The sequence below is a fragment of the Mus caroli genome, unplaced genomic scaffold, assembly GCF_978045245.1.
Source record: "Mus caroli unplaced genomic scaffold, Mus_caroli_1 scaffold_11, whole genome shotgun sequence".
NCBI lineage: Eukaryota > Metazoa > Chordata > Mammalia > Rodentia > Muridae > Mus > Mus caroli.
Window position 1 is genome coordinate 87240527 of NW_028227266.1, and position 112563 is coordinate 87353089.

The 112563-nt window shown below is 42.1% G+C and overlaps 2 protein-coding genes, 1 long non-coding RNA gene and 3 other non-coding genes across 17 annotated transcripts in view; 1 reads left to right on the plus strand and 5 right to left on the minus strand.

Moving 5' to 3' along the window:
- The window catches only part of Syncrip (synaptotagmin binding cytoplasmic RNA interacting protein), a 34496-nt gene extending 10020 nt beyond the window's left edge, over positions 1-24476 (minus strand). For 4 of the 5 annotated variants that reach the window (XM_085827831.1, XM_085827830.1, XM_085827829.1 and 1 more), the window contains exons 1-10: positions 23957-24476; positions 22503-22662; positions 21692-21810; positions 21470-21577; positions 18951-19064; positions 18673-18849; positions 6122-6257; positions 4378-4583; positions 3303-3452; positions 2724-2845 (exon numbers count right to left, since the gene is read on the minus strand). In XM_085827831.1, coding sequence (XP_085683957.1) covers positions 2724-2845; positions 3303-3452; positions 4378-4583; positions 6122-6257; positions 18673-18849; positions 18951-19064; positions 21470-21577; positions 21692-21810; positions 22503-22650 — 1280 coding nt within the window. In that variant the 5' untranslated portion in view covers positions 22651-22662; positions 23957-24476. The remainder of the gene's footprint in view (positions 1-2723; positions 2846-3302; positions 3453-4377; positions 4584-6121; positions 6258-18672; positions 18850-18950; positions 19065-21469; positions 21578-21691; positions 21811-22502; positions 22663-23956) is intronic. The other variant, XM_085827832.1, reaches the window with a different exon arrangement.
- Positions 24477-58257: 33781 nt separating this feature from the next.
- LOC147002087 (uncharacterized) lies at positions 58258-60226 on the minus strand. 3 transcript variants are annotated; one of them, XR_015044458.1, is made up of 6 exons: positions 60100-60226; positions 59735-59837; positions 59557-59631; positions 59152-59211; positions 58844-58954; positions 58258-58649 (listed from the first exon to the last, which is right to left on the minus strand). It is a non-coding gene; the product is annotated as an uncharacterized LOC147002087 (long non-coding RNA). The 3 variants fall into 3 exon arrangements; XR_015044457.1 differs by having other exon boundaries at positions 59735-59869; XR_015044456.1 differs by lacking the exon at positions 60100-60226 and having other exon boundaries at positions 59735-60090.
- LOC147002088 (small nucleolar RNA SNORD50) lies at positions 58730-58801 on the minus strand. The gene has a single exon (XR_015044577.1). It is a non-coding gene; the product is annotated as a small nucleolar RNA SNORD50 (small nucleolar RNA).
- LOC147002089 (small nucleolar RNA SNORD50) lies at positions 59035-59106 on the minus strand. The gene has a single exon (XR_015044578.1). It is a non-coding gene; the product is annotated as a small nucleolar RNA SNORD50 (small nucleolar RNA).
- A 3938-nt stretch (positions 60227-64164) lies between the features above and the next one.
- Positions 64165-64305, minus strand: LOC115032089 (U4 spliceosomal RNA). The gene has a single exon (XR_003837718.1). It is a non-coding gene; the product is annotated as a U4 spliceosomal RNA (small nuclear RNA).
- Positions 64306-85941: 21636 nt separating this feature from the next.
- LOC110302472 (uncharacterized) lies at positions 85942-108749 on the plus strand. Of its 6 annotated transcripts, none has more exons than XM_085827834.1 (6): positions 85942-86384; positions 90822-91021; positions 92513-92683; positions 102829-102955; positions 103179-103271; positions 105635-108749. In XM_085827834.1, the coding sequence occupies exons 3-6, from the start codon at positions 92669-92671 to the stop codon at positions 107209-107211; spliced, it is 1812 nt and encodes a 603-aa protein (XP_085683960.1). In that variant the 5' UTR covers positions 85942-86384; positions 90822-91021; positions 92513-92668; the 3' UTR covers positions 107212-108749. The 6 variants fall into 6 exon arrangements, with proteins under 6 accessions (XP_085683960.1, XP_085683963.1, XP_085683959.1 ...); XM_085827837.1 differs by having other exon boundaries at positions 90822-90996; XM_085827833.1 differs by having other exon boundaries at positions 90876-91021.
- The last annotated feature ends 3814 nt before the right edge of the window (positions 108750-112563 follow it).

The window sequence follows — 112563 nt, forward strand, 5'->3', positions numbered from 1 at the left end:
TAAATTTTCTTTTAAAAAAAAAATTTATTTGTTTAATATACGTAAGTACACTGTAGCTATCTTCAGAAACACCAGAAGAGAGCATCCAATCTCATAACACATGGTTGTGAGCCACCATGTGGTTGCTAGGATTTGAACTCAGAACTCTGGAAGAGCAGTCAGTGCTCTTTAACCGCTGAGCCATCTACCCAGTCCAATTATCTTTTCTCTGACAGAAGGAACAAAAGCCAAATGCTAATCTATGAAATAATTCTCACCAATGATAATGGTTCTGGTTCCCACTCCTACCAATGGGTACATAAGGTAATGTCTAAGGACAAAACTGGGTACTATACCACTATCTAGAAAAAGTAAGATATTGTCAAATGTCTTCCAATAAAAACACACATACAAACCCAAACCATCAGTAATAGAAAGAGAAGCCTTGGCCTAAGTGGCTAGGTGTAGAAATTATGGGGCCAGAAAGACTGCTGTACTTCAATGCCATCTCTACACTAATTGTTGTGTGACTGATCTTAGGCATTTAACTTCCATGTCAAGAGTTTTCTTATCTCTGAGTAAAAGACTAATTCAGAGATATCATGTGGGTTTATAAACAAAAGTTACTGTTTTTATCAAGTCAAATTTAACTTCTCTAATCCAAATCTAATATAATTTCTTATATTCTACTGCCTCTATAATTGTTTTCTAAAAGAAATATGAAACTATCGATGCATAGAGAATATTCAAAGGTTTGAGAATTAGGATGCAAAACAAACTCTTCTTTGTTTTATACTCTACCATCAAAACAAGTATGGATCACAATGAGAAAACTTTTACATAAAAGATCTTAAAAATTCAGTTTGATCCCAATTTAGCCTTTAAGAGATTAAGATTCAGAGCATACAATCATCTACCTAGACACTTAACTGTAAACTAGAATAGTCACTTCTTTATAAAATAGTAGCAGGTATACATAAAAGGATCTTCCTTGTCTTTTGCATCGCACAAAAAAACTGTACTTAGATATACAATTAAGAATTCTAGACTAAACAAGAATTACCTTTCTTTCTCCCTAATAATTTGTAAAGTGTTGCCTTCAATTCTTACTCAGCAAAGTTTCCTTCACTCTTGCAAAAATAGGTGTGTGCATCATGGGGGCGCATATCCCACCCAGTGTGCACACCACCAAAACCAAAAGCTGACTCTTTTATGTTGCACTATGAAAGCTCCTATTAATCTCCAGGCTTGATAGTCAATACTGATTCTTCTTACTGACATCTTAGTAACATCTACTTTTCTTTCTTAAAAGGATTTTGTTGTGTTTGTGCATGCACAGGTAGTAATGTGTATATGGAGGAATGAGGACAGCTTTTAACAAAGGGTGAGCTTTCTATTTACATGGTTTCAGGACAACAGTTTAACAGCAAGTTCCCTTACTCACTGAGCAATCTTATGGGCTTCTCCTCTCCTTTCCTTTCCTTAATACATACCTTCTGGTAGGCCCTCTATAAAAGTGTCTCCAACCAATACAAGTCATCACACATCTATTTCTTTTTTTTTTTAATTAATTAATTCATTATATGTAAGTACACTGTAGCTGTCTTCAGACACTCCAGAAGAGGGAGTCAGATCTCGTTACGGATGGTTGTGAACCACCATGTGCTTGCTGGGATTTAAACTCCAGACCTTTGGAAGAGCAGTCAGGTGCTCTTACCCACTGAGCCATCTCACCAGTCCCACAGATCTATTTCTAAGACCTTTTGTGTGTGTGTATATGCACCAATGTGTATGCATACAAGTATTCAGATAGGCATCAGTATGAGCTAGAGTTGTAGCAGTAGATTATAAGATACCAGATATGGATGTTAGGAACTCAACTCTGAAAGTTATCTAAAAGTGCAGCAAACATCCTTAACCACTGAGCCATCTGTTTTAATATTTATTATGACCTATAGTAATTACCAAATGTCTATCCACTATCACATGCAATCTTTGAGATGATGTATTTGTAAATGAATCTCTGTATCTCTTTCTTTGATACAAAGGTAACAATCTCAGATTTTATATTCTACTCCTCTCCAAGAAGAAATCTCAAGTAGGCCCTTAGGAGGTATAAGCAAGTAGATCCCTGTGAGTTCAAGGCCACCCTGGTCTATGAAGCAAGCTCTAAGTCAGCTAGTGCAACACAGTGAAACCCAGTCTCAAAAAAAAAAAAAAAAAAAAAGATGAGGGGCTCCCTACATTTTTTTACCAAAATATTAAGTCATAGATCACTAAGATGCATGGTACTTTCAAAAGAATTATGGGGCTGGAGAGATCTAACTGTTCTTCCAAAGGTCCTGAGTTCAATTCCCAGCAACCACATGGTGACTCTCAACCATCAGTAATTAGATCCAGTGCCCTCTACTAGTGTATTTGAAGACAGTTAGTGTATTCATATAAAAATAAATCTTAAAAAAAAAAAGGTGTGAAGGCTCCCACCTTTTTAAAAAGGAGACAGAGAGAGAAAGAGCATTATACATGAACCTTACTTACTTCCCTTTGATCAAGTATCAGGTACTTGGAATTGTCGTAGCAAGACCTTACTAAACATTTATTTAGATATATGGCATTTCTATATTACCCAAAGTTCTTGTTTCAAATTATTTTTAAAAGATAGGTAGTTCATAGATTTGGTATGTTTTAGTAACATACCAAAATTACATGTATAATTTTCTTTAAGTTATATTATTTTTACTCACATTTGATTCTTTGCTGCTTGCCTCTGAGCTTTTCTTTCTTTCCTCTTCTGATCTGGTGGCTTAGCAAAAACAATTTCAATATTTTCTCCCTCCAAGTCTTTACCATTCATTTCTTCCATAGCCTTTAAAAAGATAATGATCAATGTGAAAGAAGCCCTTTCAAAATAATTATAATTTTAAAATTTAAAAATATTTACCATTAACTCTGAAAGCCTCAGTCAATTAGACAAAAAAGATTTGGCTTTATTAAAAGATTTTCCTTTTCACTATTTTTATTTTAAAAATAGTGAGACCAATAAATATTTGCTTAAATGGATTTGTTTTTCAAGACCAGGTTCCTTTGCATCTCCTCTGCAATCCTAGAACTCACTGTTTCTGTAGACTAGGCTAGCTTTGAACTCAGAGAGATCTTGCTCTGCCTCACGAGTCCTGGGTTAAAGGCATGTACCACGACCACTACCAAGCTTGAACAGACTTCATAACCTGAACTTTGCCTCCAATTTCTAAAGCACATAGACTTTTAAGACTAAAAATGTTGTTTTAATTTAGATGCCTATGGAATGTCTACAACTTATTTACCTTGACAGCACCATCTCTCTCATCAAAATGAATGAAAGCATAATCTTTTAGCTTCTTTACTCGTTCCAGTTTCCCAAACTGACTAAACGACTTTTCTAAAATTTCTTCTGTTACAGTGTTGGCAAGGTTACGTACAAACAGCACTTTTACCTGAAATTAAGGAAAAAAAAAAAAATCAAATTTCCTAAATATTACCAGAGTTCAATTTCCAAAAGCATAAATTCTATAAATTAACTAAAATTACAACCACTAAAAGAACATAAGTTTTAACTCCTCTTAGTAAGTAATAAGGAGTGCGGTTCCTGGTCAAATCAAAGAGGCCTCAAAAAACAGATATTAAACAAGTTATACTTTGAACAGTACTCACTTATCATTAGTAAGTAAGCTAAAACGAAGTAAAACTACACACATATTGGGATTACAACTTTTTAATACAAATGTGTGAGAGATAATACAAATGTGTGTGTGTGTGAGAGAGACTATAGAGGATCAGAAACTTAAGTGATGCAGCTCCTAAAAAAGGTAGTTTAAACATAATTCTATTAAGAGATTTCTATTTTCACTTTCCATACACACACGCATTTCTTAGTGTATAAGTCTAATTGCTTAGCAAACTACACTTTTACCATCAAAAACCATCACTTAAAAAACAAGGCATGGGCTGGTGAGATGGCTCAGTGGGTAAGAGCACCCGACTGCTCTTCCGAAGGTCCAGAGTTCAAATCCCAGCAACCACATGGTGGCTCACAACCATCCGTAACGAGATCTGGCGCCCTCTTCTGGAGTGTCTGAGGACAGCTACAGTGTACTTACATATAATAAATAAATAAATCTTTAAAAAAAAAAAAAAACAAGGCATACAATTTTTTTATATGTATTATATCTCAAGCCCTCCTACTAACTCCACAAAAAAAATAATTATTGTAAAATTACCTTTGCCATCACTTCAGGATCAGGAACTACACTTTTACCATCAAAAACAATCACTTAAAACAAGGCATACAATTTTTTTATATGTATTATATCTCAAGCCCCTCCTACTAAGTCCACAAAAAAATAATTATTGTAAAATTACCTTTGCCATCACTTCAGGATCAGGATCTTCAATAGGATCGGCCCACTCAACAGTTCCAACATTTCCCCAGACTTTGACTTTACCACTCATTAGCCTACGTCTTGCCTGGGCAGCTGTTTTGTGATCTTCATATTCAAGAAAGCAAAAGCCTCTGTTTTTTTTCTTGTCATCAGGTTGGTGGTATAAAATGACATCTGTGAGACCCTCTAAAATTAAACATTCCAGAACAATAACAAAAACATGTAACAGCAATAGCCTTGTTTAACCAAGATACTATTTAAATAAAAATGAGAAATAATCTTATTTTCTAAACTAGACACTTTGACAAAGGATGATTATTTTGAAAAGGACCAAAGACATGCATTGCCTATTATCTCAACACTTAGGAGGTTAAGAAGGGTCATAAATTTGAAACCAACCCCAAGTATATAATGAAAACATACTTTCAAAGGAAAGGCTCCAATAACTTTCCATATCAAAGTTGCCCAAATTTTAAACCAACAAAAGCAAAGTTTTTTTAACTAGCCCCAAGGACCATTTTAATTCCACTAAATCCATCAGAGGAAAATGGGGGAAAAAAAAAAAGCTTCTATAATCTAGAAAAATGTCAGCAAGCGTTGTCAAACATAGTTAAACTAATTCATTACACTAAAATTCTATTTGAGAAGGAGTAGTGACATGTACAAGAACCCAGGTCTTCAGCATAAGCAAAAACATTACCAATGAAATATATGCACAGTGCTTGGTTTTTATGTGTTTCTGAATAAAGGTCCCACAATTTTGCTAGGTCTAAAAAGTTATTTAAATGACTTCTGCTCTCAACTATCAATTGCATTACTTCAAAGAAAAACAGTAAGATATACTGCTACTACCAAACACTTTTCTGTTTCTAAATACTTAGCAGACTAACTTTCTAAACACTGTACACAGAGTTCAATTCAAAAAAATACCATATTAACATCTCTGCTTAAAGCACTCAATCCTCCTTAATATCTGACAATTAACAACATATAAAAAACAGAAATACATACAAAAGACATCCAATCATTTTTCAGATTATATTCAAATTCCAGTTATATTCCTAAATCTGAATTTGTCTTCTGTGTAAAATTTTAGACAGGGTCTCATACAGAACAATCTGGCCTCAACTCACTATGCAGCAGACTACTACCCTGAACTTGCAACTACCTTGCCTCCTCTTCCCACATACTGACTGACAGGTGTGCCTGGAACTCTATTATCTGGCTTTTATGCAGTGATAGGAATCAAACTGAAGGCTTTGTCAACCCTAGATGAACACCCTAATCCTGTAGTCCTAAACTATCTTAAATGCCATAAAATTACTCCCCTAAACCTCTACCTGCACTTGCTTTATCTTTTCTTCTTTAAATTTGTGTATATAGATGTTCTACTTGAAGATATGTCTGTGTCTGATGCTTGCAAAGGCCAGAAGACAGAAAAGAGCAATCAAGTAGGTCCTAGAAATCCAACTCTGGTCCTCCAGTGTTCTTCACTGCCAAGCCATCTCTCCAACCCAGTGTTTGCTTCTCTAAATGACAATGTTACTTAATTCATAAAGCTGAGGTGAAAATTAAGAGGGTTTTCTCCCCCAAATGTTTAGAGCAATACCTGGCGCGCGCGCGCGCGCGCACACACACACACACACACACACACACACACACACACACACGTTTTCTTCCTTACTAAAAAAAATTGTACATTTCGCTAATTAAATCCAACTTACCTGTCACTTTGCTAAATTCCTCAAGAATCTGTTCCTTGGTTTTACTCTTAGGAATCGAGCCCACAAAAAGCCTATTGTTGGCAACTGAGATGCAGACACCAATGTGCTTCCCGGAACGAATTTCATGATTATTATACTGAAAGAGAAAAGGTATACCATGTTTATCAATTTGCTATTAACTGTAAAGATTCTCAATCATTGGCCAACAAAACTTATTTTTCCCCAAAAGAAAAACTTTTTTAAAGGTTTATTTTTTATTTTATGATTATTTTGCTTGCATATATATTTGTGTACATGTCTGTGCACTTGGAGACTAGAAGAGGGTGTCAGGTGCCCTGGAACAAGTGTGAGCCACACCATGTGGGGGCTGGGAATCAAACCTGGGTTCTCTGGAAGAGCAGCCTGAACTCTTTTTTTTTTTGTTTGTTCGTTTGTTTTTGTTTTTTTTGTTTTTGTTTATCGAGACAGGGTTTCTCTTAAAGCTCTGGCTGTCCTGGAGCTCACTTTGTAGACCAGGCTGTCCTCGAACTCAGAAATCCGCCTGCCTCTGCCTCCCGAGTGCTGGGATTAAAGGCGTGCGCCACCACGCCCGGCTAAAGAAAAACTTTTAACAACACTTTGTATCGTGTATTATCAGTTTTTAAAAAGTCTATCTTTTCCTTATAGGAAAAGCATATAAAAAGGTGAACTCTTAGGAATGCAGAAGGAAAAAAGAAAAAGATACAAGGTGGGGTAAAAAGAAACAGGTTTGGACGTGATCAAATTACATTCTAGAAATGTATAGGGATGCCAATGAATTTTTTTGTAAAATATCCAATAATAAAATAAACACTTTACTGTTAATTCCTATTTTAGAAAGAATAATAGCGGGGCAGTGGTGGAGCAAGTTTTTGATTCCAGCACATGGGAGACAGAGGCAGGTGGATTTCTGAGTTTGAGGCCAGCCTGGTCTACAGAGTGAGTTCCAGGACAGCCAGGGCTACACAGAGAAAACCGGTCTCAAATAAAAACCAAAAACAAAAAAAACAAAAAAAGAAAGAAAGAATGATAATCTGAAATCACCAAACACTTAAACACCAAACAAAATCATGGTTTTAATACCTGTTTAGTTTATTGAATACTGTAATACTGATTCCACAGTATCTTAACCTCTAAAAATCATTCATCCATTCAGTTGTTCAAGTTCAAGGAAATCCCATTCAAGATGATCAGGTTTCCTCCCTCCAAGGTAACCATAACATAAACACATTTTCTCATTCCCACATCCTCTTGTAGTAAGTTTCAATAAAGAATACAAAAATAAATAAAAGAACTTAAGTTGAAAGATGAGCTTTTTTTAATTCTAAATTTAACCTTATCTCTCCATTTCATTTTTACTAAATATACAATAAAATCAAAGGATAAAGACCTATCACCTTGTTCATCACTAAATAATCAAAATTAAAGTTCACATATTTTATCTATAGTTCAGAACAGATACCTACCTTCATGATCAAACTAATTACAGATTCACATCTAATTCTCCATTTTCATATCAAACACATGACTTTTAAAGTTTCAGTTTTTGCCTACTGAAAAAAAAATCTTAGGGCTAAAAAGATGCCTCAGCACTTAAAAGAACTTATTACTCCTCCAGACTCAGGGTTACTCCAGCACCCATACAATGGCTCCAGTTCCAGGGGCTCCAGTGCCCTCATCTTGGTCTGCAGTTGACAATGAACATACACAGCAGACACACATGGTTCACATACATAGCAGGCAAGACACCCATTCACATAAAACACTAGTGCTGAAATTCAAGTCTCTGTTTACTATACCCAGAGATCCTAAAACTCAAAGCTAGTTTTTATTTCTTTATATACAGAGTTTTCCAGACACATAAGTTTTGAACCTCTAAACCTTAAAAAACAGAGTTGGAGGTTGGATTTCCTTAGTGGTATTAACTGCTTTTAATTTGGTCATCTGGTCTTAACTGAACAAAAAAAAGTTATGGCATGCCTTTATTACTCCTAGTATTCCAGAGGCAAAGCAGGTGAAGAGGCCAGCCAGGTCTACACAATGAACTCTAGACTAGCCAGGGATACATAACGAAACCCTGTATCAAAAGCAAAAGAGAAAAGAAAAAACTGTCTTGGTTAAACCAACAAATTATTATTGAAAGCAATCAAAATCCTTAGAATAAACCTAGGAAAGGCAAGACAAAAGTTTCATCAAAGCAATAGCTATCAGAAAATCTAGGGCTGGAGAGATGGCTTGGCAGTTAAGAACATTGCTCTTCGAGAGGTCCTGAGTTCAATTCCCAGCAACCATATGGTGGCTCACAAGCATCTGTAATGATACCTGATGCTGTCTTCTGGTGTGTCTGAAGACAGCTACAATATACTTGTATATATAAAATAAATAATTCTTTAAAAAAAAGAAAATCTAAGGGTTGGGTGTGATATCCACCCACACCTTTAATTCCAGCTCTCCAGAGGCACAGTAAGTAGACCTCTTTGTTGGAATTGGGAGGGCAGCCTGGTCTGGTTTAGAATTAGTTTCAGGATAGCCAAGACTGAAACTAATTCTAAACCAGACCAGGCTGCCCTCCCAATTGTAGAGACCCCATGTCTAAGAGAAAAAAATAAAACCTTAAGGGAAGCCACCTATCTGTGAAGTAGCAAGTACTTCCTTCAGCCACCATTATAATGCCGCTTCTAAGTAATGAATATTTCTATTAGCCACAAAAAACCATGTCCTTCCTTCTAAACTATCACATCATGCCTGCATCAACACTGAATAAAAATATGATTTCAAGATTGACAAATTTCTGTGAACAATAAGATTTGTTGTAATTTATTGAATAAAACTTACTTTTTCACCCATATTTGACTGAACAAAAAGCTGAGGGCAGTGATACACACCTGTAATTCTAGCATTTGGAAGGCTGAGGCAGGAGACCAGCATGGGTTATACAGACAGACTACAAAGGACAGAAGGGGGGGGAGACAAGGAGAGAGAGCAAAGGGAATACATGCCTCAGTTGCGGCAAGCAACCCTGAGTCAATAGCAAGAGTACAAATAACCTGATTTTATGAGGTCTAAGTTAAAATGACAGGCTCTAACTTGAGACACTGGCACTTTCATGCTATTACTATCAGTACAGCATGGTGGTATGAAGGATGAGCAAAATGTTCATATTTAACAAAATGGGATGGATCTCAACAAAGTTTCAAAAATCCAGCAATTGCTAGTGAGATGACCAAGAATAAAATTCTGACAATTCATCAATGTGGGGAGATGGCTCAGGAGGGTAAAGTGCTTGCCAACCCAACATAGGGCCCAGCGTTCATACCCAGAATCCATGTAAAGTCATCACAGTAGCACTATAATAACAGCACATCTACAGAGATAGGAGGCTGAGACAGGACAATCCCTGGGGAAAAAAAAAAATCACTGGCCAGCTAGCCTGGCATACGTAACTGCAAACCACAAAGATACCGTAATCTAAATAAGGTCCAAGAAGAAGACTGACCAACACCTAAGATTGTGCTTTTACCAGCTCTGTAAGCACGGTGGCACATGAGCAGCTGTGAGCATATGCACACAGGCACCCACAACACAGTATGTCTAAAGAGCACCTGTGCATTCTCTCACACACACAAGACAAAAACTGTCTCTCAATGACCACCTGCACATAGTCTCACTCACACAGGTAAGACAAAACACACACAAATTTAACAATGTCAGGTTTGAATTGTGATTCAAGTGGTTACTCCAAACTACAATCTTTTTCTTCAAAACCTGTGATCTCTTTCTATTGTTGTAATCTTTCATTTGGCCTTAAGTTTTTTTCATTCAAAGGCTTTCTTTCCATTATTCAACCATTCGTGTTATGCTACCCACTCCAAGGCTCAAAACTTTAATAATAAGCAAGAGCTTTGAGTTTTATAAGCAACCACCTTCTGTCACTTGTTAAAGAAGCTTTATCTTCTACTTTTTCCACTGTTGCAACTAGCCATATTTCATTCATTGTGCTACTCAATCTTTCAAGCTTCATCTACCAACTCTAACCAAGTGAACTATCCTTTTACCTTTCTCCTTTATCTTTTGCCCCATTTGCTTGTACTTCAGTTGTAAATAGATAACCTATACTGTCAACATAAACTCTCTAAAGTCAACAATTTATAATCTGTAATATAAATTGTCATGTTGATATTTGCTCTCATATAATGACTATACAACTTATAAACACATGTGACATGAAGGCAGAAAGGGAAAGAAGTAGACTAGCCAGGGAGAAACACAGAAGGCAGTGAGAATAAACAAAGTACTGTGCTCTATGTGCTGTAATTTAATAACGAAAACTGTATACAATTTAGTAATTTCTCAACTATTTTCTAAATTCCTGGTAAAATATTTCATGGATCTGTTTTACCAGCTGCCATTTATGGTTATACACCCATGATGGCAGTATATACACAAATCCATGTACTTTATGTATTCATGTTTGTGTTTGCCAAGATCCTGTAACAACACAAATTAGCCTCAAAAACTCACATCAAGATCCTTGGCCTCCGACATGCTTTAACTACAAACCACTAGACAAAACACAAAGGTATGTGGTTTGAGTGTCTAAAAGGAGGCTGGAGGTAAAACCCTCTCCCAAAAAGTCAATACTAATAAAATTAATTGTCAATATGCAAGCAGACATCTCATCTATCAGTGTTAACCCAGAAATTAGCCAGAGTATTTTTCACCAGGTTATTTTCACTCCGGTGTACTGTCATAGACCCTGCAGCCACCATCCATTGGCTCCACTTTACCAGCATAAGACAAAATATACACACTTTTCTGTCCACTTTCCTAGTTTTGGTTTCTTAGATTTTGCTTCTTTTGTTGTTATTGGGGTAAGGCTGTATTTATTTTACATGTACAAGTGTTTTGGCTTTGTTTATGTGCCTGGTAACAAACAGCAGAAGTCAGAAGAGGGTCTTGGATCTCCTTGAACTGGAGTTACAAATGGTGATGAGCCACTAAATGGATACTATAAGCAAAATCTGGGTCCTCTGTGAGCACAGTATGTGTTCATGATAGCTAAGCAACATCTCCAATCCCTGGGTTTTGGTTCTACATTGTTTTTTGTCTCACATATTCAAGGCTGTTAGATAAGAAGACAAAGATAACCTCTAACTTCTGCTCCTCCTGCCCGCTCTTCCTTCCGGGTGCTAAGATTATAGGTATGCATCACACACTTGATTTATGTATTATCAAAAGGAAAAACTTTATGAATTCTTTTTGATATCTCCTGTGTTACATCCCCAACCCTATTTCCTGATTTTTGACAATCCAAAATATCGTATTCTTAACGATCTCATAGAGATATAAGCATGCAAATATCATCACCCATTAATCTAAGCCCTACAACTGAACATTGTACCACATTTAAAATTATTCCATGTGGATACTAGAAAGTCATTCCAAGTTATTCACATGTCAAAATCCTGGAATTAAAATAACGAGACTAGTTAGTTTATTCACCCAGAAGCTACACAGTGACACTGTTTTAATTGAAATAATTCAAAGTGGGGACAGAGGCTGGCAGTTCCAAGCTAGATCGGACTACCTTGTGGGTCACTATCTCACAAAAAAAAAAAATTCTACGAACACATGTCTTGCAATGTGCTACATACATACCCACCCATCCATTAAAAAAAAAATTTGAGTCTAGAAATCATAATTCAAACAACTAGGCTACCTATCCAAAGCTGTTAAATAGACATAGATATCCTCTAACTTCTGTTCCTCCTGCCTTTATGTATACTATCTGCTTAAATTGTTATGCCTGGTTTATGGTAGGAAGCCAGATTAAGAAACCCAGTACTACACTAAAGCTATGCTAGTAAGCTTTAAGGCCTCACAGATTACTCATTACTCATTCAAGTCTTTACACATTCAGATAAACTGCACCCTAAATACATTTCTCTACACTCAAGTACTAGTGCAGCTCTCAGAACTCAAAAGAAAACTTTCTTTGTGCAATGGATGGTGGTTAAGACAGAAACTCACAACTCCATAACGTATAAAGATTAAGAATCACCTGAGATCTCAGTCACAACTAGGACCTCTATCAACAAAAGGCAGAAAGTCAAAAATGACTGAAGAATACACAAGATCAAGATAGCATGGAGAAGCAAAAGGCTCACTGTCCCCATTCCTAAATGAGCATGTATGGGTAATTAGTGGCTTCTGGGGTAAAGGGACTCAAGCTTCCTTTTAAGGGGATATGACCCTTGGTAGGTTGACCATATTCCAGTAGATGACCCTCACACCCAGAAGTATATAGGCAGCACAAACTGCACTCAATGAATATTTTTAAATGAAAAATAAAAATTTTGCCAGGTAGTGGTGGCACACACCTTTAATCCCAGCACTTGGAAGGCAGAAGCAGTTGGATTTCTGAGTTCGAAGCCAGCCTGGTCTATAGAGTAAGTTCCAGGACAGCCAGGGCTATACAGAGAAACCCTGCCTCAAAATACCAAAAATATAAATAAATAAATAAATAAATAAATAAATAAATAAATAAATAAAAATTTTCAAAGCTGGACCTGACACTTGCCTTTAATTTCAAATACTCAGGGGGCAGAGGCAGATAGTTCAAGGCCAGCCAAAACTACTTAATAAGACCTTATACTTAAAAAAGTAAAAGAAGAAGCCGGGCGTGGTGGCGCACGCCTTTAATCCCAGCACTCGGGAGGCAGAGGCAGGCGGATTTCTGAGTTCGAGGCCAGCCTGGTCTACAAAGTGAGTGCCAGGACAGCCAGGGCTACACAGAGAAACCCTGTCTCGAAAAACCAAAAAAAAAAGTAAAAGAAAAAAAGAAAAGAACAGAAATTAGGGGAGAGAAATATAGAGGTAGGAATGGATCTGAGTAGAGTTAGGGAGAATAATGTGAATATAATCAAAATATAGTATATGACTTTTTCAAACACTCACTCAGACACACACACAAACTCCTTCTCTCTCTCACTCACACATCTAAATACGTATTAAATACGTGTAGACTTTCAAGATAGGGATTCTCTGGGTAGCCCTGGCTGTCCTGGAACTTAATCTGTAGATCAGGCTGGTCTCAAACTCAAGAGATCCACCCACTCCTCCATACCAAGTACTGGATTAAAGGTGTGTGCCACCATGCCCAACTGAAACATAAATATTTTCAAAAGAAACCTCATGACTTTTCTTTAGCTAATAAAGATTAGCTCAGTTTTATAGATAAACCACAAAGAATGCAAAATTATAAGCCGGGCGGTGATGGTGCACGCCTTTAATCCCAGCACTTGGGAGGCAGAGGCAGGCAGATTTCTGAGTTCGAGGCCAGCCTGGTCTACAGAGAAAGTTCCAGGACAGCCAGCGCTATACAGAGAAACCCTGTCTCAAAAAAAAAAAAAAAAAAAAAAATGCAAAATTATAATCTGTAGTAATTTGGATTTTTTTTTGTCTTGTTTTGAGACAGGACCTTACAGGAGATCTATATGCCTCTCCTCAAAAGCAATAAAGGCCACCACACATAGCATCCCACCATGCCTAGATTAAAATAATTTTCATCCTAGGAAAACAAACCACTACAAATTTGTTTAATATCCAAATACTTTTAACATGTTTCTCAAGACACAATATAGAAGAAAAAAAGTCCCAATTTTATCTATGAATAGATAACACAACAGAGACAGTTTCTCGATGTTTGTGTATAACTAGACTGACATTTCAATTACATAGACATTCATCTTGATCAGATTTGTAACTCAAACAGAACCTCAAGATGTGACCCAAATCAGGACAATTTCTAGAGTATGTTCTATTGTATGTTTCTAAAGTATGTTCTATTGAGAAATTTAGGAAGAGCATGCTCATTCCCACTAAGTAGAAAAAAACTAAGTCAAGTTGAATTTTTATTTGTGTGTTTCAAACATTTCATTCCCTCTAAAATGTAGTTATTTTCATCTTAAAGTAGACCTCTAAATCCTCTGCACAATAATGATTTCCTATTTAGGTACTGGGGATAAGGCTCATCAGTTAAGAGCATCAGCTGCTTTCTAGAGGATCAGGGTTCAATTCCCAGCACCCACATGACAGCTACACATATATTCATATATGCCTATGCATGTATATTTATTCATGTATATATGTGTAGACATATATTACGTGTACTTTTATACATACATGTATAAACATATATATGTATCATTTTAAAAAGCATTAAATTGCAACTTCTATTTATCCAGAAGTAAAACGTTATGCCCCATTTAAAAACCTAGAAAGGTAGAAAGGTTAAGAATGAGAGTTCATAGACCAATCAAAAACACTATATGGTCATCTACGTTAAATCTCTACATTAAGACTTAAAATATATTCTGTTTATTAATACATGATACATGTTAAAACTATATAAGTAAACTATAATAATACAATCTTAGATTGGACTTGTTAAACCATGGAGTTTTCTAAACTAAAACATCTCAGCCTATTCACTGGTACTCAAAATCATGTTAATAGGTTACATATTGTCACTATTTACCCTTTCTCTGTGGCTTCTTGAACTCATCTACAAGTGAAGAGTATGAGCAAAAAGGTAGTCTACAGGCATGGAAAGTTGGCCTGTTATTTAAGAGAACTGCGAGACTTTTTGCAGATGAACCAGGTTAAGTCCCTACATGAGTGGTTCATAGCTACCCGTAACTCAGTTTCACAGGATCAGACACCCTCGTGTGACTTCTGGTCACTAAAATTCTCTATTAGCTTTGCTTGAGTAAGTTGGCTCTTTGTCTTCATTTATGTGACTACTTCAACCTTTACAGGTTTGGGGTTTTTTGTTCTTATTGTTGATGTTGTTGTTTAGAGGCTAGAGAAATGGCTCAGTGGTTAAGAGCATCAACTTCTCTTCTAGATGACCCAAAGTTCAACTCCCAGCACCCACCTGGCAGCTCTCAATCCTCTGTTAACTCCAGTTCCAGGGGATCCGACACCCTCTTCTGGCCTCCACCGGCACCAGGCACACAAGTGGTACAGATTTACATGCAGGAAAAACACCCATACATGTAAAAAAAAAACTTTTTAAGCTACTTTATTGCCACCTAGCAAAAGTGGTGTTATTTTTATACCCCAAGCAAATGATGTTTTTAATGTGTTGTGTATACATATATATACAGTGTGCATGCAGTCTAGTTGATACTGGGTATCTTCCTTTATCAATTCTCATCTTTTGAGACTAGATTTCTCAGTGAATCTGTATGGAGCTCACAGACTAGAAATAGCTGGCAAACGAGCTAAAGAGATTCTCTGTTCCCATCCCCCAGGGCTTGCGATATACAAATTGATCACCAAGCCTGCTGTTTACATGGGTGCTGGTATAGCAACACTAGTAGGTCACTAAGTCCTCATCCTAGTCCTAGGAAGATAAGCTAAAGTATTTCTTTTTACAGTCCTTCATTTCACCTCAACTGACAAAAGTAAACTTTTAGCAGCTCAAAGGTTTGCCAGGCTACCAATGAATAGCTCCCTGCAGAGTTTTATCATTCCCTCTGAATGAGAAGCAGTCTTTTAAGAAGGAAAGCCATATTATCAAAAATTATTATCAAAAATAAAAATTCCTAAATTCCTGAATTCTCTTTAAAGAGATCTATTTTGTTTCAAGAAATATACTTTAAAGGTAAACCTACACATTCAATTTTACTCATTAGGACAGGACATAGATGCAAGCAATAGAGAACTCCAAAATGTACTTATTTTTCTCCTTGAGGTCTGTTTAAAAATGGTGGTGAGCATAGCAAATCTGAAAATCAGATTTTGAACCAGTCATGGCGCTCTTGAGAGGTGGAGTCAGGAGGATCAGGAATACATAGCAAGTTCAAGGTTATCCTTGGGCTACAAAAAATCCTTTTAGTAAATTCTCAACTTTACAGTATTTCAAAATTATTAGTTTAGGTATGCTACGATTAGGCCATGATACTAAAGACTGAAATACCTACAGTCTACCAACCACTTTCTAATTGGATATAAGGCCACCTCCATCCAAGAGAATATAGGTCCAATACTATAAACCTGATCAGCTTGTCTACGCCTGAGGAGGTCATAGGCAGACCCAAAGATTTTGGCCATCTACTTATGTTTTGCTATGTAGACATTTAATAAAACTGTCTTCTAAACATTTATGGGTTTCATTTTAAATTTTGTTTTGTTCTTTTTTTCTTTTGACTATGTTGAATACAGATATCCAAACAGGCAGAAGATGGTGCTGGATCCCCTGGAGTCAATTACTGGAGATTTGTGAGCAACCCCATGGGATACCAGAAAATAAACTGGGATCCTCCAAAAGAACGTATGTGTCCTTTATTGCTGAGCCATCTCTCCAGGCTCCTAAAAATGTATGTTTATACCCATAAACTAGTGCTGCTCTCATCCTTGGGCATACAAACACCTTTTTGTTTGTTTGTTTGGTTTGGTTTTCTGAGACAGGGTTTCTCTGTGTAACCCCGCTGTCCTGGAACTTACTCTGTAGACCAGGCTAGCCTCAAACTCAGAAACCCGGCTGCCTCTGCCTCCCAAGAGTTGGGATTAAAGGTGTGTGCCACCATGCCTGGCCACAAACACATCTTACATAGCAACGCAAGATGCTTAATGGAGATTTCCTAACTGGTCAAGCTGCTGAGAATAAGTGACTGTTGACTGCTTGGTTCTAAATGGTACATAGTATCCCCTCTCCAAGGCTTAGGGGAAGCAGTACAGAATTGGGAGAAGACCATCAAGAGTTGGAAACTGGGGGGAGTGTTATGAAGCATGGACTTCTGGAAATGGTATATCCTTTGCAATCACAGATATGGAAGAGCTGAGGTCTCATGTACAAGACTGTGCCATCAAGGATGATGGAGGACTCAGGAGGTCCCAACTCTTCCCTGAAGTGCATTTGAAAGTTACCAGCTATAGTGAAGAAGGATGTCATTTTCTTCAGTGGTATAAAATAAGCACTTATTTCTCCAGAAAACAGCCTCCTGCTCATGCTAGGTAAGAAGAAGGGAGTCAGTGAGAAAGAAGGGTATGAAGCAGGGAAAGGAAAGGGGGTGGGGGTTAACAATGGTTATATTTTATATATAGGTATTGTCAAATCTTAAAAAAAAAAAAAAAAAAAAAGACTGTAAAAATTCCAGATTTCAAAAATAAGATTAGAAGGATAGTGGTGTCTGCCTTTAGTCATAGCACTACAGAGGCAGAGACAGGAGAATCTCTGAGTTCCAGGGCAGCCAGAGCTATAGAGTATGACCTAGTATCCAAAACAAAAACAAAAACCTCACAAAACTAAAGGACTTCTAAGTCAAATATCCTGTTTTATCCTCTTTAAAATTTTTCAGAAGAAATCAACCTAAATATTTTAAATGTTTAGATTCCACAAAACAGATTAGCCAAATTTAACAAATATGATAGTGAGTCGTCCACAGAAAATGATACAACCAGGTCTGTGGAGGAAGAGGCAGAAAGATCTCTGGGAGTTTGAGGCTACCCGGCCTAAAACAAGGGCACGTAGGCCAGAGCAACATAGCAAAAAAGTAACATATTTAATTAAGTTTTAATTAACCCCGGAACTTAAACTTTTTTATAATCCTTAATGCAATTTCTCCAATGTACACACTCCTTTGCTTGCTCTCAAGTTAATAGCTTTTCTTTCTTTGATTACTGTTGTTGGTGCTGGGGTGTGTTGTTTACTTGTGTGTATTCCTATTGGGTTTCTCACCACACCAGGCTGGCCTCAATCATGACAATCCTCGTCTCAGTACAGAAATTCAGTTACCTTGCTCAATCTTTTTGAGTCACAGAATTAAAAGAAAATTAATGTTATATAAACCTAATTTTGAACATGTTTAAATGTTAAGAAATAAAAATTAGGTTCTCAAACATCTGGTTGTTTCTAAATCAAACATTCCCACTCACAAAAAATAAAAAATCTTTTATGTTCCTATCTAGAAATATATCTTCTGTGATTTTTTTTTTAATTGTACTATCTTTTTATTTTAAATATATGAGTGTTTGGCCCACATATTTGTACACCACATACATGCCTGGTACCTCCAGAAGAGGGCATCAAATTCCCAAAAACGGGTTACAGATGGTTTTGAATTGCCCTGTGGGTACTCAAGAGTTGAACCTGGGGCCTTGGGAAGAGCAGCCAATGTTTCTAATAGCTGTCCTATTTGTTTATTTACTTATATATTCAAAGTATAAGGGTGTTTTTGTTAATTTCTGATGAATGAAAAATGTGGTCCAGTGGGGGGCGGGGGAGGGGGAATCTTTGGAAGCCACATCATTTTTAATTCCTTTAAATTTACACAGAACTTCTCAAAGCCAGATGCATTAACTAGAAATTTTGTACCACCATCTTATAGATTCTGAATATTATCAAATATTTCTATGATATATACATAGGAAAATAAAAGGCACCCCAAAGAAAAAAAAACCACCAGATAAGACACATAAGAAAAACCTGACATTAAGCATGGGGGGGAAAAAAAAAACCAACTTACCAGTTTAACAGCCTCTTGTGCTGCTTCTTTTGTACAAAAAGTGACAAACGCATAACCTCTGTTGAGACCAGTGAGCGGATCCATCATTAAACGAAGATCCCATATAGGTCCAGCTTTCTCAAACAATGGAACAAGCTCATCCTCAAACAGATCTCTGGGGATCTTCCCCACAAATATCTGGAAAATAAATATGAATTCACAATCATGAAGAATTCTTTGGGAAACTAAATAGCTGTATTTTTTTTTAATACAAATGGTACAAGTTTAAGTTTTTTTACCTCAGTGCCAACAGAAGGCTGCTGACCTGAATAAACGGAATCTGGAGGTGGTCCTCCATACTTCCTCTGACCTGTAGTCACATCAAGTGTGTAGCCTGTTCTTTCCAAAAGTGCCTTGAAAAGTTCAAAATGTTATTAATGCTTCATTCACAAAATACAATTATTTAAGTCAATCCCGTTCAAATATTTCTCATTATCTTAGCAATATTCCTCCATACAAATGTATAAGATCTGTTTTAGAATTCTCCCTTTTATGTATATCTATCATCAACATTTCAGATTCCTGTGAATATCAGTTTTTATTGGCCAGTTAATTACTGAGCAATAAAAATTAAAATCAATCCACCAGCAACCTGCAAGATGTATATCCACTCTGCTAAGAAAAATCTCATTAAAAGCAAGCATGGCTTTAATCCCAGTACTCAGGAGGCAGAGCCCAAGTGGATCTCTCAGAGTTTGAGACCCGCCTGGTCTACAGAGACAGAGTTCCAGTTCCAGAGTTACAGCCAGGACTACATTGAGAAAGAAATCCTATCTCGAGCCGGGCGTGGTGGCGCACGCCTTTAATCCCAGCACTCGGGAGGCAGAGGCAGGTGGATTTCTGAGTTCGAGGCCAGCCTGGTCTACAAAGTGAGCTCCAGGACAGCCAGAGCTATAAAGAGAAACCCTGTCTCAAAAACAAAAAAAAAAAAAAAAAAAAAGAAATCCTGTCTCAAAACAAAACACACACACCAACACACACACACACACACACACACACACACACACACACACGGGAAAAAAACAAAAAACACCTCATTAAAAATGCAACAATTTGATTACTACCCAACTCTGGATTTCTTATACCCCACCCCAAGATACACAATACCATTTATGGGCATTTTGTCACCTCCAAAGATACTGCTCCACTCCTTAAATCGTGTCTATAAACTTGGAGGCTATATAAAAAGCTTTTCTATTACTTTCTGTCAAAAGTGTTGTGTGTCACAAACAACATGCTTCATTCAGAAAAAAATAGCCACAATGATTTTGAAAAGTAGTTAGAAACTACAACCATAAGTCGGGCAGTGGTGGTGCACGCACGCCTTTAGTCCCAGCACTTGGGAGGCAGAGTTCGAGGCCAGCCTGGTCTACAGAGTGAGTTCCAGGACAGGCAGGGCTACACAGAAAAACCCTGTCTCAAAAAAACCAAAAAAAAAAGAAACTACAACCATATAAGTCTAGATTTATCTCCCTCAACTTGTTATTACATCATTACAGATAGATACAAGTGACAAAAAAAACATATGTAACCTGTCTTGCCATTTAAGCACAAAATACCCATTCTCTATAATCTATCACTATGAAAGTTCTCTAAGTAACAAAACTATTGTATTAGCTGACAAAGTAAAAAGACCATATCACAAAACTTATCAAAATGTTAAGAGATTGGAGACTGAGTCACCTCAATCCCCCAAAATGTAATCTGTTTTACTCAAAGTGAATTATATATAAAATTGTGGGAGGGACTACATATAGGGTGTTTGCTTAATGTAACTTATTCCCCCCCAAAAAAATGATTGATGCAAATGTATCAATTTAAAAGCTATTCATAAACTTTGAATCAAAGTTTCACAAAAAGCTGTATGATCTAAATAGCTTTTTCATTAGCACTCAAATTTTACTCCTTTAAGGTATAATAACACTATGAAGAGATGGAGAAATGGCTCAGTGGTTAAGAGCATTAAGGCCCAAAGTTCAAATCTTAGCACCAACTAACTCTTTTCAGAAATTCTTAATAAATTTTCCAATCACACTGACACAATGCAATAGAGATTATAAACCCCATTTTTATTGGAAAACTAAACTCAATTCATTCACAATCATGTGTAAAACTCATGATTTCTGTTAACAAGTATCTTCATATTCCAATCTTGTCCTCATGACCTAGGCTTTCTTTTCCAATACAGGTAAAATATCACACATTTATGCCCTTCTTAAGCAACTGGTTTTCTTAAACCATAGCCCTACCTCAAGAAGTGGTACCTTACTAAAGAATACCAACTAAAAACTAATATAAACCATATTCTTAACTTTACCTATCTCACCAAGAACACTACCTTAATTATGAGGCCATTTAATCTTCTCTGACCTTAAATCCAACCAACCTAAAACAAAAGATACTTTCACTCCAATTGTCTATGCTTTCCATAGATGGTTGTAGAAATAACCCAATAAAAGAAACAATTCTTAAATTCTAAATTCATTGGGACCCTAGCCACAAAAACAAAACAAAAAACCTCTTTAAATTTTTCTTACAATTTGGAATTGACATCACAGGTTGGATTTAGTGGCCAGACAAAAGTCAATGGCTTTGAAAAAAAACAAAAATAAAACTGGATATAGTACTTCCCAAAGTCTAATCATTACAAGACAAGAACCTTAGAAATATATACACCCCATGCCACACTTCAGGAATATTTAACAGTTAGTAAATAACTGAGACGGACTTAAAGCCACAGAAAGCTTTAGGGACATACCTTAATCTTTGCCTCATCTGGTCCTTTACTAGAGTCTGCTACTTTGGTCCCCTGTTTTTCTCTCTGCCTGTAAGTCTTCATGACTCCACATAAAAAGGCACTTTTGTTCTGTAAAGACATTTACCATTCATATTTAACATTAATTTTATGTCTAATAAACTTAAATTAACACATCAAAAATATTTTTTAATTCTTTCTACACTGACATGAAATTAACATTACCTGAACATGAGAGAGATCACTGTCTTTAAACTGTTGAAGCACTGCCAATGCGCCGTCTTCATTGAACTCTTTTAAAGCTTCGATAGCTCTTTCATCTAAATCACTATGTGCAACTAGCCCTGGAGAAGAAAAAATTTAGTGAGTTATCACCTTTTAAATTTTCTAAATTATTTCATCAGAGTCCTGTATTAGGCAATACAGGTACACATGACAAAGATTCTACCATCCTTGCCCTCCCCTTATCTATACAATGAAAAACATACTAAAGTCCTCTTAACCACACAGAAAGGAATCAACGTATTTTACATCCTGTTTTTGTGTCCAAGTAGTCCTGAACACTTCAATATTTCTACAGTAAATATACAGGCCTACAAATCCTAAAGTCAACCAACAAAACACCAAGCATAACAACTGAACCTCTCCTCAATGTCAAGAACCACTAGAAAAAGGAACCACCACACCAAGAAAGACAAGAACTAGCCTACAGTTACCAAGTTATTAAACAAGAATCCTGCTATAAAAATACCTCAAAAAGTCACATGGGCTCCTCTCAACATTTAGCAGCTGTTGCTACTATCATATACTATCCATCAGGCCAGACAGCCTTCCCCTAGGGAGGTCTATTCCCCCCTTTCATCCCTCCCTCTACACTTTAACCTCTAGCTCAAACCTAAATTAACCAACTATCAGAACAAGGCAAAGCTCCAGTTCCCATGTTTATTGGAAACCACAAAAAGTTGCTATTTTAGCTCAAAGCCAGAAATCCAATAGAAAAATTTCATAATGTTATTTTGCAAGTGTTAGTTCTTACCTGCAACGTAAATTTCATCTAGTTTTTCAGCAACTTTCTGTGGTAAACCAGCATCAAGCAATGTCTGAAAATTTTCTGAATGGATAACTGCTGAAGTAGTATCCATGGGCTCTTCAGTACCATTTCCATTAACATGTTCTGTAGCCATGTTTCCAGAGATCTGTTCAAACGCAATAAGCAAAATTAAACTAGGATCTTCAAACAGAATAGAGGACAATGACAGTCCCAATCTTTACTTTCTCTACCACTTAACTACAACCAGCCAGCCTGAACCTCCCTTGAAAGAAACCTTAAAGTCACTAGCGCCTGACAAGCCAGATTTTGGAGCTCGGGGTACAGAAGGACCGATTCACTAAATTCTTCCTGAGCACCACCCCTGACTTCACCTGCTAACACTGAGAAAATCCTTATTACAAATGAAGCCCAATCAGCACAGCGACCGGCCCAGCCTGCCACATGCAGCAGTTCCAAAACGGAGAATAAGGTGTGTGAAGCAAGCAACGCTGGGCTTGTCTCTCTCCAAGGTAAACCAGAAAGTGCGCTTTTCCCGCCTGCCGCTTATAGATCAGTAACAACAGCCAGCGAAGAACAAAGCGCTCACACAAGCCACCTTCCCACCACCCAATTCCTCCACCCTTCACCCCCACACCCCAAAGCCCGCCCCCGACTCCGCACCCGGAGCGGCAGCCTCGCCACTGCGGCCGCCAGGAACCCATTAGAAACACGTGCTCTGCGCCTTCAAATGTCCTACAACTTCCTTCAACGGAAACCCACCGAGTACCGGGCCAAGACGGTCATCACCGCCTCCCAACATCAACCCGCAGTCGCGGTGCGAGCCCCCTGAACCGTGCAGCCGCACCATCTCGCCCCTCAACACCGAGGCCGCCGCGGCACCAGGCCACGGGCTTTCCCCGCCCCCCAAGCGCTGCTGTCTCCGCCGTGACACATGGCTCTCCGCCCCGGGCGCTCCCGGGCGCCCGCGACCCCCAGCCTCCCGCACCCCTCGGTGCAGTGGCTGCGGCGCCGAGGCCGACAGCCCGCGCGGGGAGGGCGTTCCGCCGCCAAGCACACGCCCGCGGGAGCCGAGCACCGCCCAAGCCCGCCGGCCGGTCGCGGGACAGCACCCCGCGCCTCTCCGCCCACTCCCGCGCCGCCGGCCACGACAGCACCAAGTCCGCCGCCGCCGCTCGCGCTCCGCGCGGGCCACCGGGCTGCCGAGGCGCCTCCTCCCGGAGCGCCGCAGACAAAGCCCAGCCGCGGCAGCACATGGGGAGAGGAGGAAGTGGCGGCGCGGCCGCGGCCTACTCTCCGGCAGCCCCGGCCAACGTGCTCTTCTCTCCCCCTTGGAATCCATTTTCCAGAAAAGCCGGTTTCTCCCCGCGCCGCCCTCCCCCAAGCACCCTCCACAATGTCACGGAGCTCCCCTCCCGGACCCGGGGGCCCGCGGTCGTTACCTCCCCGCAGGGCTGGGGCCGAGGAATCCTGTCCGACCGGGTCGGCTGGCGGGGAACGCGTGCTCGCTGCTCCCTGTGTCCGGCGCGAGTGGAGCTGTTGTAAAATGGCGGCCGAAGCTCACGCCGCTGGCAGCAAACCCGATCCAGTTCCACTCGCCTCCGAGCGCGCTCCCGGTGCGCGCGCGCCCCCGCGTGACCCCCCTTCCCTCCCCTCCCTGGCGCGTCCGCTTCTCTCCCTCACTCCCTCAGCTCAGCCCCTGCCCTCCGACAGCTCCTCCTTCTCCCCTCGCCACCTCCGCCGGCCGCTAGCCGCCCTGTCCTCTCGGCCTTCGTCCTTCCTTCCCTGCACCTCCTCCCCCAGCTTCCCCACTCCCGTCCGCGGCCGCTCACACACGAGTGGCCGCCCTTCTTCCTCTCTGGCTCTCTCTGGCTTCACGCCCTCCCTCGCTAGCTCTCTCTCGGCCCCGTCCCCAGTCCCTGCCGAGTCGCTCTTTCTCTCTCCCGCGCTGACGTGACGACGCAGACGACGCCGCGGGACGCGCGCCCGCGGGCCCCGCCTCTCGCCCCGCCCCTAACTCCCGGTGGGGGGGGGAGAGACCCCGCCCTTCCGCCGCGGCGACAGCGAGGGGCCGAGTGAATGAGAGACCCGCCCTCTGTGCGGACACTCCCTCGCGCTCCGCGGGCGGGGCCGCCGGCTCGGCGTGTCCCACTCGTTCTTTGTCAGGAGACATGCATATCCCCACCCCGCCCTCCCCGCCCCCCACCGCCCCACCGCCGGCCTGGGCTCCGAGGGTGCCCAACGCTGGCTGCCCGCTCTGCCGGGGCTGTCGCCGCCGCCGCCGCCCCGCGCCCTGGGCGCTGGAGAAGCTGCAGGCGCACGTGTCCCCCGGGGCGGGGCGAGGCGAGGCAGACAATGGGGCTGCGGGGGAGGGGAGCTGCACGGGGGATGGCGGAGCTCGGGGCCACCGGGTGGCGGGGCTGGAGTTCGGGAGTCACCCCGGGGAGTCCCGGCTTCCGCCGCTAGACAATGGGGCATCCCGCGGCCCGGCGCGCGCCGTCCTCCGCTTCCACGAATACCCTGGGCGGAGGGAGGGGCGCCGCGGGTTCGCGAGGAAATCCCAGTGCCTCCCGCTCGGGGATGACACGGAGGCCAGATTTGGAAGCTTAACCGACCCGGTGGTGGTGGATTGTGCAATATTCCGTTTCTGTCCCTGGCCTTTTAAGCGGTTAAGTGCTCCTCCTGGCACACTTTGAACAACTTGAAGCAGCACAAAGCTGCGTGATTAGGACTACTGTGAGGGAAATGTGTTTCTTTTCAAGCATCTTGGCAATTAAATGTTATGTGAAGTGACATTTCCTTTGTAACCATTTACTAGGGACAAGAAAGACAAGACAAAGGCGTTTGTATCTCAGGCGATATGGATACTAATTTTATCCAGAGCGACTGTAATGAAATATGGCATTATCCTCTTTGCAAAACAAAAAAAAAACAAAAAAACTACAATTAGAAAGCTACTTGTTCTTCCAAATGAGCTTTATGCTATGATAATAAGCCAGTAAGTAGTCCAAGGAAACTTGGATAAACACTCTTCAAAGTGCCTAGACACATAAAATGGAGCTTTTTTTCTGTTGACAGGTGGATCAAGTAGGAAATATTTCTGAAGTACTGTCTATCCAAAACCTGTTTAATAAGGCTCTGCCTATCCACCGCCTACATCCCATACTACCGAACATATCCTTGCTATGGTATTTGATTAATTCAGCGAGATATTATAGCTAGTACCACAAAAGTCTGGATAATGATAGCAATGAAAAACAACCAAAGTGGTAATAGAAAGACTGTAGGTTAAACAAGGTGGAGAAAGTTTGACACTTACAGTTCCTATTTAATGAGTCCTGAATAGAAGAGCTCTTTTAAAAACTGCCGCTCCCTAGGCAATGTCAAGAATTCTCGAATTGAAACCTCTCCTCTCCAACTCTGACCTAAATTCCTTTCATGTTTTAGACCTTTTTTTCCCCCTTGCATATTTTAAAAGATTTAATTATCTGTCTGTGTGTGTCAGCATGTGAGTATGAGCATGTGAGTGCAGGTGCCCACAGAGGCAATGGACCCCACTGGAGCTGGAGTTACACGCAGTTAAGAACCAAACTTGGGTCCTCTTACAAGAGCAGTAAGCCCCCTTAACTGCTGAGGCACTTCTCCAGCCCCCATACTTTTTTGGTTTTTTAAAGGATTTCTGATAACTCCTGTGTTTCAAAAGAACCTGAGCACCAGATCCTTTAATCTGTAATCCCAGCAGGAGGAAGAGGCTAAATAGCAAGTGTCAGGGCAGCATGCTATCTGAAAAACAAAACAGCAAACATGCACAGAATTAGTTACCATTGACAATCATCTATTAGCATGGACAATCATCCCTTAGCATCCAACAGCATTAGTTGTAAAGGAATCGTCTGGGACATCGTATTCTCCTGCTGACACATCCGCTAATCCAATCCTGTGGGTTATCTCCTCTCCCAGAGTTCCATATCTGCCTCGCCACTGTGCAAAGCCACCACCCTTTACCCTGTGCACTAAAAATAGACCCATCTGATTCATCCACTCTCGACGTTCTGATCCATTCAAGGCCAGCCTAAATCTGCATGTGTGTGGGTGTGTCTCCTGCCTCCCCCCACCTGTTACAGAAAATATCCTAAGAAACATTGGTAGTTCCGTGGATGATCCTGCTTGATCTCCAACATCTCCCCCCCCCACCCCTAAAAATAAAAAATAGACTTAGGAGAAACTCCTAGAGTGTCTGTATATGTCCTGTCCCTTACAGTCCCAAGGAGCTCGGCTGGCATAGGATGACCTTGACTTTCTCATATGTCTTCCTGCACCTCCCAAGTGTTGGGACTGGCTTTCTTTAGCTAGGCAAACACTCATTTGAGCTACATCCCAAGCCAGAGAGCTGAAATCTTTAAGCTCCCCTTTTTAGCTATTTAGCCAGCCACAGCTGTCTTTTCCTTAATTGTGGCATTTCTAAGGTAGTTCAAACTAAAGAACCTACTCAGAAGTGGTTGGTATCCTGGGCAGAACTTCATAAACATTCAGTCATGCCTCTACTAAACACTTTTCCCCTTCTTTTCTTCTTTAAACTATATTATTTTATTTATTTTATTTTTTAGGTAGAAGGGTGGAATCCATTATTTTTGTGCCCTGGCTGGCTGTATTCTCTACTAAACACCTTTCCCTCTTTTCTTTTTTAAAATTTTAAACTCCTTTTTTCTTTTCTTTCTTTCTTTCTTTTTTTTTTTTTTTTTTTAGAAGGAAGGGTGGAATCCGTTAATTTCCCAGAATGGTCTCAAACTGGTAGGTTCAAGCTATACCCCTGTGAATCCTCCCAAGTAGCAGGGACTACAAGCAAATGCCACCACACCCAGCTCACTTGACACCTTTTAAAAACAAACTCCTAGTGTAACTATGCTCCTGGCACTCCGGTTCTAGACCTGATACTAATATAGGGAAATCCCAATAAAATAAAACCTGAACTGGGACAGGCAGTGGTGGTGCACACCTTTAATCCCAGCACTCGGGAGGCAGAGGCAGGCAGATTTCTGAGTTCTAGGACAGCCTGGTCTACAAAGTGAGTTCCAGGACAGCCAGGGCTATGTAGAAAAACCCTGTTCTAAAAACCAAAAAGAAATGAAAAAAAAAAAAAAAAAGAATTCAGAGTCTATATAACACGTTTCAGGTCAGGCAGGCCTACATAATGACACATTATATCAAAAAAAAAAAAAATCTGAGCAAATGATTTTTATCTGACTTTATTTTTATCTTGGGTTTTTTTTTTTTTTAATTGGGTTTGTTGTTTTTTTGAGACAGTTTCTCTGTGTCATCCTAGCTTGTTCTGGAACTTGCTGTGTAGACCAGGCTAGCCTCTAACTCAGAAATCTGCCTGCCTCTGCCTCCCGAGTGCTGAGATAAAGATGTGCACCACCACCTCCCAGTGGTTTTATGGGGTTTTAAAAAAATAAAAAAATATGAAAGTGCTGGTATAAGAGGTACCCAGTAAATATGGGTACTTGTTTCTGTATGTGAAGTCTCTTTATTATCTAATGCAGACTTCATGTTGCATTATGCCAAAGAATAATAGACTGACATCCCTAATATGCTATCCAATGAAACTGAAGACTTTCTCATCTTAGAACTACTTTTTTCTTGTTTAAAAATCATCATTGCCAGGAGGTGGACAACCAGAACAACAAACTTCAGAGAAACATTGTCTCAAAACACCAAAAAAAAAAAAAATTCATTATTATCATAGGGGGAATAGGGACACATAGCAAATCAGTATGAAGATTAGAAGACACTCTGTAGGGTCAGCTCCCTGCTTGCTTCGTTACCCGAGTTCCAGAGATCAAACTCAAGTTGCTAGGCTTTTATGGCAAGTATGTTTACCCACTGAGAAATTAAGATTTACTTATCTATTTTAGGTATGTGAATACTTATCACTCACTTCAGACACACCAGAACAGGGCATCAAATCCCATGACAGATGGTTGTGAGCCACCATGTGGTTGCTGGGAGCTAAGCTCAGGACCTCTGGGAGAGTAATCAATGTTCTTAACCACTGAGCCATCTCTCCAACCCTTAGTTTCTTTGTTTCTTTTCTTTCTTTCTTTTTTTCTTTAACCTTAAACTTTAAAAACATTCAAACTCTCCAGTTTCACATTATTTAACTATATACAAATGCCTTTTGTCACCTAAGGTCTTCTTCACTTGAATTTTAGCTTGTCTTTATTAAAAAATAGAGGCGGGGAGTCTACTTTCCCCATTATATGGACCCGTATTACCATAAAAAAATAACAGCGATAATCCTAGGTATGGCTGCACATCCCTGTAATCATGGCACTCTGAAGGTTGAGGCAAGAGGACCAGAATTTCAAAGTTGGGGTTGTTGAGATGGCTAATCCCCAGAACGCACGTGTGAAAAAAGAACATCAAGTCACTCAAATTATCCTCTAACTGCAACATATGCATCAATACACATACATCTACACGTATAAACATACCTACAAACACAGAAGAAAGAAAAGGAAAGAGAGAAAAAAAAAAGAGGGGGGAGGGAGGGAAGGAAGGAAGGTTGGTTGGTTGATTTAAGGACAAGGCTAGAGCCAGCAAGATGGTTTAGTTGGGAAAACACTTGTTTCATAGAGAGGGATGGATTAGTGAGTAAGAGCAGTTGCTGCTTTTCGAGAGGACCTCGGTTCAATTCCCAGCACTCATATGGCAGCCAACAACTGTCTGTAACTCCCTTTCCTGGCCTCCACAGGCACGGCAGTGGTGTACATGCAGGGAAGAAATTCATACACAATAAATAAATAAATAAATAAATAAATAAATAAATAAATAAATAATTTTTTTTTTTAAAGAAGCTGCCAATCTGAGTTGGTTAGGAGCACTTACTGCTCGTGCAGAAGAGACTACACAGCAGCTTACAACATCTAATTCCAAAAAATCCAATGCCCTCTTTGTCTTCTCTGGTCACCAGACACAAAAGTGGTACACATGCACTTTCACAGGCAAAACCATTCAAATCCATAAAAACAAACTAGTTTATAAAAATCAAACAAACAAACAAAAAAAACCCTGAGGGGCTAGAGAGATGTCTATGTCAGTGAACTGTATGTTAGGCAAGTAAGATGATCGAAGTTAACACCTCAGCACACATGAAAAACAATGAGAGGCACACTCCTATTATGTTAGCATGAGGGAGGCAGAGACTGAAGGGGCTCAGAGCTCATCCAGCCTAGCCTAATCAGGTCCTAGTGAGAAACCCTGCTTCAAAAACAAGGTGAGCAGTCCTGAAATTTGATACTAGGAGCTTACCTCTAACCTCTACAAACACAAACATATATGCACATATACACACCTGCTTGTGTACACACACACACACACACACACACACACACACGGAAAAACAAAGAATGATCTCTGATTTTGGATATCATTCACAGCATGTATGTAGTGAAATTATATTCACTGTCCCTGACAATTTTTTTCTTTTTTTTTTTTTTTGTTTTTTTTTGTTTTTTTGTTTTTTTTGTTTTTTTGTTTTTTTTTTGAGACAGGGTTTCTCTGTGTAGCCCTGGCTGTCCTGGAACTCACTTTGTAGACCAGGCTGTCCTAGAACTCAGAAATCCGCCTGCCTCTGCCTCCCGAGTGCTAGGATTAAAGGCGTGCACCACCACGCCCGGCAATTTTTTTTTCTTCTTTTTTTTAAGACAGGGTTTCTCTGTGTAGTTCTGGCTGTCCTGGAACCCACTCTATAGATCAGGCTGGCCTCGAAGTCAGAAATCTGCCTGCCTCTGCCTCTGCCTCCCAAGAGCTGGGACTAAAGGCGTGTGCCACCACTGCCCAGCTGACAATTTTTTAAAAATATTTATTTATTTATTTTATGGATATGAGTACATTGTAGCTGTACAGATGGTTGTGAGCCACCATGTGGTTGCTGGAATTTGAACTCAGGACCTCTGAGTCAGTCAGTGCTCTTAACCACTGAGCCATCTCTCCAGCTCCAACAATTTTTTTTTTTACAGAAGATTTCTCTATATATCCCTAGTTGGCCTGGAACTCACTAGGTAGGTCATGCTGGCCTTGATCTCATAGAGATCTACCTGCCTGTCTCCCAAGTGATGAGATTAAATGTATGCTTTACCATGTGCAGCTAATAATTTGATTTTAGTGTTTATAGATACTATATATATGAAATATAAGCAATATTCGTAGTGTAATATGAAACCACCAATTGTTGACTAACTGTGATGGTTTGAATATGCTTAGCCCAGGAAGTGGCACTGTTAGGAAATAAGACCTTAGCCGGGTGTAGTGGCACACGCCTTTAATCCCAGCACTTAGGAGGCAGAGGCAGGCAGGTTTCTGAGTTTGAGGCCAGACTGGTCTACAAAGTGAGTTCCAGGACAGCCAGGGCTACACAGAGAAACCCTGCCTTAGAAAACCAAAAAAAAAAAAAAAAAAAAAAAAAAAAGGCAGTATGGCCTTGTTGATGGAACTGTGTCACTGTGGGCATGGGCTTTAAGACCCTCATTCTAGCTGGGCATGGTGGTGCACGCCTTTAATTCCAGCACTCCAGAGGCAGAGGCAGGTGGATTTCTGAGTTTGAGGCCAGCCTGGTCTACAAAGTGAGTTCCAGGACAGCCAGGGCTATAAAGAGAAACTCTGTCTCGAAAACAAAACAAAACAAAACAAAAACACTCATTCTAGCTGCCTAGAAGCCAGTATTCTGCTAGCAGTCTTTAGATGAAGATGTAGAACTCTCAGCTCCACCTGCACCATGCCTGCCTGGATGCTGCCATGTTCTCGCCTTGGTGATAATGGACTGAACCTCTGAACCTCTAAGCCATCCCCAATCAATTATCATTATAAGAGTTGTCTTGGGGCTGGTGAGATGGCTCAGTGGTTAAGAGCGCAGACTGTTCTTCCGAAGGTCCAGAGTTCAACTCCCAGCAACCACATGGTGGCTCACAACCATCCGTAACAAAATCTGATGCCCTCTTCTGGAGTGTCTGAGGACAGCTACAGTGTACTTAAATATAATAAATAAATAAATAAATAAATCTTAAAAAAAAAAAAAAAGAGTTGTCTTGGTCATGGTGTCTGTTCATAGCTGTAAAACCCTAACTAAGATTTTAATCAAGTTTTGTGATATATGTTTATATTCTCAGACCCAGGAGACTGAGGCAGGAGGATCTCTGTCTCAAAGACACTATCTCAGAAACACAAAAGCTGAAGGCTGAAGAGCTGGCTCTGTAGTTGTGACCATTTGCTGCTTTTACAGAGTACACAAGTTCAGATCCCAGGACACAGGTTTGGCAGCTCTCAGGCACATTGTAATTTCAGTTGCAGGGAATCAGACATCCTCACTTATAGCCTCCTTGGGAGCCACAAGCGCTTACACATAAACACATAGATGGACATACTGACACATACATAAAAGTAATAAAAGTAAATTGAAAAACAAAATTTCACTATTCATTTGTTTCACTATTCTTTTCAGCCATGTGACCTTTGAAATAATGAGAAAGATGTTGAATTGGCAGACATGTAGGCAGGATTGCTTGGGTTCTTGTTTAAAATTCTTCCATTAACTCAAAAACACTTTTTTAAAAAATGACACCAGGTAGTGGGAGTCATATGCTAAAACATTTCTTTTTCTTTTTCAGGAGAGAAGAATCCTCTAATTTATATAGGGGAGGAGGGTCTACAACACAATATCCTTCTTTAGACAGAACTATGAAAACCTGTCAAAGAAGAGGAGGAAGAAGAGGAGGATGAGGAAGAGGAGGAAGAAGAAGAACTTAATTTAAAAATAGGCGAATTATCTGAAGAGATAGCCAATGAAGAGATATAGTCAAAAAACAAGTATACAAAAGTTGTTTCATTTAGATGAGAAAATGCCCCATAGCATTTGAATTCTTGGACCCTAATCGATGGTGGTGTTTGGGAGATTTGGATGATGTGGTCTTGTTGGAGGAAGTATGGCACTGGAGACAGGCGTTGAGAGTTTAAAATTTCAAGCAGTTCTGAGTTTGCACCCTTTGCTTCCTGCTCATAGATCAGAGCAAGCTTTCAGTTGTTGCTTCCACTCTGCATGAGCATGGTTTACTGCAGGATGGACACTTACCCTCTGGAACAAGAGGTCCAAACAAACTCTTCTTTAAGGTGCCTTGGTCATGGTATTAATGCACAATAGAAAAGTAACAAATACTAAGAGATTACAAAGTCAAACAATAGTGAGATACTACCATGAATCTGTTAGGATAGTCAAATTCCAGAACACCAACACCATTAGGTATTGGGAAGGATGTGAAAACACATTTTGCTCCTAAATGCAAAATGGCACAAACCCTTTATATGATGATTTGGGCAGCTTATTGCAACTAAACAGAATCCTATCTACCATAGAGCCGTCAACTGTACCATAGAGCCATCAACTGTACCATAGAGCCGTCAACTGTACTCTTTGGTGATTACTCAAATGATTTTGAAACATGTCTACACAAAACCTGCTCTTGGATTTTTTATGGTAACCTTGCTATAGTTTCCCAGACGAGAGGCATTCTGGATGATGAGCTTCCATAGATGAACAAACAAACTGTGAAACATGTAGTTTGGGATATTATTTAGTGCTATAATACAAACTAGCTAGTAAACTGGGCAGTGTGGCTAGAGCCTGCAATTCCAGCACACGGAAGACAGAGCCAAGAGAATTGCCTCAAGTTTGGGGCCAGCTGGGGTTACATAGTGAGTTACATTCCAGCCTATGTGATAATACATAATACATACATACAGCCTATACCTTTAATCCCAGCACTCCAGAGACAGAGGCAAGCAGATTTCTGTGATTTCAAGGCCAACCTGGTCTACAAAGTGAGTTCCAGTGAACTCAGAAATCTGCCTGCCTCTGCCTCCTGAGTGCTGGTATTAAAGGCCTGTGTCACCACCTCCCGGCACATGGAGATTTTTAAGGTGCTGTGCAGACAAGTTTTTTGTCAACTTGACACAAACTAGAGTCATCTTAAAAGAGGAAGCCTCAACTGAGAAATTCCTCCAAAAGATCTGGCTGAAGGGCAAACCTGGAGGGCATTTTCTTAATTAGTGATTAAGGAGTAAGGAGCCAGCCCCTTCCCTGCCTGCCTTCGATGACAAAATAAATCCTTTCCTCATGGAGTTGCTGTTGCTTATGGTGTTTCATCACAGCAATAGTAATCCTAGCTAAAATAACTGGTAAAAGTGTGCTGTACAGATAGTTGTCATTATATATTTTAACCTAAACCTATAGGGTATAACACACCCAGAGTGAACTCTAATGTGAACTATTAGCTTTAATAAAATGTATTAGTGTTGGTTTGCCAACTGTAAAAAAATGTACCAACTAATATACTATGTCAATAATAGGAGAAAGGGCTTGTGAGGGGGAGAGGGGAAACTCCACACAGCTATATTCCATAAAGCTAAAAGTACTCTTTGTTCTGGTTTGCTTCTCTGTTGCTGTGATAAAACACCATGATCAGCCAGGCAGTGGTGGTGCACGCCTTTAATTCCAGGACTTGGGAGGCAGAGGCAAGTGGATTTCTGAGTTCGAGGCTAGCCTGGTCTACAAAGTGAGTTCCAGGACAGCCAGGGCTATACAGAGAAACCCTACCTCGAAAAAACAAAACAAAACAAAGCAAAACAACAACAACAACAACAACAAAAACCCACCACATGACCAAAAACAACTTGTGGGGAGGAAAAGATTTATTTGACTTACAGGTAAGCGTCTATAATTTGGAAGCCAAGATGGGGACCCAGTGCAGGAACCCCCAGGCAGGAACTCAAGCAAAGAGCATAAGGAATGCTGTTCTGGCTTCCCATGGCTTGCCCAGCTTGCTTTCTTATCAAACCCAGGCCTCCCTACCCAGGGAAGGAACTATCTACAGTGGTCTGGACCCTCTCACCCCAATCATTAATCCGAAGCAAATGCCCCACAGAAAGTACACAGGGCAATCTGCTAGAGGCAAAATCCCAAATGACTGTCACCTCTTCCCAGGTGACTCTTGTTTTATGTTGACAAAAATTAACCAGCACTGCTTTAAAAAAAAATCAAGTTTATTAAAATTTTAAAGGTGGTATCTTCAGGGCTGGTGAGATGGCTCAGTGGTTAAGAGCACCGACTGCTCTTCCGAAGGTCCGGAGTTCAAATCCCAGAAACCACATGGTGGCTCACAACCATCCGTAACGAGATCTGACTCCCTCTTCTGGAGTGTCTGAATACAGCTACAGTGTACTTACATATAATAAATAAATAAATCTTAAAAAAAAAAAAAAGGTGGTATCTTCAACATGAACAAAAAAATTTAGAACTTTACTTTGGTCATAGCATTTTCCTTTCTCAAAATTAGATTGCATTGATTTGAGTACATGTGCTCGTGAGCATGTGTATGCATTGCCGCTGTGCATATGTGGAGGTTAGAAGAACACTCGGGGAGTCATTTCTCTCTTTCCATTAAGAGGATCCTGAAGATAGAACTCAGTTCATCCAGTCTGTCTGCCAGTGCTCTCCCTTACCCACTGAGCCATCTCAGCAGCTGGCATGGGTATAGCTTTTTAATCTCTCTCTATGAGATTCATAGCTCAGTCTCTTTTTAGTTCCTTGACTCTAACATTGTTAGTGGAAAGGTAGAATTAAATTATAAGAAGCCATGGAGTTTATAGAAATAACTACACAAAGAACAAGGTTATATAAACATACCTCCCTTCAAAATTGGTTTATCAATGCATCCTCAACTCTATGTGACAGGAGATGAGCAACTTTTGGCTGTTTTTATTTTCAAGAAGATCTACTGCAGGAAAAAAGGTGCCCATGATAGGATATCTGAAAGTTCCCGGCAAAGGTGACTTTACTCAAAGACCCCCCCTCTTCTAACACACAGACAGATGGATGGACATACACACACACACACACACACACACACACACACACACACACCTGCGAAGGAAGCCACTATAGCTGTCACATTGTTTTTGGTTTTTTTAAGATTTATTTATTTTATGCATATGACTACACCACCATTGCTCTCTTCGGACCCACCAGAAGATGGCATCAGATCCCATAACAGACGGTTATGAGCTACCATGTGATTGCTGGGAATTGAACTCAGGACCTCTGGAAGAGCAGTCGGTGCTCTTAACCTCTGAGCCATCTCTCCAGCCCATCACATTGTTATTTTAGCACACTTTGCCTAGGACACATGCTCTATGTCTTGCCCAAATATGAATAAAGAATGACCGAATGGAAATTATGAGTTGTCTTATCTTTCCTTCTCTCTCTCTCTCTCTCTCTCTCTCTCTCTCTCTCTCTCTCTCTCTCTCTCTTTTTAGACAGGGTTTCTCTGTGTAGCCCTGGCTGTCCTGTCCTGGAACTCACTCTGTAGAACAGGCTGGCCTCAAACTCAGAAATCCGCTTGCCTCTGCCTCCCGAGTGCTAGGATTAAAGGCATGTGCCACCATGTCCAGCTATCTTTCCTTTTCTTAAAATGTCATTATTGCCGGGCGTGGTGGCACACGCCTTTAATCCCAGCACTCGGGAGGCAGAGGCAGGTGGATTTCTGAGTTTGAGGCCAGCCTGGTCTACAAAGTGAGTTCCAGGACAGCCAGGGCTATACAGAGAAACCCTGTCTCGAAAAACCAAAAAAAATGTCATTATTTCCAATATAATGACAGGCCATTAAGGTCTGTAGTCATAGATATTTCTTAACATGGCACTGCTCTTTTTCTGCCTTCAAAGCAAGCTCTGGGCCCTCACTGGAAAGCCAAGCAATTTCTGTGTTGATTTAGATTACCATACCTTGTACTCATTTTAAACGTCACTGATCTCTGATGTGTGGTGAGTCCACTAAAATCTGGTACACATGAAGTGTCATGGTAACTTTAATGGAAAAAGGTGGGACAAAACGGCAGTCACACATATTCTGTATGTCTTCTATACTCACACACACTTGCCTATTATATCAAGTGCAGTGAGGTGGTTTGAGTATGCCTAGCCCAGAACATGGTATTATTTGGAGGGGTGGCCCTTTTGGAGTAGGTGTGGCCTTGCTGAAGTAGGTGTGCCATTGTGGCCTTAGCCTTTAAAAACCTCATCCTAGCTTCCTGGAAGCCAGTCTTCTCCTAGCATCCTTCAGATAAAGATGTAGAACTCTCAGCTCCTCTTTCACCATGCTTCCCTGGATGCTACTGTGCTTCCTACCATGATGATAATGGACTGAACCTCTAAACCTGTAAGCCAGCCCCAGTTAAATTTTGTCCTTATAAGAATTGCCTTGGTCAGGGCTGGTGAGATGGCTCAGTGGGTAAGAGCACCCGACTGCTCTTCCAAAGGTCTGGAGTTCAAATCCCAGCAACCACATGGTGGCTCCGTAAGGAGATCTGATGCCCTCTTCTGGTGTGTCTGAAGTCAGCTATGGTGTACTTACATATAATAATAAATAAATCTTTAAAATAATAATAATAACAATAAAAGAATTGCCTTGGTCATGGTGTCTGGTCACAGCAGTAAAACCCTAAGACATGGAGTTTCTTTCTTGTCTCTTTATTGGAGACTCAGGCTTATAAAGCTCTGGCTGGTTTTGAACTCACTCTGTAGCTGAGGATAATCATCTTCCTGCCTCCTCCTACCCAAATGCTGCAAATACAGTTATGCACTACACTGGGATCAAAGTACAAGTTAAAGATACAATTATGGTGATTATAATAAAGCTTAACTGTAATTTCATGACTCAAGAGGCTAAGACAAGTTTAAAAGTTGAAGGCCCTCCCCTTTTTTTTTTCTTTTCTTTTTTTTGTTTTTTTTTTTTTTTGTTTTGTTTTTTTTTTGTTTTTTTGAGGCAGGGTTTCTCTGTATAGGGCCCTCCTTAATTCTATGGTGAGTTCAAGGCTAGCCTGAACTAAATAGAAACATTGTCTCAAAAGGACAGAATACTGGGAATACTAGATTAGTTGGAACGGGGGGGGGGGGGGGGGGGGGGGACCTGGTACAGAACATTAAGTAACATCAGCAGAGATGTAGAAGACTGATCTTCAAAAGAAGCTGAGGAGCAAGGAGATAAAGTTAAGAAAACACAGTGAGGATTGTGTTACATACACCAAAGGGAAAAAAAACATCCAAGAAGGAAGTGATCAACATGCTTGTCTTTTTTGGAGGGGTTGAGGGGTGGGTTCGAGACAGGGTTTCTCTGTAGAGCCCTAGGTGTCCTGGAACTCACTCTGTAGACCAGGCTGGCCTCGAACTCAGAAATTCGCTTGTCTCTGCCTCCCAAATGCTGGGATTAAAGGTGTGCGCCACCACTGCCCAGCAACACGGTTGTCTTATTTAGAGTTACTATCACTGTGATGCAAAACAGCACATCCAAAAGGAACTCTAGGACCAAAGGGTTCATTTGACTCATGTATCCTGAGCCACAGTCCACTGAGGAAAGCCAAACCAGGAACTCAAATCAGGCAGACCCTAGAGGCTGGAGCTGATGCAGAAGCCATGGGTTCCATTGGATTGGGGGGCAATGAGGTCTTCTTTTTAGAGGTGAAAGAGTAGTTCAGTGGAGTGGTTGTAGTGGAATTTTCTGGTTATGTTATGTGATGCAGACTCATGTGATGTTTTGCTGAAGCAGACTCCCATGATGTTCTTCTGAGGCAAGACCTGTAAAAGGAACAGTGTGATGTTTGGAGAGAGCATAAGTAGAACTCAACCGACAGTGACCAGGGTTTGCATATCTAGCTCTTCAACTCTTTATTGGTCTATCATCTTCATTGATCTTCACTTTGTTGAGAGAGGCATGGCAGAAAACTGGCATTCTGGCTGGTCCTGGTCACTCTCTCTGACTTGTGCAGATTTGGCAGAGGCCTGGTGATTTCTTCTGGATCATGCCACCATTGCTGATTTGTGTTTGGTGACAAACAGAGATTGGATCACCTCCAAAGAACTACCTCTAAATAGGTCCACATACCCTTGTTCTATTTATCATCTTTTCTCCCCTACCTTTAGATGGTGGGCTAGAAGATGGGTGGAAGTGTTTAAGAAACCTTATTAACGTAGGTTTTGAAAAATCTAAACCTACAAGTGGTGCAGATGGACACTACAATGTAGTAGGCTGAAGTGAAGTAGAAGATGAGCATACAAAGACAAATATTGATGACTCTTTGAAGAAATGTAGCATAGGGCCTGGAAAGGTAGGTGGCTTAAGAGTTAAGAGTACTTCCTGATCTTGAAGAGGACTCTTGTTTGTTTTCCAGCACCCTTATGGTGGCTCACAACCATCCATAACACCAATTCCCAGGGGATCCAACAATCTTGTGCCCCTGTAAGCACAAGGTACACATATGATGCTATTGTGTAACAGTTTCCTCCAACAGTTTCATTCTTCGGGGAAGTTCCTTATGCAGGAAAGTAAACAACTCTAAATAGCTATAGGAAGTCCCTGAAATTGACAAGATTCACTAGACCTCTCCTTGCCAGAGAAATCAGGAAAGGCTGAGAATCCCTCTGCTGAGATGCCCAGAAGACTTACACACAAGTCTGTACTGTAAAGAATCTAATGAGACCAGACTAGCTGCCTGGAAGAGATTTAAGCCTGGCTTCCTTGAAATGGACACTCCGACCTGTTGAGCTGCCTGCAAGCTGTGCAGTGTGCTCCAGGTTTCCCAACTCTGCTGGGTCTAGGTGATGTGTTGAGTCATTTCTGCTCCTATAAGTAACTCTAATAATCCTCATTGGTTCACCAAGTTAGATTTTGGTGGGATCCATACTTTGATTTGTCATGAATTCCCAACCTGGGGTGAATAGACATGTGTTGAGTCTCCCCTGGAAATGTTTTGTCACACAATAGATGCAATACAAATATGCAGGCAAAACTCTACTACACATTAACTTAAATAAGTAAATCTTATTTGCTTGGGTCCTCTCCAGAGGACCCAACTTTGGTTCCCAGCACTCATGTCTGGCAGCTTATTTACCATCTCATGTAACTCCAGCTCCAGGGAATTCAACACTCTCTTCCAGCCTGAATGGGGACATACAAATACACATAGAATTTTTAAGGACATGTATCTGTTTAAAAAAAGCAAACAAACCATGAAAATCAAACGAGGAGTGGTCTGTGAGTCAGGAAGAAATCTAAGTCATGAGTTGTTCTGCTGTTTATATAAAGTGATTGTATGGAGAGGACCTGGGTGAGAGGGAGGAGAAGGAAGATGGGGTTATCATCTGTGTATTATCCAGGTATATAGAAACCAGTGAGGCTCCATAGACAGGACTGGGACGGTACTGGTTGGTTTTGTGTCAACTTGACACAGGCTGGAGTTATCACAGAGAAAGGAGTCTCAGCTGAGGAAATGCCTCCATGAGACCCAGCTGTAAGGCATTTTCTCAATTAGTGATCAAGGAGGCGGGCCCATTGTGGGTGGTGCCATCCCTAGGCTGGTGGTCCTGGGTTCCATAAGAAAGCACCCTGAGTAAGCCAGGGGAAGCAAGTCAGTAACTAACATGGCCTCTGCATCAGTTCCTGCTTCCTGACCTGCTTGAGTTCCAGTCCTGACTTCCCTTGGTGATGAACAGCAATGTGGAAAGTGTAAGTTGAATAAACCCTTTCCTCCCCAATTTGCTTCTTGGTAAAGATGTTTTGTGCAGGAATAGAAATTCTGAGACAGGGAGGGAACTTTGTCTTGTTTTGCCTTGAATGACTCAAAATAGCATAAAGGTATTATTGCATAGTTTTGAAGGTAAGATGTCTAGAGTCAAGGCTGGTAGATTCCTGCCTCCTTTGAAACCTTTACTCTCCATTGTTCCTGAAGGCATTTGGGCAATCTTTGGCATTCCATAGCCTGTAGCTACATAACTCGAGACTTTTCATTATCACATAGTTTTCTCTGTTTTTTTTTTTAAATACACCTCTGCATATAAACAGAATAGTCATATTGGATTAGAAACTTGCATTATTTCTAGTATGACCTCATCTTGACTAATTTTACATTAGGAAACATTCCTGTTTCCCAAGAAGACACATCCTGTGATACTGGAAGTCAACATTTCAACATCTTTTAGGAGGGAGACATAATCTAGCCCATAATAAACACAGTAAATCCTGAACTAGCACTGAATGAGAGGATGGGTGTGCTACAAAGAATTTCTTCTACATTAGAGATGGAATACCACTGCATTTAGTATGCTTTACATCTTAAATGACCTCTAAAACTCATTCATCAAAGGCTCGGCTTCCTATGTAATGGTGCAGTTGAGAGATGGTGAAAACCTTTGGGAGTGAGATCTAGTTGGAAGAAACAGGTCATTGAAGTCATACAGTTGCAGGGTACATTGGGGGCCTTTTCCTTTCTCGCGCTTCTTGGTTCCATGCTATAAGCTGCATTTGTCTGTGTTCTGTGTCCCCTTAAATGCATCACCTTACCACACACCTCTGAAAACAATGAGACAAGTGAATTCTCATGCGCTGTAAGATCATCATGACGTTAAGAAGACTTGAGAACTAGCTCAGTGGAAGAAATGGGGAAAACTTTGGAGACTACTGTAAGCAGAACTTGATGGGTAATTTTGGTATGAGCTTTGAGTGCTGGCAGGAATGCACACGGTAAATAGCATGCTCATAGGGTTTCAGAAGAAAACAAGACCTCCAATGGGAGTCATTGTAGCAAATAACACTTCCCTCATGTCCTGGGAGTTTGTTAGTGGCTGAGTTGAATGTGACAGGCTAATTAGACTGGCAGAGGAAATCTTCTAGGTAGCCCATTTGTGCTTTGACAGGGATATTATTGGATGCTTTTAGCAATGATAAGAAGGATCATTGTAAACAGAAACCAGAATAAAATGTATTTAAAGTTGATAACAAACAGGGTGTGGTGATGCATTGCTTTAATTCCAGACAGAAGCAGGCAGATCCCTAAAAGTTTGAGGGCATCCTGATCTATATAGAGAGCCAGCCAGGTTGACAAAGGGAGCCCCCTTTTCAAAAGTAATAACAAAGTTGAAAACAAGGAAAGTGTGGTGGTTAGTGCTATTGGCACCACTAATAGAAGCAAAACAATTTAATTACACTGGAACACTGGGAGAGAGATTTTAAGAAAATGTTTCAGAACTCAGCAAAACCTCACCCTCCATAGACATAAAGGCATAAAACTGTAAACTCACTTGAGAGACTTAGCTTTGAGAAGTGTGCTCACTCTAGGGTATCCTGTTCTCACAGGGTCATTTGGGAAAGTGTTTCCCCATATACTATTGTGCTGGTTTTGTTTGTTTGTTTTTATCAACTTGACACAAACTAGGACCACTTGGGAAGAGAAAACATTGACTGAGGAAATGCTTCTCTCAGATTGGCCTGTATTCAAGTCTGTAGGTATAGTCTTACTTCACTATGGGCAGAGCCATGCCTGGGCAGGTGGTTCTGGGTTATATAAGAAAGTAGGCTTTAATCTAGGCAGTGGTGGCTCTCGCCTTTAATCCCAGCACTTGGGAAGCAGAGGCAGGTGGATTTCTAAGTTGGAGGCCAGCCTGGTCTACAGAGTGAGTTCCAGGACTGCCAGGGCTACACAGAGAAACCCTGTCTCGAAAACCCAAAACCAACCAAAAGAAAGAAAGAAAGGAAAAGAAAGTAGGCTTTAGGGCTGAGGAGATGACTCCACTGATAAATATTAGGCTGACAACCAAAGCCAGGAAGCAGCATTTCTCTATGGTCTGTGTTTCAGTTGCTGCCTCCCTGCCTCCCTGGACACCACCATCTAGGCTCTGATACTGTGGTATTGTGGTCCAGGGGGTGGTGGTAGGGTTGGCTAATGCCCAAGCTGGCAGCAGGCTTGTGTTCCTTGTTAGTCACATGATGCTGGTTTGCACACATGCAAGAATTGTGAGTTCTGGAGTCTTCCACCCAGATTTCAAAGGGAAGCTAAACAACGTACCAGGACTGGAGTCCCTCTGATGGGGTATGTGTGAAGCTATGAGAGAGAGGTCAAGAGTACAATGGAGAAGCCAGTAAGCTAGAGATAACAGGTTTGGAAAATATGGTGATACAAGCTGCAGGTGGCCAGAAGACTGTCTCAGAAAGATACCAGTGGCTGCAGTGGAAAAGCCCACAGGGATGAAGATGCCCCAACTCTGGATATTAAACTTGGAGCTACAGGCTCTTAGTTTTGCCTTGCTGAGTTTTTGTCCTTCTGTCTGATAATCACTTTGTATCTTTCAATTCTCCCTTATATATAGTGTCTATCTGACCCTTTTATATTGAAAATATATGAAATTCCTAATTTCTGGGGCTTGAAAGTTAGGAGTTGGTATGGAGTCTCTGCAGAGACTCCATACTTGTACTTTTGTTTGTTTGTTTGTTTTTAGTATAGAACAGAGTTTATTCAGGGCATGGGGAGGGGAGTTGAAAGGATAGTAGAGGCAGAGAAAGGCAGAGAGAGAGAGAGAGAGAGAGAGAGAGAGAGAGAGAGAGAGAGAGAGAGAGAGAGGAAGAGGAGAAGAGAAGAGAAGAGAAGAGAAGAGAAGAGAAGAGAAGAGAAGAGAAGAGAAGAAGAGGCTTGCTATGAACATGTTTTAGTGAAGAAGGGGGGGAGGGAAGAGCCCAAGAGGGCAAGAGAGAAGCAAGAGAACAAGAGCTGTTTGTTTTTGAGACAGGGTTTTTCTGTGTAGTCCTGGCTGTCTTCAAACTCAGAGATCTGCCTGCCTTTGCCTCCCCAGAGCTGGGATTAAAGTCTTATACCACCACTCACAGCTGAATTTGTACTTTTGTACAGTAACAAAAGTGTTGAAATCAGGTGGAAATAATAACATTTATTACACATCAAATAGTTAATCATGTTAGGCAGCATTGTGAGCTTGTTGTTATCCTTGTTTTAAAGCATCTTTACATGACCGCTGCAGTCCTGGGCTGTCAAGAATAACTGAGGCTGCACCTTCACCAATGGCCTTCCATGGCCTCTCACAGTGCCAAGCCTCAGCTGCTTTCCATGATCCTTTCATACCTTCAAATTCTGTAATACCTGGGTGATTCTTACTTACACACTACCAGGTACAGCCTTGGCTATCTTTGGAAGACAGCTTCTTTGTGCTCTCAGAAAACACTTCCCAGAAGATTTTACCTCAGTGATGCTGGTCTCTTCTCCAGCTAACCAGCGTCAATTGTCCCAGTAGTACCTTCTGTTCTGGACTCTAAAGTCAGAGCCATGTGGCCAAAGCTATCAAGTTCTGCTGCTTGCTGGGGCTGGAACATGGCCCCCTTGTTCTAGTACATTATCATTAGTTTTCTGTTTTCCACCTCCTTCACTGCCAAAGCTTGGCTGTCCTGGAACTTGCTCTGTAGATTGACCTTGAACTCTGAGATCTGCAAGCCTCTGTCTCCTTAATTCTGGAATCAAGGGCATGTATCCCCATGCCTGGACTTTCGCTATTCTCTACTTGGAACTTGGTCTTTGCTAGGCTGCCCTTGAACTCAGAGGTCTGCTTGCCTCTGTCTCCTGGGATTTAAAGGTGTGTACCACTAGGCTTGGACCTAAATTTAGCTGGGTAGGATATTGCCCCAAGGTCACCACTCCCTTAATCTGTTTATCTCCTTGAATGTAGAATTTAGGTCCATTTCACTTCCTTGTACCCCTTTATTACTTTAACCATACATTTTATATTTTTCCTTTCTCAGCTTGTTCCTTTTCATTAAAATGCTTTTCATAAGATTAAACCAGCCGAAGCCGAGCATGGTGGCGCACGCCTTTAATCTCAGCACTCCGAAGGCAGAGGCAGGCGGATTTCTGAGTTCGAGGCCAGCCTGGTCTACAAAGTGAGTTCCGGGACAGCCAGGGCTATACAGAGAAACCCTGTCTCGAAAAACCAAACCAAACCAAACCAAAACAACCAACAGAAAAAAAAAAAGACCTTTCATCCACAGATTTGATATAGATAAGGTTGTTTATCCGTATCATATTTTAAACTATCATAAACTCATTAATTGGAACATTGTACTTGGCTTTCTTGTCAGTGTAATAAAACACCTGGGACCCCATCTGGCCTAGACTAACTCTGCAAGCCTGTGCATCCTGCCACAGTCTCTGTGAGTTCCTAGGTGTTTCCGTCCTGCTATGTCTGAAAGAACTGTTTCTTTGCTGTCATCCATCCCCTCTGACTTTTAGAGTCTTTCTGCTCCCTTTTCTACAGGGTTCCCTGAGCCCCACGGGGAGGGATTTAATGAAGATGTCTCAGGACTCAGTGCTTCCTAGGCACTTCTTAATTCACCTAGGCCGGCAATCAATATTAGCCATCTTATTGCCAACATTCATGAAGGAGACACCCACACACACTTGCAATTCCCACCCTGTGGTCTCGAAAGGCTTATGCACTTTAGATCATGCAATTTAGTCCCTCTTCGAGAGTCTCAAAGCCACAACAGTCTCAACATCATTCAAAAGGTCAAAGCTAGGCAGGCATGGTGGTGAATGCCTTTAATTCCAGCTGTCTGGAGGCAGAGGCAGATCTCTGTGAGTTTAATTTGAGCCTAGTCTATAAAGTGAGTTCCAGGACATCTAGAGCTGTTAAAGATTTGTTTATTTATGTTATTTATATGAGTATTCTGTAACTGTTTTCAGACACACCAGTAGAGGGCATCAGACACATTACAGATGGTTGTGAGCCACCATGTGGTTGTGGGATTTGAACTCAGGACCTCTGGAAGAGCAGTCACTGCTCTTAGCTGCTGAGCCATCTCTCCAGCCCGGAAAAACTGAAAAACCTTATCTTGAAAAAAAAAAAGTTCAAATCCAAAGTCTCCTCTTGCCCGGTGTGGTGGCACACGCCTTTAATCCCAGCACTCAGGAGGCAGAGGCAGGTGGATTTCTGAGTTCGAGGCCAGCCTGGTCTACTTAGTGAGTTCCAGGTCAGCCAGGGCTACACAGAGAAACCCTATCTCGAAAAACAAAAACAAAACAAAACAACCCCAAAGTCTCCTCTGAGACTCAAAACTGATACTTGATGTTCAAGCTCTCTCTCTCTCTTACACACACACACACACACACACACACACACACACAGAGGTACCCGCCCCCTAAAATACAATAACAGAGAGTAGTCCCCAAAGAGAGGAGTGGAGGCCTGGAAATCAGAACTGGAAATGAGAAAGACAAACAGCAAACTTTATAGCTCCATGCCCAGCATCCAGGGCACATGGTATGATATCCAAAGGGTTTAAGAAATGCTACCACTCTGGCCTTGCTACTTTTCGGTCACATGGGCAAGACTTTACTCTTGGGCTGGTACTGCTTGGTGTCTGCAGGTTTCCTAGGCAGATGTTCTACATTCCTGGTGTCTCTAACTTCACATGGTCTCTACTGTAGCTTCATCTTCATCTTCACAGCCTCACACATCATCCTTTCAAGGGATGCCAACAGGAATCTTTACTATGCAATGCATCATCTGGTTTCCCAGGCCTTCCTATAAAATCTGAATGGAAGCCTCAATGACCCCATAACTGATTTGTTTCATTCGTTCATTTTGAGGAGGACTAAGGCTCATGAAGACAATGCTAGCCTCAAAATTGCTGTGTAGCTGGCCTTTAGATCTTTATCCTCCTGCTTCCACACCCCCAGTGCTAGTAATATACATATCTGTACCACCATGACTAGCTGACCCCATAACTCTTTTTTTTTTTTTTTTTTTTTTTTTTGGTTTTTCGAGACAGGGTTTCTCTGTGTAGCCCTGGCTGTCCTGGCACTCACTTTGTAGACCAGGCTGGCCTCGAACTCAGAAATCCGCCTGCCTCTGCCTCCTGAGTGCTGGGATTAAAGGCGTGCGCCACCACGCCCGGCTGACCCTATAACTCTTATATTTCGTGTACTCTCAAAGTTTGCAATACCAAGGTCAACTGTCACCCTTGGATAATAGCTGTATTGATCTTTGAGTGACTGGATGGCTGAGCATGGAGAAATACTTCCCTAGGTGGCCCTGTGCTATTAGGAGCTAAAGGCAGCCAGCAATATCCATGTGAAAGCCAGATTGCTGGACATGTCACATTTTCACTAACTTAATCTGTCTGTCACACACAACCAACCACAAAGTCTTAGGTCATAAACAAACACAAAGTGTAACATAGTGGTAAAACAAAACAAAACCAAACAAAACCTTGTTCACCAATACAATCCTCTTTCTCATTTGAAACCTCATGAGCAGTCTTTTCTTTCCATATTCTCATCAGCGGTCTGAGTTTCAGAATTTTCACCGGACTCGCCATATACGCTCTGCCTGCAACATTCTAAAGTTTCTCTACTGTCTAAGCTTTTCCAAATCACTCCCATCAATGATTCCAAAGACTTATAAATCACATCATCAAAAATAGAACCTATGGTAGGTGATAGAGGTGGCGAACGCCTTTAATACCATCATTTGGGAGGCAGGGACAGGGGAATCTCTGAGTTCAAGGCCAATCTGATCTACAGAGCCTTTTCAAGGACAGCCAGGGCTACGTGGAGAAACCCTGTCGCAAAAAAAAAAAAAAAAATAGACTCTATTATGACCCCACTTCTCTGGTATCAAATTTTCTGTTAGCTTTCTGTTGTTTGTTGTATCTATGGGCAAATACTCAAGAGCAATGATTTATTTTGGCTCATGGATTCAGTTCACTGTGGCAGAAGATATAAGGGACAAAAATTCCTAGTCTCAAGGCAGGCAGGAAGCAGAAAGACACATGCCTGAACTGATGGCTTCCAGTCTCCCTGCCTTACTCAGTGCTGACCCCTAGCCTGCCCTAGTCAGAGCATTGTCACATTAGCTAATCCTCTCAATAGATGCTCTCAGGGACACATCCAGAGGTGGGCTTAGAGGATCTGCTAGGTACTTCTCAATTGATGAAGTGGAAACGTGCTCCACCTTCTGTCAGTGGGACATACTCTGAGAGAGCTCCTGAGTTCTTTGAACACAGTCAGTCCTGGCAGTGTTGCTTCCTCAGAGTCTTGTGGAGAAAGATTTGCCAAGGTCATTTTGTACTTTCTTTGCTTGAGTTCTGTAGTCAGTCTTTCTCCATTGACTTCTTGTTTCCTCAAACAACCAAAGGGATTTGGGAGCCACTCTCTGGGCCCTGGTGTGTGTGTGTGTGTGTGTGTGTGTGTGTGTGTGTGTGTTCAGACATTAAATGTGCATGAATGAATCATTTTTCTCTCACAATGCTTCCATTTCACTGCAAGTGCTGGATGACCCAGAAGGGTCTAGATAATCTGCATATCCTGTTCCCACTTTCTTCTTCCTACACATAATCCTGTCTCCAGGGTACCTCCACCGAAATGGTCCCTGCCCAGATGTGTGTGCGCACGGTTCAGTCCTTTACACTGTGAAAACCTTTGTTTAATTAATCTCTACTTCTTCTGGAAGTCTTTCCTGTCAACTCCACTTAATAGTGCAATAATTTTCAATTGTGAAATAATTGGCTAGTGGTGTAACTCAGCAGAAGGACATGTGGTTAGTGAGCGTCAGACTCTGTGTTTAATCCCCCAAAGTAACAATAACGATGACCTCTTCAAACCCCAGCAGCCCATAGTTGATGTTCATATCAGTTTTCATTTGCTAGCACACTTTGTACTCTATTGAGTAGTGTCCTCCCTCGCCTCCTAAACCTAAGCTCCACAAAGATAGGCATTCTCGTCTACTGGACTCACTGCCATCTTAGAACAACACCTACACACGCTAACCATTGAGTGTGTGTCTATTCAATGAACAGATGACTTCAAACCTTTGTGTATTTTTGAAACATCACACAGTTAACCAAATAAGAGGATTTAATACTAAAAGAAAGCTGATCAGACTTAAACCAATAATGCCCTTCAAGAAAATAAAACTGGGGCTGGAGAAATGGCTCAGTGGTTAAGAGCACTGATTGATCTTCCAGAGGTTCTGAGTTCAATCCCAGCAACCACATGATGGCTCACAACCATCTGTAATGGGATCCGATACACTCTTGTGATATGTGTCTGAAGACAGCTACAGTGTACTCATATAATTAAAAATAAATAAAATCCTTTAAAAAAAAAAAGAAAGCCGGGCGTGGTGGCGCACGCCTTTAATCCCAGCACTCGGGAGGCAGAGGCAGGCGGATTTCTGAGTTCGAGGCCAGTCTGGTCTACAAAGTGAGTGCCAGGACAGCCAGGGCTACACAGAGAAACCCTGTCTCGAAAAACCAAAAAAAAATAAAAATAAAAAAAAAAAAGAAAAGAAAAGAAAACTGACCATGGTGGAGTATACCTGTAATCCCAGCCCTTGGGAGGCTGGAGGCAAGAGAATCAGGAGTTCAGTCTCAGCTATACAGAGAGTTCAGCCAGTATGATGTATATGAAGCCATGTCTCAGCCCTCCTCCCACTTTACCCTGCAATAAACAGCTATATTCATATATGTCAAAAGGGATACATAAGTTTCAAAGCTGTTTTGACATTTTTGGAGATATTAGACTCTTTCTCTCTCTCTCTCTCTCTATATATATATATATATATATGCATATATATATATATATATGCATATATATATTTTTTTTTTTTTTGGCTTTTCCAGACAGGGTTTCTCTGTACAGTCCTGGCTGTCCTGGAACTCACTCTGTAGACCCGGCTAGCCTTGAACTCAGAAATTTACCTGCCTCTGCCTCCCAAGTGCTGGGATTAAAGGCGTGAGCCATCACGCCCGGCCCTAGACTCTATTTTTTAATTTATAAAGATAGAAAGAGAAAGGGAGAGAAAGTGAGCACACGCATGCGTGTGTGCGTGTGCGTGTGTGTGTGCGTGTGTGCGTGTGTGTGTGCGTGTGTGTGTGCGTGTGCGCGTGTGTGTGTGTGTGTGTGCGTGTGTGTGTGTGTGTGCGTGTGTGTGTGTGTGTGTGTTCCAGGGCACTCAACAGCAACTTGCAGGACTTGGTTCTTCCTTCCTCATGTGTCCTAGGAATGGAACTCAGGTTGTCAGGCTTGACGACAAGTGTCTTTACCTGTTAAGCCATCTTACTAGCTCTCTAATAAACATTTTTGTGTTCATTTTAAATTTTTGTTTTTTGATTTGTTTTTACTTCTTTTGTTTGTTTGTTTTTTGAAATAGGGTCTCCCTATAAGTTCTGACTGTCCTAGAACTCACCATGTAGACGAGTATAAACTTAAACTCACACAGAGATTCTCCTGCTTCTGTGTCTGGGATTAAAGATGTACACGGTCACACAGAGACTTCTGGGGATTTTCGAGACACGGTCTCTGCATTAGTCCTGGCTGTCCTGGAATTCACTCTATAGACTAGTCTGGCCTGGAACTCACAGAGATCCTCCTGCCTCTGCCTTCCAAGTGCTGGAATTAAAGGCATGCACCACCATGCCCAGCTTATTTTTAAAATTTAAGTGCAACATATAAATAAATTAACCTCTAATTATTATAATAAAAATATAAGCAATAAAAATTCAGGCTGAATAAATTATCTATTTTTATACAAAACTATGGTTCAGAAATTGTCACTGATACATAGTAGATGTAGTTACAACAGTGAGAGAGTAAGCATCAAAACCAAAAGTTCTCTGGGTCAGTAATAAAAAAAATGTTATTTAGGACTAGAGGGATAGCTTAGTGGCAGCACTAGCTGTTCTTTCAGAGCCCACGTGACTGTTCACAACTGCTTGTAACTCCAGTTCTAGGGACCTAACACCCTCTTCTGGCCTCTGCAGGCCCTGTATGCACTTGGTGTACAGACAAGCCAGCAAGCAAATGCTCGTTGTTTTAGTTAGTATCTCTGTTACTGCGAAGAGACACCATGACCAAGGCAACTCCTATAAAGGCAAATATTTCATTGAGGCTGGCTTACAGGTTCAGAGGTTCTCTCCATTATCATTAAGGCAGAAAGCATAGTAGCATCCAAGTAGACATAGTGCTAGAGAAAGAGCTGAGAGTTCTACATTTTGATCAGAAGGCAGCTAGGAGAAGACTGATTTCCAGGCAGCTAGGATGAGGGCCTCTTAAAGTCCACTCCCACAGTGACACACTTCCTCCAACGAGGTGACACCCACTCCAACAAGGCTATACCTCCTAATAGTGCCATTCCCTGGGCCAAGAATATTCAAACTACCACACTCATACATATAAAATAAAAATAAATCTTTTTTTTCCTTCTCACTCCACCCTGCTTACTCTGGCCCCATTCACTCCAGCCCCCAAAATAAATCTTTTTTTAAAAATAAAATTTTATTTTTAAAAATAAAAATAATGGGGGTGGGGGGCTAGAGAGATGGCTCAGCAGTTAAGGGCACTGACTGCTCTTCCAGAGGTCCTGAGTTCAATTACCAGCAAGCACATGGTGGCTTACAACCATCTATAATGGGATCTGATACACTCTTCTAGTGTGTGTCTGAAGACAGCTACAGTGTATTCATATAAATAAAAATAAGAGGTTGACCGGGTGGTGGCGCACTTAGTTACTTAGTTTTCACTAGCACCTTCCTGTGCCACACCTAATGTTTACTCACTTGGGATAATTTTCTAGCACAATTCTATCTGTTGCTCCTGGATCCACCAGCCTGGACTACAGACTCATAATTTTTAACACTTTTTCTGTGTCCTCAATATCCTTGAGTATCCTTGCTCTGATCCTTCAGGGTGATTCCTACGATTAAGCTGGTTATCTGGTTCTTTTTTTTTTTTTTTGGCTCCCAAGCTGATAAGCACAGTAGGAGAATAATGAAGAAATACACAGTTAACCTCATTCAAATCAGCAATTTTCAGCCTCGGTTGACATTTTAACACTGAGAAGCAAACCTATAACTTGTTCAAGGTCATCCCTGTTTCCCCAAGTTCTATAGTCCCTGATGAAAATCCGTAATATGCTTGTTAAATTCCTCATCTCATTCATCCCTGAAGGTTACTTTATTCCTTTGAAATCTGTCATCAGAAAGTCACTCCTTCCATTTTCTTCTGGTGTAACACTGTGTAAAAGTTCCAAGGCATCCTTTAGCCCAGAACCCAGGTAGCTGTTTGTGGAATTCTCATCCCTGGTTTTTTTTTTTGTTGTTGTTGTTGTTTGTTTGTTTGTTTGTTTTTTAACTGCTTCTTTCCCTTTACATCTCTTTGTTTCAAATGCAGCACCTGAACCTGACAATAAAATTAGGTCTGGAATTTGAACTAATTAAACCTAAAATCTCAGCCGGGCATGGTGGCGCACGCCTTTGATTCCAGCACTCTGGAGGCAGAGGCAGGCGGATTTCTGAGTTCGAGGCCAGCCTGGTCTACAAAGTGAGTTCCAGGACAGCCAGGGCTATACAGAGAAACCCTGTCTCGAAAACAAAACAAAACAAAACAAACAAACAAACAAAACAAAACCAAAAACAACCACCCAAAGAAGTTATTACTTCTATTCACTGCACCACCTAACTATAGCCTTTCTCTGTTTCTCCCTTTTTGATTCCTTTGGGGACTTTAGTAACGATTAGGTCTCAGGCAATCCACATATCTAGAAATGAGCTCAAGTGGTAAATAGAGGGGTTTTTGGTAGTTAGATAAAATGTAGCATTTCTCAAGAACCTGTGAAACAGGCATTTCTCTTACCTAGCAGAAGGGACTATGGCTTGTCATTGACACGGACCTACAGTTGGAATATCAAATCCCATGTTGGCTAGTATGCTCCTATAGTCTCTATTCCAAAGTATCTGTTACACATTTCAAAGCCCCCACACTAGCATCCTAGGCCTCTCACCTCCCCAGGCTGCCCTCCTCCCAGAGACCTAGTTGTTCTCTCTATAAAGGCAACCTGACATCCCTTACTGTCTCCATGGTTCTCTCCCACTGTCTGGACTCCCTAGCTCTGGCCATATCCAGTCTACTTCTTGTCTCTCTGCTTTGGACTCTTCCATCTTCCAGATGGATATTTTCTCTCTCTTATCTACAACAAAACTCTTCCCCCTAACGAAGAGGCCATTTAGACAGGTTCTTTTTTTTTTTTTTTTTTTTTTTTTTGGTTTTTCGAGACAGGATTTCTCTGTGTAGCCCTGGCTGTCCTGGAACTCACTTTGTAGACCAGGCTGGCCTCGAACTCAGAAATCCACCTGCCTCTGCCTCCCAAGTGCTGGGATCAAAGGCGTGAGCCACCACGCCCGGCCCTGCATTTCTTTATTTGAGTATGAGACAATGAACTGGGCTGGCTTTGGAGGCTGTTGATTTTTCTGGAACCCTAGCCTCCTGAGCTAAGCCCACCAAAAACCAAGAAAGAGTTCGTTACTCTGGGGGAAGCACATCCTTTGGAGGAGCCAGCAAACTGAGATTGCGTCCATGAAGGCAGAGGCAGACGGGACCCACGTTTGTTCTAAACTGTAATTTCTCTCTCTGCTACACTTTTTGCTCTCACCTCCCTTTTCTCCTCAGAACTCCTCCCACTCTCAGACATTCTTTCACTTTTCCTTATCAATCTAAGCTCTCCTGGCTTACATTTTGTCTTTCATACATGACATACCTCACACACACTGGTCACAGGTGCCCCATTCTTCTGCTTCCTCTCCCTCTTCCCCTACCCCTACTGTCCCATTGGTTTTGTTGTTGTTGTTCTTGTTGTTTTGTACTTTGAGACAAGATGCTATGCAACACCAAGGCTGCTAACCTAGCAAAGCTTTCTTTTGACTGTACGTGCATGGATGATGAGGGGGTCAGAACAGACAGGAGCATAGGGGTCAAAGGACAGCTTTCAAGAGTTGTTCTCTTGTGGTATCTAAGAATCTAACTCAGGTGGGCACATCAGTGTGGCAAGTGCCTTGACTTGCTGGCCCAATTTTCCATTTCAAGAAATTAGATCATATCAGATTTTGTTATTGAGCTGAGTTTCTTATATATTTCGTATATTATCAGACATACAATTAGCAAAGATATGTGGTACCACATATGAGGAATCCACCCAGGACTTTACACATACTACATGGGCTCTCTACCACTCAGTAACGTGCCCAGCCCTTTACAGTTTCTCTCTCCCCTTCTATCCTTCCTCCCTTATTTTGAAAACAAAACAAAACAAAAATCCCTCTTTTTTCTGTCTCATTATATTTACTCGTTTTGTGTGTATAGCAAGGTGTGCCATGTTCTGCACTGGAGGCCAGAGGGCAAATTGTTTTCTCCTTTCCACTGTGGTTCATGGGGACTCCGCTCAGTCAGGCTCGACAGCAAGGCCTTTCACCAGCTAAACTGTTTATTTTGGAGCAGGTGCTCACTAAGTTATCCAGGCTGGGCTTCAGCTTGTTTTTTCTTTTTAAGATGTTGTTTTTATATGTGTCTGTGCACTGTGTGAGTGCAGGTGCCCACAGAAGTCAGAGGTGTGGGATCCCCCTTGGAGTTGGAGTTACAGGTGGTTGTGACCTGCCTGACTACAGATAGGCGGTGAGACTTGAACTTAGCTCCTCCAGAATAGTAATACACTCCTTAAGGCACAGAGTCATCTGCCCAGCCCCAGGCCTTCAGTTTGTGATAAGCCTTTAGGAACACTTTCTGTCACTGTGCCCAATGGTAAGTAGCAGCTTTTTACTTCAGATGAGTGGCTTCATATTTGCATGTCTTACATTTAAGACTCTGATTGTTTTTGAGTTTCTATTACTCAACCTGAGAGACAGAGATCTGTTGGTCCCCGCTCCCCACCACTTCTGGTTATCCAGTTTCCCTGATACCATTTGAAGGGAAATGGATAACTTTTTTCTTTCTTTCTTTCTTTCTTTCTTTCTTTCTTTCTTTCTTTCTTTCTTTCTTTCTTTCTTTCTTCCTTCCTTCCTTCCTTCCTTCCTTCCTTCCTTCCTTCCTTTCTTTCTTTCTTTCTTTCTTTCTTTTCTTTCTTTCTCTTTCTTTCTTTCTTTCTTTCTTTCTTTCTTTCTTTCTTTCTTTCTTTCTCTCTTTCTCTCTTTCTTTCGTTTGTTTTTGTTTTTTTGAGACAGGATTTCTCTGTGTAGCCCTGGCTGTCCTGGAACTCACTCTGTAGACCAGGCTGGCCTTGAACTCAGAAATCCAACTGCCTCTGCCTCCCAAGTGTGCTGGGATTAAAGGCATGTGCCTCCACTGCCTGGCTACTTCTTTCAATGTACATTCCTGCTGCCTTTGTTGAAAGTCAGTTAGCAATAACTATGCAGAGTTATTTCTAGGCTTTTTATTCTGCCTGATTGGTCTATGTGTCTGTTTCATGCTAGCATTGTGGGATCTGGGTAGCTCTGAAGCATGCTTTCAATCAGGTATTTAGTGCATCCAGCCTGACTGCTCAGGGTCTCCTATGGTTCCACACAAATCTTTTTTTTTTTTTTTTAAAGATTTATTTATTTATGTATGTGAGTACACCACTGCTCTCCTCAAACACACCAGAAGAAGGCATCAAATCCCATTACAGGTGGTTGTGAGCTACCATGTGGTTGCTAGGAATTGAACTCAGGACCTCTGGAAGAGTACTTGGTGCTCTTAACCTGTGAGCCATCTCTCCAGCCCTCCACACAAATCTTAAGAATGTTTTTCTAGTTCTGGGAAGAATGCCATTGGTAGTTTAGCAAGAATTGCATTAATTTTGTAAGTTGCTCTGGGCAGTATGAACTTTTTTTTTAAAGATAAGCTTTCTGTGTGTAGTCCTGGCTCTCCTGGAACTTATTCTGTAAACCGACCGAGAACCAAATCTGGCCTTGAATTCAGAATCTGCCTGCCCCTGCCTCCCAAGTGATGGGATCAAAGTCATGCACCAACACTTCCCAGCAAGCATAGGCATTTTAACAATGTTGATTCTTCTATTCATTTGTTGATTCATTCAGAGACAGGGTCTCCTCTCACTATATAGCTCTGGCTGTCCTGGAATTCACTGTGTAGATGAGGCTGGCCTCACACTCAGAGACCCACCTGCCTCTGGCTCCCTAGTGCTGAGATTAAACACACATGCCACTATACCTGGCCCAATTATGTATTAAATAACAGTTGTGAAATTGGAAATTCTTTTCTTGTTCCTAATTTTCAAACCAAACCCACTTGTTGCCTTTCCCGATTTTAGTTTAATGTAGTTTAATGTTGTTGTAGATTTCTCAGAGATGGTGTTTCTTGTGTTGGGGAATTTCTTATATTCCAGATTTGTGTATTTTATTTATGACATGATGCTGAGTTTATTCAGTATTTGGTTTTTTCTTTTTAACCTATTGAGGTAATCGGAGTGTTTACCCTTCATTCTGTTGATGTGACCTGTTTAGAATTTTGTTGCATGTACTGAATCATCCTTCATCCACCAGGCAACATCATACTTCCTTATAATCGATATGTGCTCTACAGTTCCAGGGAAAACCCTCTAATTACAGAAATAGTCCTCAAATACAGTCTTTCTTTTTGTATTTTTAATATTTGTGTGTGCCCATGCATAAATGCCATGCTGTGAATATGGAGGTCAGAGGGCATCCTGGGTTGGGGGAGCAGCTCCTCAGGTTTGGTAGCAAGTGCCTTTACCCACAGAGCCATCTTACTGGACCCGGAGTGTACAGTCTTCCAGGACAACCAGAGCTACATAGTGAGACTCTGACTCAAAAAACCAAAATAAACATAGTGCTCTATCAGCATGCACACCTGCATGCCAGAAGAAGGCATCAGACCACGTTATAGATGGTTGTGAGCCATCTTTAGTGGCTCATGCCTATAAAATCCCACTATTTAGAAACTTTCGTGGCTTTGAGGTCAGCTTCAGCTTGCAGTGATTTTTGTCTCAAAAACAAAAATCAGGTAAGGACTCTAATCCCCACTGGAACACTGGAGAAAAAACCATGAAGGCAGCCAGAAGCTCCAATATACACTGTAAGCAGCAAGCTTTCAAGGCCTGTTAGTTGGTTCAGAGGACACTTGACTGGGAAACCAAGTGCTGTACAGATTAAGTTTCTGGCAACAGAACTAATTTTAGAAAGCACCAAATGGTAGATTTAGACCTACTATATTTTAAGATCATCTGATCCTGATACAAGGCAGGGGCAAAAAATTCCAGTTGGCTAAAGTTACCGAAGCCAGATACAAATTGTTTTCTCAACTTATAAAACCAGTCTGTTTTCATGTTAGTAAGGCCTCCTTTCTTTAATCTTTTTGAGACAGGGTTATCTATGGATAGCCCTGGAACTGCGTAGACCAGGCTGGCCCCCACAACAGTTCTCACCACTGAGGCGACTCTCCACCCTCCAGCACATAGATTGTGAGTTAACAGCAGACTTGTCCCATCTGGCTTCCCTTAACTGATGCTATTGTTCTTGACCTTTTTTAGTGCAGATTCTGTACTTGCTAAGAAAGATTCTTAGTTCTTTCCCATACAAGGTTTCTGTGAGTAACCCTGGAATTCTGTAGACCAGGTTGGTCTTTTTATTTACTATATGTAAGTACACTGTAGCTGTCCTCAGACACCTCAGAAGAGGACATCAGAGGACATCAGATCTCCTTACGGATGGTTGTGAGCCACTGTGGTTGCTGGGAATTGAACTCAGAACCTCTGGAAGTCAGTGCTCTTAACCACTGAGCAATCTCTCCAGCCCCAACCAGGTTGGTCTTGAACTGAAGAGATCCACCTGCCTCTATCCAGGTTAAAGGTGTACACTGTCAGCACCCAACTATCAGCTGGTTTTTCTACTTAACTATAGTTAGCTCTCAAGTTAAGTCCCTTAACAATTTAACAAGCTAGTAAACTCAAAGTCTGGGATAACTTAGAATTACAGCATGTTAACTAGGCTAGTTCCTCATGCTTAGTGAAAAATGCCATCTAGCATGTTTAAAAAGGTTTGTTAGTACATTTAATGGAAATGAATTTTAATTTCCACCAAAACAATGTCATTTGGACTTGTTTCTTGCTCAGGTACAAATCACCCAGTCATGATGGGGATGGCTCAGTGGTTAAATGTGCTTACCACTTCAGGGCCCAAGAAAATTCACTGCGTTTCCCATTTCTATTAGGTTGCTTTCCATCTTGTCACTCTATACCTGTCCTCCAAAGAATGGACAGTTTTTTTTTTTTTGGTTTTTCTTGACAGGGTTTCTCTGTGTAGCCTTGGCTGTCCTGGAACTCACTTTGTAGTCCAGGCTGGCCTCGAACTCAGAAATCCGCCTGCCTCTGCCTCCCGAGTGCTGGGATTAAAGGCGTGCGCCACCACGCCCGGCTGAATGGACAGTTTTTATCTCTGCGCTCCTTGGCAGACCAGTACTCTCAAATATAATTTGGACTATATCAATCAACTAACTTTTCAAAGGTAGCATGGTAGCAAGGTTCTTTCACCAATGGCACCAGGAAGACATAACATGTACAGGGGGAAAGAAACCAGAGTCCTCCTGCTAAGTGTGAAAATTCTAGATCTCCTTTCTCTCTAAACTGGGGCCTGCCATCTCTGCAGTTTGAGTGCTAGGATAATTTTGATACTTTATCAAAACAAGCCCATAAGCAAAGAATGGCAGTATGCAGCAGTAATGTAAAAGCCACTTAGCCTTAGTACCTGGGAAGCAGCGACAGGCGGATTTCTGAGTTCAGGGCTATACAGAGAAACCCTGTCTCGAACCCCCCCCCCCCCCAATAAGAAATGGGTAGGAAGGGCCGGACACGTTACCAAATTTTTTGACAATTTCTCAGGGAAACCTGATAATGTGTACGATCATGCTAGCTAGTTAGGGGACTGACATTAGTGTACTTTGAAAACCCAATACCCATGGAAGTGGAATGAAACATGTACCAGGGCATTCTGGTTAATCTTCTGACACAAAAAGAATTGGATAAACATTTGCAATTGAATGTTTTATTTCAACACTCCCATGCAATCACAGAATAAGGAAATAGCTCATAATGGTGAACTGCTGCTTTATAGTCATGATTGCATTCACTCTGCTCAGTCTGTACAGCTGTGTCTGTCATCAGCTCACCCATGACCTTCACAGCAGAGAACACGGTCAAATGGATTGTCAAAACAACCCATTTACATACATCCCATAAAAAAACCGTACAGGAACTCTGCAGGCCATACCAGATGCTGTCCTGCTCACTACATAGGGACAGCTAGAGACATGTAGATAGACCCCATCTCAAACATCCCAGTATTAAGACTGCATTTTCTATGCTTTTTCTGGATGGTCACATCTAGTTTTCACTCACAAGTCTTGTGTCACTCACTGGCCCTAAAATATAAAAACAAAAACACAGGCATTACGTTACTGACAGCATTAAAGGAGAACACAACAGTCCTTTGTAATGGTCCATCTCAGAAGCCAGATCCGTAATTATGGTTTTTCAACAGGAATTCAGGTTCGGGATAGGATCATCATAGACTAGACCAACGACAGTAAGCTCAGCAGAAAACAGCACCACTCACATGCACTCCTGCTGCAGGATCTTCACAGGCAGACTGCATTTCACTGTCTTGTCTATGCTTTTTCTGGATGGTCATGTCTAGTTTTCATTCGCAAGTCTTGTGTCACTGGCCCTAAAATATGAAAAGAAAAACACAGGCATTACGTTATTACCAACATTAAAGGAGAACACAACAGTCCTTTGCAATGGTCCATCTCAGAAGCCAGATCCGTAATTATGGTTTTTCAACAGGAATTCAGGTTCGGGATAGGATCATCATAGACTAGACCATTGACAGTAAGCTTAGCAGAAAACAAGAGCACCACTCACATGAACTCCTGCTGCTCTGGGTCTTCACAGGAGGACTGGCATCTCACTGGTCAGCAATCACTGCAGAAAGAGGTACCATGACATGCTATGAGAAGAACTGCGTAACAAGACTACTACTTCACTTAAACACTATGGTCTTCTCTCAGAAGCTGTATCTGTCTTCGTCATCATCTTCGGGATGTAGTTAAACACTGTTCTGACCCGGTATGCTCACAACTGTTTGTACAATCAATTTGTACACCATGCATTCACAACAGCCACTCCAAATTACAAAGGCCAGAGTAGGAGAAACTGCGGTGTTTGGTCAGGACTACTTCACAATACATTTCCAGGAACCCGATTTTTACTTCACAACGGTATGTTTGCATGCATACAAGAAAAAAAAAATCTAGGCTTCATACACACCCTTTAAAACGGTCATGTTTTAAGCATGTTTCTTTCCTTTATCAATTCTCTCAGATGCTTTGGGCTCCCCTCCATCTAATATAATGAAAAATAAAAAAAATGAAATATAAACATCACTTTTCACTTCCTATTGCACTTTAACAATATACTGAAAATATAGAAGCTGCATCGCCTTTACCTTGGTTTCTTCTTGTAGCTTCTTTGAAGACGCGATAAACAATGGTGCCATTGTCCTTGTGAACGTGCATATAATCGGATGTCTCTTTAGGTGACTCTAGTACCTTAGGAACAGCACAAAAGGCTGCAAACCCTGCTGTAAAAACCCATCCAAGCGGGGACTCAGGAACTAGAACGCATGCGGCCTTCAATCAGGCCGCTCAGTACCAACCTCCCTGGGGCCCAGACTCCAATCCCGAAATATCATTAGCTGCTGCGCACTTCTCCGAGGAAGTTTACACCAGTACCCTAAGTCCAAATCTCAGAGGCCTCCAAATCCTCGTTGCACCCCTATATTTCACTTGGTCATCCGACTGTGTAACTCACCGACAAGACAAAGAGAACCTTAGGCTCCGTCGTAAAAGAACGAGCCCGGCTCACCGCAGCTCCTTTTATAGTCTCCTTTGTGCGAGATCGAGGCTGCCCCTCCCTCTGGCACTGATTGGACGCGAGAGCACGTGGGGGCGTGGCTTTTCATGAAGCAACGCGTGGGAGCGCGCGCCTTGGCCCTCTTTTTTTTCCAGGCCATTCCGGGGCGTGGTGCGCGCCGCCCGCCCGCCCGCCGCATGCGTCTCCGTTGCTGCGCGCGCTCCCGCTGGCTCGCCGCCACCGGTCTCTTCCGAGTCTGGCGGGGTGGCTCAGCTCGACGTGGCGTGGGAGTGGCGCCAGAATTCAAACGAGCTGCCGCAGTTGGAGGCGAGGTCACCGCCTGCTTCGAGCTTAGTCGACACGGACGGTCGGCGGCAGGGAGTGGCCTTGACTTTGCCGCGCAGGCAGCTTTGCGCGCGGCTGGTGGAGAAGCTTGGTTGCTACAGTGGCCAGCGCTGCGCTTGTGTGTATTCAGCGGGGCAGCCGAAGGGACCTGGGAGGACAGAATTACGCGGGTGAAAGCCGAAAAGCTCTCCGTTTATCTTTCCTGCATTCTGGGGGTGCCGCTGGTCTGCAGACAGCCATGCTGTCCAGTGCAGGCTTATCCAACGCCTGCTTGGGCGCTCAACCAGGTCCAACACCAGATCCTCACCCCCCCACCCCCGCCCCCCAAGTCTCCCACTCCGGGTAACAGACACTAGTGACAGTTATACTGTCAGAATCCTGAGAAGTTAAACATTCCGTTTCACAGGAGAAAGCAAGTCAAAAGCCGCCAGTTGGCGTAAGGTCACATAGCTATCCTTTACTATTTTTTTAAGTTTCTCCCTTCTAAATTATCTGCAGAAAAAAATTAAGATTTCAAAGGTCAAATATATAATTCAAAGTAATTTGAATGTATTAGTGAATGTATGGATACACACATTTGGATATTTTAGCACTTGGAAACTCGGGTCTTTATTTTGTAGCATTTTTTACTAATTATGTGTGCATTTGCTGTCAGTTTACATTAACAGTTGTCCTCTGATCACCATCCTTATAGACTGTGGTATGTATGCCCTCACACACATCATGCACACATGCAGTAGTAATGATAATAAGTGAATAAAAGCCGTTTGGGTAAGAACATCACATAAGGTTTGCCATAGAAGGTAGGAAATAGAATCACATATGGAAAAAGCTTGTCACAGCATCTGGTTAAGGACTGTGCCTCTGGGCTACATTTCAAACCTGTGGTCTTAATTTGGTTCTTTTTAAATCTGTGTGCTCAGGTACATACAGAGGCTGAAGGGCAGCCTTAGGTGTTACCCTGAAGAGCACCATTTATTCCTTTGAGATGGGGCCTCTTATTGATCTGGAGCTCAGGAATCAGGCTAGAGTGGCTGAGCCCAGTCTAGGAGATCCTTCTGTTTCTTCCTTCCAGCTCGGAAGTTATAAGCATGGGCCACAACTAACGTCATTTTTATGTGGTCCTGGGAATCAAACTCGAGTCCCTGGTCCTGCAAATCTAATGCTTTATCTATCAGAACCATCTCCACAGCTACAGTATTAGGTTTTTAAAGTTTTTAGATGAATGTCATCTTCAAAATGATTTTAATATGTATTTTTTTAAGATTTATTTATTTATTATCTGTAAATACACTGTAGCTGTCTTCAGACACTCCAGAAGTGGGAGTCAGATCTTGTTACAGATGGTTGTGAGCCACCATGTGGTTGCTGGGATTTGAACTCCGGACCTTCGGAAGAGCAGTTGGGTGCTCTTACCCACTGAGCCATCTCACCAGCCCTCAATATGTATTTTTAATCTTTTTTTTAAAAGGCTTACTTTATTTTATCCATATGAATACACTGTCGCTGTCTTCAGACACACCAGAAGGGGGCATCGGATCCCATTCCAGATGGTCGTGAGCCACCATGTGGTTGCTGGGATTTGAACTCAGGACGAGCAGTCAGTACTCTTAACCACTGAGCCATCTCTCCAGCCCCTTAGTTTGCTTTCTGTTGCTATGATAAACATAATGACCAAAATCAACTTGGGGAAGGAAAGGTTTATTTCAACTTAAAACTTTTATAGTCCTCCATGAAGGGAAGTCAGGACAGAAACTCGTGCAGAGATCATAGATTAATAGCTGCTGCTCAGTTGTGTGTGTGTTTGTGTAACCCAGGTCAATATGCCTAAGGACCACAGACAGCACAGAGCTCCCACATTAATCAGTAACCAGGAAAGCCTCACAGACTTGTCTATAGACCAATCTGAAGGAAGCATTTCTCATCTGAGATCCCTTTTCCCAGATGACTTTAGTTTGTGTCAAGCTGATTAAAACAAAAAACAAAAAACAAAAACAACAACAAAAAACTAACTAGGGTTAGTTAGACAACTTCTGCGAAACTGCCAAGCCCCGGGATCTGTCTGGAAGGCTTGGCTGGAAGAATGGTTGGTTGTGGGGTTTCCCTGGGGTTGGGGGGAGTAAACATCCCTTAGGGGTCACTTACTGGTGTCCAGAAAAGAGTATGTGAAGCTTGACAGCATCCCTTGGCTTCCCAAGACACTTCTCTGCTTGTCATCCTCTGTCAAACAGCCACGCCTCGATGTACGAGCAGATGTGGCTGATGAAATGGTACTTGCTCTTCCTCAGTAGCCTAATGGTTCCTCGCTGCCCCTTAAAGCCTATGGTGGTGAGAAAGAGCGTTGATGTTCTGGTGACTCCTCTAGTTCTGTTAGCACACTTCACCCAGGGTAGGTTAATGTCTGGTGGGTAGGCCAGGTACCTGCAAGACTGCCATATGGAGTGTCAACCAAGTAAGACACTCTGGCTTTGGCCCCAGCTTCTGGGACATGGGTACTGAACATGAAGGCTCTATAGTCCATCAAATGCCAGAGCCTCGGGGTTTTCACGCTTCCAGCCAGTCTATGAGTGACAGTGGGTGTGTTTTGCCTACCAGGCCTGGTCTCCACGGCTCCTTCCTGCACAGAGCTTTGCAGGCACGGTGTTATTTAATCCTCTCCATAGCCCTGTGAAGTTGCTCGGGATAAACCATTTATGGGGGTCAAACATATGAGGCTTCAAAAATTGAAATTACACACAAAAATGACTCCTGTTCAGCTGGCCATCTTGGCCTAAGAGGCCTCTCTGTGTCCTGCCTCTTTCCCACCATGTCTGGACTTCTGACAGGGGTCCCAAGTGTATCCAAGGATGTAATCTGCATCTCAGGCCATGAAAGCCCAGTATCCTGCATTGACCTTGTCAGGTCACAGGGCCCTGGCAACCTGAGCTGGCCATGGGCATCCTATTGATTTAGTCCATGGCTATGTATTGTAATGCCAAATTCTCTATCTGAAGGTCTAGGTCTAGGCCTAGGAGTGACTTCTCATGTTTACATGTTTTCCGTTGTGCAAACTTTGTTTCTTGATTGAAAGCTGGAGGGGTTAGAGATAGGTGAATTTGGAGTAACTTGGTTGGAGGGGGGAGAGACAAGGGAGAAAGAGGAAGAACAAGGGAGGAGGAGGAGAAAGCCCCATGAAGGGAGGGGAACCATGAGCATGGGACCAGGAGAAACAGCAAGTACCTGGGGTATACTGCTGGGGAGGTAGCCAGGCCAGCAGTTGGAGGAGTAGATTAAAGGTGGCCTCCCTAGTAATTGTCAAAGCCAAATAAAATAACCATAGTCTGAGTCTCATTTATTTGTAAGCTAGTTGGGGCTAAGCTTAAATTGTTCATACTCCACCTATAAACAGCAAGTCCGGCAGTGGCATTTTTCTCAAGATCTTTCAGAGTCTAATAGATGTCCTGGACCGAACTACTTTGCTAATGCTAAGAATTTGTAGTGCTGCGGGGCAGTGATGGCACACACCTTTAATCCCAGCATTTGGGAGGCAAAGGCAGGCGGATTTCTGAGATCGAGGCCAGCTTGGTCTACAGAGTGAGTTCCAGGACAGCCAGAGCTATACAGAGAAACCCTGTCTCGAAAAACAACAACAACAACAACAACAACAACAACAAAAAAAAGAATTTGTAGTGCTGAGGAACATCTATACTTAAAACAAAAATCAGAGCCTATTATATGTAAGGAGTGGCAAAGCTTTCATTCAGGTCTTAAGTTTTCAATTAGCAATAATCACGCCTCGGATAAACCTTGTTGGCTATGATACTGCCACTGCACAAAGCTGATTCAGAGATCTTAAAAGTCAGTAGCTGGTTACATATGATCCTCCTTTCCTTCTACTTGAAGCCAAATGTCCATCATCTTCCCCCTGAAAAGCTGCTGCCGGATGGTGGACTCCTTTATTCCCAGGACTCAGATGGCAGAGGCAGGCCGGCCTATGTGAGTTCGACACCATCCTGGTTTACAGAGTGAGTTCTAGGACCGCCATGTCTCAAAAAAACAACCAAACAAAAAACAAGAAAGAAAACAAGCTGCTACTCCTGCCTTTTTCCCCTAGCCGAGTTGGGTTTGGTGGTGGTGGTGGTGGTGGTAGAGTGTGTGTGTTGGGAATCAAACCCAGGCCTTCGTAACACATGATAAACAACCTTCTTGAAGCAGCCCACCATATTCATGGGCTTCAGTTTCTTCATTCCCTGGCCCATTCTAGGTTGGCTTTTACTTTGTATTGTCATGGAAATTGTGCTTATCCAATTAACTTCTTGGTTGGATTCATATTCCCTCTTACCTAACTTGACTTTCCTAGAACAGTTCTGCTAAACTTTATAGAAAAATTGCCTAAGCATTTAAAAAAAATCAGAAGTGCCCCTTTCTTCTCAGAAGGAAGGTATCAATTTACATAATGTAATTCCATCCTGGATGTGGCTTAGAAAAATTGTATTTTGCAAAGGCAGCTGATTTCAAAAAAGCAAAGAATAATATGGGCCAAAACAAAAGAAATAATGAAAGCCAAAACAGACATCTGGAAAGCAAGAGTGTGGCCTGGTGGGATGAAGTCCAGGAGGGAGAATGGACAGAGTGGGAGGGACCACGCTGAACTATGACTAAACACTTGCAGCCCCAGGAGAAGGGTAGAGACTGTGGTGTTTATGAAAGTGGATGGAAGCAAACCTCAGTCGGAATAATGACCTTTTGATCTTCCTATGTATTATTAGGGAGTTATAAATGAAAGATTACTTAAAGTTTTATTTTTTCAAACTGCTCTTTTTATTTTTTAGTACCTTTTAAATTAAAATTAAACCACGTTCCCCTTCCCTTTCCTCCCTCCAGCCCACCCAGGTTCCCTCCTTACAACCTCTCCCATGTCCGTCACCTCAGTCTCAAATTGAGTGACTTTTTTCTTTATTATTATTACACACACACACACATAAATGCACGTTTTTTGTTGTATATATATGGCTTCAGGACTGACCACATTGTATTGGATAACCAATCAGGGCCTCAGTCCTGGGATAGACTAATTCTGTCTCTTGGCAGTCATTACTTGTCTATGACATTTCCTTGCTTTGGTATGAGCAGTTCTGTGAAGAGACACCATGACCACAGCAACTTGTGTAAAAGAAAGCATGCAGCCGGGCGTGGTGGTGCACGCCTTTAATCCTAGGCAGAGGCAGGTGGATTTCTGAGTTCGAGTCCAGCCTGGTCTACAGAGAGTTCCAGGACAGCCAGGGCTACACAGAGAAACCCTGTCTCGAAAAACAAAAAACAAAAAAAAAAACAAAAAAAACCTCCCAAAAAACCAAAAAAGCATGCAATTGGGGCCTTGCTCACAGTTTCAGAGGATTAGTTCATTATCAACATGACAACATCTGTAGTACTGGAGTGAGTGGTAGCTGCAAGCTTTAAGTCCTGATCTGTAGGGAGCAGGCAGAGAGGAAGCAGAAGGGAGGAGAAAGGAGGAGAGGGGAGGACAGTACAGGGGAGGAGAGGGGAGAAGGAGAGGGAGCAAAACTGGGTCTGGGGGGTTGACTGGAGCGAGCGAGCAGAGGTCCAAAAACAAAACAAAACAAAACAAAACAAAAACAAAAGAACAAACCAAAACAAAAAAACTGGGCCTGGGCCTGGCTAAGCCTTTTGAGAGGTTTTTGAGAGGTCAGAGCCCACCCCTAGTGACCACACCTCCTAATTCTTCCTTTATATCTCATTAATTTGGGGACTAAACATGCAAATATATGAGCCTATGAGGGTCAGTCTCATTGAAACCACCACAGTGTCTACTGGTGTTGTCATTGTACCGTCTGGTTACACAGTCATTGCTAGGAGAGGCAGTCTTCCAGCAGAATTCCTGGTATTCTGACTCTTAGGACCTGAAAGATGACTTAGTATCAAACATCAGCAGTCTCAGCCTTAGGAAAGCTGAGGCAGGAGGACTGGGTTCAAGGCCACCTGGGCTACACAGCGAAGCTCTACCTCAATGCAAAACAAACAAACAACAACAAAACCGGAACCAGTCAGCCATCGTAATCTCATTTTATCCACAGTCAACGGAAGAAGAAATTGTAAACAGATTCGTGGTTTTCCAACCTAGAAAGATTCTGGTGAAGAACATTGTGATTTTGCTTTCCCAATTCTGTGACCTACCAGGGTCTGGATTCTGAAATCAAACTGTAGCCACGAATGATTTACAGTCCTGAAGCTACTTGTCCAGCTGAACTAAATGTGGCAAAGACCGAATCTCTCTCTTTCAACATAAAATGGTGAAATTTCCACTATTTCAAAATTTTGTTTTAGTTTTAGCCCTAGTGTGGCCTATAAACTAATTGTATCCCCTCCCCCCATTACTCCGTGTTTTCTCTTGCCTACTTACCAGCTCAGTGTTTTCCCTTCTTTCTTTTCTCCTTCCCACCTCTTTGTTTGAGCAGAGCAAATATAGTTTTATTAAGTAAAAGCAAGGAATAGGAAGGTTTCCAAAGGAAACCCACCTCATATTTATATCATAAGACATACTTTTACAATGGTTATTCCTGACAAACTGCCACTGTAGGCAGTCTTCAGAAAGCCAGCGCAGTCAGCAATATGTGGTGGCTCCCACTTGTAATCTCAGGATTGGGGTGAGGGTGGGGGAGTGGAACAGGGTGTTCAGAGAGCTAGTTCAAGGGCAGCTACATGGTGAAGTCCAGATTCCAGGTCAACCTTGAATGCTTAGCAAGATCACATCTCAAAAAAAAAAAAAAAAAAAAAAGTTAAAAGGACTGACCAAAACAACCACAGCTGTGTACTGTCTAATGATTTACTTCACGTGTGATCTTTAGTGTATTCTTGGCCTCATTTTAAAAAGGTGTTGGCAAGCTCAATAATAATGAATCATGAAGTGGTCTGACCATAAAACAACAAGCTTCTTTCACCTAATCTCAATCTTACCGCATGGGTGGTAGAGATAATTTACAGGTTTCATTTGGGTTTTGGATGCTTTTTTGCTATTTTAAGTTGTGCTTTCGGTTGACATACAAAGAAATGTCTTTCACTGTGGTTTGGTTTTGTTTGTTTTTGTTTTGTTTTGCATCCCCCCCACCCCCACTGTCCTTCCTCACGCTGCCTTTCTTCTCTCTTTGGACTTTCTGTCTCCCAGTCTACTATTCCGGGGCTAGGGAAATGGCTTAGTAGGTCAAAGTGCTTGTCAGGCTGAGGTCTTCAGTTCTGCCTCTGAAACACTTGCAAAAAATTCATATATAGTACAATGCACCTGTAATCCCCCGCACTCCCAATGGGATCTGGGAAGTGGAGCCAGGAGAGAGGCTAGCTAGGCTGGAGCTAGGCCCCATCAGAAACAAGATACCCTACCTTAACAAGATGGAAGGAAAAGACCAAATCTGAATGTTGCCCACAGAAAATGTACATCTGCACACACACACACACACACACACACACACAAACTAAAAGTTCCCCCATTCAGTTTCATGTCCTATGTTCTCCATTCATCTTCCTTTGATTCTCTCTCCTCCCTTTTTTAAACTTCTTCCCCTATCAGAGTTGACTTTCTACTTTCATGTTTTACGTATATACGCAAAAATTGTAAAGAGTTATTTTTAAAGATTTATTTCATTTTTATTTATGTAAATGAATCTTTTGCCTGTGTGTATCTATACAGCACATATGCCTGGTGCCTGTGGAGGTCAGAAGAGGGTGTTAGATCCCCCTGGAACTGGGATTACAAATGGCTATAAGCCACCATGTAGGGGATGAGAATTGAGGGTTCCTTCGGAAGAGGATCCAGTGTTTCGAACTGCAACCCATCTTTCTAACCCCAGAGATTTTTCCATGTGTCTTCTGACAGCAATAGTGTGCATTCATGCAGAACACCACCATCCAAGCAATACTTGATTTAAAAGTGATAGATTTGGCCAGGCATGGTGGCGCATGCCTTTAATCCCAGCACTCGGGAGGCAGAGGCAGGCGGATTTCTGAGTTGAGGCCAGCCTGGTCTATAAAGTGAGGTCCAGGACAGCCAGGGCTATACAGAGAAACCCTGTCTCAAAAAACCAAAAAAAAAAAAAAAAGTGATGGATTTGGGTGTGGGGTAGCCAAGGGGGTTAGCCTATAGTGTCATTTTAAATGGATTTTGAGTCTCCTGATAGATACAGTTCAGGACACTCTGAAAGGGTTTTCACACTGAGGTGTGAAGACAGGAGATGACTATGGGTGGCAACTGGTCGGAGGGAGGGTTCAGACTGAGGCACATAGGATAAAGAGGAAGCCAGAAGAGCATTGGCTTTTCCTTTTCTATACTTCCTGCTCTGCACATGTTAGCAAGAAGCCTTATACACCTACTGGAATACTCAAAATTGCTCTTGTGCTCTCCTTCTCACAAATGGACTGTGTCCTCAAATTGTCAAAGCAAACCTCCTTTCTCTTAAAAAATAGGGGTGGAGGGGAACCATATACAGGTGACCAAAAGAAAAGAAAGAAGAATAGAAAAACAAAAAAAATAATGATTGGGAGGCAGAGGCAGGTGGATTTCTAAGTTCGAGGCCAGCCTTGTCTACAGAATGAGTTCCAGGACAGCCAGGGCTACACAGAGAAACCCTGTCTTGATAAACCAAAAAAACCAAAAAACAAAACAAAACAAAAAAACAACAACAATATCACAAAATAAAACAAACAAACAAACCATAATAAAAGCTTTAAAAGCCAATAAAGTAAAAATACCACTAAAATTATAGTTTAAAAAAGACGAATAAAGGGAATATACAAGAAGGGGGAGAAGAAAAACAGAAAAATATGAAATGTGGAAGTGTTTTTTTTCTGGAAGTCAGGGCAGGTGGCTGAATCTGTTGACCTTGGTCTTTCTGGGTCTGAGCCTATACAGAGTAAGAATATGATGTCTGCCAGCATGGCTTCACCTCACAATTTCCCTTGTTTGAATACCAGGGTTCTCTGCTAACCCCTCTTCGTTTTACAGTCTGAGTTGAACAGGTTCTCCTACCCTTTTGAGTAGGAGGGCAGCCACAGTTCCTGCCCTCAGGTTGGCTAATGTCCTACCTGGCAGGTGTCTCCTAAATGCCTTGGGAGAGAGGAAAGCAACAGCAGCATGGAGTACCAAGCGTACCTGTCTTGGTACTTTCAGAAGCTGCTAAGCTTTAATCACCTTGTTGAAGCAGAATTCCTGGACTTCATAAGCGCGAAGCTCAGACAGAATGCTGGCTCCAGTAGTTGATCCACCCACTGATCTCCTTGTTTGGAGTTAGTCTGTTGATGAGGTCAGTTCCTGGCCCCCCGAGGGAGCAATGGTCTGTCTTTACTCCTATCCTTCACTGCCAGAGCTCAGTCTCCTGCTGGATGCAATTCGAGTTTGCCAATGTCTAACTTTCCTGTTCTTTATAGCTGTCCCTCAGGCTGTGTCTTACCCAGGGGCCTGATGTGATTCTTCTGTTTCCAGGAGTTCAAGTAAGTTAGTTTTAAAGAATAAATTCCTTGTGAGGATGGCACCTGGTTTTTTTTTTTTTTTTGGTTTTGCCAGACAGGGTTTCTCTGTGTAGTCCTGGCTGTCCTGGAACTCACTCTGTAGACCAGGCTGGCCTCGAACTCAGAGATTCACCTGCCTCTGCCTCCCAAGTGCTGGGATTAAAGGCGTGAGCCACCACGCCCGGCTCATTTATTTTTTTCTAAGGCTAACACTTTTCACCAGGCCACAGAGAGGCAGCTTCTATTGTACCATTTGACCAGAAGCCTTTTCTCTATTTCTGAGATAAGATTTCACATCGAACTCAGGCTGACCTTGAATTCCTGACTGTCCTATGCCTCAACCTGGGGTTAGCAGAGTGTTTCATCATGTCGGCTGTGTTCTTTTATTATCTCTCTTTTTTTTTTTTTTTGATAATTTGGCTTAAAGCTCCTCCTAACCCCATACCATGGTAATAATTAAATACCGAATGTTGATGATGATATGTGCTGCTTTATAAAGAGGTCAAAACCTTAAAACATACTTATCAAATATTAATGATATTTGATTTTTAAAATATGCATCTTTTCTGATTGTTACACTTCTTATAGTCTGTAGGTTGTATCCTAGATATTCTGTATGTTTTCCAAATGTCCACTAATATCAGTGACTACATGCCATGCATGTCTTTTTGGGACGGGGTTACCTCACACAGGATGATATTTTCTAATTCCATCCATTAGCCTGCAGAGCTCATGATGTCTTTGTTTTTAATAGCTAGATAGTATTCCATTGTATAAATGAACCATATTTTCTGTGTCCATTCTTCAGTTGAGAGACACTGGGTTGTTTCCAGTGAGGGTTATCACAAATAAGACTGCTATGAACTTAGTGTAGCATGTGTCCTTGTGGCATGGTGGAGCATCTTTTGGGTATATGCCCAAGAGCAGTATAGCTGGGTCTTTGGGTAGAGCTATTTCCAACTTTCTGATGAACTACCAGATTGATTTCCAGAGTGGTTGTACCAGTTTGCAATCCTACCATCAGTAAAGGAGTGTTCCTCTCTCTCCACATCCCCGCCCAACATGTGCCTTTAGAGAGCCTTCATCTGTGTATATCTATGTTAGGAAGCTTCTACTGTATTGGCTTCCCATATGACAACTCAAATGGCCCTTAGTTTTAGCTGTCCTTCCCCATATTCTCTCCCTCACCCTTCCCATTTGATTTTGCCATTTCAGGACCTTTCTCCCATCTATTTATACCTACCTCTTCTATTTCTCCTTCCTATGGAGATCCCTCCCAACCTTCTAGTCCCTTACTCTATATAAAACCTCTCTGGTTATATGAATTATACCTTATCAAAGACTTAACGGCTGATATCCACATATAAGTGAAAGCATACAATATTTGTCTTCTTGAGTCTGTGTTAGGATTATTTTTTCTAGCTCCATTTATTTATACATTTCATAAATATCACAGTAAATACATACTATGTATTGTAATTCATATTATATACTTCATTTTAAGTGGCTAAATAATAGTCTATTATATAAATGCACCACATTTTCTTTATGCATTTCTTTTTTTAAGATTTATTTATTATTATAGATAAGTACACTGTAGCTGTCTTCAGACACACCAGAAGAGGGCATCAGATCTTATGGGTGGTTGTGAGCCACCATGTGGTTGCTGGGATTTGAACTCAGGACCTTCAGAAGAGCAGTCAGTGCTCTTACCCTCTGAGCTATCTTGCCAGCTCCTCTTTACCCATTTCTTTATCCAATGATGAACATTTAGGCTATTTTTAATTTATAGATATTGTGAATAGAGCAGTTGAGCAAGTCTCCTTGTGGTATGAAGCATCCTTTGGGTATATGTGCAAGAGTGGTATAGCTGGATATTGAGGTAGGTCGAGCCCCAGTGAGGAACCACCACCCTGATTTCCATAGTGGCTGTACAAGTTTCTACTTCCACCAGCAATGGAGGAGTGCTCCTTTTACTCATAATCATGGCATGCATAAGCTGTCATTTGTCTTACTGATCTTGACTATGCTGATCTGTGTAAGATGAAATCTCAAAGTAGTTTTGACTTGTATTTCCTTGATGACTAAGGATGTTGAACATTTCTTTAAGTGTTTCTTAGCCATTTGTGTTTCCTCTATTGAGAGTTCTGTTTAGATTTGTACCCGAGTTTTTAATTGGGTTATTTGTTTTCTTGATTTTCAGGTTTTTGAGTTCTTTGTATATTTTAGATATTAGTCCTCTGTTGGATGTTAATTGGTAAAAGAAAAAAAAAGTCTTTTCCCATTCTGTAACCTGCTGCTTTGTCCAAATGATGTGTCCTTTGCAATTTAGAAGCTGTTCAGTTTTATGAGGTCCCATTTATTACTTGTTTTTTTTTTAAGGTTTATATATTTTATGCATTTGAGCACACCACCATTGCTCTCTTCAGACACAACAGAAGAGGGCACCAGTTCCCATTGCAGATGGCTATGAGCCACTGTATTATTGCTGGGAGTTGAATTCAGAGCCTCTGGAAGAGCAGTTGGTGTTTTTGTTGTTGTTTTGTTGTTTTGTTTGCTTGTTTGTTTTTTGGTTTTTTTAAGACAGGTTTTCTCTGTATCGCTCTGGCTATCCTAGACCTCATTCTGTAGACCAGGCTGGCCTTGAACTCAGAAATCTGCCTGCCTCTGCCTCCTAAGTGCTGGGATTAAAGGCGAGTGTCACCACTGCCTGGCTGCAGTTGGTGTTCTCAACTGCCGAGGCATCTCTCCAGCCCTACTTGTTGTTCTTATTGCCTATGCTATTGGTGCTCTGTTCAGAAAATCTTTTTCTGGGCCAATGTGTTCAAGACTATTTCCCACTTTCTCTGAAGACCCAGACAAATGTCCACACACTTATAGGCAGTTGATTTTTTGATAAAGAAACCAGAAATACACACTGGCAGGAAGACAGCATCTTCCAAAAGTAGTGCTGGTTAAACTGGATAGCTGCATGCAGAAGAATGCAAATAGACTTACGCTTATCACCTGGCACAAATTTCAACTCCAAAGGGATCAGAGACCTCAACATAAGACCAGATATGCTGAACCTGATAGAAGAGCCTTGGGCTTCATAGGAATGCCACGGGATGCCACAGAATGCACATGGAAAGGGAGTCAGAAGAGCGAGTTTCTGAATACAACCTTGTCTGTTTTCCAATATCACTTTCCTTATATGCCACTGCCTACAGAATAAGTACTCATTCATTGCTTATTCATGACATTACTAACAGACACAATTTATGCCTTGAAGGTGTGTGATGCTCTTTGGATCTATTTCTGGCCATAGCAGGGACACAACTGCAGTGATGTTTAGAGTCAACAGGTTCAAACCCCTAAGTCCAGATCCCCTTCATCCTGCTATTGGCATCTATGGGGGGGGGTGAAGCATAGTAACTGACAAGAGGAAAAGAGCCTTTACCAGAACCGAGCACTGTGAGTCAGCCCTACCTTAGCATGAAACCAGTGTTCCATATAATCCAAGTCACACTGCACACCAGTGCTCACATTGTAGCTTGCTTGGGTCTTTTGCAACATTTTCATTTTTTAAAAAACTTTGAAAGATTTATTTATGAGTGTGAGTGTTTTGCCTGCATGTATCCATGTCGATCACGCGCATGCCCAGTGTTGAGAAGGTTAGAAGGCATTGGATTCCCTAGAACTGGAGTTACAGATGGTTGTGATCCACCATGTGGGTGCTGGTAACTGAACCTGGGTCCTCTGAGTGACAAGTGCTGTTAACCACAGAGCCTACTCTTTAGCTCTCCTTTTCAAACTTTATTCATTCATTGAACATTAAGGTCTTACTATGTACATCTGTGATAATAAATGTTATGGCTGAGTGTAGTGGTGTATGGTGGATCTCTTAGTTTCAGGCTAGCTTGCTCTAGAAAGAGATCCAGGACAACCAGGGCCACACAGAGAAACCCAGTCTCAAAACCAAGCCAATGGATGCTCACAGTCAGCTATTGGATGTATCACAGGGCTCCCAATGGAGAAGCTAGAGAAAGTACCCAAGAAGTTAAAGGGATCTGCAACCCTATTGTTGGAACAACATGATGAACTAACCAGTACCCTGGAGCTCTTGTCTCTAGCTGCATATGTATCGAAAGATGGCCTAGTCGGCCATCACTGGAAAGAGAGGCCCATTGGACTTGCAAACTTTATATGCCCCAATATAGGGGAATGCCAGGGCCAAAAGAATGGGAATGGGTGGATAGGGAAGTGGGGGGGGGTATGGGGGACTTTTGGGATAGCATTGGAAATGTAATTGAGGAAAATACGTAATAAAAAATATTAAAAATTAAAAAAAAAAACAAGCCAAAACTAAACAAAACAAGGAGAGAAAGTGCCTGCCAAAGAGACATGAGACTTCTGAGTTCCATGGTGCTAGGATCTGACTTCTGGAGCTTTAGCTGGCTCAAAGGATCTTCTCCACATCCAGGAGCCATGGAAGGATGCTGCTTCAGAGACTGAGGAGGAGAAAGGTCTGGAGTCGTTGGGTTTTTCTTCATCAACCATGCTATACTTGTGCTAGGCTGATGATTTCTCAGAAATGAACCCACACACCTATGGTTACTTGATCTTTGACAAGGGAGCTAAACCCATCCAGTGGAAAAAAGACAGCATTTTCAACAAATGGTGCTGGCAAAATTGGCAGTTAGCATGTAGAAGAATGCAAATTGATACATTCCTATCTCCTTGTACTAAGCTCAAGTCTAAGTGGATCAAAGACCTCCTCATAAAACCAGAGACACTAAAATTTATAGATGAAAAAGTGGGGAAAAGCTGGAAGATATGGGCACAGGGGAAAAATTCCTAAACAGAACAGCAATGGTCTGTGCTGTAAGATCAAGAATCGACAATTGGGACCTCTTGAAATTGCAAAGCTTCTGTAGGGCAAAAGATACTGTCAATAAGACAAAAAGGCCACCAACAGATTGGGAAAGAATTTTTACCAATCCTAAATTTTATATATACAAAGAGCTCAAGAAGCTGAACTCCAGAAATCCAAATAACCCCATTAAAAATGGGGTACAGAGCTAAACAAAGAATTCTCAACTGAGGAATACCGAAGGGCTGAGAAGCACTTGAAAAAATGTTCAACATCCTTAATCATCAGGGAAATGCAAATCAAAACAACCCTGAGATTCCATCTCACACCAGTCAGAATGGCTAGGATCAAAAATTCAGGTGACGGGCTGGTGAGATGGCTCAGCGGGTAAGAGCACTGACTGCTCTTCCGAAGGTCCTAAGTTCAAATCCCAGCAACCACATGGTGGCTCACAATGCCCTCTTCTGGTGCGTCTGAAGACAGCTACAGTGTACTTACATATAATAAATAAATGAATCTTTAAAAAAAAAAAAATTCAGGTGACAGCAGATGCTGGCGAGGATGTGGAGAAAGAGGAACACTCCTCCATTGCTGGTGGGATTGCAAGTTTGTACAACCACTCTGGAAATCAGTCTGACAGTTCCTCAGAAAACTGGACATAGTATTACCAGCAGATCCAGCAATACCTCTCCTGGGCATATACCCAGAAGATGTTCCAACTGGTAATAAGGACACATGCTCTACTATGTTCATAGCAGCCCTATTTATAATAGCCAGAAGCTGGAAAGAACCCAGATGTCCCTCAACAGAGGAATGGATACAGAAAATGTGGTACATTTATACAATGGAGTACTACTTAGCTATTAAAAACAATGAATTTATGAAATTCTTAGGCAAATGGATGTATCTGGAAGATATATCATCCTGAGTGAAGTAACCCAATCACAAAAGAAGTCACTTGATATGCACTCACTGATAAGTGGATATTAGCCCAGAAACCTAGAATACCCAAGATGCAATTTGATGATTTCTCTATTTGTCCTGTTGGTGTGCAACCTTTCCCATCTGTAGAAAGGCTTTTTAAAAAACAAACTCTCTGATCCCATATTCAGCATGACAAAGTTGTAGTGTGTGTGTGTGTGTGTGTGTGTGTTTTAGGTGTGGTGTTGTTGCAGTTTCTCTATAGATTCAAACATTCCATCTCCAAGGGAAGCTCTTTAAGACAACTGTGTAAACAACTCAAAATAGTTTCAGGAAGTCCCTGAAACTGATCACATTCACTGCCCCCACTTCCTCCCAAAGTAAACAATAAAAACAATGGAGAGTAAATCTCAAAACAAGCCAAACTGAAAGAAGACTGAGAGCAGACCAGCTGTCTGGAAGAAGCAGAAACCCACAGAGCTGCCTGGAAGAGGTTTAGACCAAATGAGTCATCTGGAAGGGACACTCTGGAATCTGTTGAGCTGCCTGCAGGCTGCACAGTATATTCCAGGTTCCTAGCTCTTAGAAACTGTCATCCATATGGGGTGGGCTTTGAGTCACTTCTTTTCCTGTAAGTAACCTCTCACTCATATTCCTTTATGTAACCTCAATAAAACTCATTGGTTCACCAAGTTGAACTTAGATGTTATCTACACTTTAGTATGTCATGGTCTCCCTATTTGGGGTAAATAGACGTGTATTGTGTATCCTCAGGAAAAGTCTTGTCACATAACAGTAGGTGGCCCACATTTGCCATATTCTGATGATGCCAGAGGTAGGGTGTATGCTTTTTGCTCAGAGGATGGAGTTAATAGTTGAAATAAATTAACCTGTTCAGTCTGGCTTAGTCATAAGGAGGGAATGAATGGGCTCAGAGATTTGGATTTTCTGCTGTGGATCTCATGGCCCACCATGCCTAGCCTGAACCATTTGCTACCAGTGTTCAAACTGGACCCAACCTTTTTAGTGTCATATTAGTTATATGTAGCAGAATTATGGCAGTTTTATACATGTACATATTTTTGAACATATTCACTCTGTTGCCCTTTGTTGGACCCAGTAATTTCTTATCTTCTTTTTGACAGCTTCAGGCTCTAACAACTCCCTAAGCAGTGTGAATGTGAGCCGAGCAGCTCTAAGAAGTCAGCTCTACCCTGAGTCTGCGGAAGTGAGTGAAGGTGTCCGTGATTCATATCCTGTACCCAGTTTGCTTACAGGTCCTCTGGCTGTCTCACCAGGTCCAGGAGTGTAAGTGCCAGGGTGGTAACAGGGTGGGAAGGGCTGAGCCTCTTGAAGAGAGGAGTATTACATTCCCCACATCTGGAGGTTGCTCTAGTTTGACTTACTTTTGTTGTTGTGATAAACATGGCCAAAAGCAAGTCCAGGGAGGAAACGTATTAATCTTCTTACAAGTTCCAGTCCATGTAAAGGCAGTGAAGGCAGGAACTTAAGGCAGACAGAAACCAGGAAGCTGGAACTGAAGCAGAGACCACAGAGAAATGCTGCTTACTGGCTGGTTTCCAGGGTTACATTGAACTGCTTTCCTCATGAAGCCCAGGCCTGTCTGCCTAGGAATGAGCTCCTCACAGGGAACAAGATCCTCTTACGTCAATAGCATGGAGAAAATGCTCCACAGGCACGCACACAGGGCAGTCTGATTGCGGCCATTCCTCAGTTCAGCATCTCTCTTCCTGGGTGCATCAAAGTGACAATTGAGGTTAATTGCCTATGCCACCTCTGTTTAGAGTTTATGCCACAGAGTGCTTGGTGTATATATATATGTGTGTGTGTGTGTGTGTGTGTGTGTGTGTGTGTGTGTGTGTGTATGCTTCAAATTATTTTCATCCTGCTGGTAAGTGGGGCTATTTTATTTATTTTTTCATTTTCCCCTTTATTGGATATAGATTTCTTTCTTTCTTTCTTTCTTTCTTTCTTTCTTTCTTTCTTTCTTTCTTTTTTTTTTTTTTTTTGGTTTTTCGAGACAGGGTTTCTCTGTATAGCCCTGGCTGTCCTGGCACTCACTTTGTAGACCAGGCTGGCCTCGAACTCAGAAATCCGCCTGCCTCTGCCTCCTGAGTGCAGGCATTAAAGGCATGCGCCACCACGCCCAGCTACAGATTCTTTTCTTATACACAATATCCTGATTATAGTTTTCTTCCCTCTACTCCTCCCCCACGTTTCTGTCCACCTCTCACCTCACCTCACCTCACCTCACCTCCACTTCTTTTCTTCTCTCATTAGAAAAGAACAGGTTTCTAAGAGATAACAGCCCAATATGACAAAATAAGATATAATAAGATAAAGCAAAAGCTATCATTAGACACAGCAGCCCAACAAGAGGAAGAATCCCAAGAGCAGGCCCAAGAGTCAGAGACCCACTTGTTCTCACACTCAGGAGTCCCATAAAAATACTAGGCTGAAAGCCGTAATATGTGTGCAGAGGATCTGGTGCAGACCATGTAGACCCCGTGCTTGCCGCTTCAGTCTTGGTGAGCTCATATGCACCTTGCTTAGTTGCTCAGTTCTCCTGGTGTCCTCCATCCTTTCTGACTCCTCTTCTAGAGTTCCCTGAGCTCTGGGACGGGGGAAATTGATGGAGACCTCCCTTTTGGGCTCTCTTTTCCTTTAATGTCTGGCTGTGGATCTCTGCATCTGTTTCCATCTGCTGCTACCCTAAGAATCTGGCTATGTAGTTTCCAGTTCTTGGTTCCCTAAGCAGTATTGGCTATGGGTTCCTTTGCTCCGAGTGGGCTTTAAGTCAAATCAGACATTGGTTGGCTACTCCCACAAGTTCTGTGCCACTATTGCCCTAGCATATTTGACAGGCAAAACAGATTGTAAGTCAAAGGTTTTATTGCTGGGTTGGTGTTTACTTTCTCTTTTGATAGCCTACAGACTTCCCTTCCATACCAAAGAGCCTAGAACCTAGGGGTGAAGGCTCCATGTAGGCCCTAGTTTGACTTCCCCATGTTCAATGGTTGTGTGGGTATTGCCCTCAGCAATGACAGCCCACTGTCAATGCAGAGTGTTTTTTTGTTTTTGTTTTGTTTTTGTTTTTGTTTTTGTTTTTGTTTTTTGTCTTAGATACCTTTGTCTTAGCATCAACCTGGGTTGTTTGGAGATTTCTATGGGACCCCCTTAGCCAACAACTCAAATGAATGCAACCTAGCCCCAGTACTGGAAGCCTTGTTGGATGACAAGAGATGGCCAGTTGGGACACCATCTCCCTTATTATTGGGAGACCTCATTAGGATTACCTTCATACATTTTAGGGAGTTTTTGCTGCATCAGGTTTCCATATCATTCCTAAAATACCCCTCAATTCTGTCTCTCCCTGAATCCTCTCCCTCTATCCTATCTCTGTTACCCCTCCCCACTGACCATTCTGTCCCTGTGTCCACCCGTGCTAGTTCATCCATATCTATTCTAGCTCCCCTTCCCAGGGAGACCTATGTACCCCTCCCCAGACCCTTCCTCTAAGTGAGACTGACTTATGATGATTAATGTGTGTGACTGCCGTGTCCATTCCTGGTGTGGATTGCTCTTTCTTTACCCATCATCCTAGCTCACTTCACCTCCTTTATGTCCTGACCTAACCCTAACCTCCTCAGCGTGGGTTTCTTTGGCTACTTTACTTGAAAGCACAGTTCTAATCCAGGAGTCCCCGCTCACCTCTCTTATTTCTAGATGTTGAATTTTTTTGTTTCCCTTAATGGCACATAGGCCTCTTGAGGACAGGAACTTATACTTGTTTTCTTCATGGTTTGACTAGGAAGAGGAGATGGCTAATAATTTGATCAAATGATGTCTGAATACATGTATTTTGGTTAGTAATTTACAGTGTCTCATGGAGTCCAAAGAATATGGATGGATCTCTCTTTCTCTCTCTCTCTCTCTCTTATATTTCTTTGGGCTCATTATAGTCACAATTGGCTAGGGATAGTTTTTTTAAAAGCTATGTTAAAAAAAAAAAAGGTAGAAGCCTCCTTACTATGTTGACGCGAAGATCAGTACTCAGTCTTACAGCGGGAGATTTAGATTTATCTAAAATGGTCATGGAGTGCCCTCTTTTGGTGAGGCTTCCAAAGAATAAACTGTAGGAATGTTTTATTGAGATCAGCAGTAACACATCAGTGCAGCTGGGGGATGCGGCTCTGGGGTATTGTGCTGCTCTCTTGACTAACATGCATGAAATCCTTGGTCCATTTCTCAACAATGGCAAAAGACAGTAATGTACTTTTAGGTGTCAAAGGTTCATACAGGGCCCATGGCATGGTGGTTAAGGGTACCCAGGCTTGACAACCTTGAGACTGTACTAGTTGTAGTATGAACTCATTAGCACAGGGGGAAATTTCCTAAACAGAACTCCAATGGCTCAGCCTCTAAGATCAAGAATTGATAAATGGGACCTCATGAAACTGGAAAGCTTCTGTAAGGCAAAGGACATAGTCAATAAGACAAATTGGCAACCTACTGATTGGGGAAAAAAACACCATCACTAACCCCACATCCGACAGAGGGCTAATATCCAAAATATATAAAGAACTCAAGAAGTTAATCACCAAAAAAATCAAACAACCCAATCAAAAAACAGGGTATAGCACTAAAATGAAAGCCGGGCGTGGTGACACACACCTTTAATCCCAGCACTTGGGAGTCAGAGGCAGGCGAATTTCTGAGTTTGAGGCTAGCCTGGTCTACAAAGTGAGTTCCAGGACAGCCAGGGCTACACAGAGAAACCCTGTCTCGAACCCCCACCCCCGGCAAAAAAAAAAAAAAAGAGAACTAAACCGAGAATTCACAACTGAGGAATCTCAGATGGCTGAGAAACACCTAAAGAAACGTTCAAAGTCCTTAGTGATCAGAGAAATGCAAATCAAAACGACCCTGATATTCATTCTACCTTACAGCAGTCAGAATGGCTAAGATCAAAACCTCAGGTGACAACACATGTTGGAGAGGATGTGGAGAAAGAGGAACACTCCTCTATTGCTGGTGGGAATGCAAACTGGTACAACCAACCACTCTGGAAATCAATCTGGAGGGTCCTCACAAAAATGGAAATAGATCTACCTGAAGACCCAGCTATATCACTCTTGGGAATAAACCCAAAAGATGCCCCACCATGCCACAGGGCACGTGTTCCACTATGTTCATACCAGCCTTATTTGTGATAGCCAGAAGCTAAAAACAACCTAGATGTCCCACGACAGAAGAATGGATACAGAAAATATGGTTCATGTACACAATGGACTACTACTTAGCTATTAAGAATGAGGACATCCTGACTTTTTGCAGGCAAATGGATGGAACTAGAAAATATCATCCTGTGTGAGGTAACTCAGACTCAGACAGACATGCATGGTATGTACTGTATGTACTCACTAATAAGTGGATATTAGCCAAAAAACAAAACAAAACAAAAACCAAAAAAAAAAAAAAAACCAAAACCAAAACCAACATACAGAATACGTAAGATACAGTTCACAGAATTCAAAAGGCTCAACAAGCTGAAGTGCAATACCCCTCCCATACCCATTTCTTGAGAATAGACATTGTTTAGATCTGAAAATCCCCTACTCCCCCTCTTCTCCTTTTTCCCCTGAGGGCCTATAAAAACTGGGACTTCTTTCCCCTCGAGGTCGACTCCTCTACCCCTGCGTGGGATATGAGTCCACGAGGATGTCTCAGTCCCACTTGGGAGAGAGAAGAAAGCAATCACAAGTGAGGAGGGAGAGAGAGACTTGGGAGGGAAAGTGGATGGGGTGGTGGGGCAGTGGGGGGTAGAGAGGAACCTGATTTGATATTGGGTGAGGGAAAAGAACTGAAGCCCTGAGGGCCTGCAGAAAGAATTTCATATCTTTCTTGTTCATATTCAGTTTCAATTTTTTTTCTTCCAGATATCTTTTCTTCTTTTACCTAAATCCACATTTTTAAAATCTTTTATTAATTATTTAATTTTCTTTTTTTGTTTTCTGAAACTGGGTTTCTCTGTGTAGCCTGGGTGTCCTGGGTGTCTTGTTCTATAGACCAGAATGGCCTTAAATTCAGAGATCAGCCTACCCCTGTTTTCCGAGTGCTGGGATTAAAGGCATGTATTACTACTTCGAGGCTTTATTTTAAGATTTTAGACATGTTTATTTCATTAGTTTAATTGTGTAATTGTTTTGTGTGTATGCATATTTGTGTGTTGTGCCTGCAGAAGTCAGAAGATGGCACTGGGGCTGGGCGTGGTGGTGCATGCCTTTAATCCCAGCACTCGGGAGGCAGAGGCGGGCAGATTTCTGAGTTCAAGGCCAGCCTGGTCTACAAAGTGAGTTCCAGGACAGCGAGGGCTATACAGAGAAACCCTGTCTCAAAAACAAACAAACAAACAAACAAACAAACAAAAAAGAAGATGGTACTGGGTCCCCTGGGACTGGAGTTGAGGATGGTTGGTTGTATTGAAAGACTCCAAGAGGAGCCCCTCGCTCAGGCCTCAGGACAATAGCAGACACCCAAGAACTCACGATAGACCGAGCTTGTTGCAAACCACATGAGGCTTTAATTCGGGGAAAGCCAGAGCTCTGGGGACGACTCATATCCCACACAGGGGTAGAGGAGTCGACCTCGAGGGGAAAGAAGTTCCAGTTTTTATAGGCCCTCAGGGGAAAAAGGAGAAGAGGGGGAGTAGGGGATTTTCAGATATAAACAATGTCTATTCTCAAGAAATGGGTATGGGAGGGGTACAAGGAAAGAGTCTGGTGCAGGTGTAGCAACTCAGGATTGGCTGGGCTGTGGTTGCTGGGGAGATTTTCTGACTCTTTCTCAGCAACCAATATCACAAACACCTGGCAATGGGCTTCATCAGTGGGCACACACATGGATTCAAGGAATGGTCAAAACACTGGCAGACACACAGGTTTAAGGAGTGGCCAGAGAATTGTGCACCTCTATTTTTCTAAATCAGTGAAGCTAGTTCTGCTAACAGTGACATCCATCTTGCCAATTTCAGGGCTTCTGTGACCTTTTACATTCTGTCAGGATCTTTCAGTATCACATGCACTATGGCAATCGAGCCCCAGGTCTTCGGTGAGGAAAGCCAGTGTTCTTAATCACTAAGCCCTCTCTCTTGCCCCAGTTATTAATTGTTTAACATGAGTGTAATTGACATAATACTTTAGAATGGAACCCATTGAGCTTTGAAACACAGAAACCTCCTCCAGTGAGACCTTCAGCGTGGGATCATAGCGAAGCACCGCTCAGGTGACTTCCTTGGTGGAAGGCTTCCTCCTTCCTGGGAATCAGTCTGTATTCAGAGTAGGAAAGGAGCACCTTTGCTACCCATTTAAGCAGTGATCAGCCTCCATTTCACTCTGATGTTAGAGCCATCGGCAGAATTAGGGAGGACCATATTAGTGTGAATTATTCATATCATCCGTTATAGCTTCAAGCCCTCCAGGACTTTGATCCTTCCTTTCCTTAAAAGTTCTGGTACAAAATGGTTTAGTAATGCAGGACAGTCTATGTTTGATTTGATTTCAGATGGTTTCCCAACATCCTGAAAACTGTGTACAGACACATGTATACAAGGAGCTTGTCACAAGAGGGCACCCCTGCAGCATTCTCTAAAGTGAATGCCGTTCTGGGTATTAATTCCAGAGGAATGATCATAGAGATGCAATTTGGACCCACAGAATGAAGTTGGAGCTCAATAGACAGTTATTATCTGACAGCATGGGGAGTTCTGTTCACGAACATTTATTAGTATTATAAGAGGATATTCATTTATTTAGGGTTTTGGAAATAGGATTTCTTTGTGCAGCTCTGAGTAGTTCTGGAACTCACTGTGTTGATCAGGCTGGCCTTGAACTCAGAGGTCTGATAGCTATGCCTGGCTATAAAAGGATTTTTAAAGATTATACAAAATTCAAATTATTATTTCTGTTTGTGATTTATTCAAGAGCTTCTTTAACTTAGAGTTCAATTACCTGCAGAGCACGGTGGTACACACCTTTAATCCAACACTCAGGAGGCAGAGGTTGGCAGATTTCTGTGAGGTAAAACCAGTTTGATACATCCAGTGAGCTCTAGGATATCCAGGGCTATATAGAGAAACCCTGTCTCAAGCAAAAAGATAAAAATAAAACTTAATTACCATTTTATTAGCATCATATTCAGGGCTACAGTCATCTCAAGCTCCACTTGAGCTGGATCTTGGTTTCCAAGACTATTCTCACGGCGCCCTCTACAGTCCAACCTGCAAAATGGCATTTGGCTTCCTTCAGGCCAAATGATAAACGAAGAGGAAGAATGCACAAATAGAGGCTACAGGTACAGTTTCTGTATAGGACAGTCCTCTAAATGACACGTCATTACTTTATTTGTTAGGAGTAAGTTATTAAGAGCCAGGCCTGGTGGTGCATACCTTTAATCTCAGCACTTGGAATGTAGAAGACAAGCAGATTCCTGTAGGTTTGAAGCCTTTATGTCTTTCACTCTACAAATAGAAACATTTTCACGGAACTTTATTGAGATTATAGTGAATATTTAGTTTATGTTGAAAAATTAATCTTAATAATGTGTAATGTATCAACTCTGGGCAGGGATTGTTTAAATTTATTTAGATTTTGTTTGACTCCTGAGTATGTCTCCTCCCCCCTCCCCGCCCCCTTTTTGGACAGATTTTACTGTGTAGTTCTGGCTGTCCTGGAATTCATTATTCTGTTGACCAGGCTGGCCTCAAACGCTTTTTTTTTTTTTTTCCTGACTCTGGCGTGCTGGGATTAAAGGCATGTGCCACCACATTCAGTTTGAATTTGTTCATTTTTGAAGATTTAAAAAAATGATCTTGCCAGGCAGTGGTGGCGCGCGCCTTTAATCCCAGCACTCCGGAGGCAGAGGCAGGCGGATTTCTGAGTTAGAGGCCAGCCTGGTCTATAAAATGAGTTCCAGGACAGCCAGGACTACACAGAGAAATCCCGACTCAAAAAACAAAACAAAACAAATTTCAATTTTAGTAAGTGATTTTTTTTCATTTCAAATTCAAATTATTTCTAAGCATTATTGGCCAAACACAACATAACTTTTGTCTCTTGTCAATTCATATAGTTTGTGGTTTCTTCCTATTACAATGGAAGTCCAACATGTTGGTTCGATTTCAAAATGAACTTGAAAATTACTGTGTGCTGTGCCAGAATGCTCAAGTTGACGATACACTAGGGATGTAAATGGTTCATAGGCTTTAAGAAACACTAAGCGTTCAGCTTCCTGCAGTGCTCTGTACAGCCAGAAGAGAGCCCCAGACCTTAATAGGCTCTGAGACCTTAGCACAGCTGACTCCTGGACAAAAATACTATTCAGGCTGTAAAACTCAGCGTGTACACAGCGCCATCTGCCAGAACTATAACAAAAGCCTAATCCATCAAAGTCCATAGTTATGGGAAAGTCTCTAACTGTACTAACCTTGCCTCCTGGCTTCTGTAGTTCTGCGTCTGGCTAATTGTTCTGAACTGAAATATATCAATCCGGGGCATAGATTTTGTGGGGCTTCTCTGGTCTCCTGAACATCAAGGGTAGTTGCAGTCTGGCTAATAAGACTTTTTATTGGCTTAAACCCATGTCTAGTAGTCTTCTCTGGTGACTACCCTACAACAGATATCACACCGATTTTCTTTTTTTTTTTTTTTTTTTTTTGGTTTTTCGAGACAGGGTTTCTCTGTGTAGCCCCGGCTGTCCTGGAACTCACTTTGTAGACCAGACTGGCCTCGAACTCAGAAATCCACCTGCCTCTGCCTCCCGAGTGCTGGGATTAAAGGCGTGCGCCACCACGCCCGGCGTCACACCGATTTTCTAAGGCTCCATGTCTCCCACAGAGATAGATATTTAGTCTGATTCTAGGATGAACACACTGGAGCTTCCTTCTCAGGTTCTATACTACTTTGGGACACTTGGGGTTCACATGAGAGAAAGGTGAAGGAATTTCACATCGCGATTATCAGATAGGTAGGTACCTGATCTGAATCGTGAAATCCACTACTCTTGGTAATGCCATAGTGGACCCGGTGGAAAAATGTCCTTCTATACTTACCATAGTTTCCCAGAGGCTCATGGGTAATGTAGTCCCTAACATACAAGGCCCTCCCACACAGGAGCAGGTAAACAGCTCTGACATTTGGCTGGTAGGCATCTCTGTGTCCTGTGCTCTCTTGGCAGCTACAGCTTAGAAAGTCGCATCCAGGCTCTGTGCTGACGCCTTCGCTCAGGCTGTGCGTTTCTAGCAGGGTTTCTGAAGGCGGGTGGGAAAAACGAAAAGAGGAGAGTGGTCTCGGAATCTTCGGGAAGCGGGACCCGTGCCTTCTACCTCAGTGGAAACAAACATAGGTGGGTCTTGGAGGAGGGACTGAGTCGCAGTTCGAGGGCGGACCGCAGCGGCTCAGGGGAAGGTGACTGTGAGATCCACCGTACCCAGTCGGAACAGTCGGCCTGAACAGGGCTTTAATGGTGGCTTTATCCGAAGACTGCGCTAGGAGTGTTTGGATCTGTGATTCCATCTGTCCAAAAGGGCCAATACGGACGCTCTGCCAAGGAGGTGAGAGCCCAAGATGGCGACTTGGGGGTGAGGGCGGTTCATGTCTGTGGATTGTCAGGGCCGGGAAGCCTCCAGTGTGAGCTCACATTCCAGCTCTTACTAGTGAAGAATCCTGCTACCTGCTTGGCATCCGTTTTTGGGGGAGTTGGGGTGGAGAAAGACCATTAATCTGAGACCGGATTACAAAACTGGGAATTTTCACATGACCCAGAAATCCTAAACTGCGAGCCTGGGAAAATTGTAAGTTGATACCACGGTGCTGGAGCCTGAAGTGGGGAGGTCTGTGACCCACACATCTATAAGAAAGAGGGTGTTTGTTATCTCAGTGAATTGGCCTGAAATTCCTAGAGAAATTCTCCCGTAGTGACTGTACCCTTATGTGTATTGGCAATTATATTCGTCAGTTTTCCTGTTTTTTTTGAAGTGATGTTTTTGGCACTTCAGGTTTGAGCTCTTAGAACAGTGGTTCACCACATGTGGATTCTCAACCTGAAAGGGTTGGGGGTGGGTTGGGTAGTGTCAAACGGCCCTTTCACAGGGGTTGATTATCACATAGATATCCTGCATATCAGAAGTTTACATTAGGATTCCTAACATTTAGCAAAATTACTAATAATTTAATAATTATTAAAAATAATTTTATGGTTGAGGGTCACCACAGCATGAGGAACTGTAGTAAAGAGTTGCAGCATTAGGAAGGTTGAGAAACACTGTCTAAGGTTTTGTTTAGTTTTTGAAAATGTCTAGTTACCAGAGATAAGAGGTTATCTCAGAAGATTCTAGTATTGTTATAGGAACATTTTCCTGGGAACAAAGTAGGGAGGTTTCATGTTCTGAAGGAGGGTGTGCAACAGTAGGAATTCCATCCCCCTAGTGAAGAGGAAGACCATTAATAACAGACCAGGAGGCCCTGGGTCCTGGTAGGGAATTTACACCTGGTCCAAGCCTTAGAGTGCTTCACTGAACTCCACAGAACGGCAGGCCCCTGTGATACAGGCTCCTTTGACGAACCCTGTACTGTGATCAACTGGGTCTGCCTACATTTTCATGGTAGAGATTGCATTATTGCAAGTTACCTACCGATACATCAACATATGCTAACCTTTCATAACAGGACAGGAGCCAGTCTGGACTATCAGGTTTACCTTAGTGCGCACTCATGTTGTTGGCCAGCGCAGGGAAGGTCTGCTGGCCTATGAGTGAATGCATTTGCCCTTTAGACTAGAACACTGTATTGAGTATATTGCAATAGAGAAACAGGCTGGGAAGCACCAGTGTGCCACATGCCTCAATAGGTTACTGAGCTGTCGGGGAGGGCAGAGACAGGATATACTTGTTACGTTAGACGGAGTTTTTTCTTTTTTCCTTAAGTTTTAATTTATTCTCATATATTACACCCCAACGGTAGATTTCCCTCCCTCCTCTTCTCCCATCCCTACCCACTCCCTTCCATTCCTCCTCCATTTCCCTTCAGAGGAGGACTGGCCTCCTAGAGATACCAACCAAACATGGCATATCAAGTTGCAATAAGACTAGGCACCTCTCATATTAAGGCTGGGCAAGGCAACCCAGTAAGAGGAAAAGGGTTTCCAAAGCCGGCAAAAGTGTTAGAGCCAGCCCCCAAGCTCACTGTTAGGAGTCCCACAAGAAGACCAAGCTACAAATCCATAAAATAAGTGCTGAGTGGCCCAGCATGGTGACATACACCTTTAATTCCAGCACTCAGGAGGCAGAGGCAGGCGGATTTCTGAGTTTAAGGCCAGCCTGGTCAACAAAGTGAGTTCCAGGACAGCCAGGGCTATACAGAGAAACCCTGTCTCGAACCCCCCCTCCCAAAAAAGACCCCCCAAAACAAAACAAAAAAGTGCTGAGTGCCTAGGTCAGACCCATGCAGGCTCCCTGATTGTAGGATTAGTCTCTGTGAGCCCCTGTGAATCCAGATTAGTTGATTCTGTAGGTTTTCTTGTAGTGTCTTTGACCCCTCTGGTACCTATAATCCTTCTCTGTCTTCTGCAGGATTCACTCAACTTCACCTAATGTTTGGCTGTAGGTCTCTGCATCAGTTTCCATGGAAACCTCATCTACTATGAGCAGAATATCATTAGGAAGCATATTTATTTATTTATTTATTTATTTATTTATTTATTTATTGGCCAAGCGCGTTTGGTTCTATCCTAGGTCTCTGGGCTGTCTGGCTTCTGGTTCCTGGCACTCCAGGCAGTGTCGGGTATGGGCTTAGAGGGATTTTCTTTGTGTGTATTTCTCTGGGATGTAATACCTGCTATGTGAGGATCAGTCCATATGAGTCAGTGTGCAGCTTAGGGAGTTAAGCAAGGGCTAGCTATGAATGTAATTTCTAGCTGTGTAATGGCCATGCAAACAATCACAGCCGTGTGAAGATTTGCTAATGTGGACCTGCTCCACTGCGAGCAAGATCTATTACTAACTGCCTTTCCTCCACAGCTAGTGCATTTGAGCAGAGGCAGAGTGAACGTGAAATTCTTAGATTTGCATGGCCTAAGCAATTACTGATCCCATTGCTTAGAACAAAATTTGGGCGAAGCTACCCTTCTTCAGATGCAGCCAACACATGGGTGGTAGTTAGGGCCTTGATCTTGAGGAGGTTGTGGCTGGCTTTCTTCCACCAGCTACATTGAAAGAGATAGGCCAGGTCCTGGAAAGTATTTATTGGATCTGGAAGTTGTGATCTAGCTTACAACTGACTAAATCAGTGGTCAGTAAATTTATTTTTCCCTTACTCTTCCCTCACTGTTTCCAGCACGTGAGCTCCTTTTTAAATTAATTAATTGGTTAAAATTAATTAATTTTGTGTGTGAGCATATTGTCTGCATGTATGTCTGTTTATCATGTGCATGCCTGGTGCCTGAAGAGGCCAGAACAGGGCATTAGAACCTGTAGATCTGGAGCTGTAGGCTGTTGTGAACTGCTATGTTCTGGCAATTGAACCCTGGTCAATTGCAGGGTTCTGGCAATTGAACCCTGGTCCTCTGGAAGGACAGCTGTTCTGTTAACTGCTGAGTATCTCTGTAGCCTCCTGTGAGCTTTTTATTTATTTATTTATTTATTTATTTATTTATTATATGTAAGTACACTGCAGCTGTTTTCAGACACTCCAGAAGAGGGCGCCAGATCTCATTACGGATGGTTGTGAGCCACCATGTGGTTGCTGGGATTTGAACTCTGGACCTTCGGAAGAGCAGTCGGGTGCTCTTACCCTCTGAGCCATCTCACCAGCTCCCTCCTGTGAGCTTTTTTTAGAAGAACATTATTAACAGAATTATCGTGTGGAAACAGATGATGGTTCCTCTGTCTTGGCAGTTGATTTGGTGGTTTACACAAGTACTTCAGCTTCATTAGAAAGAAGAAATTGCTCCCAAGGAATTAAGAGACTTGCCAAGGGGCTGGAGAGATGGCTCAGTGGTTAAGAGCATCGACTGCTCTTTCGAAGGTCCTGAGTTCAAATCCCAGCAACCACATGGTGGCTCACAACCATCCATAATGAGATTTGACGCCCTCTTCTGGTGCAACTGAAGAAGCTACAGTGTACTTATATAATAAGAAATAAATCCAAAAAAAAAAAAAAAAAAAGAGAGAGACTTGCCAAGGGTAATATGACATGTAGGTGCCAGGGACAGACATACTTTGTATAGTTAAGAAAAATCAATGTTTGTTTATTTTCTAATACTGACTTCTGGTTACCATGGAATGTCTTCAGGTTTGTGTGGTTTTACGTTTTGTGTTGAATCCCAGCATCTGAGTGTGATCTGCAAATGCTTTCCCAAAGATGAAGGTGCCCAAGTTTTAAACACTTTCCAAACACCTTGTCCTGAGTATCCTACGGTGTCATCAATACATTCTGTACATGTGTAACCTTAAAGGTATGAAATGGGCATGTCTTACTTAATGGTAGCATTCTGTCAACCAAAATTCGTAAGGCAGGGATGAAAATAATAGGAGTCTATCCCTGTTCTAAAATGAAGAAATCAGATTGCACGAAACTTGTGCTCTAAACCTGTATGTGCAAACCTATATGACTTCAGCTATCTCTCCTGTGGCTTTCAAACTGTGGGCATCTAGTTACAGAATACTTCTTATTGTATTTGTCATGCTTGGATACCATTTCCCATTCCCCAATATGTTAAAATAATACAATTCTAAATCATTAAATGTATCATCCTTGCCAGGCAGTGGTGGCACACATTTTTAATCCCAGGACTCAGGAAGTAGGGTCAAGCAGAGCTCTTAAGTTCCAGGATCGTATGGTCTACAGAGTGAGTTCCAGGATAGTCAGGGCTACATAGAGAAACTTTGTCTCAAAACATAAAAACAAAACTAAAGGTATCAGCCTTTCTTGTACAGCAAGTCAACAAAAATAGTGCTTTAAAGATCAAGTTTTGTTTTCTCGCATTCCTGTAGGTCAGTATCTGGACTGGTCTCAGCTGGGAAATGACTGTATTTTCCTGCCTTCAGGGACAGATGAAGTTGATGTCATCAGTGCTTTGAGGCTGCTAAATTCTGGGTGTTCAGTCCCACATCCAGTGGCTCCTGCTGAGTCTTCTCAAGGCTCCATTTCCATCAAGCTAGCACCAAGGTTCATTACAACATAGCTGTGTCCAGTAAGTAAATGCCAGTCAAGAAACTCTTTTCAGCCGGGTATGGTGGCGCACACCTTTAATCCCAGCACTCGGGAGGCAGAGGCAGGCAGATTTCTGAGTTCGAGGCCAGCCTGGTCTACAAAGTGAGTTCCAGGACAGCCAGGGCTATACAGAGAAACCCTGTCTTGAAATACCAAAAAAAAAAAAAAAAAAAAAAAGAAAGAAACTCGTTTCAATTTTAGGTTATCTTCACACTTGCCTAGTTCCTCTTGGCCAGATGAATCAAATGGCAAACCCCATCTTATTCTTGGGAACTAAACAAGGGTTTGGATACATGGAGATGCCCCATTTGAAAACATTACGGTAACGGTGCCCTATATGAAATGTGCATTACTTAAAATTTTTTCCTGTATAAGCATGGGCAAAAAACAAAATCTTTAAATTTGCATATTTCCCATGAAAATGAATTGTATAAAAGAAGCAGTAATGTAGAGGAAGTGCCCATATGGAGCCCTTTGGATGGATTAATAGAATATTTCATTTTAGTGTTAATGGTGGGAAAATATAATGACTCTTTTTTTTTTAAAAAAGATTTATTTATTTATTTTATTTACTATTTTATGTAGCTGTACAGATGGTTGTGAGCCTTCATGTGGTTGTTGGGAATTGGATTTTTAGGACCTCTGCTCGCTGTGGTCAGCCCTGCTGGCTCCGGCCCAAAGATTTTGTTATTATTATAAATAAGTACACTGTAGCTGACTTCAGATGATCAGAAGAGGGCATCAGATTTCATTACGAGTGGTTGTGAGCCACCATGTGGTTGCTGGGATTTGAAGTCAGGACCTTTGGAAGAGCAGTCAGTACTCTTTTTTTTTTTTTTTTTTTTTTTTAAGATTTATTTATTATATGTAAGTTCACTGTAGCTATCTTCAGACACTCCAGAAGAGGGCGCCAGATCTCGTTACGGATGGTTGTGAGCCACCATGTGGTTGCTGGGATTTGAACTCTGGACCTTTGGAAGAGCAGTCGGGTGCTCTTACCCACTGAGCCATCTCACCAGCCTGCAGTCAGTACTCTTAACAGCTGAGCCATCTCGCCAGTCTGACTCTAGTTTTAATTACTATCTTTAAGAGGAAAGGTTAATTGTTACCCAATTACTTATTAATTATAGATGAATGTATTCATTAACTGAGTCATGAGTAATGACCGTCAATATATTATGGTTCATTGTCAATGTGTCTTTGTTGCACTGCTTTGCAGATGAGTCTACTTTGTTCCTTTATTTTTTAAATTTATTTATTTTATTCTTAAGTGCGTTGGTGTTTTGCCTGCATATATGTCTGTGTGAGGGTGCCAGATCTTCAGGAACTGGAGTTACAAATAGTTGTGAGCGACTTTATGGGTGCTGGGAATTGAACCTGAGTCCTTTGGAAGAGCAGCCAGTGCTCGTTATCATTGAGCTCTCTCCAGCCCCCAGGGACTGTTTTCTTACATTTTTTTCTTCTTCTTCAGCTAATTGCACAGTGTTTTGAGTGGAGAATCTAGGACCAAGCCATGACTATCCTCTCACTCTCATGACTCTATACGATTCTCCTTCTCTCGAGTGTATCCCAGTATCCTCTGCGTGTTTCCAGGGGCAAAACCAAAACCAAGCAACTTACAAACATCATGAATGAATATGTGGTGAGTTATTCCCCAGTGTACTATCTGTTGTTATGTTATTTGTATTCATAGTCTGACCATCAGTAAGACCTGCCTAAATTTACAGAGAGAATTAAACTTTAATTCCTATTAATACTAATGTAGCAACATTTAGTAAATCATAGTTTTCCTTATTGCTACAGATCATTAATATTTCTCCCATATTTAAAATATCTTTGGCCACTGTCATTTCCACCATGATGCTTTGCCCCTTCCGGAACTGGTTGAAATCATGATTAAGTTGGTTCTTAGTTAACCCCGCCCTCCATCCACATCCAGTGCGTAGTGCGTAGTGAAGAGGCTGCAGGTGCATCCATGGTGGGCACTTGTAGAAGGCAAGGTGCTGGGGGTCGGGGGGCGGCGTGCCCTGTGCACACTGATTTACTCCCATTAGGCACCTATGCCAGTTCTTTGTTAGAAGCCTAGTCCGGGTCCGTGCTTCATGTATCTTCATTCTGCTTTTTGGCTCTTGCAAGTCTCTTAGTTGATACTCTCTTTCTCTAGCAAATACCTAAGTTTGCAATTGGCCATCTTCTTTCACTTATGTCAGCCAAATACTCAGAGGCCTCCGTTCCATTTAGTCTGTGTGTTCGTGCATGTTGGGACTCCAGCCAAGGGTCTTATGAGCATTAAGCGTTTGTTCCCTTATTACTGACACACCCTGCACTGTCCCCGTTTCTGCCTCCTTCTTCCTGTGCTTTCTTTTTTCTGATGGTGGCCTTATTCCAGGAAACGATGCCCAAATTAATTCTTTTAAAAGTACATATTGCTGGGCGGTGGTGGTGCACGCCTTTAATCCCAGCACTCGGGAGGCAGAGGCAGGCAAATTTCTGAGTTTGAAGCCAGCCTGGTCTATAAAGTGAGTGCAGGACAGCCAGGGCTATGCAGAGAAACCCTGTCTTGAAAAAACCAAAATAAATAAATAAATAAATAAATAAATAAATAAAAGTACATATTTAGAGGTTACACAGAAGTCCAGGGCTATGCAGAGAAACCCTGTCTTGAAAAAACCAAAATAAATAAATAAATAAATAAATAAAAGTACATATTTAGAGGTTACACAGAAGTCTCCCACATTGGCTGCCTTGTTTCACGGAGTCTTAACTAGGTCTGTCCCACTTCCCTCGGTGAGAAGGTCTTTTAGAGCTTGTGTCCTTTTACTAAACACTCAGTTGAATCCCTGCAGGGAAGCCGTTATATTTCCAGCTCAGCGAATCCTACCTGTTTATTTATTTTCCCTAATTGATACTTGAAATTTTAGCATCCTTTATGAATTTTAACTTCTGATTGTAGAAAGCAAGCAGAGAGAAAGATTCAGGAAGGGCTAGAGTATATAATGCACAAGGATATGGCCGGATGATCTATTTCCTGAAGTTTCCATCACTTCTAAAAATAGTGCCACCAGCTTAAGAACCAACCATCTAATTCTTCTTTGTGTTGTTGTTGTTGGGTTTTTTTTTTGTTTGTTTTTTTTGAGACAGGGTTTCTCTGTGTAGCCCTGGCTGTCCTGGAACTCACTTTGTAGACCAGGCTGGCCTCAGAAATCCGCCTGTCTCTGCCTCCCAAGTGCTGGGATCAAAGGCGTGCGCCCGCCTCTAACATTTTTTTAATTGGAGAATTTTTCTAGGGTCTGAGGCAACTCCATCCATACACACACACACACACACACACACACACACACACACACACACACACCAAACACCACGCCCGGCTCAATGATGTTCAAGTATCTAATTCTTGAATCTGCGGAGGATCTTTCATATTCAAACCATGGATCAGAACCATCCTGAAAATGTGACAACTTAAAATAGTTTATGACCTCTGGTTCCGTTTTAGGAATTCTTTGCTGGTTGGCTTCTCTACAGTGATCTTGCACCTGGAGCAGGTCATTGAAAGCAGAGCTGGGGTGATAGCCAAGAGCACTCAAGGTTGGCTGGCAGTGGGCAGCTGCAGGAGGTTCCACGTGCCTAGGAAGCAGGGTTCTTTCTTAGGGATTTTCCATGTGCTTTACCAACGTTGTCTCAGGATAGTTGGCTATCTAGTGTCTGGCTTCCTAATGACACTGTGTGATTTCTAGAAGCCTTGTCTGTGAGTTTCCAATATGGTGGCTTTGCCATGTTTGCTCACTGACCAAACCATTTGTTAAGGGCAAGGCTTAAGCCCATTGTCCACCAAAGATGGGGGAATTGCCCAGGCGTTCTGGCCTACTTCCAGAAGACACTGTTTAGTTTGTCTCAAGCTCATTTCAGTGTTCTTCGTAAATACTTCCTTAGCTCAAAGGTTATTTCAAAGTATAACATTTAGTTTTTGAACATTGAGTCAATCCTTAACTCTTGCTTTGACATTGGTTTCTAATTTAAAGACTATTTATATTCAAAGAATATGTGGGATTTTATTTTGGGGATTTGTGTTGATGGTCAACATGATGGTTTGCTTTGATGATTATTCTGTTTCATCTTTAATAAGAAGAACAGGATTTTGTCATTAAGATCTACCTTATTCCTTATGTCGTAGCCTATGTCCCAATTTCTTTTGATTTCTGCCTAGGAATGGAACACAGGTCCAGAATAGTTCTGACCCTTAACTGCTGAGCAGAGCATGTGGGTTGTGCGAGTGTGTGTGAGTGTGTGTGTTTGTATGCTGTATTACTAACTTTTAAATTTGAATTTCATTGATTTATTCTTTGAATCTTACCTTTTTCTTATTCTATTGTTGTAGTCAATTTGTTTTTGTTTTTTTTTTTTTTCTCTGCAAAGGTACAAATACAATCAGCGTATTCTTCCTAGTTCTCCGGGACATTAGCTCCCCTCTAGGATCAGTTTATGCTGTGTGCTACAATTTTTCAATCTTACTAATTTTTAAAAATTCAGTTCAAAATATTCCTTTTTAAATGTGTGTGTGTTCAAGCACACATTCCTATGTGAGTACAAATCATAGGAGCCTGTGAATCCCAGGGTTAGAACTTAGTGTATCAAACTTAATGGTAAGCACGTTCAATTGCTGAGCCATTATGCCAGATATCCAGTTCAAAATATTCTAAGACTTTTACTTATAGAGGTCTTTCCAATCCACGCCCTATCCAGGAGTAAGTTGTTTAACCTTACTGGAGAGCCTCTACCTGTGGAATATGAATTTCACAAGCATTTTCCAGGTTTTGTTTGTTGTGTGTGTTTTTTTCCCTCTGTTATATCTGGAAACACCCCTATGTCGTACTCTCTTTTATGTCTTCTGAGTACCCCACAATCCTTTCTGGTTTTCCTAGGGGATGGCTGTTGAAATCCAGATCTGCTCAGTTCACATTCCTGTTGTGATGTGACTTCATTGCATTGCACTGTAATTTTGGAATTAGTATGTCTTACAAATAACAAACAAAAAGCAGTTACTTGTATGCAGCAAAGAAATATTGGAATATCAGAGTACCTGCTTTTAATTTGTAAGGAATACCAACAGACATTTAAAATTTCCTGTTGAAATTAGTCTAGATATGTAAATACAGAATCATTCCCTACACAATAAGTTCCTGCAATTTAAAAAATATTTATTGATTTAAAATGTAGGAGTACTCTCTTTGCATGTACATCTGCATGCCAGAAGACAGCATTAGCTCTTTTATAGATGGTTGTGAGCTGCCATGTGGATGCTGGGAATTGAACCGAGGACCTTGGGAAGAGCATGTCTTTGGCAGCTAGATCTATTCCATTGGCTTGGTCTAGTAGGCTGGCTTTGCAGGTTAGGGCTGAGCCACTCTTTGTCCGTTTGTGAGGGCTGAGCCTCATAACTGCAGGTCCCAGCTTGGATCCGAGCCTATTGGCCCTAGCTCTGAATCCTGTGGGGTATGCCTTAAGTTCTGGCTCCCCCTCAATATCTGCTGCTGACAGGCCTCTGCCTGCTCTCTCTTACAGGGACTTATCTTCCTCCCTGGCTCAGGAACTGCATCCAGCCCTGGGAAGTGCTCTTTTCCTACCTTTGCACCTGAGACCTTTTTCTAATACCCGAATCTTTTGTCTAAACCTGGATTCTGTGCCTGACATTGGATGCCATTTGTAACCATGGGCTTTGCCATTCTTGTCCAGTTCCAGAAATAACTCTAAGACTTAATTATATTTGAATAAACAATGCCTAGGCCATATGCTTGGGCCTATTTCCCGATTAGCTCATAACTTAATTAACCCATTTATTCTATTCTATGAGTGCCACATGGCTGGTTACCTCGTCTCAGTGTCATATGTCTGTCTCCTCAGAGTTTGGGTCAAATCTCTTCCCTGCCAGATTCTATCTCAGAGTTCCCTCGCCCTAATGGAACTCTCAGCTCTTATTTTCTGCCTCAGCTCATTGGCTAAACAGCTTTTTTATTGACAGGTGATGCTACCATACAGTACATGAGAGATTCTCTCTGCAGTGCATAGGACCATTACTGTGGTGTGGCTGTCTGTGTGACTGAGGCAGGGTTTTGAAAGAGAGTTGAGCCATGCCAGAGTAAGCAAAGGTTAGTTATCCTTTCAAAGGCTTCTGAGGGAAGGGGAATTCTTTTTCTTTTTTTGTTTTTTTCTAGACAGGGTTTCTCTGTGTAGTCCTGGCTGTCCTGGAACTCACTCTGTAGACCAGGCTGGCCTCAAACTCAGAAATCCACCTGCCTCTGCCTCCCAAGTGCTGGGATTAAAGGTGCACACCACCACTGCCCTTCGGGAAGGGGAATTGTTGTAGGAAGCAGATTTGGTTAATATACGACCTATGCTGCATAACTGAGGTAGGAGAGTGGAACACATGTCACTCTTTCTTTGGGAAAGACTGTAGAAGTTTTGTCTGTGTTCTTCTTCCCAGCCCCAATGCTCCCAGAAATAAGACTCAGACTCAAATCCGCCAGGTGTGGTGGTGGTGCATGCCTTTAATTCCAACACTCGGGAGGCAGAGGCAGGCAGTTCAAGGCCAGCCTGACCTACAAAGTGAGTTCGAGGACAGCCAAGGCTATGCAGAGAAACCCTGACTCGAAAAACCAAAAAAAAAAAAAAAAAAAAAAATCCCTTGGCCGTATAGCTGGGGTCAACTCTGACAAGATCATAACCTAGATAACCCAATTATTTTAACATACATTCTGCCTCCTGGCTGATTACCTGTGCTCAGGTACCATGCATCCATCTCCTCATATCTTCCTAGGCCAATCTTATTATCTGACTCTATCCCAGAATTCCTTCTGCCTCCCTGGTGTCTCATCTCCCATTTTCTGCCTAAGCCATAGGCCATAAGCTTTTTAATTGACAGGTGATGGATTCATACAATACACAAGCTATTCTCTCCAATTGCCCCTTTTAGTCCAATAAGAGGATCTTTTCCTTTCAAACATAAATTGAATACAATTATAACAATTATGAGACAATTATGGAAACTATTAGGTAGGATTTATATTCATAATTTTCTACCTATAGTATTTGGCAATTAAAGAAAATTTTCTGTTATCTATCCTATCTTGGTGTATTCAAAGTTTTGTGCCTAGCTCAAATTTTATCCTAATTTGCATTACCAGCCTAAAACATCCTTTTAGACCTGCAACATCTTTTTTCTTTTTTTTTGAGACAGAGTTTCTCTGTGTAGTCCTGGCTGTCCTGGAACTCACTCTGTAGACCAGGCTGGCCTCGAACTCAGAAATCCGCCTGCCTCTGCCTCCCAAGTGCTGGGATTAAAGGCGTGCGCCACCACACCCAGTCCTACAACATCTTCTTAAATCCTAAATAACTCAAGCTTAATTGTGAGACTCTATAGTCTTCAAACCCATCAGAGACCTGAGAAGGAATAAAAATTTACCTGAGTATACAGGAAGGGCAAGGACATAGCTTCCCCAAAATTATAGAAATGACAGTCCCCAATATTGTCTCTATAACTTTGGAGCATCCATCTTCAGCCTTTTGGCTCAGTATATCTGACAGACTTTATGTGCAGCAGGAACTATGAATGACTTGGCTTACTCTGTCTTGGCAGTTTGACAGTTGGCTTTCCCATGTCCCTTTGTCCTTTTTGGGCAGTGTTTGCCTGGAATTGAAGCATGGGCATTTTCTTTTTTTTTTTTTTTTTTTTTTTTTTTTTTTTTGGTTTTTCGAGACAGGGTTTCTCTGTGTAGCCCTGGCTGTCCTGGCACTCACTTTGTAGACCAGGCTGGCCTCGAACTCAGAAATCCGCCTGCCTCTGCCTCCCGAGTGCTGGGATTAAAGGCGTGCGCCACCACGCCCGGCCAGCATGGGCATTTTCTTTGCGCAGTGGCCAGCTTGACACAACTGAATCAGCTCCATGTGGAGGTTGTTGATATTCTATGTGACATTGAATGGGAGCACTGTCAGGAGCAGACTTGTCTTATAGTCAAAAGATCTTTTAATAATGAAATAATTTTATATGCCATATTCTGTGGATATCTGAGGTTTTTGAAGACCAGCTATCCACTTATAGTATATCTGAAGTGACAAACATTGTTTATTCTTAGCTATTTGCTATCTGAGTAATCTTTTTCTTTTTTTTTAAATTTATTTATCTATTTTATTTATTATATGTAAGTACACTGTAGCTGACTTCAGACACTCCAGAAGAGGGAGTCAGATCTCATTAGGGATGGTTGTGAGCCACCATGTGGTTGCTGGGATTTGAACTCGGGACCTTCGGAAGAGCAGTCGGGTGCTCTTACCCACTGAGCCATCTCACCAGCCCCGCAATATAAATCTTTATTCATGCCATATGAAAGGATGGAATGATAAATCTTGAATACTCTGTAGCCAATAAGATCCATTGACTAAGTCTATCTGAAGTTCTTGTTAGAGACATTTTTATGTCTCAGCCAGTTTGAGGACTGACCCATGTAGAGGGATCAGGAAATCATGTTAGCAATTCTGTTTGATCTTCTTGATTTCTTTTTTCCTATCTGTAGTCAAGATCATCATGGGGTCTTCCTCTATCAAATCTGATTTTTTTATCAGTTTGGGTGGAATCCATAATTTTTCTTCTCCTGTATGAATGTATGCACAGCTCCTTCCCCAGAGTAAGACATTTCATGATCTCCATTTTGAGGTTAATATATCGTTGAAATAAACAGGGTGATATAATTCAGTATTTTCCTATAATCCAGTGTCTTCAGTGGCCATTGTTTTTTGTTTATTAGCATTTAAGAAATTTCAATAAAGCATTTTGCAATCTATCTTTGGGATTTTTTGATACTCCTCTCTGTTTCTTAAGCATTTCTTTTAAAGTACAATTGCACCTTTCAAAGACTATTTGTTCTGTAGGATTGTTGGTATACCTCTAATATGCTTTACATATTAATATATAAATTTTAAAGAACTTTATTAGTGACATATGTTGGAGCATTGCCAGTTTTAATTTGTATAGGTATACCCATAATTGCCATAACTTCTAATAAATGCATAATGACAGAATCAGCTCACTTGTTGAATAAACAGTGACCAAGCCAGCTCAGTCAACAGGTTCTCCAGCGCAGGAGTGAGGATTAAAAAGAAAAAAGACGCCGGGCGTGGTGGCGCACGCCTTTAATCCCAGCACTGGGGAGGCAGAGGCAGGCGGATTTCTGAGTTCAAGGCCAGCCTGGTCTACAGAGTGAGTTCCAGGACAGCCAGGGCTACAGAGAAACCCTGACTCGAAAAACCAAAAAAAAAAAAAAAAAAAAAAGACAACATTGTAGCGTGATCCCAGTCAATTCTGAGACTGAAGGCAAATTTTTATTTTCCAATCCACTTTTATTTTTGGTGGTGGTGGGGGTTTGAGACAGGGTTTCTCTGTGTAGCCCTGGCTGTCCTGGAACTCACTCTGTAGACCAGGCTGGCCTCAAACTCAGAAATCCGCCTGCCTCTGTCTCCCCAGTGCTGGGATTAAAGGTGTGGGCCACCACGCTTGGCCCAATCCACTTTTTATACCATTTTAATTACATGCAAGTATTTTGGGCAAGCAGTACAATAAGGAACTAACAAAGCAGCAAGTCCCGAAATTACTCCAGTTTTAAATAGGGCTTATCATAATGACCAAAATACTTGAGCCCACTTCCTAGTCCAAGCCCAGAATCTTGCCTGAAGCCTAGTTCTTCTGTTCCACCCTAAGACTAAAATTCTTGCCTTACCCTACTTCTCTATTATAGCCTAAAGTTAGATTCTTGCCAAAACTTACTTTCTTATTATGCCCTAATGTCAGATTCCTGCCTGAGCTTACTCCTTGTCATGGCCAATGTCAGATTCCTGCCAAGCTGTACCCCAGAAGGCTCTCCACAAAACAGAGACGTCAATGTGGACTCATCCTGAATAAGTTCAGCAGTTTCTATATGCAAAAAACCTCTTTGGCATATTTAGAGTTAGTTACTATATTAAGAGATTTTTGAAAATGTAATTATACCATAAGTATTTCATATAATCCTGATTTTATCCTGATTCATAAGGACTTTTAACCACCTTACTTATATCTTCTGACTTATAGCTTGCCTTTCCTGATTTATTTGCATCAGTGTAAGATGTAGGCATGACAGAAATTAGAATTCTTTTTATTATACAAGGGAAAACTCCAATTAGTTCTTTTTATAAATTGAAGCCACTTGCTTTTTGGATATTTGTTATTAATTTCTTTCAAAAATTACTGTAAGCTCTTTGCCAATATTCATCTTGTGTCATAGTGAGGCAGACTCAGCCTTAGTAAAGGTACCAGTCTCAGTACCACAGCATAGTACCACAGTCTCAGTACCACAGCATAGTACCATCCCAGCTAGTTGACAATGTCATATTTTTCCCATTAGAATCAATTCAGAAACCTTTTCTATGTAGGTTTTTAACTTTTTACTCTGTTTGTGTATTAAAAATATCCATTCTAAGATTAAAATCTTCCATCTGCTTAAGAATTTCTGTAGGAGAATGAGTAGGAGGAAGGATAACTAAGATGCAGGCGATCTTTGCATATGATCTAGATGTGTATTCTATAGTTTCTTCTCTGTCAGAGGTGACTCTTTTTCAGCCTCAGCTGATAATTTTCTTGGGCTATTTAAGTCTTTATCACTTTGTAAGACATGAAATAAAATACTTTATGAGTTTCCAAATACAGACAGACATTTTCAATTTAACTCTTACCTAATATTTTTCATAATAGTTTCATAATTGTTCCTGCTGTATGTTGTTTATTATTATAACAAAAGAGCCTTTTATTAGACAAAGGGGAAAATGTAGGCATAATGTTTCTGTACACTGTGTAAAGTTTACCCTTGTGTTATTCAAGTGCAGATTTCTCTGCCCTCATATCTTGTTTCAATCATGACACAGCATAGAAATGCTTAGACCAAGAATCTCCTGTCTCAAGTTTCTGTAAACAGTTCTTACCATTTATTCTCTGCCTGAAAATAAATGATGACCACCCAGTGGCTGCACAGAATAGAGAATAGTGCGGCATCAGCTATTGAGGTTCAGATTTAAAGAAATATGACTTCTGTGTGATTATTGAGAAATAGTATAAGGTAAAGAAATATAGCCACTGGATTAATTCACAGCTGGTATATATATATATATTAATTATATATGATTCATTTATACAAGAGAGTGGGAATTCTTATTGCACAACCCATACAACATGACAGTAGTCAGGCTGCCTCCAACTCTTAGGAGGCAGAGAGAATCATGGGTATGTTCATGTTCACCTGCAGCCCTATCTGAGTAAGGCCTGGTTACCCCAGTGGTCTCAGTTTTCTTACACCAACAGTGAAGGTTTTAATTGTAATATTATCAGGTAGTACATTAATCAATCAATAACATCAGGATGGGTTTAAAAAATTTTTTTTCTGGGCTGGAGAGATGGCTCAGTGGTTAAGAGCACTGACTGCTCTTCCGAAGGTCCTGAGTTCAAATCCCAGCAACCACATGGTGGCTCACAACCACCCGTAATGAGATCTGAACCCCTCTTCTGGTGTGTCTGAAGACAGCTACAGTGTACTTACATATAATAAATAAATAAATCTTAAAAATTTTTTTCTACTATATAAGCAAGGTATATTATAATGTAAAATACACATGAGAGCCTTCCACAAAAATAAAAAAAAAGAAGCTGGTCTTCAGGTTCCCTTTTACAAGCCTAGAGTAAATTGATTGAGGAGAAATGTGCTATTACAGGAGTTGGTGTCTTTTGAGGATATCACTGTGAAGTTCACCTGGGAGGAGTGGCAGAATCTCAACGACGCTCAGAAGATGCTGTACAGGAGTGTGATGCTGGAGACATATAATAGCCTGCTGTCACTGGGTAAGTATCAGGAGCAAGCACCAACCCTGCAGGAAATATATGGGCACTTGTAAGGTTGAGAGCTAAGGTTCTAGGCCACGAATTGTATGACTGTTCACTGCTCTCTAGGGAAAGGTGCACATTTGCACTTTAGTTACATAGATCCTAAAACCTGGTTTTATCTTTCTCCAAAGAACATTATAAGCAAAAATTTTCCAAGTCCTATACCATTTTCTATTAACAGGGCAATGCATCCCTAAACCTGAGCTGATCTTTAAATTGGAACAGGGAGAGGAGCCATGGACAGCAGAAGAACCTGCAAACAAGACTCTGCCAGGTTGGTTGTCGGTACTTGTGGATGGGGAGACTGTGTGCAGCAAAGGTTGGCCATTCCATATCTGAGGGCTCAAACATGTTTGTTATGTAGTCTGCAAGGAGTATTCTCTTACATGTGTTCCTACATTGCAGTTTGAGGAAATAGTTCTTTTTTTTGTTTGTTTGTTTGTTTGTTTGTTTTTTTTTGGTTTTTCGAGACATTGTTTGTTTTTTGTTTTGTTTTTCGAGACAGGGTTTCTCTGTGTAGCCCTGGCTGTCCTGGAACTCACTTTGTATACCAGGCTGGCCTTGAACTCAGAAATCTGCCTGCCTCTGCCTCTCGAGTGCTGGGATTAAAGGCATGCGCCACCATGCCCGGCAATTTGATGAAATATTTCTTAGACCCTCCCCCAAACCCCCAGTTAGCTTACTTCTGTAATTTGATGTTTTTTCCTGGTACTTCTTTCTTTCATAGCTTCAATTGCTTCTTGCACTCTAGGCTCATGGGGATTTTTTTTCAGACATATTTCATGTGCTTGTTTTTGTTTTAGCACATTCTAATGAGGCAGCTTTCAAGTGCTGGTTCTTGCATATTTTATATAAATAAAAATGTAAAAGTAATGTCCTTACATCATAGAATTAATTTTAATAAAAGACAAATAAGTTTATTTATACTGAGGAGTCAAAAACAAGTATATGTAATGTTGAACCAGAGTATAATGAATAATAGAGTGTGTTTAAAGTTAAAGAGTATTTCATTTATGAAGTTGATGAGAGAATACAGAAACAGATTTAGAAGTTAGGCTATGATCTAAGAAATCATGAGGACCCATGGGAAGGGGTGTTTCCACTTGAGAAAGAATCAAGAGCGTTTCGTCCCAAGGAGAAGTGAGACAAGTTTTCAAGTTGAAGAACTCAGCTTCTCCTTTTTGGGATGAGGGCTGTAATTTAAAGGTAGCACTTGTTTAACTTTTCTTCTCTCATTCTAAAGCAGCAAAGATGGTGAGGAATTGTAGAAGCCACTTTTTATGAAACTAAGAGAAGTCAAGTCTGTGAAACATGACAGCATCCTTGAGAATTGATGAATTACTAGATGGTGGTGTGTGCATCACCGCTCTGGAGGCAAATGTTAGGCTCATGGTTATCACAAGTAGCCACATGTTTTAGAAATGATGTACAGCATACATGTTTTTCTGGAGCGGTAAACAGGAGTTTCCTTGTATTTATTTTGGTACAGAAAAGAACAGGACATGTTGTTCAGTTGAGGCCTTGATTACTGCAATGTTTCCGGTGGAAGTAGAAAGGAAGAAATTAGGTAGAGGCAGGCGGATTTCTGAGTTCGAGGCCAGCCTGGTCTACAAAGTGAGTTCCAGGACAGCCAGGGCTGCACAGAGAAACCCTGTTTCAAAATAAACAAAAAACAAAAAACAAAAAAAAAAAAAGAAAGGAAGAAATTTCATATTTGAAATTCTCGCAGTCTGTTGAAATTTTTAATAACTCTAAGCAAACATGATGCAAACTCACAGCATAATGGAGGCTTCTGGCTAGGAAGCAGCCTATCAGAGTTTGCTCACAATCTGCAAAGAGGATGTCCTAGAAATTAGTGCCTCTTTTAGACCAGAGTAAAGAGAATGGCAGAAAGAAAAGGTCATCACTGTCATGTATTAAAGTATACATGTGACTAGAACCTTGTAAAAAAAATGTAACCATTGTCTGAGTAAAAAACTATACCTAGCCATTGGTGGATATTTTAACAAAATATTTCTTCACAAAAATAAAATGAAGCAATACTTTACTAATACTTTAATACTAGAAAACTTATCAGTGTATTTCAGTATAGTAAATTAAGGAGCAAACTAAAGTTTATAAACTAATACTTACATGAATTTAGTAACAGTGTGTGCTAGTAGACTAGAAATTGGTTTGTTTGTTTGTTTGTTTATTTATTTATTTATGTATTTATTATATGTAAGTACACTGTAGCTGTCTTCAGACACACCAGAAGAGGGCGTTAGATCTTGTTATGGATGGTTGTGAGCCACCATGTGGTTGCTGGGATTTGAACTCCGGACCTTTGGAAGAGCAGTCGGTGCTCTTACCCACTGAGCCATCTCACCTGCCCTAGAAATTGCTTTTTACATAAACATGAGAATCCCATTAGACACTCTTAAAAATAATTCATAGAGCTGAGCGTGGTGTCCCACACCTTTAATCCCAGCACTCGGGAGGCAGAGGCAGATGGATTTCTGAGTTCGAGGCCAGCCTGGTCTACAAAGTGAGTTTCAGGACAGCCAGGGCTACACAGAGAAACCCTGTCTTGAAAAAACAAAGCAAAACAGAATTCATAGAAACTACTTTTGTTTGTTTGTTTGCTTGTCTTTTTAGTATTCTGCGGTGTGGATGGCATAATTGAGACCAACCAGAAGAGTCGAGAGAGACATTTGTGGCAAGTTACTGCCAGCGGCCACAATAGAGTAACTGAGGAAGCACATGGATTAGAAGACACTTTTTATTTATACTCCATGAATATTTCAAGTTTTGTTGTAAATAATATAAACTGTTCAGGAGTGAAGCCTGAGGAGTTGAATGGATACCTGAATAGATGTCTCCCTTTGGAGCCTCAAGGATTGTGTATTGTAGAGCAATATAATGACTGTTGTGTAGCAGGGAAATCTGTCAGATGTCCTGAGCAGTTGGGTCAGCATTCTAAGATTGAAACTGGACAGCAGGATTTCGAATATATCAGAGAAAGGAAAGATACAAAGGAGGGAAAACTATTGAAAAAAATTGCTCCATCTAAAAGACTTCAAGTGGGACCGACTTCTTGTAAGCATAGTGAGTGTGAGCCGCTTTCTGTTGGGTCAGATGTCACGGCTAATGTCCGGAAGGCAACTTTTAGTAAGAAGGGTAAGCTCACTAAACACCAGGCAACATACTCAGGGAGAAAATCCTGTAAATGCCTTGAAAGTAAGAAACCCTTTCCCAGTGAATTAGACATTCTAGAACATCAGAGGACACATAACCAGAAAAAAGACCACGTATGTACCCAGTGTGAGAAACCCTTTAGCACTAAATCTTCCCTTACTATTCATCAGAGAATACACACAGGAGAAAAGCCCTATGGATGTAGTGAATGCAATAAAACCTTCAGACAAAGGTCAGCTCTCATTGTACATGAGAGGACTCACACTGGAGAGAAACCCTTTGAATGTTATGAGTGTGGTAAAGCCTTCCAACATAAGTGGTATCTCAAAACGCACCAGAGAACTCATACTGGGGAGAAACCATATGAGTGTATAGAATGTGGAAAAGCCTTTCTAAAGAAGTCATACCTCAAAATGCATCAGGGAACTCACAAGAGTGATAAACCATATGAATGTGAGAAATGTGGAAAAACCTTCCATAACAGGTCATACTTCAACATGCATCACAGAACTCACACAGGTGAGAAGCCCTATGCATGCAGTGAGTGTGGAAAAGCCTTTTACCAAAAGTCAGACCTCAGGAGGCATCAGAGGATACATAACAGTGAGAAATTACATGAATGTAAAGAATGTGGAAAAGCCTTTCAAAATAAGTCATACCTCAAAACTCACCAGAAAGTTCACACAGGTGAGAAACCGTATGAGTGTAAAGAGTGTGGGAAAGCCTTTCAAAACAAGTCATATCTCAACAAGCATCAGATAATTCACACAGGTGAAAAGCCCTACGAGTGCAACAAATGTGGGAAAACGTTTCAGTGGAAGTTAGTCCTCAGCAAGCATCATAGAATCCACACAGGTGAAAAGCCCTATGAATGCATTCAGTGTGGAAAAATGTTTGGCTACAAATCATCCCTCATTGTACATGAGTTGATTCATTCTGGGGAGAAACCTTATGAATGTAATGTATGTAGAAAAACCTTTTCACAGAAGTCAAACCTAAGCCGGCATCAGAGAACTCACCGACATGGGGAGCTATGAGAGGAACGGGTATGGATGCCCAGCAGCCAATTCACTGACTTGGGGAAGACAAGGTGAAGTCAAGGACAGGGCAGACACTGCTGCATACCAGGCTGGAAGGGTGCAAACAGTCCGGGAGGGGAAGGAGCTTGGTCTGGTTTGGAGCAAGTGACAGCGGGTAGGAGGAGAGAGAGGTCTTCAGGAGTTTTAGTGTCATGGCTTCTTTAGGTGAAGGCGTTCTCTGAGGCAGTCTTTAATGAAGAAGCTCTCTGTGATGATCTTAGCTTGTTTGTATTACTTTATTGGGGGTGGATAGGCTTTATTCTGGGTGAACAAGGGATTATGTAATTTTGGGGAAGGGTGTGAGAAACTCCAGGAAGGGAAAGTCATTGGCTGAAGGCTAAGGTTATTGAGATGTCTCATTAGCATGGAGAGGTGTTCCAGATGCTGTGCTATGTGACTGACTGCCTATGGCCACATTAGTTACAGTTCATGATTACAAGCTCCAGGGTGGGGCATGGAGGCAGGGAGGGGGCAGCCCTACTCCTGCTGTCTCAGACCTCCCAGGTTCCCAGAGTTTGAGCATACTTCCACCTCACCAGTCTCATGCCCATCTGGTGGCATGGTCCACCTGCCCTACATCCAGATAGACCTTTAAGCCTTAGAGTGCATCAAGAATAACAAGCAAGAATCCACTCCAGGGGAGGGGCTGGAGAGATGGCTCAGCAGTTAAGAGCACTGTCTGCTCTTGTGGAGGTCCTGAGCTCAATTCCCAGAAACAAAGGAGGGTGTCTGATGCCCTCTTTTGGTGTGTCTGAAGACAGCTACGGTGTACTCATATCAATAAAGTTTTTTTTTTTTTTTAAAGAATCCACTTCAGTTTGAGTAGTGTTCTTTGTATAAAACAAATGTCAATTTACAAGAGAGAATCTACACAGGGTTAAGAAAGTTTAAGAATGTGTTGAGTGACTGTGAAGGAAGTTTCCCTAGTACTGGCACTTGAGAACTTATAAAATCACTCGCATAGGAATAAATTTTTATAAATGTAATGAAAGAGGAAAATTACTGGACACCTGAACTCTTTAACTCAGAATCCTCCTACCCCTCCCATCTAGAGATTGTTCCCGGAACACACCTGAACTTTTTACCCCAGAGTACATTCCTGAACTCTTCACCCCAGAGTCCGACCCCCTCCCAATTGAAAACTGTTCCGAGAACATTTTTTAGATAAGGGTCTCCTGGAACAAACCTAGTCCTACCCCTCCTAACTGAGGACTGTTCCAAGAACATTTTTGAGATAAGGGCCTCCTGGTACTACCCCAGAATGTTCCAATAGATCGGGTACATTGCCAAAATATAGGACACGACCCCTTGGTGACGTAAAACTTGTACTTTTCCCCTGGCTTTTTCCTATAAGAGCCTGTAAAAATTTGGGCCGGGCGTCGATTCTCCTCTACACCATGCTGGGTGTATGAGTTTCGACCCCAGAGCTCTGGTTTATGTGCTTTTTATGTGCTTTCTTGTTGTTGCTTTATTAAATCTTACTCTCTACATCTTAAGTTCGGTCTCAGTGTCTTCTTGGGTGCGCGGCTGTCCCGAGGCTTGAGTGAGTGTCTGCCCTCCGGGGGTCTTTCATTTGGTGCATTGGCCGGGAAACAGCGCGACCACCCAGAAGTCCTGGACCCACTCAGAGGTAAGATTTTCTGTCCTGTTTTTGGTTTCTGGTGTCTGTGTTCTGTTTCTGGAGGCCAGGTAGGCCATTCTGTATCTGGTGCGATCGCAGTTTCGGTTTTGCGCGACGCTCTGTGCTCAGTAAGAGCACCTGAGACCGTGCTCCGGGAGGGAGCGCGGAGTGGATAGGGATAGACGTGTCCGGTGTCCACCGTCCGCTCGCCCTGGGGGACGCCCCAGGAAGACAAGGGGAGGACCGGGGACGCCTGGTGGACCCCTCTGAAGGCCAAGAGACCATCACTTTGGTGGAAGGTCTAAATTGGCCGGCCTTGGAGAGGCCATCTGATTCTGTAAGTTGCCTGTGGGCGACGCGAAGTCGCCGCTGTTTTTGGTTTCTTTTTTTGTCTCAGTCTCGTGTCCGCTCTTGTTGTGTCTACTAAGGAGTCGATGTGGAATCCGACCCCGTCAGAAAATAGCGTTTGGCTGGTTGTGTAAGTCCAGGCATAGACGAGTGTGCTTGTTTGTGGACACGTGACAGACTGTGTGTGTGTGTGTGTGTGTGTTTGTGTTAACCCTTTGTCGACTGTAGACTTGGACTGACGTCAGGACAGAATTTGTCAGCAATGGTTTTTTAAAAAAAAAAAAAAAAAAAAACCACCAGGCCGGTCCTGCCCACCGCGCTCTCGGCTAGACGGTACCGGCAGCTCGCAGCGGGCGGGCAGCGCCGGCCGGCCTTGCTGCGGGGCCATCGCGGGGCGACGGCCGCGAGACCAGCTGCCACCGGTGGACAAAGGCGGCGCACGGTCCGCACTCGGCTGGGGAGCCCCGGGCTGCTCAGAAGAGCTCTGAGATGCAGAGCTGGGCTAAAAACTTCCGGCTTTGGCGGCACAGTTAGGGCTTTGATAGCAGCAGTGGCGCTGAGGTTCTGGGTTCTGCAGGCATGGCCCCGCGAGCGAGTTGTGAGATGCTGGTGGCGAGTGCGGCGGCCTGCCGGTCCCGCCTGGCGCCCTAGAGTGGCCGTGAAGCCTGCCACAGCTGGGGAGGGGCCGACTGCGGCCGCCGTCCCTCCTTTGGCTTCCCCCCCAGAGTCTACCCGCACTCCCTTGTATCCGCTTGGCCCGCCGCCGCCTCCAAGGGCTCAAGCCATGCGGGAAGACAGTGCAGAGAGCACCGGGTGTCTATCAAGTGGTTAAATTGCTGCCTCTGCCACCTTCCCCCCTCCCTGCCAGTGTTTGTTTGCCACTCCCAGGAGTTTACGCCACATTTCCCGCACCGCGGCGCGCGGCGGGGATTCGGCGCTGGGCTCTTCCCTGTTCACTCGCCGTTACTGAGAGAATCCTGGTTAGTTTCTTTTCCTCCGCTGACTAATATGCTTAAATTCAGCGGGTCGCCACGTCTGATCTGAGGTCGCCACAAGGTTCCCTGGTTGCTTCTCATTCCCCTGTCCTCTGTATCCTGTCTCTTGTTAACAGAAAAAATTGCGTTCATTTTAAAATATCAGTGGTCCGGTGCAGCCAGATGTGAGAGCTGCACTCCCTTCTCTGCCCCATGTGTTTTCTCTTCTCAGGCACCGCCCTGAGCTGCTGGCAGTGAGTCTGTTCTAAGCTCCGGTGAGGGAGACATCCAAGGTAAGGAGCACCTGCGAGTCTTAACTGCCAGGCTCTGATGAGGGTCTCGTCTCTTTGGGACTAGAAAGTGCCCCAACAATCTGACCGAGGTAATAAAAAGTTACAGAAGTTAAGAGAAGGATAAAGGTCTGCAAAAAAGAGCTGAGAGCAAAGCTTCAGCAGACTCAGAAAAGATAAGAAAAATGAAATGCTGGCCACAAAAGTCAGAAAAAGTAGAAAACTTAGTACCTGGCAACAAAAAAAAAGCTTTTGGCTAAAGATCAAAGTGTTTACTGTTAAAAAAAAAGAGCACTGGGTGAAAGACTGTCCTAATAAAAAGAAGAGGAGCCCCCCTCATGACCAAACCCTTCACCTGTTAAAGCAGCTAAAAAGAGACTGTGTTTCATATTCCTCCACTGACCAATGCAAAGCAAGTTTAAAAGGTTCCTGGACACTGCGGGCCTTTGCAAACTGTGGATTCCAGGTTTTGCTGAATCAAAAAGATAAACAGCCCTTCGTATAAAAAATAAAGAACAACCTTGGATGGCCTTAGATGCTATTGAGACTGCCCTAATGTTGTCCCCAACTTTGGGACTCCTAGATGTGACTGAGAACAAAAGTATTGCCAAAGAGGTTCTTACTCAGAGATTGGGACCCTAAAAAAGACCGGTGACATACTTGTAAAAATTAAACCTGACAGCCGGGCGTGGTGGCGCACGCCTTTAATCCCAGCACTCGGGAGGCAGAGGCAGGCGGATTTCTGAGTTCGAGGCCAGCCTGGTCTACAAAGTGAGTGCCAGGACAGCCAGGGCTACACAGAGAAACCCTGTCTCGAAAAACCAAAAAAAAAAAAAAAAAAAAAAAATTAAACCTGGTGACTGTAAGATGGCCTGCTTGTCTGCACATAATGGCTTCTGGTCAAGGACACCGATAAATTGACTCTGAGACAAAACTTGGCACATGATCCAATCGTTCCCCTGACTGATGGACACATTATCAGAGCTTTTTGTTGACAGAACAAGTGACCTTCGCTTCCCCTGCTAACCTGCTGAGTCTTCACCTACTCATCACTGCTCTGACATTCTGGCAAAAGGAACTTCGGCTCAGAAGGCTGAACTCCTGGCGCTAATCCAAGCCCTGCGGTTGGCTGAAGGTAAGGCGATCAACATTTACACTGACAGCTGCTATGCTACAGCCCATATCCATGGGGCCATCTACCAGCAAAGGGGGCTACTTACCTCAACAGGCAGAAACATTAAAAACAAAGAAAAAATTCTGGCCCTCCTAGAGGCTATACATATGCCAAAAAAAGTGGCTATTATCCATTGTCCGGGCCACCAAAAAAAACAGGATCCTGTGGCCCGAGGGAACCAGATGGCTGATGCAACAGCAAAGCAGGCAGCTCAGGAGGTAACAATCATGGTAAAAAAAGGCAGGCCCCTGCCAGAGCCCTCACCGGCAACCAGTCCTAATTAGCGGGCTGTAGCCCACGGGGTTTTGACTCAGACTCTGGGGCCCTGAAAGCGGCCAGTGGCCTACCTATCTAAAAAGCTTGACCCAGTCGCCAGCGGTTGGCCCTCCTGCCTGAAAGCCATTGCTGCAGTAGCCCTACTTGTTAAAGACGCTGACAAGCTTACCCTGGGTCAGCATGTGACTATAATCGCTCCCCATGCTCTGGAGAGTATTGTACGACAGCCCCCTGACCGGTGGATGACTAATGCCCGGATGACCCACTACCAGAGTTTGTTGCTAAATGATCGAGTAACTTTTGCTCCACCTGCCATCCTCAATCCTGCCACCTCCCCTTGGCGGATGACTCCACTCCTGTACATCAATGTGCTGATGTCCTGGCTAGAGAAACTGGAACGAGAAGGGATCTGACTGATCAGCCTTGGCCAGGTGTGCCTGCCTGGTACACAGATGGTAGCAGCTTTGTGGTAAAAGAAAAAAGAAGAGCAGGAGCGGCGGTGGTGGATGAAAAACAGGTAATTTGGGCGAGTGGTCTTCCAGAAGGGACTTCAGCCCAGAAAGCTGAATTTGTGGTTTTGATACAAGCTTTATAAATGACAAAAAAAAAAGTCTACACTGACAGCAG

What these genes read in the sequence shown, in the direction of transcription:
- LOC110302472 (XM_085827834.1), top strand. An exon ending in TAATAGCCTGCTGTCACTGG is followed by an intron (nt 102,956 to 103,178) that starts GTAAGTATCAGG and finishes TTCTATTAACAG; the next exon opens with GGCAATGCATCCCTAAACCT. An exon ending in TGCAAACAAGACTCTGCCAG is followed by an intron (nt 103,272 to 105,634) that starts GTTGGTTGTCGG and finishes TTGTCTTTTTAG; the next exon opens with TATTCTGCGGTGTGGATGGC.